The sequence below is a fragment of the Pelophylax lessonae genome (assembly GCF_965119305.1).
Source record: "Pelophylax lessonae genome assembly, chromosome: 2".
Taxonomy (NCBI): domain Eukaryota; kingdom Metazoa; phylum Chordata; class Amphibia; order Anura; family Ranidae; genus Pelophylax; species Pelophylax lessonae.
Window position 1 is genome coordinate 179,909,863 of NC_138769.1, and position 144,179 is coordinate 180,054,041.

Sequence of the window (144,179 nt, forward strand, 5' to 3'; positions counted from 1 at the left end):
TTTTCCTTCAACCAGCAGGTTGAACAAAATTCCCCCCATCCACCAGTGGCATCACTAGGGTTGGTGTCACCTGGTGCGGTAAAACATGGTGTCATCCCCCCCCCCCCCCTATATTCAGGCCGGGCAGCAGCTCAGCGTTGGGAGTTTTTTGTAGCAGGTTGCAATGGTCAGTAAGGCCTAGAGGATAGTAGGTTAGGCACTTCCTAATGGCTCAGTCCCTAGGAGTAGTAATGGATAATGACTTATAGGCCAGCCTGCCAGACCCAGCAAAAATGCAGCAGTGATCCCTCTGGTTAGACGTTCGCTCCCTCTGGGTTGACCAGGCTGACTTTGGTCCGTAGTGTAGCCCATCTGTACCCTGGCAATGACACAGTCGTTCTCTCTCTGGTGGGGCTGGGCAGCAGCATGGCCCTCTCTCTGGTGGTGCTGGGCAGTGTGGCCCTCTCTCTGGTGGTGCTGGGTAGTGTGGCTCTCTCTGACTTCCCCCCAGCACAGTCCTCTCTTTATGGTGTAGCACTCACTCCCTCAGGTTCCCAGTCCTCAATCTCTCCCCCCAGCAGAGTGCCTTCTGGGGGCTGTGGTCTGCTCCCTGTGGACAACAAATAGGGCTGCCAATCTTCCTGGACTAACTGTCCCATGATGCCTCTCTAGTCTCTTCTGATTGGCCCTCCGCAGTTGCCAATGGGAAGGGAAACAGACCCGGCGGTAAGCTGGGTGGCAATCAGATGAGAGCGGCTCTCTCTTCTCCTGCACTGCTGACAGGAGAAAAGAGGGGGGGAAGTGGGAAAGATAAACTGACAGCCTGCAGCTCACTACATGTTCTCCGGTGAAGGGAGGAAAAGAGCCTGCTGTCACCGCTTAATCCCAACTTTTGAACTTAAGAATGAGGGACACTGGAGGAGTGAAAAGACCTGCGGCACGCTAGGTCATGGTAAATTGTGGGAGGGGCTTAAGGGTTATTTTTAAACAAAACCCAGGCTTCCTTGCACCTATAAAATATGCTTTGATTGCTTTGCCTGAGCCTACCTTAAAGAATAAATTCAATAAAATAGTCAGGGACTGCATAGCAACCAGCAACTGTTGAGACAATGAAGACTTTGGTGAGAAGTATATAATGTACAGTATTGTGCGTACAGTGCAAGAGTGTGTAAAGCAGAGCACAGGGGTTGGGGAGTGCTGCAGCCAGTGATGGGTTTAGGATACATAGTGCAGGCTGCAGGGGTCCAGGGTGTGTAATGCAATGGGTTCAAGATTTAGATGAATGTAATGCACAGAGGGCTGTAGCCAGTGCCAGGTTTAGGAGTACATGATACACACAGAGAGCATGGTCCAGGAGTACATAATGCACAGAACGCAGGGCCCAGGAGTGTGTAATGTATAAAAAAAAAAATCAGGAGTACAAAACAAAGAGTGCAGAGACAGGGGTGTGTAACTCAGTGTAGGGGTAAGTAAAGGGCAAAATTCCTCCCACATACAAGAGATGGTCAGAGACTACAGACATGATAAAGGAAATGGTCAGAGACTGTGGAAATAATACAGGAGATGGTCTGAGACTACAGACGTGATACAGGAAATGGTCAGAGACTGCAGACATGATACAAGAGATGGTCAGAGACTGCAGACATGATACACAAGATGGTCAGAGACTGCAGACATGATACAGGAGATGATCAGAGACTGCAGACATGATACAGGAGATGGTCAGAGACTGCAGACAGGATACAGGAGATGGTCAGAGACTGCAGACATGATACAGGAGATGATCAGAGACTGTAGAAATGGTACAAGAGACTGCAGACATGATACAAGAGACTGTCAGAGACTGTGGGCATGATACAAAAGACTGTCAGAGACTGAGGATATGATACAAGAGACTGCAGACATGATACAAGAGATGGTCAGAGGCTGGGGACATGGTACAAGAGACTGTCAGAGACTGCGGACATGATACAAGAGACTGCGGGCATGATACAAGAGACTGTGGGCATGATACAAGAGACTGTCAGAGACTGAGGATATGATACAAGAAACTGCGGACATGATAAAAAAGATGGTCAGAGGCTGCGGACATGATACAAGAGACTGTCAGAGACTGCGGACATGATACAAGAGACTGCGGACATGATACAAGAGACTTTCAGAAACTGCGGACATTATACAAGAGACTGTGGACATTATACAAGAGACTGTGGACATTATACAAGAGACTGCGGACATGATACAAGAGACTGCGGACATGATACAAGAGACTGTCAATGACTGCGGACATGATACAAGAGACTGTCAGAGACTGCGGACATGATACAAGAGACTGCGGACATTATACAAGAGACTGCAGACATGATACAAGCAACTGTCAGAGACTGCGGACATGATAAACGAGACTTTCAGAAACTGCGGACATTATACAAGAGACTGTCAGAGACTGCAGACATTATACAAGAGACTTTCAGAAACTGCGGACATAGTACAGGGGTTTTTTTGGAGACTGCATACATGATACAAGAGACTTTCAGAAACTGCGGACATAGTACAGGGGTTTTTGGAGACTGCGGACATTATACAAGAGACTGCGGACATGATACAAGAGACTGCGGACATGATACAAGAGACTGTGGACATTATACAGGAGACTGCGGACATTATACAAGAGACTGCGGACATTATACAAGAGACTGCGGACATTATACAAGAGACTGTCAGAAACTGTGGACATAGTACAGGTGTTGGAGATATACAAGAGACTGTGAGAGACTTGAGACATAGTACATGGCATATTACAGCAGCACTCAGCAGCAGTTGAAGTTCAATGTTCTTGAAGTTAAAAAGAACATGAAAGATCCCTTCCAGTGATAATGTGCCAGCAGTGGAAGGGTTATTAGCCTGCATCTCCTATACTAAACTCAATAGACTTCCACTCTTATCCTACCAGTGGTATTGTAGAGATAATATATTAGTAACCTGTAGAAGTTTTCAGCCCCATATACGGACTGTATAGGGATATGCAACCTCAGGACTGCACTTTGCCAAGTCTCAGCAGCGTCTGTCAGTGTCTCTGCTTCAAACCAAAGCACCGTTGTTCCACTGTTTCTCTGTCCCTCCCTCCCTCCTTCCTCCTCCCTCCATACATTGAAGCAGAAGAGCAGTATTCCTGGGCGTGCCCATAGTGGCACGGTGTAACGGTTCAGACAGAGCTTGCATGGAAGGAGCGATTTGATTGGCTCAGGCTCGGCAGCTGTGGTGTCACCCCTCTGGCGGGTGTCACCCGGTGCGGACCGCACCCACCGCACACCCATAGTGACGCCACTGCATCCACACATCCTACCTACTGAGCTACTGAATTTTGACAGCGAGGAGGCTTTCTTACCTTCAGAAAACAGTGATCAGCACTGCCAGCTATAGCCCATTGCACTGATAGAATTGATAGAGCGGGGAAAACCTGACAGGATAGTGGTACAGAAGTCGATTGGAAATTCATCCAGTCGCTGCTAAACCAACTGAGTTTCTTTCCATGTATGGCTGTCTTACGTTATCTGCCTATTTAAAAGCATAACGTAGGCATTAGTACGTACAGTAAATCAGTTCCGGGATAGCATTTCCTGGTAAAAAAAATACCACAAAGAAAGGAAAAACACCAAACATGCAGTGCTCAGGACTAGGGATGATCGAACGGTTCGGGTCGACCATCGGTTCGACCCGAACATTGACTGTTCGAGGTTCGGCCGAATTCCGAACTCTTTGCTGAAAAAGTTCGTAATTCGGCAACCAGAACCGACCAAAATGCAATGGGACAGGAACTGGGCTTTAAAAGCCTGTGATTGGACCAGAACCATCAGTAAAAGCCAATTGAGGGGGCAGGAGAATGCTAGGAATGTGATTGGAGTGACTAGGGGGTCCAGAGGCCAATCATTAGTGAATACGCCCCCCAGTATATAAGATAGTCCCGCCAAATCTCTACCATTTTAATACAGGGCTGTGGAAGAGAGTGGAAGCAGTTCTGTTACTTCTGCTCTCAAAGTGTCATTTAGCAATTATTAGTGTGAGGAAAGGGATATCTAGTGTAGTTAGGGTACTATTTTCCACTATAGTTAGATTTAATAATCTAGTTTCTGTAGGGAAAGTGTTAAGTGTAAGGGGACCATAGTGTAGTGTAGTGTAGAGTTAACTGACTCTGACTGCTATGGCAGGGTGACAAAACCCTTCCATGTCAGGGTGACCGCTATAGAGAAAAGATAGTTTCTCTTAGAACATTTATAGAACCGGATAGTGGCTTCGCCCCTGTCACCCTGCTTTTTGTTGCAGGCGTTTATAGGGCTTTTTTGAGGACATGTTTGGAGTCAGGCATGACATCTGAACTTCTGTGTAGGGGTATATATACACACACACATGTATGTACGGTATATATACACATACACATATATAGGTGTGAAAGTAGCAGAACACTATGCTTGCGCTAATTAAATAATTAACACCCATATGGCTTCTCTGCTATAACACCTATATATGTGTATGTGTATGTGTATGTGTATAAATACATATAAGTGTGTGTGTATATATACCCCTATACAGAATTTCAGATGTTTTGCCTGCCTCCAAAGACCCCCAAAAAATGCCCAAAAAAAATGCCTGCTGCAAAAACACACCTGGGCGTTTTTGTACCTGGCGTTTTTTGGGGCATTTTTTGGGCGTCTTTGGAGGCAGGCATAACATCTGTACTTCTGTGTAGAGGTATATACACACACACACATGTATGTATATATACACATACACATATATAGGTGTGAAAGTAGCAGAACACTATGCTTGCACTAATGAAATAATTAACAACCATATGGCTTCTCTGCTATAACACCTATATATGTGTATGTGTATAAATAAATATAAGTGTGTGTGTATATATACCCCTATACAGAATTTCAGATGATTTGCCTGCCTCCAAAGACCCCCAAAAAATGCCCAAAAAAAACGCCTGCTGCAAAAACACACCTGGGCGTTTTTGTAGCTCGCGTTTTTTTGGGCATTTTTTGGCCGTCTTTGGAGGCAGGCATAACATTTGTACTTCTGTGTAGGGGTATACACACACACACACATGTATGTATATATACACATACACATATATAGGTGTGAAAGTAGCAGAAACCTATGCTTGCGCTAATGAAATAATTAACACCCATATGGCTTCTCTGCTATAACACCTATATATGTGTATGTGTATAAATACATATAAGTGTGTGTGTGTATATATACCCCTATACAGAAGTTCAGATGTTATGCCTGCCTCCAAAGACCCCCAAAAAATGCCCAAAAAAACGCCTACAACAACACACCTGGGCGTTTTTTTTTGGCGCAGACGTTTTTTTGGGCATTTTTTGCGGGTCTTTGGAGGCAGGCATAACATTTGTACTTCTGTGTAGGGGTATATATACACATACACATGTATGTATATATACACATACACATATATAGGTGTGAAAGTAGCAGAACACTATGCTTGCGCTAATGAAATAATTAACACCCATATGGCTTCTCTGCTATAACACCTATATATGTGTATGTGTATGTGTATAAATACATATAAGTGTGTGTGCATATATACCCCTATACAGAAGTTCAGATGTTATGCCTGCCTCCAAAGACCCCCAAAAAATGCCAAAAAAAAAAACGCCTGCAACAACACACCTGGGTGTTTTTTTTTTGGCGCAGGCGGGTTTTTTTGGGCATTTTTTTGGGGGTCTTTGGAGGCAGGTATAACATCTGTACTTCTTTATAGGGGTATATACACACACACTTATATGTATTTATACACATACACATATATAGGTGTTATAGCAGAGAAGCCATATGGGTGTTAATTATTTCATTAGCGCAAGCATAGTGTTCTGCTACTTTCACACCTATATATGTGTATGTGTATATATACATACATGTGTGTGTGTATATATACCCCTACACAGAAGTATAGATGTTATGCCTGCCTCCAAAGATGCCCAAAAAATGCCCAAAAAAACACCAGCTACAAAAACACCCAGGTATGTTTTTGCAGCAGGCGTTTTTTTTTGGGCATTTTTTGGGGGTCTTTGGAGGCAGGCAAAACATCTGAAATTCTGTATAGGGGTATATATACACACACACTTATATGTATTTATATACATACACATATATAGGTGTTATAGCAGAGAAGCCATATGGGTGTTAATTACACATATATAGGTGTTATAGCAGAGAAGCCATATGGGTGTTAATTATTTAATTAGCGCTAGCATAGTGTTCTTCTACTTTCACACCTATATATGTGTATGTGTATATATACATACATGTGTGTGTTCTGATGTTATGCCTGCCTCCAAATACCCCCAAAAAAATGCCCAAAAAACGCCACTAAACGCTACTAAACCGGCAAGGTGTGAAAATAGCGGAGCCACTATCCTGTTCTATTGCAATTCTAGTACAAACAAACTTTTTTTTTTCTGGTTCTGGACATGCTACAGAGCTGAAACTTCACAGGTACACTTTTTAGCCCCCCCCCCCCCCACACTAAAGCCAAAGAAATCTCTTTTTTTTTTTTTTTTCAATAATTGGCTCTCTATCAAAAATGACAATTTTTAAGAACTTTTTTTGTGTGATTAATAGTCCCTGGGGCATGACCCAGAACCCTAGGCACTTTTTAGGGGCATTTATTTGGTTTTAGGGCTTCAAAATTGTGTTTTTTGATTACCGAAGTTTGGGTCACATTGATTTCAATGGGGTTCTGAAATTCGGGCCGAACTTTCGGGAAGTTTGGGTGTTCTGGTCGAACCGAACTTTTGAAAAGTTCGATCATCCCTAGTCAGGACTGGCTTTCAGCAGGCAGAAGCAGAATCTGTAGTCCAAGCAACGGCCTGGGCAGGTGGCTATTAGTAGCATATGCATTACCCAGGCAGATGTAAGGGCAGGCAGTGTCCAGTAGAGTAAATCATATCCATACAAGGTCAGGCCAGGCAGCAGAATAATCCATGTCCAGACAAGGGTCAGGCGAGGGGTCAAGCAATGGTCACAATTCAAGACAAGCCAAGACACAGGTACTGGAGCAATGAATCTGAATGCTATTACAACCTCAGAGCCCTGGCTTTTAATGTTTAAATGAGCCCAAGTTCTGCCAGCAAATGGAGAGGAGGCTAGGCACACAGAGCTAACCCACTGTCTAGCAATGTGGACATTATTCCTAGGAAGTCCCTGTACCAGCCAATGACAGTGGGATCATTGTCAGAAGTACAGGGCCAGTTCTCATATGGTGTGGTGACTAGCATTTTCCTGCACTGGATGCCAGTCTCCACTAGGACACAAAGAAAACAATTGTTTTCTAGGTGTCCTATTCACCCAGCAATGCAGTCCGGAGCTGTGCTACAGCGAGTCACAATAAAATGCTGACATGCTGCATTTTATCACAGCATACAGGACACGATCGCATGTCACTGTACAGCAGCACAGTGTACCAGAGACAGTTGTCACACACTAAACTGCTGCAGTTGGGACAGTGTGATTGGACCTGAATCTTTCTTAGGGAAGCAAGCTTATGAGGGATACAGTTTTTTTTTTTTTTGTGTGCCCGTGCTTGTATAGCTACCACAGACTTTATTGTGAACCCCAGCTTCCATTCCCCAGCAGGCATTCACTTTATTTCCCACTGCACAATATTTGTTAACATCCCTGGAGACAAGGGATCCACACTCCACTTCATGCTCAACCACTTTTACTGATATATTCTCAAACGTAGAATATAATATTCTAAAAAAACAGACTGGGCACTTAGTTCAACAGCAATAGATTTACTCAGATCCAGTTGATGCAGTACTTGCTATCTAGCACTTCGAATCCCTGATGATTTTTTGCTTCTTTTCTTCTCCGAATGGGAAATTCTGTCAAGTAATAAAATAGCCTACCTGGTTGTCTCATGACACATAGAGAAAGAACGTTACTCCTTTGTCTACCAGCGCTGGATAACCTACTAATCCCGCCAACCACTACCATTTCTCTTGATTAGAAGAAGGTTTCATCAAATCAAAGAAGAAGAAATGGGGCCAAAAATGTTTGTACCACATACATTTTCGCTGATGAGGTATACAGTATCTTCTGTGACAAGTAGATGGATTGCACTGTAGTAAAAGTAAAGAAAAAATAGCACAGAAATGTAGCGGAGAAATGTGGAGAAAAACTTTACAGTCAGTAAATAAATAAAGACATTTTTGTATACTGCCTTCCTATAGTAGTCAGCATTTTTCTAGTGTATATATTGTCTCAAAGAACCATAAAACCATAGAAATAATAACTCTGTTCACTGGGCTAGCAGGGAGGCACTGACCTATTCCCACCCAACCCCTTAAAAACACTGCATTCAACAGGCTACCAGGGAGCCACAACATTTTTATCCTCCCACCCTCTGAAAAAGCAACTTGGTCTACTAGGACGTCACTCAATCTAGACGGAGCTCCACACTGCATTCCACGGGCTACCAAGGAGGCACAGACCTGTTCCCTCCCACCTCCTGAAAAAGCATCTTGGTCCACGATTGCATCACTCTGTCTATGCTGCAATCCACTCTGCATTCCACGAGCTATCAGGGAGGCATAGACCTGTTCCTTCCCACCTCCTGGAGCATGGTCAGAGGGATACCTGGCATATTTTCACCAAACACATCCAGCTTGGCGTCCCGAACCTCCATGGCGAGTTTGTTTTTTATTGTGGAAATGTGAGTGGCCCATACTTGGGTTATCATTAAATAAATACTGGTCTTACTACACTTAGAGGCACTTTTCCTCTCTTTTTATCTAGAGAAATATGTGGGCTGTCATTTTTAACTTCCTTTTGAAACAATGAATTGCTTGTCTATTCCTGGCTTCTGTATTTCTGGACTTCAATTGCTGGAATCCTTTTGAAAAAGCTAGTTCTCTGGTTATGACATTGACTGAGAACAAGCACACAACAAATACAAATTAGTGAAATGTTAGAATTCTTTATATAGTTGTTAAAGTCCAGTAAACATATTGAAACTAAAACATGACAGCCATGAAAATAGAATTTTCAAATGTTATTGCCATTTTTCATACATCTGTCATTTTACACAAAAGAGTTTTGCAAAGAACGGCATGTACACATTTGCTATACTCCATTTTTCATGTTTTAAAGTATTTTGCCATCCTTTTTACTCTGTATTCATAAAGTGGAATTGGTAACCTGAAAAAAGCAAAAATAAAACTCAACTTAATTACCAAATTTTCTTTAAATAAGCTTGTTTTTTTATCATAATTTCCTACAAAAATATTTACAAAATTATTAATTACAAATCCCTAATTTTAGATATCCGATGTGACTGCTGAAACAGCCCCAATAAATAGAGTACCTGAGTTAAAATATGGCAAAACTTTATATCCTATATATCAGATTCTTTATACATAACCCCATTTAGAATCCAAACATTTTATTTAGAATTTGTAAAAACTGGTGAAAATGCACAAAGGTGACTTGCTTTACAAATGCAACCAGCATCTGCATTTACAATAATTAAAATATTGTGTGTTGGGAATCTCCCAAGATACAAACCTTTTGAAAACCAGTACATTGACTCATTCACAAATTTATAGATATTGCCTTATACATCGATCCAGCTGAAGTCCTAATTATCTTACTCCTTTATCAAGGAATCGGTATCACAAATCCCTTCTTAAACATCTCCTTAGTGCTGCACGAGCGTGCATTCTGTGCCAGTGGAAACAGCAGTCTGCACCAATGCCCAATGGCTCACCAGAGTAAATGATATTGAAAAAATTGGAAGACCTGACTGCTGCTCTCTGGGACAAATCAGAGGAGCATAAGACCAGGTGGTATTTCTGGGACCTCTTCTGCTCCTCTGACAAATATGAATCACCCTGCCAGATTTATTTTGATGTTTTCTACTCACCAGAAGGGTCTCCCCCTCCCATTCACGTAATCTTTTCTCTCCCCACCTTCCCATCCTTCCCACCCCCCCCCCCTTTTTTTCACCATCTTTGCCTTCTTTTCTCTCATATCCACTCACAAAAAAATAATGATATACTCAGACTCTAATTGGATGCCCCGCATTGGACTTCCCCATGTGTCCTGGCAGCTCTCTAAATAAGTTTGAGAGTCCCCCCTCTTACACTAGATTGGCGCTTCCATGCGCCATTTAGAGGGGACCTACACCATGGTACACTACTGTATATAAATGTGGATACCTGTTCACCTCCTTCTATCCTTACTACAAATGAGCTTACCCCTGACAGGATATGCCTGTGTACTATATGTATTCCATTGTATTGTACTATACATATGTTCTGTGGCGTAACTGTTTTATTGTATTTGTCGCATACTGCTAAAGAAAAAATAAATACATGCGTATTGAAGGAAAACCTTTTTTTTTTTTAATGTTATACTGGGCAAGGGAGTTTTGTTCAGTTTGAGGAGATGGGTTTCAAATAAGTGATTTTAGCAGCTTGCTATTTTAAAATATAGCCTTGTGTATAATTAGACTGTATATTTTTTAGGCTTTGTGTCAAACATTTACAAGACTTACATTTTTACAATATGGATGTGCTAATAGGATCATTGAATTAGAGACTAATAACTCAGAAATACAAAATGAGCATGTACAGGTCTTTCAACCATAGTCATTTTCCTGCTATTTCGCATGATTAACCCTGATTTAACATCTAAATTGGTAACCCCCAGATGATGTACAGTGTTCTATGATTTAAAATGCAAAGCCAGCTGTGTGTTATTTTAATAAAGAAAGCATGTATATTTTATGCAACAACATCTTTTCTTATGAATAACTCTGCCAACCTTCTATAAAACAATAGAGAGATAAGTTAACTGCATTATTTATATTGTTCAAAATGCATAATGGACGCTTTTGTTGGACAAACAATTACCCAATGCAAATATGAAATACCAAGTTGGTGCCAAATAATTTAGTGCAGAGTTCATGAAGCCTGTTTATGAATTCTTTATTCTGGGAAATTAAGTATATTTTTCTATTCCACATTGTAAAAGGCATGGCAGCATAAAATATGCTAGGTCACACTTAAGAGATAAAAGGTGGAACAAATACACAGAAAACAGCGCTAAATATATATATATATATATATATATATATATATATATATATATATATATATATATATATTAAAATCATGCAATCATGATGCAATCATTTGTTCCATGTATTCTTTATTTTGCTGCTTTTACACACCAGTGCCTGTTCTCCATTGTCAACTACTGCTATTAGCTCTAACCTAGTATTGTGTTTTTAATGCATCTCATTTCATGTTTTGAGCCTATTCTTAGTCGTATGTGTACATACTAATGTAATCCGTTCTTGGTATATGAAGTTGGGCATCATGACCAAGGATCCCCTAGACTCCCCCAAAGGACTTTGGTGAATCCTGGCCCCTTCTGTCCATGGCACTATTTTACAAGGAAGATGCACTTATACTACAATTGACAGTTCAGTCACACTCGTACAACTGGGTACTTATTTCTTTACTGCATAAAAATATTTAAACAGAACCATGGTTGCTTAATAATTGAATGCCAACTAATGTTAGCAGTACAATGTATGTTTATAAAAAGACAAAGAGAGAGGGATGAGAGGATCCCACAGCTAGCTGGGGTCTCTACAGTCTCTCACATATAAATGGGACTTTTGAGGCTAGGAGTGGATATTGATCCTGATGAAAATGAATACACCAATGATATATAAAAAATATAGCATTTATTTGTATAGGCATAAAAATCTTATATAAATATCAAAAAAGTGTAAATTCATATAGCAAATAATGCATGTACATAAGACAATACAGGTAAACCACTGGATCCCAACCAGCCTCTGAGAACAAAGGCAATTGTTGAAAGATAACTAATAGGTCATGATAAAATCATGATACTAGTACAAAATTATATGGGATACATCAGTGGAAAATCTGGAATCGCGACGCGTTTCGCTCATGTCGCTTCCTCAGACGATTCCTTTTACCCTTGTCCATTGAACAGACATGCTTGAGTAAGCGAAATCTTTATGCCAGAAAAAGATATCTGGTCCAGGTGGAGACGTATCACATGTAACACCTGGCGTGCCTACCACGTGGAGAGGCGGTTGGCTATATTGTTAGTGACCGGGCTCACTTCTCTGGCAACAGAATTTTGGCTTCTAATAAGCACTCCTTCCTTAAGTGGGGGATGCACCGTTTTGATTCCCTATGGATCATTCGAGACATTGAGCATTAATTTGTGCTGTGCAGCCAACAAGGGCCAAACCTGTAGGAGTTACATGTGATACGTCTCCACCTGGACCAGATATCTTTTTCTGACATAAAGATTTTGCTTACTCAAGCATGTCTGTTCAATGGACAAGGGTAAAAAGAATCGTCTGAGGAAGCGACATGAGCAAAACGCGTCGCGATTCCAGATTTTCCACTGATGTATCCCATATAATTTTGTACTAGTATCATGATTTTATCATGACCTATTAGTTATCTTTCAAAATTGCCTTTGTTCTCATAGGCTGGTTGGGATCCAGTGGTTTACCTGTATTGTCTTATGTACATGCATTATTTGCTATATGAATTTACACTTTTTTGATATTTATATAAGATTTTTATGCCTATACAAATAAATGCTATATTTTTTATATATCATTGGTGTATTCATTTTCATCAGGATCAATATCCACTCCTAGCCTCAAAAGTCCCATTTCTATGTGAGAGACTGTAGAGACCCCAGCTAGCTGTGGGATCCTCTCATCCCTCTCTCTTTGTCTTTTTATATACACGTTGTAGGGATGTGGCAGGAGTGGTACCCTCAGTATATGTCACTCATTCTCTATATAGTACAATGTATGTTGATGTTCTGGTTTGAAATCATAAGAAAACGCTTAAAGAGGAAGTATACTTCCATACATGCCTTTTACCTATAGGTAAGCCTATTATAAGGCTTACCTATAGGTAGTTTATATATCTCTTAAACGTGCACTGTTAAGGAGATATTTACATTACATGCAGCCAGTGACATCACTGACACATGTGCTCTGATGGAACGGCCATCCGTACTATTCCTTCAGAGCTCTGTGCCATGAACAGCGGCTCCCATGCACATGTGCATGGGAGTGACGTCATTGCAGCTCCGGATAGTCACGGAGTATGCGAACTCGGAAGCAAAACAGGTGAAGATGGGAGCCCCTGCAGCGCTGACATCACGCCGCTGGAACAGCTTTGTTTTAAGGTAAGTTTCACATAATGTGCTAGTATGCATGTATATAATCTGCGTATACAGTATGAATATAAAATCTAACCCATTTTTTACCCTTTTATTGGTCATCTCCATAACTCTACAAGTCTGTATGAATGAATTCTGATCAGTTACAATGAGCAACAAAATAACTATTCTAAAATGCTGTACCTTTTATCACTAAAAAGCAGTGATTGAGCTCCAGTTAACTACCTAGGCTGAGATGACATCATCAGTAAGCTGCATACTATTAATAATTCCAGAGTAATGGATGATCAAGGCACCACATCTCTGAAGTTAAAATTAAAGAACTATTATTGAATGAATGGAATATAAAGGTGCCACACAGAAAATAAGTATAAATATATGCAAAATGTATATTTTAATTATAAATAAATAGTTAAAAACTTGAAAACAAAAACAATTAAATGATGTACCCACACTGCCCTTGTGGGGTTGACCAAAATACTTCTGACTATCCACCTCCTCACATATAGCCTAATAATTTATAAAGATAACACTAAACGAAAAACTATCATTGGTTTCCTTATTGTGTAGTCCAATATTTAAAGGAATCCAATCAGTATAGCAAAGATGGATGGATCCTCAATTCTGTCTGCTTCCTAAAAGGATAGATTTATACTGAATTTTATAAACAAATATGAGTATAACCCTCAAAAATTCATACAACATCCAATATAAGACATAATTAAAGGTGCTGCTATCTGATGAGAAACATTTTTTTTTAAAAACTATTGGTAAAAAAAAAAATAAGTGTTGCTATCCAATGTCTAAAAGCCCCCTCCTTGGGTTGACAAAACAGGATAAGCCACAGCCAAAAAAAAAGTTATAACCTTAAAATAATAAAATTCCAGATAATTTTGACTATTCCTTGTGTACACCAAACTCTTGGACTGGTATGCTTCTACATAACATTTATTACCTGTCATTTATATTGTTGTTATTTGTCTGGCTCTTGCATTCTTCGAAGTTCATTACACCCCACCATTAATTACTAATATACTATATATTACAGTGTACAGTATAATATATAGGTATATTTTAAAAAAATATATGCAACTGCGCCAATTAATTATATTTATATGAGAGAGGTACTGAAGTTTATGGGCACCAATAGAGTTGGGCGAGCAGTTAGAGTCAAGGAAAATTTTGAACCGAACATTGCCTGTTCATCCGTTTGGTGAACACCCAAATTTTGGAGCACGCAGCAGGATGTTCACCCGCTGAGTGCCCCAAAATGCACAGTGCATTTTAAGCCCTGATTTGGCAAAGCTTTGTTTAATCAGGGAAGGGAAGCCCCCTGCGGCATCCTTAAGAAATGATGAGTCATCAGCTGTCAACAGGCTTCCCTGCTAACAGTTAAATGAAAAACCAAAACACTGCCAGCAATAGAAAAATGTTAAAAAAACAGGGTGGGGGTCCCCCCCTTAATCCATATAAGGCCCCCTAAATCGGGTATGGATTTTAAGGGGAATCCCATGCCAAAATTTAAAAAAATGGTGTGAGCCCCCCCCCAAAAAAAATCCATACCAGCCTTAGTTCTGGTATGTATTTTAAGGGGAACCCCCATGCCAAGATTATAAAAAATGGCGTGGTTCCCCCCCCCCCAAAAAAAATCCATACCTTATCTGAGCATGCAGCCAGTCAGGCCAGAAAAAGGGGGAAGGGGGCGAGCATGCACCCCCCTTCCTGAACCCTACCAGGCCACATGGGGGAATGCTGTTTGGCAGGGAGCCTCTGCCCCCCCAAGCCCAAAGCACCTTGTCCCAATGTTGACAGGGACAAGTGCCTCTTCTGCACAACCCTGGGCTGTGGTTGAGAGTGTCTGTGCGCATGGGGCTTATAATAATCTAGAAACCCCTTTAACAAGAGGGCCCCTAGATCCCAGTGTCAAAAAGAAACACACAGTTTTTGACAATTCCTTTATCTAAAAAAATAATAATTTGTCCCGCAATGCAGATCCATTTTCAATTACGATACCCTCAGCCCCCTTGTTAAAGGGGGCTACCAGATTCCAATAACCCCTCTGCCAGCAGACCCTCACAACCACAGTCCAGGGTTGACAGGAAGAGGCCCTTGTCCCCATCAACATGGGGACAAGGTGCTTTGGACTGGGGGGGGCAGAGCCCCCTGCCCCAAAGCACTCCCCATGTTGAGGTCATATGGCCTGGTGTGGTTCAGGAGAGGGGCTGCTCGCTCAACCCCCCCTTTCCTGATCTGCCAGGCTGCATCCTTGGATATAGCTCTGGTATGAATTTTGAGGGAGACTCCACTGCATTTTTTTTTTATTTTGCCATGGGGTTCCCCTTAAAATCCATGCCAGTCCCAAAAGGCCTGGTATGGGTTGGGGGGGGGGGCGCTCCCACAATGTTTTTTTTTTATATTTTTGTATTGCCGGAAATGGTATTGTATGTCATTTTCTTTTTTTTTATAAATGTCAGTTTTGCTTCAGCAGATTCTATACATGGTGCAGATGTCCCACTTTACAGGCAGACTAACGGGACACCCCAGGCACTATATTTAAAGGGTCTTTTTTTCAATTTTATTGTTTCACTTTAAGCATCATTAAAATCACTGCTCCTGTAAAAACTATCTTTTTTTAAAAACAAATTAGCATTGATACATGTTCCCCAGGGCACTACCCAGACCCCGATGCCCTTTTTATTGCCAATAACTTACATATAAGCCTTCAAAAATGGGTACTTTTTCAAGTTTGGGTCCCATAGACTTTAATAGAGTTTGCGACTCAGGTCCAAACTTTTTACATGTTTGGGAGTTCTGGTGCGAACCGAACAGGGAGGTGTTCTGCCCAATTCTAGGCACCAACAACTAACAACAATAAAGGTGGCAGATAATAAATGTTATGTCCAGGTATACCTAAATAAAATAAGTGCAGCGCTTTAAAGTTGAGTGAAGTCCATAACATTAAGAGATAAAAGGTTCAAACATAGGGATCCAGTGACTGTTGTTCCATACAACAGGCGGTAATGAAAAGCCGCCACCAATAGGGGCGGGCACACAGTGACCCCTACCCCAAATGTTGAACTACTCGATCAAAAGTAGTCAAATAAAGCATTTTAGTAATTAGTTCCAAAAGGGCTCTTTGAGATAACACATTTTCGGCTTTTACTATATATATAAATAGCGACCCACGCACTAGGTAGCCACACCCCTGATGATGTCTATGATGACTAAACGCATCAGGAGGTGCTGAGTCACATGACATCGCCATGCTTAGCACATTGTGTTGGTTGGAAACATTCTTTCCTCTACTCAGTTTTTCGTTTGAATCTACATACGATTTTAACTATTTAGCTTGTGAGTATGTTTTATCGTTCAATGTTTTTATTGAAAACTTTTCACAAATAACAGTTGTAAATAAACACAGTCTCTTGTACAGTAAGAAATTGCATATAAGGAAACACTTGGGTAAATACTTATGTCATAATTGGATGATATCAAAGGTGAACAGTATAAACATTATAGGTTTTGGTTGGTAGATGGTATAAGATAAAGGTAAAGGTTTCGTCAGCCTCCCCAGCCTCTGGGAGAAAACTGTGTCGGGGAGATAGACAACCCTGCCCACCTTAAGTACGTTCAATGTTTTTTGAGACTACTACCCAACAATTTACAAGAAAATAAGGAATCAAGGAATTAGGAAGATAAAGAGTTCAGAAAATAGAAGCCTCGCAATTATGCCTAAGTAAGAGTTTTATCAATTGTATTAGTTATTCTTCCTGAGGAAGTTAAAGATGGATGAGATGTAATAATTACCCACAAAAACATGGGCAAAGATCACATTTGACGAAAATACCTTTTTAGATGGAATTTCAGATTTATTTATTTCTGCACCACTGCTTTCCTTGATCCCTCCTTTTGTTTGCACCACACACGGTACAATATCTATCTCTTCCAATCGGTATTTTTTGTTTTTCCCAATATTTTTTTTTTGTCTTCACTTTGCTTTACACACTGCTCATACCTAGTATTTTGTTTCACTTTTTGGTGCATTTCCTCCCCTGATCCCTGCATCAGCCCTCGTATTTTCATCCTTGTTACTGTACATTCAATACATATTTATATTTATGATGCAGTTGATTCTTACATTGCTATAACCTACATATATTTATTTTAGTCAGTGATCATGGACATCTGGCACCCTACTCTACACACCTACACCATTTCCCTGTCCCTCATCCTCTCCCGGCTGGGTGGTTTTGGGTCCCTTTCCATCAGCTCCCGGTTCAGGCGTTAATGCTGCCACTGGAGTTCAGTTTCTCTTCGCTGTCCAGTCCCGGCCAACTGGTAAGTATGGATCCCTGACTTGGGATCCTTCATGGGATTTGTATCCTGCAAACATCATCAATAACTAATTTTTGGATTGTTGTTACAATACTATTTCTGCATATGTTTTTTCACAGACATGCATGTGTGCATCCATTTCTAAAGAAGCGAGCAGTTTGCTCGGGAAACGCGTCAAAGTTTTTAAGATGCCTGTTTACAACCATGCAACAGTACAGTTACTAACTTCAAGCATGTACTATATTTGTGCCTATACTTTGTTTGGCTTGGTTAACATTTTATGTACCATGTTACATGATGTAAAAAAAAAAAAAAAATTTTTGATACTAATCATTAAATTGAGATTACATTTACTTCATTGAGTGGCCACCTGTGTTCGCCTCATCTAAAGTCCCAGGGCATTCTTCCCTTTCTGTATGTAAATGATTTAGGGATGGAGGCGTTATCACTATGAGTGTGTCCGGACTGTCTATTTTTATTGTATTGTATGAGTAGTGTTCACTTCTGCTCTACTTTTGTGTGGTACCTTTAAAATCTCATTTATAAGAAATAATATATTTTTTTCACTAGTCTACTGCAGGCATGAGGACACTTTTCTCCATTCAGCTCACCCATGGTTCAATTAGACAGTAACATTGTAACTTTGTAGCTGTGGCTGTGCTGTGTCATGGGATTGTGATAGCAGCTAATAACTTTACAGGCACCATCATTTATGGGCCTGTCACCTCTGAGCCAGCAACTCATTCCAGAAGTACAAAGTTGTAGATGATGACCCTGGATAATGCCAAACATGACATCATCTATCTGATAGGAAAACACCTGAAGTCGGGGGAGTATTGTGATCTCTGTGAGATATAATAAAAATAACCTGAAAGTATTGCACATTTTTCATCATGCATGCACTAAAAATACAAATATATCTTGGATGCTAAAGCTACTTAAAAACTATTTTCCTGGAAATATAATTTGAAGTCAGTAGTAGTCAAAAAATACTCATGGGATTTTTCTTACCTAAATGTGTGCTTATTATTTTCTGTGCATTGCCTGGCATTTTAGGCAGTTTGTTTGTATTGGAATGTTGTTTGTGATTTCTTAACAAGTCTTAACTGCCTTGATCTATTCTTAAAGCAAATTGCATGTTGCCTTTAGGGTGCTAGTCTAAAATTATTCAACTGTTTTGAAAACATTCCCTTTATGGGTATGTGTCTAAAGCATTTAGAACAAGCCCTGAACCCTCTGAACTTTTCGGGATTTTCCATTGGCTAAAATTAATTATTTTTCTCATGGTTAACAACACCTAAAAATCACAGAACTCGTGAGCTTTTAGGCCTAGTCTGTTAAGCTTCATTAAAATCATTTATCCAAATTAGAGGAGAACAACACTATAAGAACTATATAATGTAGAGTATATGGGTTTCTGAAATACAGTTAATGTGCATATAAGTGCCATTTAAACTAAACTCTGTTCTCTTAAAGGCAGATGATTATTTGACCTTAAGTATGTCCTGGGGCTAACCTCTAAAGATGTCATGCAGTGCATTATGCATAATAAGTTAAGTGCAGTGAAGCATGTTCTCTAATGTTTATTCAAAGTGAAATAAATAGAATTAAACCAAGCAAAAATGCTTGTGGCTTTGTGCTCCTCCACTTATATGTGAGGCTGCATGGAATTATATGATTAAATCAAGAGGATTTTACATTACTGGTGCTGTTGCTTTCACCAGTGATTTAAATCAAGGCAATACTTTTTTTTTTTTGTTATATAAAGTATGATATTAAATATATAGGGCTGGCTATACAGTAGAAAAAGCAGATGCACGCACATTTTTTTGCTTTAATAATTTTATAAAAAGAGCACAATTTAAACAACAATTCTGACAAGTTTAGTTTTATAAATGATGAAAGTTACTAAACTAATCAACCAATAATCTATATTTCTAAATAGTTGTCTCTGCGTTCAATATGATACCTTTATGCTACGTAAAGGTAAAAATCCATTAGTCTTTGAATTTGCCAACCTTGAATTTTGCCTAACCATATGGATCTGCCTCAAAGTCTGCAGAGATATGGCAAAAAAAAAAAAAAAAACCCAGCCAGAAAGAAACCCAGAAGGATTTTTAAACTCAGGATCAAGCAGCATAAATTACAAAAGGATTTATTAACCAACATTAAGTTATCAAAACAGAAGCAGCCATAAAATCACATATGTTCTCTACTCAAAAATGAAAATGAAAACGTTGTCAAGTAGCGGCAGCAGCTGCTTACATGGCATGCACACTAGCCCACCAACAACAAAAAGTATATATAGAAAATAAAGCTCTGTGGAAGTGACTGGGCAATGGGGGAGAAACACGTCATTAACTAGTATCACTGCCCCAACTGTAAAATTGAAAAATAGTCATTCTGGATAATAACCCCTTACAACATGTCACTACCATAGATCTCCCATTGGATAGGGGGCTGCTGCCCTTGACAATGTTGTCATTTTAATGTTGGCGTGGTGGAGGTGTGGGTTTTTATGCCATATTCTATTTTGATAACTTAATGGTTGGTTAATAAAGTCTCTTGTAATATACACCTAGTTTCTTGTAATATACAGCTTGGTGTAACAATCCTTTTAGTTTTTTTTCATTGTTTGGTTAAGTTGCTTGGATGGCATTATTTAATTCAGTGAGTCTACGGACTAAGGCTGGTGGTAAATTGTCACTATATCTTACCACATTACCATATATACAGCTTTTCAGAGAGGTCCTTTGTTTTTTGCTATTGTCATTCACAGAGATACAGTTTGGCATCAGATCATACGTTTTCTGAACTGGCATGATGATATGATCATTTCAGAACGAGACTGTTTTATTTCATAAAAGTTAGGATCTGCTTTCTTGCAAGAAACATGAAATGTTCATTGGGCCAAAGCATTACTCTATATAATCTACCCTTTTCCTTCAATTTCTCCTCAGTGTCTAAACATTCCTGTGTCTACTAGTGATGAGCTGAACTGCCTTGGGTTCACTTTGAGCAGAGTTTGTCAAACTTTGTAGAAGTTTGAATGCCAAGCCCAAACCAAAAATATTTCTAAAAAAATGAAAAGTCTTGGCTGGGGGTGTCCGTAATTCCACTGTAAAGAATTGAATCCTTTCTAGTTCCATTTATTTTATGTATTTTTATTGGAAATATACTGTACTGGAATTCTTCTGGTGCTTCTCACTTGAATTTACTTGTGATACCTTATAAACAGGTGTGAATTATCCCTAACCTATTGTGCCTCTCACTTCTAACTTGTGGCTGATGGCTGCAACCAAATAATTGTGTTCCCACAACTGCAAACAAAATCAAATCAAAAATGTTGGCTGCGCTTATCCATGTTAAATTGAATTAATGTTTTTAAACCAAAACCTTACTTTCAAACCACAAAACTGCTATCAATATTCAGTGACAAACTTTCTAGTGTACAATAAAATAAAAAAAATGTGACATTCCCAAATTACTATAGTTCAATTAGTAGGGCTTTTCTTCTTTCAAATATTTTTCCCTTTAAATGTGCTTCTCATATCCCACAGTTTTTCCACCTTCACCCTTGTGGATTTCAGTTAATACAGTTGTGCAGTAACTCCCACCACCTTTCACCACTGTACTCACTTCCAGTTTAGACCTGTTTCCAGGTCTAAAATAGGTCCTTGAGGAAGTCACGTGATCAGGACAATACACATGGGAGGAGTCGGGTGACAGAGGACTGTGTTTGTGGAACCTACGAAAGCATACGGGAGCTGCTGCCCCGTCGGATAATTTTTTAAAGCGCACTGTCTCAAGTTTTAATGCAAGTGGATAGTATGCAATAAATGTGAAACCTTTATATACTACACAATGGGAGTGTATCTATTATACTGAGTGGCTTGAAGGAAAGGAAGTCCAGACAAAGCCAGCTCAGTAAGGAAAGAGGGGAGTTGAAGGAGATTGAACAGCTGAGAGCCTAGAATTAACCCCAGCAGGGGAAGGAGATTTTAGACCTGGAAACAGGTCTAAACTGGAGGCGAGCGCAGTGTTGAAAGGTGGTGTGGATTTTTACTGCACAATTGTATTAACTGAAATCCACAAGGGTGAAGGTGGAAAAACTGCGTTATAAAAGAAGCACATTTAAAGGAAAAAAATATTTGAAAGAAGAAAAGCACTACTAATTGCACTATAGTCATTTGGGACTTTCACATGTGTTTTATTTTATTTTATTGTACACAAGAAAGTTTGTCATTGAATATTGATAGCATTTTTGTGGTTTGAAAGTAAGGTTTTGGTTTAAAAACATTAATTGGATTGCACACGGATAGGCGCAGACATTTTTGATTTTATTTACAAGTACTTGTGATACCAACAACTGGTCACTCCACAAGTCTCACCACTTCACTTTATTCTTTACACATACGATCACACAAGGAATTATAAATACTGTATATAGAGATCCAATACTACTCAACACGCTTACTAACTAGGGATAAACCGATATGGTTTTTTCAGGGCCCATACCAATACCGATATTTTGGCCATTGCATATCGGTAATTTTGTACGTTTAAAGTTTTGAAAAATAAAGACAATTTTTGACACAAATCTGGTACCAAACATGTTCATTTTTGTTTAATGCTTAATGGCTGGGTTGCTGGCATCCTGTGATGGGTGGCTGGCTGGCTGGCACCCTGTGGTGGGTGGCTGTCTGTCTGACACCCTGTGGTGGGTGGCTGGCTTGTCGGCACCCTGTGGTGGATGACTGGCTGGCTGGCACCCTGTGTTGGATGGCTGTCTGGCACCCTGTGGTGGGTGGGTGGCTGGCTGTCTGGCACCCTGTGGTGGATGGCTGACTGGCTCCCTGTGGTGGGTGTCTGGCTGGCTGGCACCCTGTGGTTTGGGTGGGTGAGTGGCTGGCAAAGGGGCTGTGGGTGGCTGGCTGGTACAGGGCCTGTGGGTGGCTGGCTGGTACAGTGCCTGTGGCTGGCAGATACAGGGCCTGTGGGTGGCTGGCTGGCTGGCTCACTCACTGAAACAGGGCCTGTGGCTGGCTGGCTGGTACAGGGCCTGTGGATGAGGGTGGCTGGCTGGCTGGCACTGGGCTGCTATGGGTGGGTGTATGGCTTTGATACACTCCCGTGAGACTAGTCCCGACTCCAGACGGAGGCTGTCCAAGGTGAGGGAGGCGGCCTAAGAAAGCAAAATGACATCACAAAAATATTGCCAATATCGGCCAGTTCTGGGGCCGATACCGATATATCGGGGGAAAGTGCATATCGGCCGCCGATAATCGGTCTATGCCTATTACTAACACTTTTAAAGATGATAGAATTTTTAAACTTACAACAGTGTATCATAGATAAAGGGCCTAAAATACATTTCCTGTATTGTTTGGCAAAAACATTATTAAAGAAAATGTAGCTTTTCTCAACTGGACAATTGTAGATGTGTACTTAAACTACAAATCCCACTGTATAAGTTTTCCCTTCATCCCCCTTGCTGAAGTGCTTGTAAAAAATGTAAGGGCAACAAGTTGGACAATGCATTCACCTTTCCACAGAATTCCATCTACAGTGCCTAGACAAGGATAAAGCCATCTACCTTCCAGTGAAATGGGAGGAATATAGAGGTCTCCAAAAGTCAGTGAGAAGATGCTCCCAGCACTGTGCTGCAGTATCTTCTCTACAAGATTTGGAGTGCTTAGCATTCCCCTATGGTTTTTTGGCAGATGATGACTTCACTCCTTGCGCCATGGAATCAGGGGTAAAGGTAAGTATACAATGATATAAAGGGTGGTGCGCTAATCAGTAAAAATACCTTCAAGACATAATTAGCCTGAATAATTAATACCAAAAACAATCATGTACCCATTTTCTACCTTGATGCAAAATATCAGAATTTCATTAGTATGATGACAAGGTGAACCAAAAACAAAATTGATTAAATAAAAATAGGTATGTGAACCAAAACAATATTGTGAATGCTGTGATGCCAAAGTTTACTAAAAATTCCCTGCTAACACACAAAAAATATATAAAAAAAAAAAAGTCTGCAAATCTTCAATTCATATAGTGCTTCCTAATACAATCCTCATATATCAATATATCAAATGTGACTTATTCAATTCCATGCAGTGCTTCTTTATACAATGGTTGTGCTTGAAAGTGCCAAACATTATCCACCTGCTTATCACCTCTGTGTGCAATGCACGCTCACCTGCAGCACAAAGGTTTTATGCAATAAGAAATCGATCTCACATCCACCTGAAAAATTCCTCAGAATCCTTTAATACCAGTTCAATACAGCAACCCATTTATACAAATAGAAGAGGATATCTCATAGTGTAGTAACTTAAAATGTATTTGATCACATAAAAACAATTCAAAACACTCACATTTTGGCTGTGAAAAATCCTAAAGCTGATACACACTATACAATTTTCTGAAGATTTTTTCCTTTAGATTTACCAAAACCATATAATATGAGGTCAGACCTAAACACTTTCAATTTGTATGCAGTCAGACAGGCTCTTGCACTACATAGTTGAAGGTAAATCTATAAGAAATTTACCATCAAAAGTTGTATAGTGTGTATCCAGCTTTAGCAATCCATTGGTGGTAAATGCCGCAACCAAAGCCTGACTCCCTGGCTCTCCGGCATTCTACTTCATCAGTAGTCATATCCTACAGGTGTTTGTTTTTCAGCAAGCAGAGTCTACCTAAAGTCCTTAAAGTGTACCTAAAGTCCATTGAAATAAAAAAATATTTCAGGATACCAGTCCTTAGATATGATTCATGTCACAGAAGTTAAAGCAATAATAATCCCAAAACAAAAAAATGTAATATAAATAATAATAATTATTTATAATAATAATAATAAAATATAAATGGATTGCGCTGCTGAGAATACACAAGAATACAGATAAAGAGTATATATATATATATATAAATAATTCATGCATATACCACTAAAACACACATTGTGAAAATAACAGAAAATAAAAAAACTCTTCATGTCCAGTGACATCCAATACTCTGTGTTAGCAAACTTTCAATCATAAACAAATAACAATGCATGCCACACTAAAAGAATTATAGGTAATCAAGTCTCAAGAAAAACTGTGCATATATGTTTGTGATTCCACAACACTGGACAGATGGTTGTGTGTGCAGTCAGTGTGATACTAGGACCCGAGTGCAGCATTCAACATACAGTCATGATCACCTCAGTATGAAGATGTGCCCTCATCTTCAAATGTGAACCTATACATATGTATAGGTCATATGTGCCTTTGCCGGATGATCAGGGGTGAATAAGGGGGTACAGGATCTCTTCAAACTTCTTTTAGGCAAAAACGTAATACTGTGCAGCTTATTAATCATTAGATGTGGTAGCTGCATTTGTTTTCTTTTTTTTTTTTTAGGCTTTTCCCCTCTGTTTTTACCTGGTGATCTAACTAGTAATATACCTCCTGTATCAGAGTGCCTACACTCTGGATGAAACAGAGATACTGTTGAAGAGCAGCATTTTCAGTTTGGGTGGAGGGGGGTGTTAGATCCAGTAGCAGATTTAAACACAATTAACAAATTGAATCTAAACTCCAGCTTATGCTTTTTAAGCAGTTACAACAATAGTTTTGTTCCTTTTGGGATAACATTTTCACATAAATAAATAAAAGATGATCACTGTAAGCACTCTATCAGTGTTAAATGATTTGTCTCAACCTGCCAACTGCTATGCCTGCAGGGCAGCTTGCTTTGTTGAAGAACAATAAACCTATTGACTAGTGATGTCGCAAACCTAAAATTCGCCGTTCGCGAACGGCGAACGCGAACATCGGCAAATGTTCGCGAACCGGCGAACCGGGCGAACCGCCATAGACTTCAATAGGCAGGCGAATTTTAAAACACACAGGGACTCTTTCTGGCCACAATAGTGATGGAAAAGTTGTTTCAAGGGGACTAACACCTGGACTGTGGCATGCCGGAGAGGGATCACGCAAAAAAAAGTTCTTAAAAATTATAATTTTTTGATAGAGAGCCAATTATTGGAAAAATTAAAAAAAATAAAAAATAAAAAATTTCTTTGGATTTAGCATATGGGGGGTCTAAAAGGTGTACCTGTGAAGTTTCAGCTCTGTAGCATGTCCAGAACCCCTAAAAAACAGCATTTTTCTTATATTTTCAGGAATACGGCTTCTCTGCGGCTGGCTTTTTCTCTTGCAGGCATTTAGCGGGCATTTTTTTAGGCAGGCATGTCATTTTTTGTATTTAGTGTCTGGGGGGTCTAAAAAGTGTACCTGTCAAGTTTCAGCTCTGTAGCATGTCCAGAACCCCTAAAAAACAGCATTTTTCTTATATTTTCAGGAATATGGCTTCTCTGCGGCTGGCTTTTTTTCTTGCAGGCATTTAGCGGGCATTTTTTTAGGCAGGCATGTCATTTTTTGTATTTAGTGTCTGGGGGGTCTAAAAAGTGTACCTGTCAAGTTTCAGCTCTGTAGCATGTCCAGAACCCCTAAAAAACAGCATTTTTCTTATATTTTCAGGAATACGGCTTCTCTGCGGCTGGCTTTTTCTCTTGCAGGCATATATATCAGTGGTGGGTGGGCAGTGGCACAGTACACTCTCTGTGGACCTGACAGCAGTCACTGGCACCCAGGCAACTGCAATTTAAAAAATATATATATATTTTTTTACTTTGCAAGCTGCTGTGCCACTTTATATATCAGTGGTGGGTGGGCAGTGGCACAGTACACTCTCTGTGGACCTGACAGCAGTCACTGGCACCCAGGCAACTGCAATTTAAAAATATATATATATATTTTTACTTTGCAAGCTGCTGTGCCACTTTATATATCAGTGGTGGGTGGGCAGTGGCACAGTACACTCTCTGTGGACCTGACAGCAGTCACTGGCACCCAGGCAACTGCAATTTAAAAAAATATATATATTTTTTTACTTTGCAAGCTGCTGTGCCACCTTATATATCAGTGGTGGGAGGGCAGTGGCACAGTACACTCTCTGTGGACCTGACAGCAGTCACTGGCACCCAGGCAACTGCAATTTTAAAAAATATATATTTTATTTTACTTTGCAAGCTGCTGTGCCACCTTATATATCAGTGGTGGGTGGGCAGTGGCACAGTACACTCTCTGTGGACCTGACAGCAGTCACTGGCACCCAGGCAACTGCAATTTTAAAAAAATATATTTTATTTTACTTTGCAAGCTGCTGTGCCACCTTATATATCAGTGGTGGGTGGGCAGTGGCACAGTACACTCTCTGTGGACCTGACAGCAGTCACTGGCACCCAGGCAACTGCAATTAAAAAAAATATATATTTTTTTTTACTTTGCAAGCTGCTGAGCCACCTTATATATCGGTGGTGGGTGGGCACAAAGTGGCACTGCAGTGGGTACACTCTGTGGACCTGACAGTAACTGGCAGCCCAGGCAACTGCAATAATAAAAAATATTTTTTTTTTTTCAATTTATTGCAACAAGATGCTGTGCCACCGTATATATATCAGTGGTGGGTGGGCACACAGTGGCACTGCAGTGGGTACAGTGCACTCTGTGGACCTGACACAGCACTCACTGCAATTATGACAGAGGAAAAAAAAATATTTTTTAAAATGCAAGGTACTGTGCCTGTGCCACCCGAAATGAGTGTGGTGTGCACACAGTACAGTCTGTGGTAGGTCTGTGGCCTCTCACACACAGCGGGCAGGCAACTGCAGTGTACAATAGATATATATAGATATATATATAAAGAAAAAACTCTATTACCTTACCAGCCCTTAAAAGGGCTTTTGGGGACACTATATATATATATATATATATATATGTATATATATAAATAAAAAAAATCCTCAATTACCAGCCCTTAAAAGGGCTTTTGGGGACACTAGATAGATATAGATATATATATATATATATATAAGAAGAAACAACTCAATTACCAGCCCTTAAAAGGGCTTTTGGGGACGCTAGGTATATATATATATATATATATATATATATATAAAAAAAAAAAAAACACAAATACCAGCCCTTAGAAGGGCTTTTTGGGGTGCTGATATTACAGCAGTAGTGGACCAAGAACACTGCAAGACCAGGAACACTGACTAACTGTCCCTAGCTTAACAGCAGCAGCAGCAGCAGCTCTCCCTACTCTCACTACACACACTGCTTCAGAATGATCTAAGATGGATGCTGCCCTTGCTTATTTATAGGAGGTGGGAGGGTGTGGGAGGGAGGTACGCTGATTGGCTGGAAATGTGTCTGCTGACTGTAAAGTTCAGGGTCAAAGTTTGCCTCAATGATGTCTTATGGGGGGCGGGCCGAACATCGCATATGTTCGCCGGCAGCGGCGAACGCGAACATGCTAAGTTCGCCGGGAACTGTTCGCCGGCGAACAGTTCTATACATCTCTACTATTGACCAGATCACCAAGTGAAAATAAAGGAAAGAAAGCCTAAAGAACACTAATGCAGTCATCATATCTCAGAATTGGTCAATTGAATTATAATAAATGTTTGTCTTTGGGTTTAATACCACTTTAATGCATGGTAAATAATTACTTCTTCATATTGGACTTCATTTAACAGTTCTGCTGCATTGCAAGTAGTAAATATCTACTTTATATTGTATGCCTTATGTGGATTACAATTCACAGCAACATGATAACACCAAAGCATGACATACAGTAGATTGTTTGGGGGCTTTAATCTGGGTGATTGGACTCATATAGAGTATCTGGTATAAGATCTTTATGCAGTACAGCAATGCACGGATGACATTTTATTGATATGTATGACACTACTAAGCAATTGAGCGCATAACTGAAGTTTATGTTCAAAAGCAATGTAAATAGAGTGTTATCCATGCACTTTATGAACAACAGTTGGAATGCATCATACACTGAATTACACACTGCATCAAGTATTGTTTTTTTCAGAGGACTGTCTGAAGTTGTCCTGGATATATACTCTAATGCCTTGTACACACGCAACGATTGTTGGCCGTGAATTTTCGGCCAACGTTCGATCGGCCGATTGTCGGCTTGTTAGTATGATGCTTCCGACAACCGACTGCGACTTTTCGGCCGAACAAAATCTGGTGTGCATGCTATAAAATTTTTGTTGGCCGTCAACAGAACGGCCAATTGTTCGTCAGTCAGTACAGATTTTGGCAGACAAAAATCAGATGAGCAAGACTGGGCATGCTCAGAGAAAAAAAAAAAACACACGGAAAGTAAACCAGCACATGACATCACTTCTGAAGTTGGTTGTTGTTTGCACACAAATTTTTTCGGCCGTCTAGAGCACATTTCAACCAACACAACAACACTGGACAAAAGACGGCCGATCAGTCGGCCGATAATCGTTGCGTGTGTACGAGGCATAATGCCTCAAACACACGATCAGATATCGTTCACATTTTGTTGCATGATACTAATACCGAATTCAACAATGCGTACTAAACGTATGATTTTGTTTTTCATACGATTCTGGAAAAGCTTCCTGTTTGTGTAGCTATGAATCAGAAGTTATGTCATATACGTGTGACCCCTTTATCATAATTGCTTTATTTTAAAAGTACCGACCAAACATTGAGAGACATTGTGATAGCCTGAAAATGATTTTCTGTTATTATGTTTCGCAGTTCGAACATTGTTTACATTCTCCCAACTCCTTCCTGGTCTTTGTCTATCGATTTTTACTGAACGCATACTGTACAGTTCTAACGATTGCTGTTCACTAGGCTATCATACAAGAAAGGTTTTTGTGTTTGTCCCTTCGGATATTATTGGAGGAACTTGTCGTGATTGGCCATCAAAAGCTGTGTACTAACAATTAGATTATCTTGTGATTCATTTGATAATTATTTTTTCTTCAGATTATCCGATCATGTGTACGAGGCATAAGATTGAAATTCACTTTGGTTTATATCAGGGACCACTGCATGTGAACACTCTTTGGATTGCTATCCATATCAAAAAAATGACTGCATTGTATTATATACAGACTGCAAATAAGTAGGTTTTAGCCACGTGCTGCTGTCTCTGTGTGGGGATAATAAAAACAAAGAAAGCAGTAAAGTTTGGATGACCATGTCCAATCCTTAAAGTGGAGTAGCAGAGTTCAGTTTTGTTTTTTTTCTTTAGATAAAACTACTCCTGGTATAGTCACTGCTCATTCGTTTTTTTTTAATAATACTTTTATTGAAGCTTGTCAATAATACAGAGAAACAAGTGACAGTGACATAACATATGTCAAGGAACACTAAAACTATAAAGCGCTCTGAACATGACATCAGCGTAGTAACAAGTTTCAAATTTTTACACTGAGATATTGCTAGGTGCAGATAACCCGTCCCACAAGGGGACGCTCAGAAAGAGGATGGGTGGGGGGTGGGGAAGGGAGAGAATAGGGGAAGGAAGGGAGGGTGGGGGGGGGGAGAAACATGCTTAACAAACAATGGTATACTGAAATAATAAATGGTAAGGCAGCAGGAGTCATTGTAATTGAGGCACGGAATTCAATAAAGTAGTTACATTTATCCAGTCTAGTATTCTGGAACTAGGAATGAAATGTCAAGGGGCGAATCAAGAGCAGTGGCAGGTCAGGGTGCAAGACTTATGTCCCCCAATGCTGAGGGAGGACAGTAAACAGATGCAAAGACATGCCACCTGGACTGGGAGGCAGGGGTGGTCAACTGTGGCTGAAGTGCAAGATCCATACATTCTTTCCTCCATAGTGCAATGAGATCCGAGCGCAGTTCTGTGATTGTTGGGGAGGAGGTGTCCATCCGATGCCTGAGAATGGTTCTACGTGCCAACATGTAGCAGATGGAGAGCCAGGGTTTGTATTTCTGGAGTGATACTCTGTGTTTGGGGGGGATGGAGGTGAATTGCGTGTCCAAATAGCCAAAAAGTAAAGCATAAACATCTTTGGGTAGAGGAGAGCCCAGCAAACAAGAGACAAAACAGAGAAGCTTATCCCAGAAGGCCAAAATTGGGGGGCATTCCCAAAACTTGTGGAGTAGGGACGGATGTAAGAAATGGCAGAGCGGGCAGCGATGATGTTGAGGATCCTTCGAATTGCGAAGATGGGGGAAGTACACTCTGTGTAAAATCTTGAACTGTTGCTCACGCCAAAATTCGTTCACAATGGAGATGCACGTATAGCGGTAGCCCTGAAGAGCATAGTGATGAGCCAGAGGTTAGTTAAGGGCTTCGTTCCACGGTGAAGCTATTTGCAAGGCCACTTTTCGAAGAATGTCTGCATTAAGCGGTTGGTAGAGGTGAGAAACTTTATGCCTGTAAGTATCCACATGTCCAATAAGGAGCTCTTGAATCTCAGTCCTTTAGAAGAGCAGAGACTGGTTGCAAAACTGAGACATTGTTGAACCAGCAAATGGTGTTGGGGGGTAACTCCATATAGGCTAGACAACTCCGTAAGAGGCAGAGGGGCTCCAGTGTCTGGATCAAATAGTTGGGAGAACTTGGAAAGTCCCCGAGAAGACCACAGTAAAAATATACGGTTATGACTTGCTTGAGGGAACAGCGGATGGCCCCGGATAGGGAGATAGTTGGAGATCCGCATAGGGACCCCTAATTGTTTTCGTACCGCCCTCCAGGTTGCAATAGTGTCCTTTAGCAGGATATTAGATCTCAGAGAGGGAGGTAGGTCCTTAAGGCCACAGTGCAAAAGTGAGACTAGGTTGAATGGGGCTATCATACTTGATTCCAAGGTGTAATTAGTATATCTAGACTATTGCCTAATCCAGTCCAGGCACCCACGAAGTAGACAAGAAAGATTATAAAGCCGAATATTAGGTAAACCTATCCCTCCGTCCCTCCGTGGGAGGAAAATTTTGTTGAGAGCTATCTGTGGGCGGCGCCCCTGCCATAGAACAGAGGTGAGAGCCTTCTGTAACTTCTGAACATCCGCATACTTTAAGAGGAGCAGAATGGTTTGCATAGGATATAACAATTTTGGAAAACCAGACATACGGAATAGGTGACTTCGCCCAATGAATGAGATGGGCAATGGAGTCCAATTATCCAGATCAGTTATCAGCCTGTCCATGGCAGGGGATATGTTAAGGCGATATATAGAAGAGGGGTAGGCGCCTATTTTGATACCCAGATAGGTGATGTAAGTGGTAGATACTTTTAGGGGGGAGGAGGAGGCCCAATGAGGGAGTCGGGTGGTGTTTAGTGGAAGGATTTCGCTCTTAGAAAAATGTATGCACAGGCCAGAACATTGGTGAAAGGACTCGAATAGGAACTGTATAAGAGGGAGATCATGAGGAGGATCCGAAGTGAAGACAAGGACATCATCCGCAAATAGCGCGGAGCGAAGTTCTGTGTCCCCCACTCGGATCCCCCTCAGAAGGGGATGGAAAGTTAAGGCCCTGGAAAGTGGTTCTATCGCTAAATTAAATAGGAAGGGGGAGAGGGGACAACCTTGTCTGGTACCTTTACCTTTGAACAAACGAAAGGGCTGGGGGGATATTCCTGCGGCCATAATTTGAGCCGAGGGAGAGGCGTACATCGCCTGGACCAGATGAAGGAACGGGCCGGCGAAACCAAACGATTTCAGGACCATCTCCAGCCATTGGAAACTGACATTATCAAATGCCTTCTCGGCATCAAGGGTGATGATTGCAGAGTCTGAGTCGGAGCCAGTTCTTGAGGCCTCCAGCGCAACTAAGACCTTTCGAATGTTCGAGGTAGCTGAACGGCCCTGTGTAAAACCTGATTGTGCAGGGTGTATAATGGAGGGTAGAAAAGAGGCCAGGCGATTGGCTATAATTTTGGAAAGCAATTTGGAGTCAAGATTTAGAAGGGAGATGGGGCGAAAGGACCCGGGGTCAGGGGGTCTTTGCCTTTCTTAGGTATAAGTTTTATAAGAGCTTGAAAGCCCGTGGGGAGATATGGGTTACCGTCAAGAATGTGGTTAAAAACCTCACAGAGGGTCAGTGTCAGCGTAGGTGTCATAATTTTATAGAAGTCTGAGGTATAGCCATCAGGGCCAGGGGCCTTGCCAGAAGGCAATTGTTTGATTGCTGCTATGATTTCCTCTGCCACGATGGGAGCATTGAGGGAGAATAGCTGTTCACTCGTTACTGTGGGAAGTTGGGCAGTAGATAGAAATGCAGTGGCCGCATTCTCATCTATGGGATCTGGGCCATATAACACGCTATAGAACTGCTTAAGAACTTTCACAATGTCAGGGGGAAAATCAACAACCCTGCCCTGGGCGTCTCTGAGAGCTGTTATGTTGGTGGGAGTAAAGGGAGGTTTGCAAAGGGAGGCCAAGAGCTTCCCAGGCTTGTTCCCAAATTTGTGGACCTGCCAATCTTTGAAGGAGGAGTGCAGAGTCTCCTGTGCCTCGGCCCACTCTTCGAATTGCAGTTTGGCAATTTTCCACCTTTCCCTGTTAAGGGGGGTGTTAGACAAATTTAGAGCGGCCTGAGCCAGTCTGAGTTCCTGGCTGGCAGATTGGTGGGCTGCATGAACCTTTTTTTTGTATGCCGAGGCATAAGTGATGACGCGTCCCCTCAGGACAGCCTTCCCGGTTTCCCAGAGCAGGGTTGGTGAGCAATCTGGAGACTTGTTAGTGGCCAGGAAGTCCGCCCACGTGTCTTAGAGGGCAGTGCAAATACCTTTGTCTTTGGAAAGATACGAGGGGAACTGCCAGGGTTTTTTCCTCGGGAGTAGTGGATAGGCACATGAGGGCAATTGATACCGGGGCATGATCCGAGATTACAATGTCGTGAATAGTGGAGCGTGAAGTGAGCGGGAGCATGGGGTCATTAGAGAAAATGTAGTCTATTCTGGTAAGAGAATTATGGGGGTGGGAGAAGAAGGTGAATTCCTTGTCAATAGGATGTGACAATCTCCACGTGTCCGTAAGGAGAAGACTAGTGGCAAAGGATGCCAGGGGAGAGGGAGGAGAATCAGGGCGGGAGTGGGAATAAATGGAAATACCTGATTTATCCTCTGTGGGGTCCATGCATTGATTAAAGTCACCTACTACCAGTAAGGGGAGATGTAAGAACAGGGCCAGGAGTGGTGTAACGGAAAGGAAAAAGGATTTCGGAGGGGAGTTTGGAGCATAAATCCCTGCCAAAGTCCATGTACGTTGTTGTGTTTGAAGGTGTAGAACAGCTACTCGGCCCTGTTCGTCAAACGAGGAGGAGAGAAGCACGCTGGGGTGACACTTATGAATAAGGATCAAGACACCTGCCTTCCCCTTGACAGCTGGGGAGCAAAAAACTTGACTCATCAGTGTCTAGATGCGATTCTTGGAGGACTGCCACGTCTGCTTTCAGATGCCTTAGATGCCTTAAAACGGCCATCCATTTATGGGGGGATCTAAGGCCCTTGACATTCCAAGTAATTATTGTCAGATGAGTAGCAAAGACTGGATTAGATTAGAGTGCAGACACGGGAACCAAAAGATATAAATGCTGCCGTTCACCTGATACCAAGTAACAAAACAATTACAAAGAAAAACCAAATCAAAAAGGGAGGATATGAGAAGCGAGGGATGACAAGGGAGGAGGGCAAAGGGGACCCTAACAGGGCCTAAGGTCAGGAGTCCCAAAGGACATAAGCGAGGAAGCCTGTGCTTCACTTTTTTCCACATGTAACTAGAGTCATCGTATGGAACAGTGTTACCGGATTCGATGCTCAGTGCCCAGGATGACAGCCGATAACTCGTGATCCCCTGGAGAGTGGACGAGAGTCACCACCGGTCCGGGAAGCAAGATCCGGTGAAACTGTGTCCCTAGAGCGGAGGGATAAATCCTCAGATGAGCTGTAGGCAAGTAACAATACAATATGAGAAACATATCAAAGAATAGCACATAAAAACAGTTTGAGAACATGCATGTCCCATTCCCTTATATGCAAAGAAAGAATACATTCGCAAGTTAACCTGGAAGGGGATAGAAAACTGTGGGATGGAGGGGAGAAGTCTGTGAACCGTCAGATGGATGGAAGCATCAATAAAAACTTTAGAGCAGGGTTAGAGGAGAGGAGAAGGGTGCGACAAAGTCAGATGAGGGGTACCAGCATCCCTGAGCTATGCATACAAACCAGTGGGGGGTGTCAGCGAGTGCGAGAGCGGGACTTATGGCCCGAGAGCCGTTGCTTTTTGGCTGAGCCCCTCCTGGGGATTCTTTGGTCCCGTGGAGTCGGTGAGCATTGGGTGGGGTGTCCAGAAGGGGAATCCAGAGAGATGTGCATGTAAGATTGCAGGTAATAACTTGTCTCCTCGGGATGGGTAAAGGACTTCAACTCCCCCGTGGAGTCTGTGATGCGCAGTGTTGCCGGGTAGGCCAGTGTAAACTTTATGGATCTGCTATATAGAGCTTGGCAAATTGGGTGGAAAGCTTTCCTGCGTTTAGAGACCTCCTGCGAATAGTCAGCAAAGATCAATAGCTTATGGCCATCAAGTTGCAGACCCTTGGAATTCCTGAATGATTTGAGTACATTTTGCCTGTCCGCGTAAATGAGGTAGCGCACTATTATGGGGCGGGGGGTCCGCCGTTCATTCAAGGGGGGCCCAATTCTGTGTGCCCTCTCCACTGAACATGCTGAATTGATGCCTAGTGCTGCTGGCAGGCGAGTCATGCAGATATCAGTTAGAGAGTCAGACTGGTACGTCTCAGGTAGGCCTATTATCTGCAAGTTATTCCGCCTCGAGCGGTTTTCAAGGTCATCAAGTTTGTCCAAAATGTACCTTTGGGTTTGTCTGGCTTGCTGGTCAAGAGAGAACGAGCCTTGCACCTCATCTTCAATATCTGACATTCTGTGCTCTAATTCAGTAAGCCTGTTGGAGTGTTCCCCAAGCTCCTTCCGGAGCTGCGCCATCCCTGCCAAGATCGCTTTGTCCACCACCGCCGTAATGGTCGGGGACAGTAGAGCTGCCACAGCCTGTACCAGCGAGGCCACCTGAGCCTCGGGGAGTGAGGAAGACTGGCAAGTGTGTGAGGCAGCGTCCGCTATTTCTACTGCGCCTGAGGCCTGGTCCGGAGCGGGAGCTTTGGCCGAGGATTGCGGCTGAGAGGGGCCATGGAGGACAAACTTGTCCATGCCTATCGGGTCCTGGGCGATGTGGGACAGTCTCCAGGGGAACAGATGGCTCGGATGGGCTGTGGAAGCAGGCGATGAATGCCAATGAAAGCCAGAGCCGCCGTTCCGCGCTGCCTGTTACATGGGCGCCGGAACCAGAAGTGCTGCTCATTCGTTTACCATCAGCTATCTTCAAAAGTGTGCCCTGGTTTGTTTTCGAGCTGCATTGAAAACGTACTTTTCTTTTCTTTTGTACAGCGCGGCCATCTACACTGTGGGCATGTGAAGCCCTTTGGGTCTCTGTTCCGGGTTTTGGTGCATGCTGGGTAGCCGATCTTGCACATGTGCAGTGCAATGCAATCGTGCCCCATTGCGTGTTGTCTGGATTTCCGTAGCAATAGCAGCATTAGGGGAAGTTCCTGCCCCGTTGCTATCAATCAAGCAACCAGGAAATAAAACAATTGGCCGACGATGCGCATTGATTCCTGGGATTGATGATACTCGTCTCCCAAGAGCCAATGCGCCACCAGAAATGACGTGCCTTGCCGCGGCGAGGTACACAGGAAGAGGACAGATATAACGTTAAAATGAAGGTAAATCGACCGGAAAAAAAAACAAAAAACTGCCAAAACGTTGTTAACCTGCAAACCAGATCTGCATGGAGCCAAGTGTGAAATGTGGGTGGAACTCCGCTTTAACACTACCACTTATGAATGAGGAGCAGACATATTTTATATCACCTGGAAAATGGATTCCTAAAAATGAATTAAGCTACATTATGGGGGAGATTCACTTATGCCTATCAATTTCTACAGTAACTTCAGCTTGTTCAATTAAACTTTGCCAATAAAACCTAGAAGCGGATTGGCTGCTATGTACAGCTGCACCAGATTCTGTGTACACCAGTTTTAGTAAGTCTCGCCCTATATATACATTATTTTCAAAGAGTCCTCCATACAAGCTTCAGCTACATAAATATCAAATTATAATGCCAGAAAAGTACTGTACAAACACTGCCAAATTACCTCCTTTTGGAAAGTTGACACCCCAAGATGATCTAATTTTTTCTCACAACTTTTTGCAAACACATTCTGATATTGATATCTAAATCATGGTGCTTGATAAAGGTGCACTAGATACATGAAAGGTGAGAGGTGAGGTTGTTAATAAAAAGGGCACTGAAGAGACAGGATGGAGCTGAGATATACAGGAGAGGAGGGGTAGTAAAAGGGTTAAAAACAGTTCCACAACCTTGGGATCAGCTGATTCACAGCCATTAATGGGTGTATTGACCACCCAAAGGTACACCCAATTCCAAAAAGGATGGGACACTGTACAAATTGTGAGTAAAAAGGAATGGACTAATTTACAAATCTCATCTATCAAATGTTGAAAGTGAGACATTTTGAAATGTCATGCCAAATACTATTAGCTCATTTTGGATTTCCTGAGAGCTACACATTCCAAAAAACTTGGAATAGGTAGAAATAAGAGGCCAGAAAAGGTAAATGTACATATAAGGAACAGCTGGAGGACAAATTTGCAACTTATTAGGTCAATTGGCAACATGATTGGGTAAAAAAACAGCCTCTCAGAGTGGCAGTGTCTCTCAGAAGTCAAGATGGGCAGAGGGTCACCAATTCCACCAATGATGCAGTGAAAAATATTGGGGCATTATCAGAAAGGAGTTTCTCAGAGAAAAATTGCAAAGAGTTTAAAGTTATCATCATCTACAGTGCATAATATTATCCAAAGATTCAGAGAATCTGGAACAATCTCTGTGCATAAGGGTCAAGGCTGGAAAACCGTACTGGATGCCCATGATCTTCGGGCCCTTAGACGGCACTGCATCACATACAGGAATGCTAATGTAATAGAAATCACAACATGGGCTCAGGAATACTTCCAGAAAACATTGTCGGTGAACACAATCCACCGTGTCATTCCCAGTTGCTGGCTAAAACTCAGTAGGCCAAAAAAGAAGCCATATCTAAACATGATTCAGAAGTGCAGGTGTTTTTTCTGGGCCAATGCTCATTTAAAATGGACTGAGGCAAAGTGGAAAACAGTTCTGTGGTCAGACGAATCAAAATTTGAAGTTCTTTTTGGAAAACTGGGACGCCATGCCATCCGGACTAAAGAGGACAAGGACAACCCAAGTTGTTAGCGCTCAGTTCAGAAGCCTGCATCTCTAATGGTATGGGGTTGCATGGGTGCGTGTGGCATGGGCAGCTTACACATCTGGAAAGGCACCATCAATGCTGAAAGGTATATCCAAGTTCTAGAACAACATATGCTCCCATCCAGATGTCGTCTCTTTCATGGAAGACCTTGCATTTTCCAACATGACAATGCCAGACCACATACTGCATCAATTACAACATCATGGCTGTGTAGAAGAAGGAACCAGGTACTGAAATAGCCAGCCTGCAGTCCAGGTCTTTCACCCATCTAAAACATTTGGTGCATCATAAAGAGGAAGATGCGACAAAGAAGTCCTAAGACAGTTGAGCAACTAGAAGCCTGTATTAGACAAGAATGGGACAACATTCCTATTCCTAAACTTGAGCAACTTGTCTCCTCAGCCCCCAGATGTTTGCAGACTCTTATAAAAAGAAGAGGGGATGCCACACTGTGGTAAACATAGCCTTGTCCTAACTTTTTTGAGATGTGTTGATGCCATGAAATTTAAAATCAACTTATTTTTCCCTTAAAATTATACATTTTCTCAGTTTAAACATTTATGTGTATTCTGAATAAAATATTGAAATTTGAAACTTCCACATCATTGCATTCTGTTTTTATTCACAATCTGTACAGTGTCTCAACTTTTTTGGAATCGGGCATGTATTTTGTGCAGTGTTATTTATAGACAGCACTGCAGAAATAAGTGTCAACCATTTTGCTGTTCGAAAACATAGGGTAATAAGTGATAAGTGATTCATATTTTAGCAGTTTTAACTTTTTCTCTGTGATGTACGTCATAGTTTAACCACTTGACTTCCAGAGGATTTACCCCCCTTCATGACCAGGCAATTTTTGCGATATGGCACTGCAGTACTTTAATTGACAATTATGCACTCACGCAACGCTGTACCCAAAAAAAGTTTCTGTAATTTTTTCACACAATTAGAGCCTTCTTTTGGTGGTATTTTATCTTCACTGCGTTTTTTATTTTTTGCACTATAAACAAATATATATATATATATATATATATATATATATATTTTTTTTTTTTTTTTTTTACTTTCTGCTATAAAACATATTCAATGAAAAAATCTAATTTCTTCATAAATGTAGGGCCAAAATGTATTCTGCTACATATATGTTTGGCAAAAAAATCCCAATAGGCGTATATAAATTTGTCAGATTGTTTATACTGCTCTGATAAACAGTGTCTATTTATGCAAATAAGCAAAGATCTGTAAGTAAGGAGATTCTCAACTTATTTCCATAAATCAACAAAAATACGAGATCGTTTTAAGTGATGCTAAACTGAAGATAAGGAGAATACAATTCTGTGCAAAAATATATATATATTTTAAATACTTCAGTGCAAAATAAAATGTCAAAAATATAATTGGTGAGAAACACAAAGTTTAGAATGAAATGCAATAAAATGTATCACACAGGTAATATGAGAATTATAATCAAAGAATATTATTTCAGAATAGTAATGTAACCATAACCAATGACTTCTAGAATATAATTAATAGTCTACCCGGAGGACATAAAAGATGGCAACCAATCTGACATATTTGACACGTGACTTCTCTCATCCAACAGATATTCATAATTCCAATATTTTAAATAAAGTTACATGGATACAAATTGTTATACCATGCACTGAGACTATTAAAAGTCCAGAGATTTTTGGTAAAGTAAACTTCTATTTAGTTATTCTACTTTAAAGAATATTATCATAACTGAACCATATACTAAAGCCAAAATTAGCTTAAAATTCCAAGATAAGAAAAATTAAACCAATCATACTGCAGTTAGAATGATTTAAATTCAAATCTTGATGCTAACAGTTAACGTGTGATAATGGATAAATTAGGAGTATATGTATAAGGCAAATTCGATTGTATACTTTACCAAAATATAGAGTTTCTGTTGTATGGGATGTTACGCTGTCCTGCCTTCAGGATCAACTGTCACCCATCAGTATCTCAGAGCTCCCTTCAAAGCATCCATTCCTCTCGCGATCACATCAATTCCCCTCGTCCTCTCTAACTGCCTAAAACTTTATGCTACCTGAAGTGTGGGCGGGGATCTCATTACCATATAATCATTATGTCACTAAGGAGTTAAATTCCTAATATTTTAATGACTGGGTCCCAAAATTAGGCAATCACCAGATGGCAGTGTTGTATTATGATTAAATTTGGGACATTGAATTTAATTATATTATTTTCCCAAAGATAACCCTTTGACCTTAGTCTGGTAAAAAGATCTAAATTCCAAAACTCTGTCAAATGGTCCAGACTCTGTGGCTGTAGTTTAATATTTATGGTGACCCTGAAAACTTAAAGAACCTTTCATAAACACATTCTTTGTAAGTGGGTAATGCAACCTAAATACACTCAGTACTTAGCAATTATATAAAATAAAACATAGTATACAAAGCAGTCCTAGAAATATATAGATATGCCACACGTAATAAAATGACATAATAATAATATTGTTACTAAAACATCACTATAAAATATAATAATTCCTTGAACATATCCTAAAACGAACTATAAGGAACTATTGTTCATTGTTCAACAAAGATAAGGTTTCAAATATCACTTTCAGTATTTCAGTAGTATCTGGTATGGCTCCAGGATGACTGAATCTTATCTGGTGAAGCGTCAAGAAACAAATTATTTATGACTCAAAGAAAAACAGAATTTCCTGTAGAAACTTCAAGACTCTCTGTAAAAGACATCTTGCTTAAAAGAAGAATGAACTTTCAATCACCCCCAAAACAAAATGGATGCCAAGCTGCTCAAAATTTCTATGTATATAACTGAATATATATGGCCTTTATATAATTCCATTTTTTTTTGTATCTCCCCAATAATCCTGACAATTTGCTTTCGCAAAAGTTATAGTCTACAAACTATGGTATATATACTGGAATTGTATATCTATTTTTTTATACTAGTAATGGCAGCAATTAGTGACTTATAGTGGGACTGCGATATTTCGGCAAACAATCAGACACTAACTAACTGAAGGGGTTAAACATTTAGGGCAATCAAAGGGTTAACTGTGTGCCTAGCCAGTGTTTTTGTGTACTGTATGTGTTGCTTTTACCAAGGTAAGCAATTCATTTTATTCCCTGCTTTGCATGGACACAAAATCCATTACTTCCCCCCTAGCAGAATGGAGCTCTGGCCTTGTTTACATAAGCAGAGCTCCCTTCTGTGTCTCTGCCTGAGGACTTGCTGGTGGCAGCTGATGTGAGTAATGAAGTTCAGAATCACATATATATCATATGGTGATATTCTGCAAAAGTGCAGAATCACATAGATCTCTGAAGTGTGGCAGAGATCTGGGGTCTACTAGATCCAGGTATCACCTCTGCTCTCAAAAGCATCTGATCAAACTGAGATTGGTTTTATTAGATGCTTTCAAAACCAGTAATGGCTTTTAAACAACAGACAAGAACCGGAAATGACAAAATATAAGAACAAGGGTTACTACAGGTGCCACTACACTAAGCTATATTCCCTGACCACTCGCATAGAGGCGACCATTACAGTACATTGGTTTTGACATTTTTGGTTGATTTGTGTCATAAACAAGATACAATGTCTTGTATATAATCAGTCCAGCCACTGAAAAAGTCTCACACATGTGGTATCCTCATACTCAGGAGGAGTAGCAGAATGTGTTTTGGGGTTTAATTCTAAGTATGCCTATACTATGTGTGAGAAATATCTTATTAAATAATCAACTTTGTGTTAAAAAAAAATCAATTTTATTTCTGCTTTTTAAAAAAGCTTGTGGCAAAAAATGACATTTTCAATTGACTCACTATGCCTTTCAGAAACTACCTTGGATTTTCTGCTTTTCAAAATGGGGTAATTTAGTGAGTATTTCCATTGTCCTGGTGCTCCAGGGCCTCCAAAAATGGGATAAGTAGTCAGGGAATAGTATACAGTATGTAATATTTGCCCCTGGAACACCTGAAGGTGCTCCTTGGATTGCGGGCCCCTCTGTGCATCTAGGTTCTGAAAAAGTCTCACATATGTTGTATTCTGATACACTGGAGACATACCAGAATGTGTTTTGGGGTGTAATTGTAAGTGTGCCCATACTGTGGGTGTGAAATAACTTGTTAAAATAACAACAACTGTGAAAAAAAATGTTACATTTCCTAATTTTCAAAAAAAATTGCAACAAAAAATGAAAACCTCAAAAAGCTCACCATGCCTTTTAATAAATATCTTGTACTGTCCTAAAATGTTAGACCTCAACAAATAAGATAGGCCATCAGTAAATCAGGATTGATCAATTTCCAAACGTATATCCCATGGTTTGTAGACTTTATAGCTTTCACAAAAACTAAATAGATGACACTGATTTGAGTTATGTTTACCAAAAAGGGTAGCAGAATACATTTTGGCCTAAATTCATGAAGAAAGACATTTTCATTATTTCTTTACTTATATAGCAAACAAAAAAAAACAGTGATGAAAAAAAATAAAATAAAAAAATTGTTTTGGGTACAATGCTGCATTCCTGAATAATTAGCAAGCATTCAAAGTGTGACATAGCTGAAAGCTGAAAATTGACCTGAAGTGTCTTTGTTCCTCCAAAGATCTCCTGTCTCTCTCATCCTATGGAATTCCCTACCCCAACCTGTCTGACAATCTCCTACTCTGTCCACTTTAAGCAATCCCTGAAAACCTTTATGTTCTGAGAAGTCTATCCTGCCTCCACCTAATAACTGTACTTTTATTTTCTCCATCAGCTCACCCCCACAGTTTTTACCTTTTGACCCTCCCTTTTAGATTCTAAGCTTTTACAAGCAGGGCCCTCTGAATTGTATTGTAACTGTACTGTCTGCCTTCATGTTGTAAAGCTCCGTGAAAGCTGTTGGCACTATATAAATCCTCTATAATACTAATAATAATTGCTTTAAGCTATAATTTAAAAAAAAATCCCTGTCTAAAGAGTGCCGTTGTACTGAAAATCTCTGAAATACTTCTTTTTGTTGTGACAGTATGTATTACAGACATTTATCAAAAGTCATACTCGTTATTGTAAATGGTGTTGTAAAGTTGTAAAGGGTAATTGCATAGTTAACCAAATCCAGTGGTGATTGCTATTAGTGCGCTGGTACTTAGATTGTGGTTCTGTGAGCTGCAAAAATCTTTGTCCACAGTGAGGCTGAGGGTGTCATTGTTACATAACAGTGGCTGAGTTTGACCAGCCATTTGTCACAAGTTGATAAACGTGGCCAGGATCTGACACTGCATTGTCACAGTTCTCACTGTATTACAGGAAGTAAAAAAACAGATCTACTAGCATGGTCAACAGGTAATTAAATTATGTTACAAGTGTACTCAGAAAATAAACGTGTTAATGCTACAAATAGACTGTATCATATATTGTATGTAAGTTTTGATTTTGCCCATAGTTACTTAAACGTATTCTTTTTTATATTCAACTACGGACAACTTTTATTGTTTTTTCCTTTTAGTTTGTGTTACTAGACTTTTATGGCAAACCTTAAATTATTTCCTGTTGTGGTTCTCCTGACTTTGCTCCTTCTACCTCAACATGTTATTTATTTTTACTGGAGTGTACTTATAATCAATTTTAGATGTCAAACTACATCAGATTGTACACTTAGAGAATTAGGCTTTTGAAATTTCAAGTTCCAAATGTTTTTTTTTTCCCAAGATTTTCAGTACAGAGAGTATTTTAAAGACTTTTATTTAAAGGATCCATGAATCATATTCTTTAAAGATGAAAAACTGTAAAACACTTAACATCAAGTGTTTCAAATGTTCAGGGTTTTTTATGTACACTTCAAAACTGGCACTGTTCTTAATAAATTGTAGAACATCATTGCTGATAATTAGTGGGCATTGTTGTGTAGCCTAAAAATAAAATGAAAGTTACCATTGTATTTAGCAATATGATGTGGTTACATTTCAGTCTTTTATTATGTAGAAATAGGTTGCCCTGACAAGGAATGCATTAAAAAACACATTATTTTTACACTCAAGTAATGGTAAGCTTTGGAATGAGGGCAAAATGGTCTTTACCTTTGGCAAAAAATATTTTTTGCATAACTTCAAATAAGGAAATCCACACATATTTTATGGTAATCAGTATAAACTAATCAAAGGATGTGTCTTATCTAAGGTCCTTCAAAGCAGCAACCAAATTAATTAGAAGGGTGACCTAGGATGTTTCAAACGTCGTCTCAATTTTTTATTCTATAAAGAACACTACCCACAATTTATATTTATAGAAAATGTTGGAGTGTGACTAAACGTGGGGCTCTTTTTTCTACATTGGGCTTCACAATATGTATTGTGCATTTCTTATCTTCTCCATGGCATGCTCAAGGGCTCCCTATTGGACCTGTAACAGTAATATTATTCATGGTGATTACATGTTTTCACTCCCATCAGCACTGAAGAGTCTTTAGCCTTGTTTATCTTTTATTGTTGATTACACTTTAGGCCTTTACACCACACAGGTAGAGATACATTTTAAGTGACATACTGTAGTTTTATTTTAGCAAGTCATTTAAGCCTACCGAAGACACCTTAATTTTAAGAACACTCTAACTGCTGAATAGCAGTACAGAGTCTCCTCACCAAAAGTATACCTAAAAGCAAAACTTTTTTTTTTTCATTTTGAATACAGTGGAGGTATGGACCGGAAAGCCCACGGCAAATGAATGAACTTTATGATGCTATAGTGAAATTTAAGTAAAAAAAAAAAAGAAAATTACAAAGTAGATCACACTGATGGTATTCTCAAAAGCTTTACCTAGGACCCCTATCTTTACCTCCACAAGTTCTTCCATGTCCACTCCATCTTCTCACTTACCTGGGCCTTTTACAGCTCTTGATAACCCCGCTGATACCTCTGATGATCACACTGATGATGAATAAAATGTTAATCTGAATATCTTACTTTATATCTTTATTTTATTTGGTACATAATTTCTATAATTTTGCTGATGGTACAGTGCTGTATTTTCATGTTCTGTAATAAAGTACAGTACTGTATGTAGGAGTTATGCAAATTAAAACAAACTCATCAAGTTGGAGTTTCCTCTAGACCTTTTTTTAATTAGAAAAAAAAAATATTTAAATAAATACATACATAAATAAAAAAGATAACCTGTACGGTATTTACAGTATGCAAGCCAAAGTAATGTAAAGTGCTCTTCACTTATCAGCATATTTGATTAATGATCTATTCAAAGGAACAGGAACATGGTTGTTAAGTGAGGAGACTCTGTATTGTATTTCAAAAACAGCATTTTTTACCACTCTACTGTATATTGCTTTTATATACAGTATATGTACATTTTTCATACGTCTTTTTCCATTTTTTTTACTTTTTTGGTTTTAGAGATTAAATGTTGGTTAATATTTCTATTTGAATTCAGATTTAACAAATATAGGGACAGTTACTGTATATCTAAGAGATAATACATCAGAGAGACATTATTATTAACTGAATTACTTGCAGCAGAACTCAAGATACTTAATTCCGATGTACCTGCTTTTATGGGATAGGACTCTTGCTTGTTCCCTGTTAATATGCACATTGTCTTGATTTTAACATAAGTTTGGTTCAATATGCATATTTAGGACTGAGATGCTGTTATAGTGGGATGTGCTTTTTTACATTGTTAGTCAATGCAGCAAGAAAATTACACCAACTTCAAAATCACATTCACTGTCATGTTGGTGTTAAGGAGAAAGTGTCTGTTTGTTTATTTACATTAAATTCCTTCTGAAAATGAATTAGGGGTATTTATGTACAGTGTAATAATTTACCTAGGAAGAGAGATTCCACAGGGGCTTCCAGTTGCTAATAATCCCTCCCTGTAAACTGGCACATTCCCTTTGGGGGACAGGATTTGGTCCTTGACTCATTAACATAGGAACATGATGCCTTTCAAGAGGGGGGAAGGCTTTGATGCCCTTCCTTATATGATACTCCCCCAATGATGACACAAATGTGACCTGTTTTATTTCAGAAAATAGGGCATATGCTCACTTCCCTCCCTTTTCAGGCCACTCAGCCTGAATGTCTGGATAAGGGTCTGATTTGAATTTTAGAGGGAACACCATATGGTTTTAATTTCTGTTCTTTTGATTTCCAAATGTTACTTTCAAGTGACTACTTTATTATTTTTATTAATTTTGTTATACAGGATTTATATAGCACCGGCAGTTTACTCAGTGCTTTACAACTTAAGGGTAGACAGCACAACTACAATACACTTGAATACTGTAGGAATCTGAGGGCCCTGCTCTATTCGATACTGTTTTGCAACAGCAGCTGCAGTTTTATAGCATCTCCAAAGCATACGTGTGCATTGTTTCAAAAGTGGACCTTTAAGTTTGCCCGAAAAAGCCCTCTCCTTGGTAAGCTACCTTTGCCTAATATTTGTTTGGCTGAATATGTTCCCCACTAAAGCTGCCCATACATGGCTTGAAATTCTAAATTTGATTGTGCAAAGCCATGTTTGCACCTCTCAGGTCAACAAAACTCGATGGCAAAATAAAAGGAGCCATTTGGAAAATTATTTCATGAACAGTGACTTCATCTAATCTGATGCAATTGCTGTTTGGGTTTCCAGGCAACCTTGGGTGCTGCAGCTGCTTGAATACAGTAGCTGGCATAGAAAATTCTTCAATTTATACTGTTTAGTAGGGAAAGATTGAACGGTTTGGGTCAACCATCGGTTCGACCCGAACATTGACTGGTCGAAATTCGGCCGAATTCCGAACTTTTTACAGAAAAAGTTCGGAATTCGGCAACCAGAACCGACCAAAATGCAATGGGACAGGAACTGGGCTTTAAAAGCCGTGATTGGACCAGAACCATCAGTAAAAGCCAATTGAGGGGGCAGGAGGATGCTAGGAATGTGATTGGAGTGACTAGAGGGTCCAGAGGCCAATCAGTAGTGAATACGCCCCCCAGTATATAACATAGCCCCGCCAAATCTCTAGCACTGTAATACAGGGGCTGTGGAAGAGAGTGGAAGCAGTTCTGTTACTCCTGCTTCAAAAGTGTCATTTAGCAATTATTAGTGTGAGGAAAGGGATATCTAATGTAGTTAGGGTACTATTTTCCACTATAGTTAGATTCAATAATCTAGTTTCTGTAGGGAAAGTGTTAAGTGTCAGGGTGACCGTAGTGTAGTGTAGGGTGAACTGACCAAACTCTTCCATGTCAGGGTGACCGCCATAGAAAAAAGATCATTTGTCTTAGAATTGCAGTAGAGCAGGGATAGGGCTCCGCTACTTTCAAACCTGGCCGTTTTTGTTGCAGGCGTTTTTTTTGGGCATTTTTTGGGTGTCTTTGGAGGCAGGCATAACATCTGAACTTCTGTATAGGGGTATATATACACACACACATATATGTATATATACACATACACACATATAGGTGTGATAGGAGCGGAGCCACATCCCTGCAAATAATTTCATTAGCGCAGGCATAGGGTTCTGCTACTTTCACACCTATATGTGTGTATGTGTATATATACATATATGTGTGTGTGTATATATATACCCCTATTCAGAAGTTCAGATGTTATGCCTGCCTCCAAAGACGCCCAAAAAATGCCCAAAAAAACACCTGCAACAAAAACGCCCAGGTGTGTTGTTGCAGGCGTTTTTTTGGGCATTTTTTAGGCGTCTTTGGAGGCAGGCATAACATCTGAACTTCTGCATAGGGGTATATATACACATACACATATATGTATTTATACACATACACACATATAGGTGTGATAGGAGCGGAGCCACATCCCGGCAAATAATTTCATTAGCGCAGGCATAGGGTTCCGCTACTTTCACACCTATATGTGTGTATGTGTATACATACATATATGTGTGTGTGTATATATACCCCTACACAGAAGTTCAGATGTCATGCCTGCCTCCAAAGACGTCCACAAAAAAGCCCAATAAACGCCTGCAACAAAAACGGCCAGGTGTGAAAATAGCGGAGCCATATCCCTGCTCTACTGCAATTCTAAGACAAACAATCTTTTTTTTTCTGGTTCTGGACATTCTACAGAGCTGAAACTTCACAGGTACACTTTTTAGACCCCCCCCCCCCCCCCGACACTAAATCCAAAGAAATCTTTTTTTTTTCAATAATTTTTTCAATAATTGGCTCTCTATCAAAAACGACAATTTTTGAGAACTTTTTTTGTGTGATTAATAGTCCCTGGGGCATGACCCAGAACCCTAGGCACTTTTTTGGGGCATTTATTGGGTTTTAGGGCTTCAAAATGGTGTTTTTTGATTACCGAAGTTCGGGTCCCATTGATTTCAATGGGGTTCAGGAATCTGGACCCGAACTTTTGGGAAGTTCGGGTGTTCTGTTCGAACCGAACTTTTCAAAAGTTCGATCATCCCTACTGTTTAGTGTGGATGGAAGAAATTACCGATTTCTCTTTTTCAGCCCTTAGGGACTGTTACAATGAAATTATGCGTTACTGAACCACCAAAAAAACAAATAATAAGTAAATTACCTGTTGCAACCATCCCTCAAGGGTTCTCTATCACTTCAAAATTTAAAATAATTCAACATAAATGGTGCGCTGTTCCAAAATATGTGAATACCACACCCCTTGGGGTGAAAAAGCAACTGAAAAAAATGCACAAAAAATAAATAATTCCTCTTTGATATAGTCAAACCATGCTAAATAACATACGATTTGTTAACCTCCCTGGTGGTCTGTTTATGTCCAGATTTCTGTGCTAAAAGCGGTACATTCTTTTGCTAGGAAATCTGTTGTTTTATAGTTAAAAATGTACCTTCCCCTGCGATCCCCCGCCGTCCTCCCCCGCCATTCTCCCCTGCCGTCCTCCCGCTGTCCTCCCAGCCGATACCGGCACCTGTCTTCCGCATCCCTTTCCTGCGAGCATTGGGGGGGGGGGGTTTGAAACCGACAGCAATTTCAAAAATGTAAATACACTAAATGACATGATACAAAGTTGTGATCCTAACGGAGCATTTCACCACAGGATTGCACCTGGTGACTTTCCCAGTGCCCTGCCTGTGCTTTTCCAGTTGTTTGTGCCTAGGAAAATTGAGAATGACCATGGCGTCCAAAAAGCGTTCTATTTTCGCAAAATAGCTTTTAGCTGTCGCTGTTTTCCAGTTCATCTAAAAGCACTTTTGCGAAAAAGAAAAAAAGAAAAGAATGCTTTTTGGACGCCATGGTCGTTCAAAATTTTCCAAGCACAAAGCACTGAAAAAGCACAGGAAGGGCACTGGAAAAGTCTCCAGGTGCAAACCTGTGCTGAAATGGCATGATACAGTGTGATCCATTAGGATCACGGCTTTGTATCATGTCATTTGTGTATTTACACTTTTGAATTTGCTGCCAGTTCCACCCCACTGCGTCGCAATGCTCGCAGGGAGGTAACCGGAAGGCAAGTGCTGTGCACATAGCAGGGAGAGAGTGTGAGGACGCCGGGGAGGACGCCGGGGGGGGGGGCGCAGGGTAGGTGAGCAACATTCAGACTTGTATAAAGTACTCGAAATTTCTACTTGAGTAAAAGTACAAGTGCTCGATCAAAAAGTGACTTGAGTAGAAGTGGAAGTGCTCGCAGAAAAAGTTACTTAAGTAGAAGTACTAAAGTATTCAACATTTTTTTACTTAAGTATTGCAAGTAGTTTTTTTCAAAAAATTTGCTACTTAAGTACTAAAAGTAAAAAGTACCAGTAGTTTTGAAAAAAAAATTCTACTCAAGTACTGAAAGTAGAAGTACAAGTACTGTGTTATGTAGTTATTAAAGAAGGAAGTCAAAAGTTTGAACATGTTATTGTTTTTTATTATTTCAAATGATTTATTCAAATGATTAACCTGTGTTTGTTAGTAGTTTCTTGATGCACTTTAAGCGCTGTAGCACCATTTATTTGTTTGTTTCATATTTTATTTTTATTGGAAAGATTTGGTATAGCAGCTTTTATTATACACAGCCTTATTTTCGTATGCGCTGATTTACAAATGACATTAAACACATTTTTTTGAGCTTTATGCAACCTGCCATCTACTGTTCTGGCAGTGGTAATTTTTTTAAAAGTAACGAGTAACTATGCAGCACAAAAAAAAAATATCGGAGTAGAAGTATCGAAATCATCGAAAAAATGTAGTGAAGTAAAAGTAGAAGTAGGAGAAAAAAATTCTACTCTAGGAAAGTACAGATACTGCATTTCGGTACTTAAGTACAGTACTTAAGTAGTTCTACTTCGTTACTATACATCTCTGGCAACATTGCGGGGTAATCCCAAGTGTGGCTCGGGGTTACTGCTTTTGGTACTGAAAGTTAACCCCGAGCCACACTCGGGAATACCGCTGAGGAGGTTAATAGTGAAAGTCTCAAAAAAAGGTTTACTTGTAAACATATATACATATTGCAGTGAGTATTTACAAATTATCCTTAAAGCAAAAAAATTCCACATTTAAGCATATAAAAGCTGGTGCTGCGGTGACCATCCAAAACAGATATCCTTTCTTTCTGTAGCACACCCTACGTAGGAACCACTGGTGAATAGGGATCCCCCACCCTGTACAGCCAGACACACTGAATCTCCACAATATCCCAAAGTCAAAAAACAGTCCAGTGCTTGCTTTTAAGTTTAATTGAGGGGATACAACTTGGATAGGGTACAGGGAAATTATTAGATACCCACTTGACTTTAGAATTCTTCAGTAAAAACTTTCCTATATACATATATATATATATATATATATATATATATATATATATATATATATATATATACACCCCTCTTCCTCCAGCACTCACTTGCTTGCAGAAAAACACATATCCAGATAGAAAAGTGTTTGTAAATCTGACAAAGACACTCCCAGACTGCACACTCACCAGCCCAACTGGCTGACTTCTCATGGAGACTTTCTCTCCTGCTGTTCTCAAACTTGCTCCCATGCATCCAGGACAGGACTCCTCTGTGTGTTGTAGAGGATCCCTCCAGCACCCAAGCCCCAGGTCCAAAGTCACCCCCCCCCCCAGACTAGGGGGCACCCTCAAGGGCCATCGACAGCCTTCTCGGCACTCCTTCTCAATCTTCCACCCGACTGACCCTTTCTAGCATAACCCCAGAGTATTTAAGAGGTGCCTGCCCCCTGCCAGCTCACTTGCTGGGGATTGACAAAGGGCCCTCATCAGTACTCCAGGCAGTTCCTCCTAACCTCCCTCCCATTCTTCTGAAAGCTTCTCCAAGGTTCCAGCAAGTGGGGGAGGTACCAGAAGAAGAGCCATTCAGCCTCCCTGAGTCACTTATCCTGACCCAGATTAAACAACAACTTTTGTGCCAGCCAAACCAAATTTACCCACACTAGCAAAAAAAAAAAAAAAAACTATATTCAGCTAGCTGTGCTACATTAACACCAGCAAACACCTGTGGGTAAAGTGATCTCTCACCTTATGGAAATACCTATTAAAGGCCTTGCAGGCCTGGCATCTATCTGATTGAATACCCTTTGAGGGTATTATCTCATTTGAGGGGCCTGCCTGCATAAGACTCCACTGGATTGCTCAAATGAAGAGAATAGGCTCATAGCGCATATGAATTAAAAAGAAAACGTTAAAGCATAACTCCACTTTTGGTGAGAAAAAAGCATTCCCCTCTGGATAATCTATGTAGATTGCAAGGATTATAACAAACTTTGTTGCAGATTCCTACCTTTTTTTTGTTCTGGAGAAATTCTGAAGAAATTCCTGTTTGTTTCTCTGTTCTCCTGTGCTGAGTGGGTCTAATGGGAGTGATTTTATAATTATCAACCAGCTGTGCAGCTGCAGAGCAGTAATGAGGAAACCTGTTCGGCCTGCATCCCTTTAGATGTGTTCCTATTAGGAGTATCTCACCAAAAGTGACATTTTTGTTGCAGGGGTTGCAAGAAATCTGACTTATATCTTAGGCAGATTTCTGGAAAAATTGGTGAGTCAATCACACAAGCAGGAAATGATGTTTCTGGGGTGTGTTCAGTACACATTCTATGTACAGAACAACTCCAGTTAGCCATATTGCATTGCATTTTCAGAAAATTACAGCGGATGCAGATTGAAAAGGAAATGTAATTTTAAAATAACATTTAATTACAATATGACTTGTGTCCCAATTGTATAAGATTTATTATTTTTTTCTTTAATTGCTATTTTTTTTCCCCATGAAAGTGGAGTTACCCTCTGATGTAAATTCATTAAATCCACTCAAATGGAATAAATCTTGTACAAGAGACATAAGCTGAACATCAGCAAATCACCTCCTCACCTTCTTCTGGGTAATGAAGTCACCAGAAGTGATGTTATTTGCCCCGGTGATGCATTGCGTCACTTGTCATGTGACTTCCTCGCAATTCCCTTCATATATTTGAGCAACAGAATGGAGTCATATCCAGGAAAACCTCTAAAAAGGTTATTCAAACAGATGGATGCCAGGCATGCAAGGGTACCATCATAATGGCACATTCTGACCTTTAATAGGTCTTTCCTTAAGGTAAGCAAGCACTTGGCCAACAGGTGATTGGTGGTGGAAAGAAAAAATATTTGTTCTGGATGGTCACCGCAGATTAGAACCAGCTTTTTTATGTTTCAATGTTGACCTATCTTACTTTAAGGCTACGTTGTGATTACTCACTGCAGTATTTATATATGTTTACAAGTGGACCTTTTTTGTGACTTTCACTGTCAACAAATCATATGTTATTTAGCACAGTTTGACTATATCAAAGAGTATTTATATATTTTTTGTGCATTTTTTGCCACTTTTTCACCCTATACTAACTTATTTAGCCCTATTCATTAGCAAATAAAATGATCAGAGTATAAACAAAATAATGCATGGGATCTCCTATGGGGGTCATAAAAGAATACAAGCATTCAACGTAAACTTGAGTATATTCACAAACAAAAAAAAAAAAGCCAAACTGGCCAGCTTCAATATTGTTCTATCAGTCTCACCAGGGTACATGCAATTATTTTCAGAGATGCTAGGTTGTTATCAGCCTTAAAAGAACATACACAATTTTGCATTAGTACATACAAATGTAATTTCCAGATATAGTATATATAAATATGAAAATTTCAATATAACTCAACCCCTATCCTCCTTTATACTATCCCTTACCTGATAACATTACTGGACTCAGCCCTTATTTCCATTTAGCATTGAGGTAAAATATGTAGGACATAGTCTATGTCTGAACTAACCACACCAAGTGAGCTTGTATACATGTTGTTTTTATCCAGGGAACTTCCATTTTAAACAGTGACTATTCACTGGATTGCTATTAGTGTTTAGTAACCTTTTCTCAAAATAAAAGTGTTTTATGGTTTTACACTATGTGGACCCCCTTTTTCATCCTTATTAGTCACGTCTGAGGAACACCAGGGGTTTGGCCAGCCATCTTACCTTCCTTTCCAGTCAAACCACTGAGGAATTCGCTTTGAGTGTTGGGTCATTATTTACCACTTGCCGCCCACCCACCACAGATATACTGCGGCAGGCTGGCTTGGCTGTACCTGTACCTGTACGGCGATCCGCGTGAGTGATCTTGGTGTGCACGTGCACCGCCGGAGATGCGCGCACGCTCCCATTAGCCAGCAGGGAAGCTGACTCACGGGGCTGGCAGCCGATTGCCACCGGGCACCCACGATCACTGACTGTGGAGAAAGAATGGCGGTCTGCTGTTGCAAACACAGCAGACCGTTGTTCTCTCAGAAATCAGCACAGAGCACCTGTGATCCTCCTATTTAGGATCACAGGTCTCTCTGTCGATTCCACAAGCCCATCCCCCACAGTTAGAAAACACCCCCTAGGCATACACTTAACCCTTTGATCGCCCCTGAGTTAACCCCTTCCTGGCCAGTGTCATTATTACAGTAACAATGCATATTTGTACCACTGAATACTGTAGTATTGTCACTGGTCCCCCAAAAATGTCAAAAATGTCAGTTAGGGGGTCTGATCTGTAAGCCGTAATGTTGCAGTCCTGCTAAAAATCGCTGATCTTCGCCATTACTAGTAAAAAAAATGTAATAAACAAAAATTACATAAATCTAGCTTGTAGACATAATAACTTTTGCGCAAACCAAACAAAATATGCCTATTGGGATTTTTTTTACCAAAAAATATGTACGAGAATACAAATTGGCCTAAAATGATGATAAAAAATATGATTTTTACATTTTTTTTTATTGGGAATGTTATATAGCAGAAGGTGAAAAATATTGTTTTTTTTTTTCAGAATTGTCGCTCTTTTTTTTGTTTCTAGCGCAAAAAATAAATAAATGAATAAAATTGCACAGGTGATCAAATACCACCAAAAGAAAGCTCTGTTTGTAGGAAAAAAAGGATGTAAATTTACATTGATTTTATTTAGGTACAGCATCGCACGACCACGCAATTGTACGTTAAAGTAACGCAGTGCCGAAATCCTTCCAGTCCAGAAGTGGTTAAATGTTTGTCTAGACTCCTATAATGTAGAGTCTAGAGTTCTGGTAAGCTCACATCCTGTTTATTATCATGGTGGAGGTGCACCAGGTGGATATTCATCTAAACAATCACATTTCTTTGGATATTACTTCAATGGACTTTCTTTTAATCTGTCACTATGTACTTTAGTGTTCAAGCACTATATGAACTATTTTTTAATGATTTACTTTAAATTTAATTTATTTAATGCTGCAATTTATATTATTATTGTTTTTGCACAATTGGTTCTGTTGAGATATTGCAAGCGGCTTTATCTCACTTATGTTATTATTGCCTGCGCAGTAATATTTTTTACTTTTGCATTGTATATTTTATAGTCAAATGTATCATCGATTAATAATGAAAACATATTTTATTATATTATATTGCACCCATTCATATGTCATTTGTGCATATTCAGTATACTAAAGTTAGCTGGTGAAATAAAAATAATTTCTTGTGTATACAAATCATGTCCGTCGAGATTGAAAACTTGACATACACATCCGTGTCATTGAATAAACACTGAGCTGAGAGTTTTTTCTTTAAACTGATGCACATCTGTTAAATTACCCTAAAACAGGAGGCTTATGATGATGATGCATATGCCGTATTTTCAAATGAATGCCTCTTTTGATTTGCATCTGTAAGCAGTGATAAATGAGTTCATCTATCATATAGAGACAAAGCCAGTGTATGGTTAGTTACTCTTTTTATATAGTTTTAAATTTTGCATGTGAAATATTGTACTTGCAATGTCTTCTGCATATTAAGATGTTCTTTTGAATTTTTCATTTCTAATTATGTAATGTTGTGCATATGATTCTGTTAAGATTACATAAAAAAAAGTTTTCATAATTCAGACATATTCAAGTTAATGAGTTAGCTGCAAGTAAAATTAATACTTTCCCAAAGTTTATAATTAAATAGCATTCCTAGATGCCCACTTATCCTGAGACACTGCCAGCCATAAATTATAACCTCTGTACTCTATTAGCATTAACAATGGGTATTCAGTCTGTGCCACTTCAAGGTAAAAAAAGAAAGAAAACAGGTTTTTGTAGCCCCTGTCTGGTTTTACTCAGGCAATCTATCTAAAAGCTGTATATAAAGAAATTCAGGGACAAACTCATTGATCATTTTTTCAATACTTACAGTTATGGACTAAATAAAGTTGGTAGGCAAAAATCTGTGTAATTTCTGGTGTTATGATGGAAGAGAATTTTGCTTTTTTTTGGGATTATTTAGAAACTATTCTAATTTTAATAACGTTACAAACATGGTGCACAATAAGGTATGGGAAAGAAAACAAGAATCGAGAAAGGAGGGTTAAAAAAAAGGAGAGAAAAAAAAAACAGGCAAATAGTTTGTGCCATATATTTGGCTCAAGATGTAAAAGAACAATGTGTCAATGATGCAATATCCAGAAAGTAAACCTTTTAGTCTTCAGTGACAAATTTATTCCACACATTAACCTCCCTGGCGGTATGATTCTTTTGGATTTTAGGTGCTGAAAGCGGTACCATTATTTTGCATGTAATTCTTGTGAATGAGCAGCCCAAACCAACTATTTACATTTATTATATATATTATATATATGTATGTATACATATATTATGTATACATATATTATATATATATATATATATATATATATAATGTATACAGTTGGTTTGGGCTGCTCATTCACAAGAATTACGTGTATATGTATATATGTATATTGTGACAGGAAGTCAGGTAAATCTGGGAATGTAGTCACTGAGAGGAGACACATTCCCACCTGCTTTGAAAAGTTCACTAATTATTATAGGGTGTCGGCTGCCAAAGGCAGCAGGAAGGTGTAAGGAGGTTGAAAGGCCTTCAGCTGTTCGGAATGAGGAAATTAAGGCCTCTATAATTTGTCCAAAGAAAGTTTATGCATTGCTGCCTCCTGTCGCTGTGTGAGCTGGGAAGAGGAGGACAGACATACGTGTACCTCCCGACGCTGTGTGGGCATGGGAGAAGGACTGCTGCCGCCTGTCGCCGTGTGGGCTGGGAGAGGGGGACAGTCGGATGTGTGCCTCCCGACAAGCTGGTGAGCATGGGAGAAGACCCCCTAAAGCGATGTGAAGCTAAGGAGGGTAACCAAGTGTGAAGACGTCTCAAAGGTGAGGACATGGACTGTTTTGCTACGTGGAAAGAAAACAAAGGGACATGTTCCATGTGACGAGTGTGAAGAGTAAAGGGATCTGTTAAATGAACTGTGTTCAATGTGAAGAGTATGAAGAGTAAAGGGACCTGTTATAGATAAAACATGGACTGTTGAGTATCCGCTGTAGGATAAGAAAGTTTGCTCCAACAGTAGGTTGGAGACAGACTCTTAGGTAGGTTCCAGCGTGAGAAGGTAGCCGCCCACAGAGGCAAGGATTTATTTTGTCTTTTATTTTATTTTGGCTGTTTTGACGCTTGCAATTGTGTGAAGTAGATTGCATGAATAAATCAGTCTTGTTTTCAACCTCTGCTCGGCTATCTCTCTGTGAAAATGCACCCCCAAAGGGGTCACCCATACGCCTACCACCGAGCTAATCCCTCACAATATATATATGTATATATGTATATATATATATATATACAGTATATATATATGTGTGTGTGTGTGTGTGTGTGTGTATATATATATATATATATATATATATATATATATATATATACAGTATATATATATATGTGTGTGTGTGTGTGTGTGTATATATATATATATATATATATATATATATGTATATGTGTATATATATATATATATATATATATATACGTGTGTATATATATATATATATATATATATATATAGTACAGTAAAACTGCAGGAAAGGGCACTGGGGGGCAATGTAATGTGATTTTATTTTATTTTGAACGGTATCAGTGTGTTTGGTGCATTTTACATTTGAATTTGCCGCCGGTTCCACCCCCCGGCGGACGTCACGTCGCCGGAGACGGAAGCCGGGGCTCGCAGACGATCGGGAGAGAGCTCCGCCGCCGCATACCGCTCGCAGTCTTCTCTGGATCCCGGAGAAAAGGTAAGTAAAACCTCTTCCAGGATCCAGCGATCTTCTTAGCGCTACCCCGAGTGTGACTCGGGGTTACCGCTTTTGGCACTAAAATCTTACCCCGAGTCACACTCGGGAATACCGCTAGGAAGGTTAATAAAGGATTCTATTAATTTTCTAGGTTTGCATTTTCCATAGTGTAAATGAATTTGGATGAGTTTAGAGGCCCCTTAATATAAAGGTTCATTACACTTGATGTTATAAATAAGAAGTTTATTAAGTTGTAAGTTCACAGGTGAGATGTAAAGCCAATGTGTTTCAATGGAAGTGTCTCCCCATTCATCTAGCTCAGGGGTGGCGAACACGCGGCTCTCGAGCCGCATGCGGCTCCCGGCCAAAATGAATGCGGCTCTTTGCCTCTTATCATTATTTGGTATACTGTGGCTCTTTGCCAAGTTTGGTTTTGTTATGCTGCGGGACCTCTGAGGAGAGATCTCCAAGCGCGTAGTCCCGCCCCCAGGCTGCGTCATCACGTCTCCCATCTCCCAACTGCACGGGCCAGAGAGTGTGGGGACCCGTGTGTCTCCCTCCCGCCTCAGCTGCCTGTCACGGACATGTCTGAGTGACTGACGAGAGCTCAGCTCAGCCGAGACAGCTGCCCGCTGACATCTTCCCCGCCGAGGCTCCGCAAAACCTTATCTAACCAGCTACCTAAGTCACCCTGAGGCGGCCTCAGCAGGCACTGGAGTGCACTGGCAGCAGCACCGACCATCCGACGACCATCCGTGACCCTGCGCATATCAACAGCAGCAGGTGAGGAGGGGAGGGGGGGGCTCTCTGATAGGACCTAAATGCAGAGAGGTGGCTCTGATGAAGGATGCAAATGTGGAAGGGGTGCACTAAGGGAGTCTCTGATGGGGGCATTAATGTGTGTGGGGGTCTCTGATGGGGGACATTTATGTATGTGGGGGTCTCTGATGGGGGACATTTATATGTGTGGGGGTCTCTGATGGGGGACATTTATGTGTGTGGGGGTCTCTGATAAGGACATTATTGTGCAGGGGTCTCTGATGGGGACACAAATGTGCAGCAGAGAGCCTGGTGGGGACCAAATGTATGGGCAGAGCCAAAACCAAAATTTTAGCTGGAAAATTAGGGGGTCGTCGTACGCCGGCAAATAAAAAGTCAGTTACTTTCTGACCGACACTCATGTAAAGGAACTGCTCCGAGTGGCTACAACTGAATACAAACCTGATTTGCAGAAGATTACTGGAAACAAAAGATGCCAGAAATCCCACTGAGATTATCATCCCATCATTTCAACAAGGTAACAAAAAACACCTGACTGAGCATGTTATATTATGTGTTTAATATATTATTGTTAAAGTTATATGCTTTTGTGTGAGTGTTTGTCTGTTTTGGCAGGTCACTGCGTGGTGTGGCTCTCTGACTCTCACAGTTTAACATTTTGGCTCCTTTTGTCGAACTTGTTCGCCACCCCTGATCTAGCTAGTATACAAAAAAAACGTTAAATTCATCTGATAAGTATTACAAGAATATGATGTGCAATAGGCTCTATTCACAAAAGCATCTCACATGTAGTATTTAGGTGTAAATATCGCATGAAATCGTGCAACTGTCAATTCACTATGCCATTTTGCAGTCTTTACTGCAAAATGCTCATAACATTCTGTAAATACTGCATGAAAAAGTTAAACTCAACTCACATATGGAAATAATTAAATGCATGTGGTAATTAGGTAGTGGTCCAGGCATGTGGTCATGATGGAAATGATGACTTTGGACATCACACCTGAATGAGCAGGACATGGAAATGTTGGCTAGTTCTGGATTGTCTAACCTCATTTGCCAGCCATACATTGCATTGCTCTCCCCTACATCCCTTATGGAGCTATTTTAAGCCAATTTAGTAGTGTTGCAGGCCATTTGGGTGCCAGGTAAGGGGGGAGAAGAAGAAGGGTGGTTGTAATACATCCACCTTCCTTCAAGCCTCACATCTTGCTGGACAATGTCTCTAAAGCAGAAGTGCTCTCTTAATTTCATCTATCTAAGGACCTCATTATGTTTCTCTTTGGGGAATTGAGACCTTTTCTGCAGTCCACCACGTAGTCATGCCATACCACCCCTGACCAAGTTGCTGTCTGTACGGCATTTTCTGGGTATGGCCTCTTATCAGATGGTAGTGGGAAAGGTGGTTGGGGTATCACAGCCATCTTTCATCTTTCTCCTGTTTGCTTGCTAAGGCCCTGCAAGGTTTCGGCAAATTGCCCCCAAATATATCTATGTGCCAGTCAGGTGTGGGATCAGATTAAGAATTTCTATGCGGTAGCTGGGATTCCCAATATTATGTTCTGTACCCATGTGCCTTTTTTTGCCCCCTCTGATTAAGAATACATCTACTGTAATAGGAAGGGGTACCACTCACTAAACATATAGGTTGTCTTCGATGCAAATATGTTCATCAGAAATGCGGTCACCGGCTTCCCAGGATCTGTCCACGATGCCCACATATTAGGGCAATCACAGCTCTAACACTATTTTGACACCAACAGAATAACCGAAGGCTGGATTCTTGGTAAGGCATTTTTTATTAGAAAATAGAGATGGGCAAATGGTTTGGCCCAAGCATGAGTTTGGGCCGAACATTTGCCTGTGCAGCCGTTCACCATACACCCGAATTTGCAGGGTGTTTATGGCACAGAGAAGAAGTCAGGAGCAAGGACTAAGAGAGTGGACATCAATAGTAATAGTTATATATGAGTAAGTAATAAGGTCATAAATGTAACATTGATTCATCAAAGTCTCATGGGAGGTATGACTTAATCCAAGGAGACCAGATTTTCTCAAAATTATGGATTTTATTGTGAAGAATGGCTGCAAGTTTTTCATTTTCATTCAAAAAAAATTTTGGTTGCAGTAAATAGGAATGTGAGAAGATGGAACTGGTCAATAGTGCAATTGGGAGGTGTAAAATTTAGCAATGCCTCCTTTGTATTTTTTTGTAATCTTATACCCAATAGTGTATGTGTCAATCAGTAAACATTTAATCTAGGCAATTTCATTTTTTAGCAACCCTACAAAATGTGTAGGAGTGTGCTGGTTGTTTGGCAGCCCCAGAATTTTAATTTTTTTTTGAGATTTAAGAGGTAATTTTAGCCAGAAATTGGTTAACCAATCATAAATAATTTATCATTAGATTTAATTGATGTTAGACAAATTGAGCAATGTGCTGTGGTATACCAAATATGGTGCCATTCTTTTTTCCCTACCCTCTCACCTAGATCTTCCTCCCATTTCATCATACAGTATATGAATGTGGGTAGGAGGCCCATTTTCCAAGGATGTATCAATTATGGTGATAAGGCCTTTTACAAAAGGGGTTAGGGTTAGTGTTGAGCGAACACGGACTGTATTATTCGGGTCCGTACCGGATAATTGGATTTTTGTTACCCGGACACGGACTCGAAAACTTTTGCTGTATGTTCGGGTTTAAAATCCGTGTTCGGTAATTTTATTTCTTGCTTTGTATGTAATGGCGCGCATTTAATGGCGGGCTTTCAACAGCCAATCAACAAGCGTTTAACTGGTGTGCGCCATCACAGCCATGCCTACTAATGTATTAGTAGCTGTGATTGGCCAGCTGAAGCATGTGAACCAGGTCTTTATAAGCTTGAGAGACTGCTGATTAGGGACAGACAGGATAAAACAACATTGTGCTGAAAACAATGCAGGGACAGGTCGGAGTGTAGGCAGGGAAAGATATTTGAGCATTTTAGGGACAGGCTGGAGAGATTAGGCAGGGAGAGATTAGGAGACACAGGACAGAACAATCGTCCGTTAGCGATCTACATTGATTTTGCTGTGTGGGGGGTGGTGCAGTGAACAATCTTTTTGCCCTCACTTGAGCCCATTGAGGAGGAGGAGGGAGAAAAAAATATATTTTTATCAGTCTGTTGTGTGCAGCGTTCAGCTATATTTTACTACAGAGTGCTGTTCTAATCTGCTATTTAAAAATTACAAATTTAAAGGGGAATTTTTTTTTAAGAGCACTTGCCATGCTCTTAACTACATTTTGCTGCCATTTGCAGCACTCTAGCCTTTTCCATTTGTTTTTAGAGCCATTTTAGTGCCTGAAAGTTCGGGTCCCCATTGACTTCAATGGGGTTCGGTGTCCGGGTAAAGTTTGAAAAAAGTCCGAACCCACGGAACACGGACATCCAGGTGTCTGCTCAACTCTAGTTAGGGTTCGAAACGAAGAAGAAGAGAAAAATGGAATTTTCAAACTGTAGTGTATGTGAGTTTTGGCTATTCCTGGCTGCTAAAACCACTCTTGCGGTGATCAAAATCTGCAGATTCTTGCTACAATGCAGCAATTACTAAGACAAAAAGTGACATTAAGTGGACATTTGGGGAATCTTAACCACTTTACATCCGTGCTATAGCCAAAAGACGGCTACAGCACGGGCTTCCAATGCCGGGAGGGCATAAATAGATGTTCTCCTGTGATCATGCTGCTCGTGTGCCCCTTGCAGCGAGTGGGCGGCACGCTATGTGATTGTCAAGTCCTTCACACTCAGCTGATCACAGAACAGGGTAAAGGGCCAAACACAATGGCCCTTTAACATCTGATTAGCTGTCAGCCAATGACAGCTGATCACAGAACTTAACAGAAGCCGATTATCAGCTTTTTTTCTCCTCACGATCAGCATTAGGAGAATAGAAGAAAGCCAGTAACCAACATCTGTTACAGGGACATCTATCTCAATCTGTGTCTGCCAGTCCTGCTAATCAATGCTCACCAGTGCCCACCAGTGCCACCTATCAGTCCACCAGTGCTGCCAATCAGTGCCCATCAGTGCTGCCAATCAGTGCCCATAAGTAGAGATGGCCTTGCGGTTCACCCGACGGTCGGTTCGCAGCAAATTTTTCTTGTTCGCTACCCGCAAAATTTGTGAACACATGGCGTCATTCGCGGCAGCCATATTTGTTTGTATTGGGGAGAACTTTGACCCATGACACAGCCGTCAGGTGGAACGGGACAGCCAATTGAAACATTCCAGCACAGTCCCCCTACCCTATAAACAGACCATTTCACATTCCGCTTTCTGCCAGTGTAGGGAGAGGTCTGCTGTGCTCGTCAGGGAGAGTTTGCTAGACACATATAGCATTGTGAAGATCCACAAAAGTCCTTTCCAGGGCTGGTATTTTTCGGTATAGGTCTACTAGTATCTTTTGAGCTTAGGGGCAGGTATCCAGTGGTTGATTTAGGGGCAGTTAGAGATCGGCTGCAGTCACAAATTGCTCTGTCAATGTCCACACAAGTCCTTTCCAGGGCTAGTATTTCAGTATAGGTCTAGTATCTTTTGAGCTTAGGGAGAGATATCCTGTGGTTGCTTTAGGGGCAGTTAAAGATCGGCTGCAGTCACACACAAATTGCTTTGTCAATGTCCACCAAAGTCATTTAAAATGCTCCAATGTCGTTTTAGGGTCTATTACAGTCTCTTTACTATAGGGCCAGGTATCCTGTGGTTGCTTTAGGGGTAGTTAGAGATCGGCTGCAGTCACACAGAAATCGCTTTATCAATGTCCACAAAAGTCATTTAAAATGCTCCAATGTTGTTTTAGGGTCTATTACAGTTTCATTACTATAGGGCCAGGTATCCTGTGGTTGCTTTAGGGGCAGTTAGAGATCGGCTGCAGTCACACAGAAATCGCTTTGTCAATGTCCACAAAAGTCATTTAAAATGCTCCAATGTCATTTTAGGGTCTATTACAGTCTCTTTACTATAGGGCCATGTATCCTGTGGTTGCTTTAGGGGCAGTTAGAGATTGGCTGCAGTCACACAGAAATCGATTTGTCAATGTCCACAAAAGTCATTTAAAATGCCCCAATGTTGTTATAGGGTCTATTACAGTCTCTTTACTATAGGGCCAGGTATCCTGTGGTTGCTTTAGGGGCAGTTAGAGATCGGCTGCAGTCACACACAAATTGCCCTGTTAATGTCCACAAAAGTCATGTAAAGGGCTGCAAATATTTTGGTATTGCTGTGCAGTGCACTAAAAAGGGGGGGGGTGGGGAGGGGGGCGAATCCACAGTATAATATACTTTGTAGAGAGCATATTATGGTGAATTAGTACTATTATTGTGCACTGTGCAGCATTGTGACAGGTGTGGTGGTGAGACTGAGTGTTTCTGCAGCAACACTACACACAGTGACAAAAGCACTTATAATGTATTATAACTGGTATGATAGACCAATTGCCCCCCCCCCCCCCCCCAATGGCACATATTGAAGTGGGGTGTTATCTGAGTAAACTTTTTCAAGTGTATTTGTGTCATGCAACAATATTGCCTAGTTTGCTGAGTGAAGTCTGGTACACACAGCCCCTAACTCACTGGATAAGTTTTTGAACTGGTGTGCTACACCAATGCCACATATTGAAGTGGGGTGTTATTTAACAGTATAATTTTCTAACAGTGTATTTTAGTCCTGCGGAAATTAGGCCTCTCGCTGTGTAAACAGTGCTACACACAGTGACAACAGTTACTGGCCAATTATTTGTAAAACTGGTGTAATAAACCTGTGCCCCCCCCCCATGCCACATGTTGAAGTGGGGTGTTATTTAACAGTATAATTTTCTAAGAATGTATTTTAGTCCTGCAAAAATGTGGCCTCTTGCTGTGTAAACAGTGCTACACACAGTTACATAGTTACATAGTTACATAGTAGGTGAGGTTGAATAAAGACAATAGTCCATCTAGTTCAACCTGTGTAGGTGTGTGTGGCTGTAACCATCTCACAGTGCCAACAGTTACTGGCCAATTATTTGTAGAACTGGTGTAATAAACCTGTGCACCCCCCCCCCCCATGCCACATATTGAAGTGGGGTGTTATTTAACAGTGTATTTAAGTCCTGCAAAAATTTGGCCTCTTGCTGTGTAAACAGTGCTACACACAGTGACAACAGTTACTGGCCAATTATTTGTAGAACTGGTGTAATAAACCTGTGCCCCCCCCCCAATGCCACATATTGAAGTGGGGTGTTATCTGAGTGAACTTTTTGAAGTGTATTAGTGTCATGCAACGATATTGCCTAGTTTTCTGAGTGAACTCTGGTACACACAGCGCCTAACTCACTGGCCAATTTTTTGAACTGGTGTGCTACACCAATGCTCCTCCCCAATGCCACATATTAAAGTGGGGTGTTATCTGAGTAAACTTTTTCAAGTGTATTTGTGTCATGCAACAGTATTGCCTAGTTTGCTGAGTGAAGTATGGTACACACAGCGCCTAACTCAGTGACCAATTTTTTGAACTGGTGTGCTACACCAATGCCCCCCCCCCCAATGCCACATAATGAAGTGGGGTGTTATTTAACAGTATAAATTTCTAAGAGTGTATTTTAGTCCTGCAAAAATTTGGCCTCTCGCTGTGTAAACAATGCTACACACAGTGACAACAGTTACTGGCCAATTATTTGTAGAACTGGTGTAATAAACCTGTGCCCCCCCCCCCCCCCCATGCAACATATTGAATTGAGGTGTTATTTAACAGTTTACTTTTCTAAGATTGTATTTTAGCCCTGCAAACATTTGGCCTCTTTTGCTGTGTTCACTCTGCTACACACAGTGACAACAGTTACTGGCCAATTATTTGTAGAACTGGCGGACTGACGGACCGGCAGATAGGGAGGAGTGGCAGGCAGAACTTGCATTGCAGAAGAGGTAGAAAGCAGACTGCAAATGTTTCAGGAGCAAGCCATCAACCATGTACAGTCACATCTGGCGCTCCCAGGATGCCGGCACATGGCTCCGCAGTGTGGGCTTTTATTATTGTGTCCGTTGCTGACACCAGTGTTGCCATCTGCAGCCTTTGCAGTCAACGCAAAAGTCACGGTAAGCTCAACACTCACCTAGGGACAACCGCCTTAAGAAGGCACCTGAAATCCCATCACCCAGCCCAGTGGGAGCAAAACTGTCAGAACCCACAAAGCCACACTCCGTGCTCTCACCCTCCAACCTCTTCTCCTTCTCCTCCCCCTTCTCCTGTCTCGTCACAGTTGTCTAACATTCCACCTTCCATGATGCCGTCGTCACGTTTTTCTGGAAAAAGGCAGGCTTCTGTGGCTCAAATGTTGGAGCATAAAAAAAGGTGTCAGTTCAACCCATGTGAGCTCATGTTTGCGGCCTAAACAGCCCGCCACCAACTTGTGTATACTGTGAACGCCTACTGTACCTCTAGCCATCATATACTACATTCTTTGCTGTCATTTCAACCCATGTGAGCTCATATTTGCGGCCTAAACAGCCCACCAGCATCTTTTGTATACTGTGAACGCCTACTGTACCTCTAGCCATCATATACTACGTTCTTTACTGTCAGTTCAACCCATGTGAGCTCATGTTTGCGGCCTAAACAGCCCGCCACCAACTTGTGTATACAGTGAATGCCTACTGTACCTCTAGCCATCATATACTACATTCTTTGCTGTCAGTTCAACCCATGTGAGCTCATTTTTGCGGCCTATAGAGGCCGCCACCTACTTGTGTATACTGTGAACGCCTACTGTATCTCTAGCCATCATATAATATGTTCTTTACTGTCAGTTCAACCCATGTGAGCTCATGTTTGCGGCCTAAACAGCCCGCCACCAACTTGTGTATACTGTGAACGCCTACTGTACCTCTAGCCATCATATACTACGTTCTTTACTGTCAGTTCAACCCATGTGAGCTCATGTTTGCGGCCTTAACAGCCCGCCACCAACTTGTGTATACTGTGAACGCCTACTGTACCTCTAGCCATCATATACTACGTTCTTTACTGTCAGTTCAACCCATGTGAGCTCATGTTTGCGGCCTTAACAGCCCGCCACCAACTTGTGTATACAGTGAACGCCTACTGTACCTCTAGCCATCATATACTACGTTCTTTACTGTCAGTTCAACCCATGTGAGCTCATGTTTGCGGCCTAAACAGCCCGCCACCAACTTGTGTATACTGTGAACGCCTCCTGTACCTCTAGCCATCATATACTACGTTCTTTACTGTCAGTTCAACCCATGTGAGCTCATGTTTGCGGCCTAAACAGCCCGCCACCAACTTGTGTATACTGTGAACGTCTACTGTACCTATAGCCATCATATACTACGTTCTTTACTGTCAGTTCAACCCATGTGAGCTCATGTTTGCGGCCTAAACAGCCCGCCACCAACTTGTGTATACTGTGAACGCCTACTGTACCTCTAGCCATCATATACTACGTTCTTTACTGTCAGTTCAACCCATGTGAGCTAATTTTTGGAGCCCATCTGGGTATACTTTTAGAAAGGGAATTTGTGTCCTGCAACAATAGTGAAGTCTGATACACACAGTGCCAAACTCACTGGCCAATTTTTTGAACAACTGGTGTGATAAACCAGTGGCCCCCCAATACCACATATTGAAGTGGGGTGTTATCTGAGTATAGTTTCATAAGTGTATTTGTGTCCTGCAACAATATTACCTCTTTTGCTGAGTGAAGTCTGATACACACAGTGCCAAACTCACTGGCCAATTTTTTGAACAACTGGTGGGATAAACCAGTGGCCCCCCAATACGACATATTGAAGTGGGGTGTTATCTGAGTATACTTTCATAAGTGTATTTGTGTCCTGCAACAATATTGCCTCTTTTGCTGAGTGAAGTCTGATACACACAGTGCCAAACTCACTGGCCAATTTTTTGAACAACTGGTGTGATAAACCAGTGGCCCCCCAATACCACATATTGAAGTGGGGTGTTAGCTGAGTATACTTTCATAAGTGTATTTGTGTCCTGCAACAATATTGCCTCTTTTGCTGAGTGAAGTCTGATACACACAGTGCCAAACTCACTGGCCAATTTTTTGAACAACTGGTGTGATAGACCAGTGGCCCCCCAATAGCACATATTGAAGCGGGTGTAATTTAACAGTATACTTTTCTAAGATTGTATTTTAGTCCTGTAAAAATTTGGCCTCTTTTGCTGTGTTAACTGTGCTACACACATTGACAACAGATACTGGCCAATTTGTAGAACTGGTTTGATAAACCTGTGGCCCCCCCAATACCACAAATTGACGTGGGGTGTTATCTACACAGACACATGGTCTAGCAAACACTGGCAGGGAAGGTATATCACTTTTACTGCCCACTGGGTGAACCTTCTGACGGCCGTTAAGCATGCAACCTGTGTCATCTGTGTAGATTTAGTTGTACCGCCACAGATTGCAAGCAGGCCTGCCTCTTCTTCTCCTCCTCCTCCATCCTCCATCCTCCCTCTCCTCCTCAGCTGACTTCTCCTCTTCCGCTGCTACCGACTCTTCTCCTGCGCCGCCCAAGATCCCCAGAACCTATTCCACATGCCAGGTGAGACGTTGCCATGCTGTGCTGTGTCTGTTGTGCCTGGAAGCCAAGAGCCACACTGGTCCTGCACTCCTTTCAGCTTTGCGTTCACAGGCAGATCAGTGGCTGACACCACTGAATTTGTCAGTTGGTAAAGTGGTGTGCAACAACGGTGCCAATCTGCTGAACGCGCTGAAACAGGGCAAAATAACACACGTGCCATGCATGGCACATGTCCTGAACTTGGTGGTGCAGCAATTAATTGCCAAATACCCTGGGTCCAGGACGTCTTGCGTCAGGCCAGGAAAATCTCGGGCCATTTACGAAGATCTTACACAGCCATGGCTTGCCTTGCTGAGATTCAGCGGCGACACAACCTGCCCCTCAGGCGTCTTATTTGTGACTGACCGACGTGATGGAACTCAACGTTGCATATGCTTGATAGGCTGCTCCAGCAGAAATGTGCAGTTAATGACTACCTGTTCGAACTCGGCGGCAGGACAGGTTCTGGGGAGCTTGGGTTTTTTTCACCTCGCCAGTGGCTGCTCATGCGGGACGCATGCAGACTTCTGCAGCCATTCGATGAGATTGCCAAACTGGTCAGTCATACCTTATGCCTTCTTTCTGGAGCGTGCATTGCGTCGTGTCATTGATCAAGCCGTCGAGGAGCACGAAGATCATTAAGTCGCAATCTTAGATGAATTCCCAGGGGGTGCTACTTCATCTGAGACAAATCAACAGCAGGAGTCTGAAGAGGAGTCAGAGGAGGAGGATGGTGCTGGGGGGGATGAGGAGGAGCAAGAAGAGCATGCTTTAAACCTTTCTGGGATCCCTGGTGTTATCCGTTGATGGGGGGAGGGGGAGGAGAACGAGGACGGCATTATCCTGGATGATGAGCTGGAAGCAGGCCTCTTTAGTGGGAATGGGGGCCTACATGCTGCAGTGTTTTAAGGGGGACCCCCGTATAAAATGCATAAAGGCCAAGGACCAGTACTGGGTGGCAATGTACTTAGACCCCCGGCACAAACACAAAATGGCGTTACCACAATCACAGAGGGCGGTCAGAATGCAGCACTTCCAGGCCTTGCTGAGGGAAATGCTGCATTCTGCTTTTCCGTGCGCTGGCAGAGGAATGTCCAGTCACAGAGAGACAGTTGAGGGTAGCAATCCAACAGTGCCTGCAAGAAGAGGGCGATTGGAAGATGTCTTGGTCACTTCAGATATGAGATCCTTCTTTCAGCCAAACCATTGACAGCTGTACTCCGGATCCAGCATGAGGGAACGCCTAGACCGACAGGTGTCCGACTACATCGGGTTAATGGCGAATGTGGATGCTCTGAGGAGTGATGAACCCCTGGACTACTGGGTGGGCAGGCTTGACCTCTGGCCAGAGCTTGCACAATTTGCAATGGAAATGTTGGCTTGCCCCCCGTCCAGTGTCCTGTCTGAAAGGACGTTCAGTGCAGCAGGGGGGATCGTGACCGATAAGCGCACTCGCCTAGCTCATGACAGTGTAGACTACCTCACATTTATAGAAATGAATGAGGCATGGATCTCTGAGGAATTCAACACATGTGACCAGTAGACCAGGTTTCATCGAAATTCCTCCACCCACAACAATTCCTGGTCCTTGGCTTCGCTACATACAGCGGCATAAAAGGCATTTCATGTCCATTGAATGGCAACTTTTAGGGGACTTTCAGGGCCGACAATAATTTTTTCTGTGAATGCCTAATGTACCTCCAGCCACCAAATACTAAGTTTTTTGCTGCCAGTTCAAACCATGTGAGCTAATTTTTGGAGCCTATACAGGCCGACACTTACGGTTCTGTGTACTGTGAATGCCTACTGTACCTCTAGCCATCAAAAACTAAGTTTTTTGCTGTCAGTTCAAACCATGTGAGCTAATTTTTGGAGCCTATACAGGCCGACACTTACGGTTCTGTGTACTGTGAACGCCTACTGTACCTCTAGCCATAAAAAACTACGTTTTTTGCTGTCTGTTCAAACCATGTGAGCTAATTTTTGGAGCCTATACAGGCCGACACTTACGGTTCTGTGTACTGTGAATGCCTACCATACCTCTAGCCATCAAAAACTACATTTTTTGCTGTCAGTTCAAACCATGTGAGCTAATTTTTGCAGCCTATACAGGCCGACACTTACTTCTGTATACTGTGTGAATGCCTAATGTACCTTCAGCCACAGAATACTACGTACTTAGCTGTCAGGTAAACCCATGTGGGCTAATGTTTGGGGCCTGGAATGGGTGACACTTACTTCTGTATCCTGTGAATGCCTAATTTACCTTCAGCCACAGAATACTACATTCTTAGCTGTCAGGTAAACCCATGTGGGCTATTTTTTGGTGCCTTTTATGGCTGACACTTACTTCTGTTACCTTTGAATGCCTAATGTACCTTCAGCCACAGAATACTACGTTCTTAGCTGTCAGGTAAACGCATGTGGGTTAATTTTTGGGGCATGGAATGGCCGACACTTACTTCTTTATCCTGTGAATGCCTAATTTTTCAGACTGGAAATGAAAAACAATGGGTCTGTAAAGGTTCCGCCAAATTGTGGAATGGATGTGGACCCATTTTACAGATGTGTGAATGGACCCTATATGTATTAGACAATTTATTTACTGGCTGCTGTCAGTTCTGGCTGATTTATGAAAACAAAAATATATTTTTTGCTGTAAAAAAAAATAAAAACATTTAGGGCAACTTTTTCAATTGCAATACTTCTGTTATGACATTGTCCATGTGCTGGGACTATTTGTCCACAGCTAGTACATCTTTTGTGGCTGAAAATATGACCTAAAGGTTTTTAAAGTTCGTCTCCTATTAAAGTCAATGGGGCCCGCCGAGAACTCGCGGTTCGCTGACTTTTGAGAAAATTCACGGCTGGCATTCGCGAACCGCCCTGGCCGATGTTCGTCCATCACTAGACACCAACTCCTAAACAATCTTTTCCCTCATAAATCTAGAAATGTCATGTATAGCCTGCTGCCCTCTCACAGAGCTTATACATTTTGACCCCATGTCTGGCATGCTTGCTGGGGAGAAATTGTTTGAAAGCAAGATGTCCAAAAAAATTAATGAGGGACTCAACTATGAAGAGATTTTCTTGGGGCTTATAAAAGTCCGCAAATTTCTGGTTAAAGTGATTAATGAGGGGCTGAATATTGTGGAGCCGATCATATCCAGGATTTTTCACGGACATTGAATCATTTATTGATGGATTGTATATATATTTAAAAGAATAGATGGACGCACTATAATTTGAATGCACTTTATTGAAGGAGAGGGCTGCACTTTTTTGTGACTATATATATTTATTACATTTTGTACAGGTGGTTGGATGCATAGTGGTGCTAGCTGCTTCCAATAGTATGTAGAGTTGAGTAATAGGTGGTTAATACACAGGGATAGCGTGGAAATTTTTTCACGATCATATCCAGGGCTACCCCGAGGATGTTAGAGTTCATTGTTGCTGAAATGCATGAATCACAATATATTCTCACGTCTACAGTATGCCTGGTCATGGCAGCAGAGAACATGGGCATATAATAAACTGGGTCTGTGGACCAATATGATCACAACTCATTCTTTTTAGTAATGCCTATGTTGAGTGTTAGGCCCAAAAATGTTTAAAGTCGGAAACCATGATATGGTTACATTCAAATGATCTGTCAAGGAACAAATTTGGGTTGACAGTGATAAATTGCTTGGCATATAAATTTCTTTGGTCCATAATCAATCTGTCCAGATCTTCCATGAAAAACAGCTCCAAAAAATCAAGGGGAGTTAAATTAGCTGTTTCCACCTGAATTCAGCATTGACTAGTCAATGGGGGAAGTAGGGGTGCTGCAGAATCTGTAGGCTGCCATTTAGGAATTGCAAGCAAATTCTTGGTGGCTGCAGGATGCTACTTGTGCTATCCACCACACCAGCTTGAACTGCACTTTTGGGACCCGCCATGTCACCAAGTGTTACTGCAGTGTTGGTGTTTCTAAGACCAGGAGTGCTCGCCAGTTCACCAAAAAGGTAGAGCGGCACTAGTACTGGCACTCTGCTGCATAAGGAATCATCATGCGATTGTAGCGTCTCAGCAACTTGGGCAGGAGGGTCCAGTACGCTTTACCTTAGCAGGGACCTCTACTCCATCATCTGAGCTATTTAGGGGTGCTGCTGCTCTCTACAGGTTCGCATACTAAGCAGGATTCTGACAGTGAGGTCTCCCCATCACTCTTATCTGTCATGCTCAGTGTACCTTTCATCTGACATTTGGCCATGGCCACTAAATTTACAGGTACCTAGTGTGACTCACTGGTAAAAAAAAAGCACCTGGCCATCAGGGACTGTTTGAACCGCTACAAATAAAATGTACCTGCTATTGCTAGCAGAAATCAGGCCTGATCTTGCTAACACTGCGGTTTTGTGTGCAATGTATCAGAAGTGACAATGAGCTACTGACACTGCCCTTGTTGGGGGGACGGAGGGGCTAAACGCAAGTGTTGGCAGGTGTCAGGGCTAATCCTGCTAACGCTGCATTTTTGGGGACATTATACTATTGGGGACATTAGTATAGTTCTGATATTGGTCTGTTCAGACACTATACTAGCAATGGAGGTTTAGAGTGTGTGTGAGTGTTAGTGGCAATCAAAGGGTTAAATGTGATAATGAATATGTGGCGGGCAATATGACGCTTTCTGTGATTGATGCTAACTGACGCTAATGCTATCTGCCGTCACCCGTGACACAAATCCAGTGATCAGAAAAAAAACTGCACATTGTACTAATGATACTGTGACAGGGCTTTAAAAAGTTTAACGGGGGGGGGGGGATCAGGGGGTAACTCCTTGTTAAACTGTATTTTTAAACCTTTTTTTTTTGCATTGATATATGTGAACAATGGCAACTCCCTGCTACTCTTGCATTTTTTTTAACAAAAATGTGCACATTAGCCTTGAAATAAAGAGCAGAAAGTAGAAGATTTGCTTCACAAAGATTTCAATGGGGTTTTGCAAATTTGAGGGATTCTGGACTTCCTGAAGGCTTCACTGAACATCCAGGTAACCAAGAGCATTGCCTAGTCCACTCATCCCTTACTTTGGAGATAGACTTCCTCTCATATCCTGATGTGCATATGGGACAAAAAGTGAAGGGAAATCTCCCCGATAGGACAAGAAAAAAACTGACAGGTCTTTCAACCATTTCTAAATCTACCCAAAATTGGAAAAAAAATGCCTTTGGATATACTGTAGATATTTGGATATATTTTAACATGCTTAAATGCATATGAAGACCCCAGCAATAAAACATGAACAAGTGCATTACTCCGAGGACCTAAATGTGGATATACTCTTTCTTCTTAAAAATTGAAAAGCAGCAAACTCTATCCAGATTAGGGACAGACATCATGTTCTGTATAACACATCATGTACTGTAAACCACAAACAACAAAGTATACAGTGTATAATAATACTGTTACTGAGGCTAACAATGACAGAACCATGAGCTTGTAAGACTGCCAGACTTTGAAGGATTATGTTTAAAAATTTCAATATATAGTATAGATCAAAATTCACAAATCAATCTGCAACAAAGCTGTTACTTCCCAGGAAGTCACAGTTACATACAGGAAAATCTATTTTCCTTCAATATCACACATATTTCTCCATTAAGGCTAAGTCTTTTGCTTTCCCGGAGGAGTGCATACTTCTTCTTTTATTGCCTCTTGCAGAATGACCTTCACACACTAACAGGAGCTCCTTCTCCTGACTAGAGAGAACTTTCAACCTATCAAAAAACTGAATTTCTGTCACTGTACTACACTAGGAAAGTAGGGCAGAATTGCTTAAATGTCCTGTAACATTTCATTACAAGCAGACTGTAAACTTAAGAAAAAAAGTAGCCTACGTTATATGTCTACCACTGTCACAGAGAAAAAAGGTTATGTATTTGATATAAAAAAAAAGGAATTCTTATAGAGTGTGGCAATAAACAAAACCCATGTTGTTGCAATACAATATAAAGTGTCAAAATATCCAAATAAAATGCATGTAATAATAATAATATTAATAATAATAATATACTGTCCTCGAATAAATGAAGTCCACCACAAGCCTAATATCAATCCAAGACCATCAGTGCCAGTAAAACTACATATAAACTAATGGGCCCACACAGTTTTCTCAATGTAAGGCACATAATCTTTAAGATCAGTGTTTCCATTCACAAACTCCATCACAGTATGAGCACACACTTGTGTTATCCTGCTCCACGGGACTAGCACTCACCTTATATATGTGAGCTAAATTAACATATATTAGACAGGTCATTAATTAAGTTTAGGGTAGAGTGTTGTAACTCATTTGCTGGCTTGAATCTGCCAGGGATAAAGAGCCTCAGCTGAAATTAGTGTTGAGATCATCTCATTGCTGAGTGCATCTGAGTTTTTTTTCATCAAGGCAGATTTAATTGTCTGCAGCCGGTGCAATAAAGCTCTCCTGGAAGAAAAGGAAGCTTCCTGACCTGTAGTGACACTTGTCATGGTGGAATGTCCCCCGAAAAGTTCATACTGATCATGGGATCAGTATGTCAGTTAAGACATAGTCAGTTTGCTAGAGAAACAACAGATAACTCATATTTCTAAAACTGTTTTATTTGCTATATACCTATTAAATGTTCATGATAATATTTATGTAAATTTATGTTACAAATAGTTCATCTTATTTTCTGACGCTAACAGTTTCCTCATTGGAAGTTTACCCCTCACCTTCTGTTTGCATAACAATTATAAAATATGTAATTTCCTATTACTTTCTGTCCTGGTTACAGAGTTCACTGAAAAAATAGAAAAGGGGAACCTTCCCAATGGGAAAACAGAAAGTACAAAGAGAGAGGTTCTTGCCTTTCTAGTCTGTTTAAAGCTAATGAAGAAATCTGGGCTTTAGAAACACTTCAGCCACGTTAGCTCTTGTACTTTAATAACCCTTATTGATTTCATTAGTTTCTACATTTCCACTATTAGTATGTTTATTAGGCAATAACAGGATATACTAAGTAACGTATATATATATATATATATATATATATATTGACCAAATTTAATTTTAAAATAAGCAGTGTTACTGTACATAAAAAGCATGAAAAAAAGAAAAAAAAAGATTTAAAGCCAGTAGCTAAGGGAAGAAGGGGAGAAAGAAGTTAATTTTGGGATAATTATGGTTAGAAAAGAATTAATAAATGTTCATATAGTAGGGATAATCCAAATGTATCCAGGTTCAGTTTGCTGGAGGTTCACTGAACAGCTAACAAGTTTGAAACATTAATTCAACCCCACTGAAGTCAATTGGAGCAGAAGATTTAAAATCAATTCTGGCCATTTTTTTTTTGTTGTTGTTCAATAATTTTTATTGTGAGTATACAAGCCTTTGAGACATCAAGGTCATTAGAGTCACAATATACACATACTTAGTTCATACATAATTCAGTGTAAATGAGTGACATTAGGGATAATTCAGCAAAGGAATAAATTCACACAGCTGATTAAAGATAGTTATATGAATGGAAAGAACCTGTATACCCCAGTATGTAATAGCGCATAACAGATGGAAACAAAATGAGGAAAAATTTAAGAAGAGGAAAGAGAACAAAGGGAAGGGGAGTGACTCAGAACTTGTGTAAGATTAGGCTTGTTAGTAGGCATAAGCTCATAGGCCTATCAGTTTTTGCCGTCAATTTCTCATTAATGAAGGTCCAGTGTATCCTCTTTTTCACAGCTTTTAGGAGGAGGGAATCTGACAGCTAGGCTTTTGCTATAGTCTGCCTGGTTGCTGTAAGTATACTGTATGTGTCATTAATCTAAATTGGGTTTTTAAAAGACCATCCCATTTTAAGTTAATTAATGCTTCATCACGTGTGGCTTTAATAATAGCAAAAATAACAAAAATATAAAAATGTAATAGCAAACGTGCAGTCAACGTATCGTATGCTTGAGTCCATAATATTGTAAAATTGAAAATTGATTCACTATATATGTTTATAGGTCCCCAGCTCTGGACAACCTCAGAAACAAGACCCCGTATGGCCTGGAGTAAACATAATTTGAATTGGAACCAAGTACTAGCGATGTAGCACCTTATAGATAGTTTACAGTGCTAAAACATTTTGGGAACATGACTTAGTAGTGTACCAAATTTGAGTGCATTGTTCTAGTGCTTTTGTGATATTAGGATATGTTTCCAACTTAAGCATTTTGGAGAGATGAGGAGGTCAAAATGACAGTGGAACTCAAGGAGTGTCAGGGTCATCCCATGAGTAGGAGTGTGTAGCATAGATGTGACAATGTGCTTTACTTGTAGAAAATGGATATCTACCCCTTTGGGAAATGTATAGTCTACCTGTAAGGTTTGAAATGTTTTAATTATATTTGTTATCATCAACATGCACATGCAAGTGAGGCCTAATGCTTGAAGGTGGAAAGATGGGGTTCATAAGAAAGAATGTTAAGGGAAAATGGAGAGATAAAAGTCCTCCAAAATATGGAGTGTTGTGTGACTGGATTCCATATGAAAGATCAATCTTGAAAGAGAAGCTATACTAACTTGTTTATAAGTAAGGATCACATTCCACTGCTTCAAGAGATACCCATATTGGAGATTCAGGGGTAGCATGGTACTTGATTAGCTTGGGAAGCTGATTGGCAGCTAAGTAACATTTCTGCAAATGGGGAACTATCAGTCCACCTTAAGACTGGCTACGGAAAACAGTATGCTTGGCAATTCTTCAGTCTTTGGTGGTGCCAAGACATTTCAGATCCCATAGAACATATGCCAAAATCCCTATGGGTGAAACCCAGGACAGGTATATCAATTTTGATTAAAAGGCCCTTTAAATTGCTGAGATGAAGTCTATCCAAAAGAGAGGGTTCTGCTTCCAAGCTGCAAGCAAACTTTTAAGTTTCTGAAAGAACGTTAGGTAATTGGCATTGTATAATGTGTGGTAGAAGGAGGTGCAGATGAGTCTTGTAGAGGTCGCACCTACCCTTGTGGTATTGAGAAGTTTAAATTTTGAACTTAGCATGATTGATGTAAATACAAGGGATTTTGCTGAAATTATGTACATATGACTGTTAAGTTGGGTAGGGTGATTTTTGGGTTGCTATTGAACAGTATTATGTCCTTACCTTAGTGAATAAAACTCAATTTATCTTGATGAACTGCTACAGTGGGATTACAAGTATACTTGTGCTCTCTCGTAACTGTAAGTTGTGGTAAGGGCTCTACTGCATAGACAAAAATCAGAAGGGCATAAAGGACAGATTTGCCTTGTACCTCTAAAGAGCAGAAAAATGTAAAATGAGAAGCCAGCCTATTTATTATAAGAGGGAAGGGAAGGGGAGGTGGGAGTATAGAGTATCTACTGAGTTGTAAAACCATATTTTTAAATGGGGTTTAAAGAAGGGAGGGGGGAGGTAAAGAATAGGTAAAGAGTAGGGTAAAGAATAGCTACCCAGTTGTAAAAAACATATTTTTAAATGGAGTTTAAAGAAGGGGGGGGGGGGGTAAAGAGTAGCTACCCAGTTGTCAAACCATATTTTTAAATGGGGTTTAAAGAAGGTCAGACAAGGGAGTCTATATATATATATATATATATATATATACATACAGTGCCTTGCGAAAGGATTCGGCCCCCTTGAACTTTGCGACCTTTTGACACATTTCAGGCTTCAAACATAAAGATATAATACTCCTTCCATTTCAATATTATCACTTGCACAGTGCTCCTTGGGATGTTTAAAGCTTGGGAAATCTTTTTGTATCCAAATCCGGCTTTAAACTTCTCCACAACAGTATCTCGGACCTACCTGGTGTGTTCCTTGTTCTTCATGATGCTCTCTGTGCTTTAAACGGACCTCTGAGACTATCACAGTGCAGGTGCATTTATACGGAGACTTGATTACACACAGGTGGATTCTGTTTATCATCATTAGTCATTTAGGTCAACATTGGATCATTCAGAGATCCTCACTGAACGTCTGGAGAGAGTTTGCTGCACTGAAAGTAAAGGGGCTGAATAATTTTGCACGCCAAATTTTTCAGTTTTTTATTTGTTAACAAAGTTTGAAATATCCAATAAATTTTGTTCCACTTCATGATTGTGTCCCACTTGTTGATTCTTCACAAAAAATTACAGTTTTATATCTTTATGTTTGAAGCCTGAAATGTGGCAAAAGGTCGCAAAGTTCAAGGGGGCCAAATACTTTTGCAAGGCACTGTGTATATATATATATATATATATATATATATATATATATAGCTGCAAGAAAAAGTATGTGAACCCTTTGGAATGATATGGATTTCTGCACAAATTGGTCATAACATATGATCTGATCATCATCTAAGTCACAAAAATAGACAATCACAGTCTGCTTAAACTAATAACACACAAAGAAGGAAATGTTGCCATGTTTTTATTGAACACACCATGTAAACATTCACAGTGCAGTTGGAAAAAGTATGTGAACCCCTAGACTAATGACATCTCCAAGAGCTAATTGGAGTGAGATGTCAGCCAACTGGAGTCCAATCAATGAGATGAGATTGGAGGTGTTGGTTACCGCTGCCCTGCCCTATAAAGAATACACACCAGTTCTGGGTTTGCTTTTCACAAGAAGCATTGCCTGATGTGAATGATGCCTTGCACAAAAGAGCTCTCAGAAGACCTACGATTAAGAATTGTTGACTTGCATAAAGCTGGAAAGGGTTATAAAAGTATCTCCAAAAGTCTCACAAATTGTCTATAAATAGAGAAAGTTCTCTCCCTAGGAGTGGCCGTCCTGTAAAGATGACTGCAAGAGCACAGCACAGACTGCTCAGTGAGGTGAAGAAGAATCCTAGAGTGTCAGCTAAAGACTTACAAAAGTCACTGGCAAATGTTAACATCCCTGTTAGCGAATCTACAATACGTTAAACACTAAACAAGAATGGATTTCATGGGAGGATACCACAGAGGAAGCCACTGCTGTCCAAACAAAACATTGCTGCACGTTTACAGTTTGCACAAGAGCACCTGGATGTTCCACAGCAGTACTGGCAAAATATTCTGTGGACAGATGAAACCAAAGTTGAGTTGTTTGGAAGAAACACACAACACAATGTGTGGAGAAAAAGAGGCACAGCACACCAACATCAAAACCTCATGCCAACTGTGAAGTATGGTGGTGGGGACATCATGGTTTAGGGCTGCTTTGCTGCGTCAGGGCCTGGATGGATTGCTATCATTGAAGGAAAAATGAATTACTAAATGTGTCAAGACATTTTGCAGGAGAACTTAAGGCCATCTGTCTACCAGCTGAAGCTCAACAGAAGATGGGTGTTGCAACAGGATAATGACCCAAAGCATAGAAGTAAATCAACAACAGAATGGCTTAAACAGAAGAAAATACGCTTTCTGAAGTGGCCCAGTCAGAGTCCTGACCTCAACCCGATTGAGATGCTGTGGCATGACCTCTAGGAAGCGATTCACACCAGACATCCCAAGAATATTGCTGAACTGAAACAGTTCTGTAAAGCGGAATAGTCAAGAATTACTCTTGACCGTTGTGCACGTCTAATCTACAACTACAGGAAACATTTGGTTAAAGTTATTGCTGCCAAAGGACGTTCAACCAGTTATTAAATCCAAGGGTTCACATTCTTTTTCCACCTGCACTGTGAATGTTTACATGGTGTGTTCAATAAAAACATGGCAACATTTCATTCTTTGTGTGTTATTAGTTTAAGCAGACTGTGATTGTCTATTGTTGTGACTTAGATGATGAGGATCAGATCACATTTTATGACCAATTTGTGCAGAAAAACATATCATTCCAAAGGGTTCACATACTTTTTCTTGCAGCTGTGTGTGTGTGTATATATATATATATATATATATATATATATATATATATATATATATATATATATATATATATCAAATGAAAGCAGCATAGATAGTATGTTATGTTGTAATGATGCTTCAGCCAAGATCCCAATTCTGCACACATTATCTCCTGCTTCGTGAAGGGATCTGAATCCCTCTTGGTGTTATGGACTAAACTCCAATACCAGTGTTAAGCTTAGAGGCTAAGATATTTACTAAAAGTTTATTATCCGCATTAAGCAATAGTATAGGACAAAAGTTTGTCCAAGTAGTATCTATGTGTTAGTAAAACAGGTCACGTGATTGTGAAGGAGTGGAAGGAGTCGGTGACAGAGGATTGTGTTTGTGGAACATGCGAGAGCATAGGGGAGCTGCTGCCCCGTCAGATGATTTTTTAAAGCACACTGGCTCAAGCTTTATTGTAAGTGGATATTTTGAAATAAATGTGAAACCTTTATATACTACACATGGGAGTGTATATTTTATAATGTGGGGATGTGGAGGAAAGGAAGTCCAGACAAAGCCAGTTCAGTGAGGAGAGAGGGGAGTGGAAGGAGATTGAATAGTTGAGGAGCCTGGAATTAACCCCAGCAGGGGAAGGTGATTTCAGACCTGGAAACAGGTCTAAACTGGAGGTGAACGCAGTGATGAAAGGTGGTGGGAGTCACTGCACAATTGTATTAAATTAAATCTACAAGGGTGAAGGGGAAAAAACTGTGGGATATGAGAAGCAAATTTAAGGGGAAAAAAATATTTGAAAGAAGAAAAGCACTACTAATTGAACTATAGTCATTTGGGACTGTCACATTTATTTTATTGTACACAAGAAAGTTTGTCACTGAATATTGATAGCAGTTTTGTGGTTTGAAAGTAAGGTTTTGGATTAAATACATTAACTGGATTGCAAACACAAAAAGGTAATGAAACAGCTGCCACTTAAATTTTTTTATTTTTTATTTTAAAGTATCTATGTGTATCAGTATTTGGTTTTGAAATCATGCAATGGTCTGACCATGGAACAGCAACTAAAGTGTAAGTTATACAGTGGGGATCAAAAGTTTGGGCACCCCAGGTAAAAATTTGTATTAATGTGCATAAAGAAGACAAGGAAAGATGGAAAAATCTCTAAAAGGCATCAAATTACAGATTAGACATTCTTATAATATGTCAACAAAAGTTAGATTTTATTTCCATCATTTACACTTTCAAAATAACATAAAACAAAAAACAAATCTATGGATAGACCTTAAAAGAGCAGTGCGTGACAGACAGCCCAGAAATCTTAAAGAACTGGAAGACTTTTGTAAGGAAGAATGGGCAAAGATACCTCAAACAAGAATTGAAAGACTCTTGGATGGCTACAAAAAGTGTTTACAAGCTGTGATACTTGCCAAAGGGGGCAGTACAAGATATTAACTCTGCAGGGTGCCCAAACTTTTGCAGACACCATTTTTTTGTTTTCTGTAATTTTGAAAGTGTCAATGATGAAAATAAAATCTAACTTTTTTTGACATTATAAGAATGTCTGATCTGTAATTTGATGCCTTTTGGAGATTTTTCCATTTTTCCTTGGCTTCTTTATGCACATTAATACAAATTTTTACCTGGGGTGCCCAAACTTTCGATTCCCCACTGTAGCTGAGGGCAAAGGGGTATGAAATAAAAATTAATGGTTTACAGCATGTGATGAGAAAGTGTTGTGCGGGTGTGAATAGAATGTGTATTTCCTGGTTGTCAGGTTCAATTCTCTTCAGCAGTCATTTAATTCTGGCCATTTTTAAAGCTCATAGTCAGCGGATTTTAGGGGGAGCAGCCTTTTTAATAAGGCTTAAAGTGAAACATTGAAATTGCATAACTCCATGGTATTTTGTACAAAAGAAAGAAGCCAGCTGGGATTTGTAGTTCTCAGAGAAAGTATTTTATTTTCTTTCTAAAACATTAAATTTGCTGTAGTGCATTTTACAGAAAAAAGGACAAAAAGCATGGCTTACCTCTAAAAATAAATGCTGAACTATTATCTTTCATAAGGGTCATTCGTTTTAACTGTGACCCTGAGGATGAACATTATGTTGATATTGAACTGATATGAAAATGTCCTTATGTTTTTTCTAGCCATAATGAAAGGGATATTTTTGGACCGCCAAAAATCCTTGGATACTTTGACCCTCACTGCAATAAAGCCAAATATGGCCTATTCAGCAATGGTGTGGCTCCTCAATTCACATGTTTGTCAGATTTGACCTAGGCTTCTGCTAGGTGTAATTCTGGACTCTAACTTTTACTTTCGGTCCCACATCAAATCACTGTCTAAATCTTGCCACCTTCATTTAAAAAATTCATCCCTTCTTATCAAATGACACTACAAAGCATCTAATTTACTACCTTGATAATTCCCCCTTCTACATAGGATGTCACGCAGTGTTTCAGTAATGCTGCTGGTCCAATAAAGTTCAGAATACTAACCACACTTGTTAGTGCATACTGTCCACAACTCTGCCCCAAGCTACATCACCAGCTCCATCTCAAAATATCCTTCACACTGTTCTCCTCACTCCTCCCATGACCTTCAGCTCTCTAGTCCCCTCATCATCTTCTACTATGTTCATTTTTAGGATTTCTCCAGAGCCTTTATCATGCTCTGGAACCCCCCTACCTAAGTCAATCTGGCTATCTCCTACTCTGTCCACTTTCAGGCAAACTTTAAAAAATAATCTCTTTAGGGAGGCCAATTCTACCACTAATTAACAACTCAAGTTTTACTTTCTCCATCAGCTCATCCCCTCATAGTCATTACCTTTTGTATCCCTTTAGAATGTAAACTCTCACAAGCAGGGCCCTCTGAGCCCTCATGTATTGGTTTGTATTAAAACAGTACTGTCCCCCTTAATACTGGAAAGCACTGCATGAACATTTGGCCCTATAAAAATCCTGTATGACAATAATATTAATAATAGGCTATTTAGAAGTAGCATGCCTAATAGGATGCTGTTGCTTTCTTAACCACTTGCCGACCAGTCACGTTGACTGTACTGCAGCAAAGTGGCTCGTTCCCGTCCAGCGACGTAGACCTATGTCGCTGGACTCCTCCCCTTGTGGGCGGTGCGCGCGAGCCGCCGGAGGCCCGCTCCCGCTGTATTCAGTCACAGCGGGAGTCGGGCCAGGGGAGGAGCGGCAGTGATCACCGCCGTTCTTCCCCAATCGTCGGGGAATCGAGTCTGGAGATCCGCTCGCTTGTGTAAACAAAGCGGGCAGATCTCCTAAGTGACAGACAGGGTCAGATTGCAGGGTTCAGCATAGCTGAACCTGCGATCTGTCCCTGTGTCACTCAGTCACCTCCCCCCACACACGTTAGTAAGCACCAGGCATACATTAACCCCTCCCTCTCCAATAAAATTAACCCCTTCCCTGCCAGTGTCATTTTTACAGTAACAGTGCATATGTATAGCACTGATTACTGTAGTAATATCACTGGTACCCCCAAAAGTGTCAAAAATGTCAGTCAAGGGTCCGATCTGTCCGCCGCAATGTTGCAGTCCCGCAAAAAAAATCGCAGATCGCCGCCATTACTCGTTAAAAAAAAAAAACACCAAAAATTAGAGAAATCTTTCCCTTAGTTAGTAAACACAATAACTTTTGCGCAAACCAATCAAAATACGCTTATTGTGATTTTTTTACCAAACATAGGTAGCAGAAAACAAATTGGCCAAAAATTTCAAAAAAATTTGATTTTTAAATTTTTTGGGGGGGGGGGGGGATTTCATTTAAAAAAATGTGAAAAATATTGTTATTTTTTCAAAATTTACGATTTTTTGTTTATAGAGCAAAAAGTAAAAATTGCACAGGTGATCAAATACCACCAAAAGAAATCTCTGTTTGTGGGAAAAAAAGGATGTAAATTTAATTTGGGTACGGCGTTGCATGACCGCGCAATTATCAGGTAAAATCGCACAGTGCCGAATCACAAAAAGTGGCCTGGACGTAAGACAGCAAAATCTTCCGGTGGTAAAGTGGTTAATTAAGACTTTGGGGTAGTTACCTGGGGACCATATAACTTATTAAAACTAGATGTTCCTTATAGTTTATCTTATCAGTTCCATTGTATTCATTTGTTTTCCATCTGCTGTTCATCAGAAGTTTAATAAAGGCATGTTTCCAAAAGTTTAAAATACTGCAGACTGGCACACTGTTTTTGCCATACCCAACAAAACTTAGATTAAAAAACGTGTAAATTCAATCACTAAACTCTCATGTATGCAGCTTTCAATTAAAAAAATACCTGCTTATCATGAAGGTTTTTGTTTAAGTTTCTTGTTATAGATTGACATTACTTTTTCCCTATCTCAAAATTGCTCTGCTGCTTTTTCATTCTCTCTCGCATGCTTCAACTGATGTTTTTTGCTCAGGTATGTTCTTCCATTTTTTTTACCATTAGTAAGCTGGATCTGAGCAGTGATGTGCAGTCACCACTGGATTGAGTGGAAGTACATAGAAAGTAGCAGTGGGAGATGAACATCAATTAGATTCAATTAGAATAAAATAGATGAAAGAAAAGAAAGTGTATGATGCACACTGTTTTTGCAAACCAAATTTTGCAAATAAAACCAAACCAAACAAAAAAAAAAGCAAATTCAGTCAGGGTTTACATGTATTTTAACCACTTTACGTCTGCTCACTGTGCTGCTACTGCGGCACAGTGGCTCGTTAACGTCTGGCGACGTAGACCTACGTTACCAGACCAGACATTCCCCTCTCTCAGCGGTGCGCACGCTCCGCTGGAGGCTTGCTCCTGCTGTATTCAGTTACAGCGGGAGTCGGGCCAGGGGAGGAGCGGCGGTGATCACCGCTGCTCTTCCCCGATCGTTGGGGATCTAGTGTGGAAATCCGCCCGCTTGTGTAAACAAAGCAGGTGGATCTCCTAAGTGACAGGCAGGGTCAGATTGCAGGGTTCAGCATAGTTGAACCTGAGATCTGTCCCTGTGTCACTCAGTCACCTCCCCCCACACACGTCAGGCATACATTAACCCCTCCCTCTCCAATAAAAAATAACCCCTTCCCTGCCAGTGTGTATGTAAATATGTAGCAGAGCTACTGGAGAAAGGTATTTGAAGTTCTATCCGACATCACTGGGATCCTCCATAAACCTAGCCCGGCAATGGCCCTTCTCTCTTTGGGGATGGATAGCATCCCACAGGACATGAGAACGGTGTATTGCCATGTTCTTACTGCAGCTAGAACATCCATTGCAAGACATTGGAAACAGCCGGTGGCCCCATCTCATCTGGAGGTGGTAAAACTGGTTAACCTCCAATATTGAGAAATTGTGTGTGAACCAGGCAGGGACTTTACAAGCACGATTTTCATAAAATACAGTTTATTGAAAAAATATTTTGATTAAAATCTACAATGAGAATGCATATATTTCAATGCGAAATTGAACAAATACATATCATGATAAACACAAAACAAAAATGTATAAAAAATCCTACTACATATTAGGATATACACTGGTGGGTGTTTGCGATGCTCGACATGTTGAGCTTTATGTATAAAGCTTCATCAGAAGCTAATCATGACTCTGTACAGAAGAAAAACAAGGAATTACATTCAGATACAGCTTCATATTTCCAGATTTTTCAAGAAAAAGGGGGATTTTTCGAAACTAGAAACCGCATTTATTAATAAACATGTGCATCATACAATGACACACCATTGCATAATTAGACATTTGATAGACACTCCCAATTAGCCTGAACCGTAGGGGGCAAGCATAACTCCAGGGATAGGAACACCAGAAATGGAATCATATGTGGGGAGACCCTCCTGTAAGGAGGAGGGTATGTACAAGTAATCAGCATATATTGTACTATTATATCCAATTTAAAAAGCATGCGTACCTGCATAGAAATTGTAGTATCATGGGCCAGATTAGAGGGCCCACCACATTTAGTTTAACGAGGAAGGTGATCAGATTTGCAGTTGGATTCCAAATATCAAAGAATTGTGGAAAAAATAGGCTAGTTAGATAACTCGCTGGTGCATGAACCCAGCTATTTTTTAACTGTCAAAGTAGAAAAATATTGTTATTTTTTCAAAATTGTCGCATTTTTTTATTAATATCGCAAAAAATAAAAATCGCAGAGATGATCAAATACCACCAAAAGAAAGCTCTGTTTGTGGGAAAAAAGGACGTCAATTTCGTTTGGGTACGGTGTTGCATGACCGCGCAATTGTCAGTTAAAGTCGCATAGTGCCGAATCGCAAAAAGTGGCCCAGACGTAAGACAGCAAAATCCTCCAGTGGTAAAGTAGTTAAAATATAGAGTTACTTAGTAGTTCAACCCGTGTACATATTAAAAATAAATCATGTTAACATCTAAGTATTAAAACATGAAACGCACACAGACATTTGATCTATCCGTAATATTCTTTTGGTACTTAGAGTTGAAGTGGTAACTTGTGGGCACAAGGAGCATTGAGCTGTACTTACTACAGTTAATGATGATTAAAGAAACATGTCAGCTCTTTATCCTTATTTGATATCCTGTTAAAAACCACAAATTAATCTTATATTTCATGTCTTTTACTTTAAAGTTTTCGGGAAAACCTAATAATAAAAGATGCACTTGTTCTAATTCCCATAGATTTAACAAGCATGGTTCTTGTAAACAACAAACTGAATTTTATGATCTCATGTATTGTAATTAGCAATAAATGGCTGCATCCCAGAGAAAGTGGACATAGTTTTCTGCGAATTTATACATTTAATACAGTAAATAGCAGTGAATTGCAATGGCATTAAATCACTCTTCTAAATTGCATGTGGAACGTAACATTTTGGAATCCAAGACTTGGTCAGTCTAGGATGTTCTATATTTTGAAATTTTAAAACTAAAAATATTATTCGTTCCTGCAAGGAGCAAAAGATGTCTGATGTTAAAGTATGTCAAAAGCCATCAAGTGGTCTTTGTTAAAGGCTGATGGTCATCACTCATCAGATGGTACTAGACATATTGTAAACTTACTTCGATCAGCAGAGGTGCATCAAATGCCTTCCCTGCATTGGCTTTACCTTACCTTACATTTGGCCTGGTAGGTTTCATAGATACAGCCATATACACCCCCTATATTCTGTTCCTAGAACAAGTGTCTTTTTCTCAGGCCTACTCTTGTCTCCTTTTGATATTGCTAATGTTACCAAACAAGAGTGCCCACTCTAACCTATTTTTTTTTTGCACTCAATATGGAACCACTTGTTTAGGCCATCAGAGTACATCTCAATATACCAGTTTTTAACTTTGGAGGGGTAGAACATAAGATAGGGATATGTGGACAATGTCCTCCTATCTTTGACCAACCCTATCACTTCCTTGCAGTTACAAAGCTATTCAAAGATTTCCAAGAGATTTCTTTGTATAAAGTAAACATTGCCAAACTCACACGTGTTACCTACAGCTTTGTCTAACCACATGAAAAGTTATATCAATGCTACCTCTGGTTTATCCTTGGCTCCACAATCAACAAACAAATACTTGGGAATTCAACTCATTTATAAAGGCCTCTTTGAGAAACTATTACCAGAAACCCACAAACTTTCCAAATTCCAAGTTTCTTGGGTAGGTAGAACCAAAAACATGAAATTACACTGCTACCAACTATATTGTATTAATTTCGAACTCTTCCTATCCCATTAACAGCTTCTCACCTCCAAAAGCTGTAATTGACACTCACTTATTATATCTTAGGCAGGAAAAAAAACAAACATTTTAAAAAAGTAAATTCTACATCCCCAAAGCCACAGAAGGAATTGGAGTCCCCAATCTCAAATCCTATCACCATGCAGTGATTATGGGCCAACTCATATCCTGGCGGTCCTCAACAAGGGACAACTAATGGATGTGTGTTGAACAATCGGTGATTAGTCATTGATGGACGCCATTCTCTTGGGTCTCCCCCACTCACCATCCCCATGAGTCGGGTCCACGCATTATGCCAATGTCACTTCCGGTTAATGGAACGCAGCCGGAGCGCAAACCGGCATGCGATGCTGTATTGCCTTTCCATGTGTAACCTGATGTAAGTGGCTCCATTTTTTCTTCAATTAAACTATGTTTACATACTACACCATGGAGTTTTTTCTCTTTCTATGATCGGGGTGGTTATGATCTGAGGAGAGTTTTTCAAAGGCGATTCATTGATCAGATTTGGTGGAGAGATCCATACATAAGCTGAGGTCGGCATTCCATTTGGATGGGACCCTATATACAGCTCACCACTTACCAATGCTAGACCCCAAGGGGCCATCTGGTAAGTGTGCTATACCTCCGGTGGTGGATTTTCCTCTCTTCTCCTTTCATCACGATCAAAAGACACTCCTGATTGAACATTTTGAGCACTTTCAAGCACTTATCTTTGCACCTGCTTTTTTGCACAAAGATTATTTATAACGTATATACTCAGGATTTATGCATTGTCACTTTATTCATTTCATTGGACTTTTTTTTACATTAAGCACGGTCACTTTATTGGAATATGATATATGAATTGATGTATTTATTTATTTGATATTTATTGGGTTGCACTTTATGCTTTTTTTATACAGTATATATCAGTTTTTACAAATAATTTATTGAGCGCTGTCCCCCCTTCTTTTTCTATTATTATTATCTCAATCCCACTGAAGTTGTAATATCACTCCTATTTGGTCAGGCTGTCTTTCATTGACTTTTAGTGAAATGTACAATCCATGTGTCACAATTTAAATTTTGGAAAGGGGGGGACCAGCCTCACTCCCTTCCAAATCTAGCATGGGGGTAGCCAGAGGAGATTTCAACTATATTTTTACCATTGGAGTCAAGTCTTTTCACAATAAAATTCCTTTACATACTGTGAGTCTCATTTATAGGAGTTTTCAAATCATGCTGGTAACTGTCAGAGTAAAAACAGCCAAGACAAACATAGGGGTTTTCACCCTCTCACCACTCCGTCTGTGAAGGGCTCTCTTTAATCCCTCCGCCGCTGCTTCTGTGTGTCCGATATCCTATCCTCTCCCACAGGACACTCTATCGTTCCTTGCTTGCCGCAATCCTCTCTCCTTCAGTGCCGGGCGCCTGCAATGTCCGACGGCGTCTCTCCCTCTAGCCCGCCGGTCACTCACTGTTTTCCAGTGTCTAGTGGTGTCTCCGCCCCCTCGGGTTCTCCCAGCGGAGCACATCCAGACTGAGTCCCCAGGGGTAAGGGGGAACGGGGGATTTAGTGAGCCATCACCATCAGGAGGCTGCTAGCTTTCAGTGTCGGCTCTCCGGACAGCATTCCCCAGGGTTTCAGCAGGCACTCTGCATTGGCGCCATAGACAGGCTCCTCCCCCCACCTATAGGGAGAGGTGAGTGAGTGACTTAAATTTTAATCATTTACCTATATGTCTTCATTTTAAGAACAACTTTAGCATTTAAAAACAGTCCTCATGAGATTATAAAAAGTTATAGTCATGTTCTATTGCAAACACTTGTTATTTATAAATACTAGGTTACATAGTAGAGACCTTTTGACATGCCCCGCAAATGTTTAAAAGGTGGTTTACCTTTTCTGCAGTTTTGTACATAGGTAAAGCTTTAGATTTATTTTTTAAAGAACTTTTCAAAGCAGCAGTATCCCATTCTAAGCATTTTCTTGATTTACTTCCCCAAAATGGTCTCCCCAAATAGAATGTGTCATATTTTTAATACTGTACTTTTTTAGAACAATGAAATTGTGAGGTTTACATTTAGAAACATATCATGTTTTTAAGTTGCATCAAATCATATTCATGTCTGCAAGTTTTTTTCTATGGATTAATAAATGTTGTTCTGTCTTCTGACAAGGTACACCTGAGAAGTGAAAGTTAAATGTAGGAACTGATTCATGATCGATAAATATGTTTTGAAATATGTTACATGTTTTTATGTACTAGTCTAATAGGACCTTTACTAGTACCTTGGCTAAGATGTGTAGGATATCCTGTCAGATTCCTATGTATATTTATGTATAGGTACACATATAGATATGAATGTTTTGTGTGTGTGTGTATTGTGGCAGGTCACTGTTTAACCACTTGCCGACCGCTCACATTGAGCGTACTGCGGCAAAGTGGCTCCTTATCGTCCAGCGACGTAGGTCTACGTCGCTGGACTCCTCCCCTTGTGGGCGGCGCGCGCGCACCACCGGAGGCTCGCTCCCGCTGTATTCAGACACAGCGGGAGTCGGGCCAGGGGAGGAGAGGCGGTGATCACCACCGCTCTTCCCCGATCGTCGGGATTCGAGTGAGGAGATCCGCCCGCTTGTGTAAACAAAGCGGGTGGATCTCCTAAGTGACAGGCAGGGACAGATTAGCTGAACCTGCGATCTGTGCCTGTGTCACACAGTCCCCTCCCCCCACACACGTCAGAAGGCACCAGGCATACATTAACCCCTTGATCACCAATAAAAGTTAACCCCTTCCCTGCCAGTGTAATTTTAACAGTAACAGTGCTTATTTATAGCACTGATTACTGTAGTAATGTCACTGGTACCACCAAAAGTGTCAAAAATGTCAGTTAGGGGTCCGATCTGTCTGCCGAAATGTCGCAGTCCCGCAAAAAAAATCGCAGATCGCCGACATTACTAGTTAAAAATAAAAATTACATAAATTTCCCGTAGTTAGTAGCTGCGATAACTTTTGCGCAAACCATAAATAAATCACCGGGACCAGATGGCTTGCACCCGAGGGTTCTTAAAGAGCTCAGCCAGGTGATTGCCAGACCATTATTCTTGATCTTTAAGGATAGTTTACAGACGGGTATGGTGCCAGCTGATTGGAAAAAAGCCAGCGTGGTACCAATATTTAAAAAGGGGCCGAGATGTATCCCGGGTAACTATAGGCCGGTCAGCCTAACATCTGTAGTCTGCAAGATTTTGGAGGGAATGTAAGGGACCACATACAAGACTTTAGTAATGAAAACTGTATTATTAGTAGTAATCAGCATGGATTCATGAAAAATCGTTCTTGCCAAACCAATCTATTAACCTTCTACGATGAAGTGAGCTGCCACCTAGATAAAGGAAAGCCTGTGGATGTGGTGTATCTGGACTTTGCAAAGGCCTTTGACACCGTTCCCCACAAACGCTTACTGTACAAACTAAGGAAGGTAGGTATGGACCCTAAGGTGAGTACCTGGATAGAGAACTGGCTCCAGGGGAGAGTCCAGAGGGTGATGATTAATGGGGAGTACTCGGATTGGGTGGGTGTGGAAAGTGGGGTCCCCCAGGGTTCTGTCCTGGGACCAATCCTGTTTAATTTATTCATAAATGATCTAGAGGAGGGGATATCTAGTACAATCTCACTATTTGCAGATGATACTAAACAAGGCATGCCAATATCTTCTATGCAGGATGTGGAAACCTTACAAGCGGACCTGAACAAAATAACGGGGTGGGCAACTACATGGCAGATGAGGATTAATGTTGAAAAATGTAAAGTAATGCACTTGGGGGCCAGAAACCAGAAAGCAAGCTACTCACTAGGGGGGGAACCTCTGGGTGAGTCTAGGATGGAAAAAGACAAGGGGGTACTGGTAGACAACAGGCTTGGCAGTGGCATGCAATGCCAAGCCGCTGCAAGCAAAGCCAACAGAATACTGGGATGTAAAAAAAAAGGGGATTCACTCCAGAAATAAAGAGATTATTCTCCCGCTCTACAAGACTCTGTTCCGGCCACATCTGGAGTATGCTGTCCAGTTCTGGGCACCGGTCCTCAGGAAGGATGTGCTGGAACTGGAAAGAGTCCAGAGAAGGGCAACAAAAATAATTAGGGGAATGGAGGACATCAGCTATGAGGAAAGACTACAAGCACTGAACCTATTCTCTCTGGAGAAGAGACGATTGAGGGGGGATATGATATCAATGTACAAATACTGTACTGGCGACCCTAGCATAAGAAACAAACTATTCAGAGAAAGTAGATACAATAAGACACGTGGCCACTCACTAAAACTAGAGGAAAGGCGGTTTAACCTTATAGTGCGTAAGAGGATCTTCACTGTAAGAGCGGTAAGGATGTGGAATTCTCTCCACAAGCAGTCGTATCAGCAGGGAGCATTGATAGTTTCAAAAAACTATTAGATGGGCACCTTAGAGACCACAACATACAGGGGTATACAATGTACGGTTAAAAGCAAAGGACTGATGTCTTTTTTCAACCTCACTAACTATGTAACTATGTAACCAATCAAAATACGCTTATTGCGATTTTTTTTTACCAAACATATGTAGCGAAAAACAAATTGGCCTAAAATGTTAAAAAATTTAGATTTTTACTTTTTTTTTTGAGGGGGGGGGGGGGGATTTCATATAAAAAAAATTGAAAATATTGTTTTTTTTTCCAAAATTGTCGCTCTTTTTTTGTTTATAGTGCAAAAAGTAAAAATCGCACAGGTGATCAAATACCACCAAAAGAAATCTCTATTTGTGGGGAAAAAATTACATAAATTTAATTTGGGTACAGCGTTGCACGACCACGTAATTGTCCGTTAAAGTAACGCAGTGCCGAATCGCAAAATATGGCCTGGTCAGGAATGGGGTAAAATCTTCCGGTCTTAAATCGGTTAAAAATACGCTCATTGAGAATTTTTTTGTCAAAGACATGTAGCTAAATACATTTTGGCCTAAATATATGACAAAAATTGAATAAATTGGATATTTTTTAACTGTCAAAGTAGAAAAATATTGTTATTTTTTCAAAATTGTCACATTTTTTTATTAATATCGTAAAAAATGAAAAGCACAGAGGTGATCAAATACCACCAAAAGAAAGCTCTGTTTATGGGAAAAAAAAGGACGTAAATTTCTTTTGGGTATGGCGTTGCATGACCGCACAATTGTCAGTTAAAGTCGCACAGTGCCGAATCGCAAAAAGTGGCCTGGACGTAAAGCAGGAAAATCCTCCAGTGGTAAAGTGGTTAAAATGGCTGTCTGGGCTAGGTTTTCAAAAAAAAAAGGAAGCTAATGGCACAGGTGTGTGCTGGCTTTATGTTAGAATCAGAAGTAAAACTCAGGGCCCCACCCTCCTGAGGGGGGTCAGTGTTGGTTGTGAGCAGTGTGATGGGCCATACACACTATAAGATTTTCTGAAGACTTTTTCCTTTAGATTTACCAAAACCAGATAATATGATGTCAAACCTAAACACTTTCAATTTGTATGCAATCTGGCAGGCCCTTGTACTACATAGATAAGGTAAATCTGAAGGAAAAAGTCTTCAGAAAATCTTATAGTGTGTATGGCCCTTTAGGTGCAAGTTGCATCATACTGTCCAGGTCAGGATAGACAAAAGCCTGAGCCTGTGGGAGATGGAGTAGTACAGCTGCAAAAAGAGCCACAAGGCTGAATTTTGTTCATTTGTCGTATTAATGGTAGGGACCCCACCATGGGAAGACTTTCCTTTGTGCACTTTTTCTTTCTTTTAAATAAAAGTGGGCAGAAAAAGCCCTAAAACATACTTCTGGTGTGGAGTGAACTCACTATTTTGCTTTACCAATGAGCTAAAAAAAATATTTTGTAACAATATACATAATCTATGTAGATATAGTGTGCATGTACAGAGAGACAACAATTTGGTAACAACTGGACCATTTATTCATTGGGTGCAAAATCCTCTTGACTGATAGAATAGAATTGGCAGGCTTCTCCACTGTTAGGCCCCTTTTACACGGGTGCACTGCCCGACGGAGTCCATTCTGCTCAGCGGGGAGATCTATCTGCCGATCCCTGCTAAGCAGGCGGATGACAGCTCTGCTCTGTGTGCAGGGACGGAGCTGTCAGATCCCTGCTATCCTCTATGGGGAGATCGGATGAGAGCAGACTGCCTGTCCGTTCTCAACCGATCCTCCAGACGGATGGAAAATAGGGTTTCCATCAGTCCGGATTTCATGGACAGGATCAGATCGGATAGCAGTGGGTGTCAGCGGAGATGTCTCCGCTGACACCCGCTGCCCCATAGGGATGCATAGAGCATCTGATCAGGTCCGCCTGAAAAACTGACAGGCGGATCGGATCGCCCATGTGAAAGGGGTCTTAGTTATATTTAAAAGCAAATGCAAACTGTAGCTTCACAACACGAAGCCTTGCTCTAATAGGACTAATTAAAAGTATAGCACCTGTCGCCCAAAAATCATTGACAAATTCACACCAGAGATGAAATGGCTTACTGTAATTGATATCAGTAAAAGTTATTGATTGGAATTTACCCGTTGACCCACAATGTTAGTGCAGTAGAGCTTTTCGCAAGACTACTGGATAGTTTTGCCACAAGGATATAAGAACAGTGCAACTGTAACATACATTCTATTTGCTTTGACAGAGGTGATTGATTTTCATTTTTAAAATCTGAAAGAGTTATTTCACTCTCCATAGAACAACTTAAGAATGATGTAGGGAAAATGTTGCAGCTTTTATGAGAAGCTTTGAAAATGAACCCAATGAAAATACAATTGGAGAAACAATAGGTTCAGTTTTGGGTGTAACCGTAGGACAGTCAGGGCGAATCAGAAACAAAGCGTTGAAATAATAAGTAGGAGGCTATTGCTAACTGATAAAGGAAGTCTGGGACAAATCCTAAGCTGGCCATTGATCAATCAATGATGGCTGATCAAAAAAAAAAAAAAAATGTACACACTGGGGTTGATTTACTAAAGACAAACCAACTGTGCACTACCTTGCATGTCCCCCTCAGATCTACAGTGACTGTACTTCAAAGTGCACTTCCAAGTAGTGCCCAGTGGATTTTTCTTTAGTAAATAACCCCTACTGATTCCCCCATCCACACAAATAAGGTGGATGGAGGAATCTTCTTCGCTGTGCTATAGAATTATGACAGCCGGGGCACCTCCACTGTCAAAATGCACTGATTAATTGCAGCCAGTAATCAGATCAAAATTTTTAAACATCTCATTCAACAAAAGTCAATTGCTAGATTGACTTCTGTTTAGTGGTGCCCTCCTAGATGGATCGAAATTCAGACAGTCCCTGCTGAACTGACTGAATTTCAAACCATTTGTGGCCAGCTTTAGGCATGGCAAGTTTTTGCAGAGAGTTTGCATCTGGTTATGCAGCAAAAACAGAATGTCTTTATGAACTGTGAGGCTGGGTTCACACTTGTGCGATGCGTGAACCAGTGCAATTCCAGTGCGGGTTTCTGCATCACATGTCACTCTCAAGCAGTTCACACTGCTCTCTGCAAGCCGCTGCGGGTCTCAAAGTAAGTTTAATGACACCCCCAAATCAGTTTGCAGATCACAGTGGGAACTGTGAAATTGGATCGCTGTGAACAGTGCTGACCAAAAAAAAAGGGTCCTGCACCGATTTGGTCTGAATGCGATGCAAATTCAGCCATACAAACTGCACAGAAATGCAGTGCGAATCACATGCGATATCTGTCATCACAATAGTGATAGCAAGGAAAATTAGAACACACACAGACTTTTGAAGCATTAAAGGACATGTTAGAAAGCATTAGCTAATACCCCTGCATTAACCTCACCAGATCCTAACAAATAATTATGACTCTGTCCATATGCAAAAATATTTTGGACATCAGACATCAACAGGCTATGTGTCAAGACAGTTGTCATCTGAAGAGTTGAAGTATCTTTTGTGTACTTGTCTGGTTCTGTGTTATAGTTGGGCAATACATAAGTTGAGATATTTGACAGGTACGCAGAAGGTTGTCATAGCCATCACACTCCTATAGTTGTGTTAGCAGATGAAAAGTGGAAAGAAGCAGCTATGAATAGTGAAAGCATATTTATTATTACCATTGTTATTGAATTAAATGTTTTTGAATATTACAGACACAATGAGAATATGGTTTAAAACTCTTTTCCAAACATATTTAAACTTTCTTTGTCATGCTACACAAGGGTTCAATTTTAACAAGGTCGCAAAGAGGGATCAGGGTATTAATTTAATATTAAGACTGCATCTGAGTATTTCAATTTAAAAAAAAAAAAAAAGCTGATACAATGTGTTTTAACATAAGAGAACAAAATGTAATCGCTGCATTGTTACGGTTTAACCCCTTCTGGATCGGAAGGTTTTACCTTTTAATGACCAGGCTACTTTTTGCGATATGGCACTGTGTTACTTTAACCAACAATTTGATGCTGTACCCAAATAAAGTCGATGTCCTTGTTTTTCCCACAAATAGTGCTTTCTTTTGGTGGTATTATCACGTCTGTGGTTTTTATTTTTTGCGCTAAAAACAAAATAATAGCGAAAAAGTTTGAAAAAAAAAAAAAACAATATTTTTTACTTTCTGCTATAAAACACAGCCAATAAAAAAAAAAATTAAAACATCTATTTTTTTTTATCATTTTAGGCCAATATTTATTCTGCTACATATTTTTTATTAAAAAACATCCCAATACATGTATATTGTTTGGTTTGCACAAAAGTTATTGCGTCTACAAACTAGGGGATATATTTATGGCATTTTTATTGACTTAATTTTTTTTGCTAGTAATGGCGGCGATCAGCGACTTTTAGCGGGGCTGCAACATTTCGGCGGACACCTAATTGACACTTTTGACACTTTTGAGGGAACCAGTGACTACAGTTATCAGTGCTAAAAAAAAATGCACTGTTACTGTACTAATAACACTGGCAGGGAAGGGGTTAACACCCAGGGGAGATCAAAGAGTAAAGTGTGTCCCTAGGGGATACTTTCTAACTGTGTGGGGGATGGACTGACTAGATGAACACAGAGATCCGTGTTCATAAATAGCTGGAACACAAAAGATCTCTGTGTTCATCTCTGACAGAACAGCGGTCTGCCTTGATTACATCGGCAGACCTCCATTCTGTCTCTCTGGGGAACGATCGCGGGTGGCTGGCAGACATTGCGTGAGCCGGACATTGCATCTGCCGGATCTGCCGCAATAGAGCTGACTTGCCGCAGTATATGTACTGCTGGTGGTCGGCAAGTGGTTAAAGGGGGAACAGTGGATTTAAATATTCTAGCTGAATTGATAATTGATACTTAGAACGTTCCCACCATTGCTGCAGATTCGCAGACTATTTAAACACTAAATAAAACACTTCAAAATGAATTAATTAAAAAAAAAATAAACTCAACTTTCTTAATTAGTTTAACCGTTTGCCGACTTATAGGCCAGATGGATGCTTGGTAATTGTTTATGCACATACAAGAGTTGTAAAAAATGTAATTGCTTTAAATAATATGGTAAATAGGTACAGAAAGGACCTAAGTATTTCAAAGGAAAACTAGTGTATACAACAATATGTTTTGGGCCAAGAAGCATTATTTGTTAACAAGATCAAAAGCAGGGCCTTCTAGTTCCTCCTGTTTTGAACTGTATTGTAACTGCATTGTCTTCCCTCACGTTGTAAAGCGCTGCACAAACTGTTGGCGCTATATAAATCATGTATAATAATAATAATAATAATTTGTCTGATCAACCAATCATCTTCTTCTACATTCTTAGCTGATGAAGAGGATGTGTATATTAGCAAAGTTTGAACAGGCAAAAATGGTGTGCAGAAGAACTTAGTATTCTGAGGGACTCATAGGGTTTCTGATTAAAATAATATGTGGATGTACTCTGCTTCCCGGGTTCCCTGGAACTTGCTTAAAGTTGCACTTTTCATATATTCCTTTTCCACTTACAATGTGGTGACTAAATAGCTCAGCATCAAGAGAATTAACATGACAGCAAGGCAACTGTAATTTCAAGGAAGGAGAGCAATAGTGTCCCCTGTGTTTCTGTCATGATGTTTTTCTGCAACAAATAAATATATGTAAAAAAAAAAAAAAAAAGAAAGTAGTGACATCACCTGAACTGTCATTTGACAGTGCTCAGGCCTAATAGTTGGCCATCAGAATGGAGCACGTTAACACTAGGTTGGAGGTCAGATGCTTCCTGTGACCCAGAAGCAAAATGTATTTGGTGCTGGCTGAAGTTGAGGAAAGCATGACCACTTAAAATACAACTTGTAAATAATATCCACACCACTACAAAAATTACAAATAATGAAAACAGCTTTATTGCAATATGTATGTTAAGTTGAGTATTGTAATGCACAAAATAAAGATGAAAATTACCCTTAATAAATATACAGGATAAAAGTAGCAAGATAATGGTAACACTAAATACTTACAGTTTTGCGGGGTCTTTGATGATTAATACACTAAAATTACTGTGCAACTATAAATTTAAATATGGAATAAGATATGTCCAGCATATGTGAGGTGGTATATTCCCTGGGTGAGCTAACCATACGCCAAGATGAATGGGGCACAGGTGCCAGGATAAACTACTAATGAACTAGCCATTTTTTACTGATGAGTCAGTTAAAGGTTAGCCCCTCTTCCAGGATTGTATTGCTTCATTTTTTCCAGCTGGGAGATTTCCCTATTTTTCTGCCCTAGTTACTGTGTCTTAGTGATTAGAAACCTCCCCAAAGGGACATAGACAACAATAATGACCTGGCAGTTTTTTTTAGTAGTTCTAAATGAGGTAGCACATCTGGAGAAAAGATGAATAAAGCACGACATGTTGATCATTTAAGAACACAGTCCATCACCCCATCGTTTATCCTGGATAGTTTGGAGGCATTCATGTAGAAAGTGTGGTCTCAACTGGTTGCAGTTCTGGACATCTTGATAGTAGGGCATTAAGGCTGATTTACTAAAGGGGTAGAGGCTGTGAAAACAGTATTTTTTTTTAACAAGATAATGCTTGACATCATTGTACACCAATTGTTAGACTAATATTGGACACAACTAAGTCAATGACCTATCCCAAATGTCTCCTGAACTTGATTCCTAGTCAAACCAATCCATTGTAGTTCTCAATAATATTATGAGCCCCTCAGTTATTAACCACCTCAATACCGGATACTTTCAACTCCTTCCTGCCCATATCATCTTTACATTTTCAGCGCTGTTACACTTTGAATGATAAAACTGTACCCACATAAAATTTGTATCATTTGTTTTTGACAGATAGAGCTTTCTTTTAGTGGCATTTAATCACCACTGGGTTTTTATTTTTTTTCTATATAAAAAAAATACCAAAAAAGAAAATACATTTTAATTTCTTTCTTTAAATATTCTTTCTTCATTAATTTAGGCAAAGATTTATCTTTTGTAAGATTAACCCCATAACCATAAGTGTAAATGATTAAGTATGTTTTAGAGGTATAGCGTCTACAACCTATGGTATATATATTTGAAAATTGATCAATCCCGAGGTACCGACTTGCCTATTTAATTTATGGAGGCCCTAAAATATCAGGACAACACAAATAACCCCCAAATGGCCCTTTTTGCAAAGTAGACAGTCCAATGTATTTAGTAAGGGTGAGTTTTTTGAAGTTGCAATTCTTTCACAAATTTTTGTAACATGAGGAAATTAAGTAATTTTCTTTTCACAAGTTGGTAGTTATACCATGTCTCACACATAGCATAAGCATGATTAGAATTACATCCCAAAACACATTCTGCTAGGCCTCCTAAGTATGGGGATACCACATGTGTTAGACTTTTTCACAGCCTAGCCAGATAGAGGGACCCAAAATCCAAGGAGCACCTTTGAGCTTTCAAAGAGCATAAATTACACATCAATTATGCATCTAATTAACTGACTATCACCTTTTTGGAGGCCCAGGACAGTGGAAACACCCACCAAATGCCCCCATTTAGGAATTAAGAGACCCCAAGGTATTTTCTAAGAGGCATAATAAGTCTTTTGAAAATTGTATTTTTTTTTTGCCACAGGTTTTTGGAAAATACAAGAAAGAATCAAAATGTATTTTTTTACACAAATTTGCCAATTAAGATATTTTCAACACACATCTTGGGCATACTTAGAATTTCAACTCAAACACACATTCTACTATTCCTCCTGAGTATGGAGATACCACATGTGTGAGACCTTTTCACAGCCTAGCCACACAGAGGGACTCAAAATCCCAGAAGCACCTTCAGGCTTTCGAAGGGCCTTAATTTATGCATCTAATTTCCTGAATACCTTTCACAGTTTTGGAGGCCCTGGAGCACCAGGACAGTTCAAACACCTACAAAATTACCACATTTTGACATTGTGGAAAGTAAACACTCCAAGGTATTTTCAAAGAGGAACGTTGAGTCCTTTGAAGACTTCATTTTTTTGCCACAAGTTTTTTAAAAATGTGAAATAAAAATTACATTTATTTATTTTTTACTACAAATTGTCAATTGAATTAGCCAATACTCACATACAGCATGGACATACTTAGAATTACAACCCAAAACACATTCTGCTATTCCTTCTGAATATGGTGATACCAAGTGAGATTTTTTCAGTGCCTGAACTAATTATGTACCAGATATTGTATCAAATCAGCCATGTAATGTAAAGGCCACCTCCATATTCATGGTCAGGGAATATAACTTATATCTAATATAAGTTATATTATATCACCTATAGTACTACCAGTTCCTACAAGCCAAGCAAGCCTAGCCTACTGGTATACGGCCTCCCCCAGAAATGCCATGTTAACTGCCTACAAAGTATAGGAGGCTAAAGAAATTATATTTTGGCTCCAGGAGTGCAGTTGTCCACAAGGATTGGCTAGGACTAGTGTCTCATAGAAACATAGTCAGTAGGATGTATAGAGGGGTCTGTTTAGGTGCAGGCAGTGACATGATCGGCGTACAGTCAAATAATCTTTCCAGGCAACAGGCAGAAACATGGTCAATAAACAAGCAAATCAGGAACACTGATTCTAGCTACACTGATCTGGTGACACTTTGGCTGTATGCCCACAAATCATGACCAATTCAAGTGAATAAGGTTGCTTGTGGGGGGCTTAAGCATGTGGTGAGGAGGCGATACAATGTCTTCTCACTGCCTGTCAAATGCCCTCTGAAGAGTGATTTTAACACGGATGGCTCTTCAGTGAGCATCGCACATGTGAACAAGTCGTTATGCTGACACAACAGCTGCTGTGGCAGTGTTTAGGAATGCTGTAACTGGTGTGGTGATGACCAGGGACACTTTAACTGGGGTGACAGTGATGAGGGACAGTATGACTGGCGTGGTAGTGATCAGGGACACTGTAACTGGAACACTGTAACTGGCGTAAGGGTGATCAGGAACACTGCAACTGGTAAGGCAATGATTAGATGACTGATCAAAAAGATCACTATAGTAAGCAAGCTGTCATGAATAAAAGCCAATTATGACAGTTGTGTTTACATGTTATCATGCGACCGTTTTGATTTGTCAAATGATACAGTGATCACAGGACACCTTAGCCGATTACAGCAGCCCAGTACTGAGCACTGTGATCCGCTGTGTCCACCAGACACAGCAGTCACAGGATTGCGCAAGCTGGAAGATGTCCCTGGAAACTATTAAAATTATTTGAAATTGTTCTTCCTTAGGATTATATTCTCAAAACTCAGAATATTATGGTATATTTTTCTGTTTTTATAATTCTTTTTTTTCTTAAATGCACATAGGAAACTCAAACAGTTTACAAATAAAGCCAGGTAATTTCAAATGTAAAAAGAAAAAAACAAAAAACCTCTTGGAAATATATTTTTCCTAACACATTGGTTACTGATTCCCTTTTCCTGATTATTTTTAATATATTTTATATTATTAATATATTTTATATTAATAACTTGCAGTACACTGGCAGACATGGCGCCTAAATAGCTTGAAGGGTGTTTAAATTCACACCAATTAATAATAATGTACTGAAATAGACAATAAGCAATGACATTTTTTAAAGACTGCTAATCTGTAATACATCTCCTTGAAATGCAGACTAATATAGCATTTTGAGTACTTAAATATTCAAAACATCATAAAAATGAATCATTTATTTCACCCACTTACACCCACATAAGTTGACAAATGATTTTATAAGTACAGGAGATTGAAAAGATTCATAACAAAATGAAAACTGTCTTTATATTTAGAAGTCATTAATGTTAAACACACAACATATTTACTGTATATGGAAAAACGGCTTGCATTTTTCATGTCTTATTTATAATTTATGTATTTCTGTATTTCTACAAATCTGCATTTTTTTTCTTATTTTTTCCATTTTTTTATAAATAATTATAATATACAAAATAAAAGTTTTTTATTATTATTTTAAAAAAACGCAGAAAGGAATTTCATACACCAACTGACCATCGGGAGTATAGTGCAGATAATCACATGTCAAACAGTGGGGTAGTCAATAAAACAATGGTCTAGGTGGTCAAATGGGTAGAATACCTGTCAGGGTGTTGAACCATCAATTCTGCACTCCAGTCCTTCTTCACTGGCATGAAGGTTGATTGCCAGTGTCTTAGGATCACCATTCTGGTAGCCAGAAGTCAATAAAAGAGTAAAGCAAATTATTAAAGTGTTACTAAACACAGGACCCTGCATTCACTATACCTGGTCTCCCACAGTACACAGAACATGGACATGCAATTGTTTTAGTAAATACAAACTGATAAATACCTTTCCTCATCAGCAGTACATAGCAGCCTTGTGACTTCTATCAGTGTCTGGTTAAAGCTTGTAGGAGAAGTTTTCATTCTGCTCTCACTGTCCTATAAGACTGCAGTACCCCTGACCCTTTGTCTGGACAGTTCTGATTGGCCCTGTGCTGATCATATCCTAAGAAAAAAACTCTTTAGCAATACACACTAAACTGTGCATGTGCAGCTTGTCCCTTGGCCGCTATATTATCTGGAGATGAGTTGGAGACAATAGAATAAGGTGAGGATCAGAGGAGACATGATCAAACAGCCTTTTTATACAATGTGGAGGATTACCCATTAGGTCCAACAGTGAGTATAACAAGCATGCTTCACTGCATTTACACACTGACTTTACTGTTGTGGGTTTAGTAACACTTTAACTGTAGAGACAGGACCAGGAAATTTCCTATAACAGTGTCATGTCAGGCGTGATGAACATGGGACTAAAAGTACTGTATCGGAGAGCATGTCCATGACATGTTTGGCATAGTTCCCTTCTCTTTCCACATCTTCAGCAGGTCTTTGAAGCAGAGGGAAAGATTCTATGTATTGTGAGAGGGCATCTATACCAACTTAATAAAATGTTATAATTATTTTCCTGGGTTGCAGATGTTATGATGGTCTTATGCATTAGAATGAACACTTATGTACTTTGACATGCAAGAGGTTACAGCTTAACCTTTTTTTAGGATGCCGAGTCTTAATACGGGATGCAGTAGTTTGCATGGGTAAGTAGAAAAGTATTGATGGGGTAAGTGGGCTTATCTTTCTTAAGATGCTGGGCTTTAAACAGGGTCATATTTCTTTGTATTAAAAACTGTTTTGAGAACAAGATGATAAATCCACTGTAGATATTTAAGATAGCACCCCAGAAGGCAGGGGGTAGATTTGAGGTAAGAGTGGTGAATGGTTACAACTGATTTTTGTGCAATGCACTCATTACACATTTTAAAATGCCCCAGGTCCAGAAAAGGAAGCATAAGCATGTTGTGCTCATGGCAAACATTTGACTTCACAGAATAGTGGTTATTTGTATGTGTATTATTTGTATGTGTAAGAAAAAGTTTTAGCCGATTTACATACAGCATTTTCAATAGAAGGTAATGCAGTAAGATAAAAGTAGAAAATGTATTCTGTAAGTGGGTGACATTCAGGGGAGTGATGCGAGAAGGATATGGCTTCATCTGGAAAGATCCAAAGTTTATCTTAACTATTAAAGTATAACTAAAGGCAAACACTTTTTTTTTTTTGGATATAATGGAGAGGGATTAGAACACCTGTCAGTTTATATTGCTGTCTGTGCCCCTGTTAAGGAGATTCACCCTCTCTATTTGTCCTGTTATCATTAAAAGTAAAAACAAAATACTCCAAAATTTTGGGTTGTCCCCAGAAAAGTAATGGAGGGAAACTCTTCCCATTCAAAATCTAGTTCTGCCCTTAATTTGCAGGTATTTCCTCTCACTTCCTCTTTGGATATGGGACAGGAAGTGAAGGAAAATCTTTGAAATAGGACACAGATGGCTAAAAAAAAATCTGACAGGGATTATAATGCTCTCTTTCTCTATCCAAAGTAAAAAAAAAAAAAGTTTGCCTACAGTTCTACCTTAAATACTCAATCTAGTATCTGGACTATGGGAGCTAATTTATGATAAAGTTCAGTGTGAGGTGGTAGCCTGGAAGGCCCCAGGCTACCACTTGGGCTTACTTATCACTTCCTTCTGACTAACACATCACAGTGAAGATGGACTGGGGTACAAGACCATATGTATTGCAGAAATGCTGATTTACTTTTAGTGAGAAGACAGTGCTATTGGCATGGCTTTGAACATATATTAGAGATGGGGTAATGTCTTAAGCAATGCATTGCAGACCTAGAATTACTAATACAATGCAAACCTAGAATTACTATTTTAAGGACCAGGTTTTGAGTTCGGAAAGGATGTCAATCAGGAGAAAGGAAATGTCGATTTTCAGGCCCTTTTACTTCCATGTATTGGATGGATTTAGGAAGGTGATAACCAAATCCTGCCATTTGACATCTAAGGTGACTGTTTTGTGTGAGTTAACGTTAACGTTGCTAAGCTCCTAAGGATATGGTAAACTCTTTAATAAGGAAGGGGAACACTAATCAAGAGTTGGTTATGTAAAAAGGCATATCTTCTTCATAGAGCCTGATTTTATAGTGCATTTTTCCCACTCACATGCATGGTCAGATGTTCTATAGCTAAGATATAGCGAAAGGGCAAAGGGGATGAGAAATATTTTGTTTTAACCCTCGGGAACTTGAATTTCTTAGGGTAATTCTGGTAGAAGCCTTCTCCTGCATATACAAAGAAGGTTTTTTCCCACTGGCCACAGATGAAATTATACAGGATCCATATTTATATTGTCTGTGCAGACATACATTAATGGATTAATGTAGAATAGGGCATGAATTGTCAATGACTGCTATGGCTATGCTTTTGTAGGTTTACAGTAGATTAGTCCCCTACTTCATGTTTATAAGGGGAGTAAATAAGTTCCAACACCAAAATTCCATTATGAGGTTAGTACAGTTCATAAGTGGTGAACAATATTCCATTCTTAAAGCGGAGTTCCGGCCTCGGGGGTCAAATTTAGATAAAAATACCCCCGGGACAGTCAGGGCTAGTACATTCCACAATGGATAGCCTCTGAACTGTCCCGGGTCGCACTTACCTGTAAGAAGAAATACTTACCTTGAAAAGTTATTCTCCAGCGCTGCCTTCTCAGGCGTGGGCAGCTGAAGCCAGCGCCAGAAGCTGTTTAGCAGGGAATGACGCGCCTGCACCAGAACTGACTAGCGGGGCCGGTGCAGGTGCATTGACTCCTGGGAGCGATGACGTTCAGCTCCCAGGAGCCATCGCAAACCGGGAGTGATAGCGCGGGCCGTGGCCACAGAGGGCAGAAGTGGAAGAAAGGTGAGTATTTTCTTCAATATCAAGGTAAGTGCCCAAAAAAAAAAAAAAATTGGGAGCATCCATTTCTTTTTCAGGTGGCCCTCAGCAAGTGGATGGCCCAAAATCATTTTTTTTTCGATTTTGAGGCCGGAACTCCACTTTAAGGTCCAAAGTGGGTTATAGTTCAAATAACAAACAAACAAAGATTTCCCAGCACACTTACCAGCTAACCAAATAAACCGTGTCTAACAATTTGTGTTAAAAGCAGGGTTTTATTTGCACACATTTGCAAATAGATGCATAAGCTTCAGTGCCTACATCAAGATCCTCTGTATACTATGGCCCTAACTCTATAATTTTCAGAGTTTCCTGAATTGGAACACACATAGCAGTGGATAGATTAACCACTTGACCTCCAGAAGATTTACCCCCTTCCTGACCAGGCTATTTTGTGATATGGTACTTTGTTACTTTAACTGAAAATTGCATGGTCATGCAACACTGTACCCAAAATAAAATGTATGTTATTATCTTTCCACAAATAGAGCTTTCTTTTGGTCGTATTTGATTACCGCTTTGTTTTTTATTTTTTTGCACTATAAACAAAAAAGACAGACAATTTTGAAAAAAAAAAAAAAAACTTTTTAGTTTCTACTAAAAACATATCCAATAAAAAAAATGTAAAAAATCAAATTCTTCATAAATTTAGGCCAATATGTATTCTGTTACATATTTTTTTTCATAAAAGAAAATCCCAATAAGCGGGGGTGGAGCAACTGCTCGTCCAAGATGGCCATGTGAAACTGAAGCTCTGTACTCACCCCAGGGTTTTTGACATCTACGAGTGCCAGCACCAGCTCATCCACTTCACTGGCTCTTGCACTTCACCGGAACTTTGAGGCTTCCCCGAGTCTGTAGCCATGATTCGGCACCAAAAGGACTCGCCCGCACTACAGAACATGACTCAGCACCACAAGGACTCACCCACACTACAGAAACTGTCGGATTTCTTCCTAACGAGGCTGCGGAATCCACCCAAGATGATGGTGGGAGTACAACTGGGCAGGCTCCAAAGTCGCCTGACAGTGGAGTGTTGCATAGACTTCTATTAAAAATATATAGAAGTAGCATTGCAACAGGATATATACAACAAAAATACCCCAAGGCAGGGGGCCGGGCGGTGTTCTGCTTAGACCAGGAAGTTAAGGAGCAGCACATTTAGATACTCCATTCCCACCCCGTTGTCATCACATACAGTCACCAGAGACCATTATTAAAGGTTGTTTATGCTTGGTGCACTATAGCACCCATTAAATGTGAGTATTTTACTTTTCTTAATAAAAATGATTTAAAAGGAAGATATACGAACTATTGGAGTCTCCCCTTTTTTCTAGGTGATACCGATTGATTACCATGAGGGAAGTTACCAAGAGTGAGATGCTCTCCTGAGGGGCTGGTACACCATCTATAACTCCAGGAAAGGCGAACCCTTAAAGGGGAAAATGCACTGTGAGACCTGTGCTTAATCGCTCGGTCGCAGGAGCAGTGGTGAGGACCCAGTCACACAGGGTGTTGCGGTGAAGACACATTTCACTACGAAGTTTGCTACTGGATACACTATTTTATCACTATAAGTTGGACTTTATACAGAATTTTTGGGAAGTGCAATATTTATAGCACAGAAGATTGTCACTAGCACCCTTTTATCATGTTAAAAGAAGACAATATTATTTGCAAAACATTTTCACGTATAATATTTATTCACCAATTTCATAGTATTTTATTTATTTATTCACCTATATATATGTTGATCACAATGGCATGTTTTGCACTTTAAATCATATGATTATTTTACATATTTATTTACCTTTTTACATATTTATTTAAGTGTATTTATTTCCGATTGTATATTGCACTTTATATTTATATATATATATATATGTCTGGAGCACTTTACATTGCTCTGCACTTTTTAATTTATATACTCTTCACTCTAGTGGTATCAGCACTCCAGAATGACCAAAAAAATTGTGGAGGCGTTAGGGATGGAATGAAGTTCCTGCTAAAATAATAGGTTATTTTAGCATACAACAGAAAATCCCCTTTGGGAACAGTGGGGACCCCCTTGTCCGCAAACAACACAAAGCAGATTCTATGTCCATCCAAAAGGATTCCATAAGAGAATGGAACCAGTGGCGTATTTGATCTAGTAGGGTCGCCTGATAGTAGTCTTTAATATCTACTAGTTCAATCCCACTAGCTAGTTTGTGTTTAATCAGCTGGTCATAGGAGCAGCGGGCACAATTGTGATTCCAAACAAAATTATTAAAGGAAAATGAAAAATGTATTTTGAAATGTTTAGAATTTGGGCTCACCCATAATTATTCCTGGTGTGGATTGAAATACTACCAGCAGATGATAGGGATAGCAATGGAAGCAAAATTTGCTATAAGTGTCACTAATATCTTCATGTCGAGATGGGAGCATGAAGGGATTTTCACGAGAACGCCTCCTGAGCTAAGAAGTTATCGGCGTTTTCTAGATGATATAGTGCTTGTATGAGAAGGAGACCAAATTGAATTTGAAAGGTTTAAGCAGCAACTCAATATTAATGAGAAGAACATTGTACTGGATTGGAAAGTGAGTGATACTGAAATAGAGTTTCTGGATCTGCAAATTAAGAAGGAGGTGGAAGGATTTAATACATGTACATTTTTTAAGGCATGTGACCGTAACAGATACATACCAAGAGATAGCTGTCATCATAAATGATGACTTCTGAATATCCCTAGAGGGAAATGTATGCGATTAAAAATAAACTGTACAGAAGAAAGGATGTTTGAACAGGAAGCAGGCTTCCTAGCAAAGACAGATACAGATAAGGGATATGACAAGCAATTCATAGAGGAAGAAATAGGAAAGGAAAAAGAAATGCAAAGAGGAGATCTTTGAAGAGTAAGGAGAAAAAGGAAGGTATAAGAAAGTATAAATACAGCGATATTACTGGATTACACTGTACAAAATAAGAAAATAGAAGAGATCATCAAGGAGCACTGGCATGTGCTAAAGAAAGATTGTGTATTAGCAACTATCTTCCCAGAACATCCAAAATTCATATATAGAAAATCCCACACAGTGAGGAACAAAGTGGTTAAATCAGTGATTGATCCCCTCGAACCAGTGTCTTTCAGTTTTTTAGAAATAGAAGGATTCTTGGCCTGTAGGAAATGCTACACCTGTAGAGCATCAAAGGTAATCCTAAGAAAAGGAAGAAGTTTACTGTGAGAACAGGGGAAGAAATGTAATTTAAGGATTTTATATGTAACATAAACAAAGGGTTGGGAGCACACCCTAAAAATACATTTCTAAGGTTGGTGCTGCTATAAAGACCAATATACAAACTGAACCATAGAGAATAGCACACACATACAAAAAAAAGGTTGCTTTAAAATCTTGCAAGGCTACTTAAAAACAACAGATCTTAAAAAGTAAATATGGGATTTAGTCACATCATATGGCCATACCGTGCTTAAGCATTCCAATGTGTCAAAGTACCCTATTTTCAGTGGGCCCTACACTATTCATATTATGAAAGATAAATTCCACTTCTCAAAACCATGGGGCATACTCACTCCTTACATGGGAGAAGTGTGCTAGCTGCAGATTCCTCTGCTTAAACTGCACTATAAAAGGACTCCAAAAGCAGTGTCAAAAGGAAAACGAGGGGTGGGGAAAATAACCCAAGGCTAAACATAAGAGACCTTAACCACGTTACAGGAGCCTTAACTGGGTCACAGGAGCCCCATCTGAAAAATAAAAGTTTAAAGAAAAACACGCCTCAAGAGGGAACAGCCCCTCTTAGACAGCAGCCTTCAAAACTTTGCGGCCGAAAAGAAGCATCCGCAGAAGCCAAAGTATCTACCTCATAGAAATTTCTGAAGTATGCACCGACAACCAAGTGGTCACCTTGCAAACTTGCGATATTGCTGCCTGATGACCGAAGGCCCAAGAAGCACTCAGCGCCCGTGTAGAATGCACCGTGACAGGGAAAGGTGGAACCTGACCCTTAATAGAATAGGCCTGAGTCACCGTCTGTCTGATCCATCTGGAGATGGTAGCTGAAGAAGCAGCCAGCCCTTTTCTTGTTCTGTCCGTAATCACAAAAAGTGAGTCTTACCTCCGAAAGGACACCTGAATCGCACAAACAAAATTCAAGGTATGCAAAGCAAATTCCTTGGGATGAGCCGGCTTGGGACACAAGGAAGGCAACACAATGTCCTCATTTAACTGGAAGTCAGAGACAACTTTGGGCAGGAATGAAGGACAGGGACGAAGAAACACTTTATCCGTATGGACTACTAAATAGGGACTGCGACAGGATGATACCCTGTGGGCTAAGGTAATAGCCACCGAGAATGTCACCTTCTGGGATAACGTAGGCAAGAGAATCTCCAGAATATTGTCAAATGGAGGTTTATGGAGAACCAAATCTACTAGTCTGACATCAATAGTAGGCAAATTAATGGAAACCCTATTAAAGGATAGGATTGTGGAACATCTTAAATCCCATGGATTGCAAGATGAAAAACAACATGGGTTTACTTCAGGGAGATCATGTCAAACAAATCTTATAGATTTTTTTGACTGGGTGACTAAAATAATAGACGGTGGAGGTGCAGTAAACATTGCATATCTAGATTTTAGTAAGGCTTTTGACACTGTCCCACATAGAAGACTTATCAATAAGCTGCAGTCATTGAGAATGGACTCCCATATTGTTGAGTGGATTAGGCAGTGGCTGAGTGACAGACAACAAAGGGTTGTAGTCAATGGAGAACATTCAGAACAAGGTCATGTTACCAGTGGGGTACCTCAGGGATCTGTACTGGGACCAATTTTGTTTAATATCTTCATAAGTGATATTGCAAAAGGCCTCGATGGTAAGGTTTGTCTTTTTGCTGATGACACAAAGATATGTAACAGGGTTGATGTTCCTGGAGGGAAACGCCAAATGGAAAAGGATTTAGGAAAACTAGAAGAATGGTTAGAACTCTGGCAACTGAAATTTAATGTGGATAAGTGCAAGATAATGCACCTGGGGCGTAAAAACCCAAGGGCAGAATATAGAATATTTGACACAGTCCTGACCTCAGTATCTGAGGAAAGGGATTTAGGAGTAATTATTTCAGAAGACTTAAAGGTGGGAAGACAATGTAATAGAGCAGCACGAAATGCCAGCAGAATGCTTGGATGTATAGGGAGAGGTATAAGCAGTAGAAAGAGAGAAGTGCTTATGCCCCTGTACAGAACACTGGTGAGACCTCACTTGGAGTATTGTGCGCAGTACTGGAGGCCATATCTCCAGAAGGATATAGATACTCTAGAGAGAGTCCAGGGAAGAGCTACTAAACTAGTACATGGATTGCAGGAAAAAACTTACCAGGAAAGGTTAAAGGACCTTAACATGTATAGCTTGGAAGAAAGAAGAGACAGAGGGGATATGATAGAAACTTTTAAATACATAAAGGGAATCAACTCGGTAAAGGAGGAGAGCATATTTAAAAGAAGAAAAACTACCACAAGAGGACACAGTTTTAAATTAGAGGGGCAAAGGTTTAAAAGTAATATGAGGAAGTATTACTTTACTGAGAGAGTAGTGGATGCATGGAATAACCTTCCTGCAGAAGTGGTAGCTGCAAATACAGTGAAGGAGTTTAAGCATGCATGGGATAGGCATAAGGCTACCCTTCATACAAGATAGGGCCAGGGACTATTCATAGGATTCAGATATATTGGGCAGACTAGATGGGCCAAATGGTTCTTATCTGCCGACACATTCTATGTTTCTATGTTTCTATGTTTCTACTAAATTTCAATCCCATGGTGGCAAAAGAGACAGTACAGGTGGAGCCACATGTCGATTCCCTGAATGAAGGTACGAACTAAAGAGCTAGGGATCGCTGAAAGAAAATTGCCAGGGCAGACACCTGGCCCTTGGTGGTACTCAAGGCCAACTTCTGATCAACGCCCTGTTGAAGAAAGGTTAAGGCCCAAGACCCAAGCCACAGAAAAGGATCGAGGATGAGTGCCAATTGACCCACACCAAGAAATGTTCGCTTTCCACGTACGATGGTATATCTTGCTGGAAGATGACTCCCTCACCTTCACCATAGTAGGGATCACTGATCCAGACAGACCTCTATCCCTCAGTACCTGGCTTTCAATAGCTAAGCCATTAAAACAAGCAACTGTAAGGCAGGGTGGTGGATCAACTTTTGGGACAACTGGTCTTCTCTGGGAGGAAGCCCCCAAGGGATGTTTATGGCCACCAGACTGGTTGGAAGATCATCGCCCTTGATTCCTCACAGGAATTGTGGAAGAAGCCTGAGCCAAGGATGATACTGGTCTTACCGTGGCCCTTGGACGCCTGTGGCGTCTGCCAGAGGAATCTGTAATCTCACCATGAACCTTGGTACCCTCCTATGGAGCCGAACCTGCTAAAGAAGCTGCATGTAGGACTGCGCAAATAGAACTGTCTTGAAGGTGGATACCACCAGACTCAGAACTTGTATGCAAAATGGGAGAGAAGTATCTGTGTAACAGCTGGTGAAACACTGCCTGTGGTTCCTGAAGTTTGTCCAGAAATGACCATCCTGGTCAGAATTAGAGGCAGACCTAGGTAAATCAACTCCCTGGACAGGGATAGGGGGGACTTTAGGTAGTTCGGGCATCACCCTGGAACTTTGCAGGAAATAAAAGCAAAAAAAGGAAAGCAAAAGCTTGGCCCATTCAGTTAGGGTCTGAGACACCGGGGCTGAGGCAAAGACTAGCCTCAATGTCGAACCAGCCATAGTAAACATGCTGCGTGCTACAGTCTCCGTTTTCCTGTCAGCCGGATCCTTAAAAGACAGGGGATTCTTCTACTGGGATCATGGTAGCTTTGTTCAACCTGAAAACAGGAGGGTCCACCACTGGTGGACTAGTCCACATTTAAAAGTGACTTTTCAAAAGGGTAACATACAGCAAAATGTTTGGGGACCACAAAGGGGTAATTTTGGTTGTTCCCATTCCTTACAGGAAAACCTTTAAAAAAAAAAAAAAGGCACATAAGGAAACACCTTTGGAGTGCGAGGTGACTCATGCATACCAAATGACACTGCCACATCCGTGGCTACATCAGCCGCATCCTGCATTTTTAAAGTCTCACGCACTGCAGTGATAAGTGTGTCTACCAGTGCTTTTTAATTCATGGCTGCAAACATAGAGAAATCATCCTCGCTATCGGATGGATCTGGGGGTGTGACATTAAGCCCCTCTGATCCACGGCAGTATCATGCTCAGAATAAAATGAGACAGACTGAGCATGGAAAGGCGGGGGATGCTTCCTCCTGGGCCTTTGCCCACGCACCACTTCCACCCGGGACATTAAGGACTGCAGGACCACTGTCAGTGCAACCATGAGAGGCTGGGGTTCCGAGGTACCTGCCACCTCCATTAGGGGGTCAGTGGGGGAGATGTGACCCTGAGGCTCCATAAGGAGAGGAAGACCTTGCAGTAAAAAAATGATCTTTTGGCACCATTAAAGGATCCCCCCAAGACTCAGGGTACCTATCAGCAGACAGAGAGATAACCGGGACCCCCAAGGACCCATCCTACCGATCTGAGGAGCGCCGAGAATTAGGCCCAACATCACCATGGATGCCATCCCTGTTCATATGTCCCGGGCACAGAAAGAGGAAACTGAGGAATAGATGAGAGTAGACTAGAATAGAAAAGAATAGAATAGCCTAGAATAGAAATTAATAAAACAGAAAAGAATAGAATAGACAATAAGATAATGGAAAATAATAGCATAGAATAGAATAAGCAAAAGAATAGAGTTCAATAGAATAGAATAGGAAAAACTTGAAAGAATAAAATCTTCTGAAATTCTAATTTTGCATTGAATGAATTTGAATAGAATTAGATTAGAATTGAATAGAAAAAAACAATAGAATAGAATAAAATAGAAAGAATATAACCATCTTCTGAAATTATAATTCATTTTAATTTCATTTTAGATTAGAATAGAATAGACAATAAGAAAATGAAATAGAATAGCAAAAAACATTATATAATAGAATAAATTAGACATTTTAATTTTGGATAGAATGAATTTGAATAGAATGAATTTGAATGAAATAGATTAGAGTAGAATATAAAATAACAAAATAGTATAGAAAAAATAGAATAGACTAGAAAAGAATAGAATAGAATAGAAAAAATAATAAAGTAAATTAGAAAGCATTAAACCATATTGTGAAATTTGAGTTTTGAATAGAATGAATTTGAATAGATTAGAATAGAAAGTATATAAATATTTTTCAAAATTCTAATTTCAAATAGAATAAATTTGAATTTGAATAGATTAGATAAGAATTGAAAAGAATAGAATAACAAATACGAGAATAGAATATAATTTATGCTCATAAGGTTTCAATATACACAGACGCTCTGATGTTTTTTGTTTCCTCCCCTCAAACTTCTATTCCAGCTTTGTTACAAGAACTGGAAACTTACAGGGCACTATCTAATTACATGTTAACCACTTGCCTACTGTGCACTTAAACACCCTTCCCATCCAGGCCAATTTTCAGCTTTCAGTGCTGTCACACTTTGACTGACAATTGCGCGGTCATGCTACACTGTACCCATTTGAAATTTTTATCATTTTTTTCACACAAATAGAGCTTTCTTTTGGTGGTATTTAATCATCTCTGGGTTTTTTATTTTTTACAAAAAAAAAGAATAAAGACAGAAAATTTTGAAAAAAAAAAAAGTTTTTCTTATTTTCTGTGAGTAAATTTTGAAAATAAATTTTTCTCCTTCACTGAAGGGCGCTGATGAGGCGGCACTGATGGGCACTGATAGGCTGCACTGATGGGCACTGATGAGGCGGCACTTATGGGCACTGATGAGGTGGCACTTATGGGCACTGATGAGGAGGTACTAATATGCCGCAATGATGAGCACTGATAGGCGGCACTGATAGGTGGCACTGATAGGTGGCACTGATAGGGGGCACTGATAGGGGGCACTGATGAGCACTGATAGGCGGCACTGATGAGCACTGATAGGTGGCACTGCTGGGCACTGAGAGGTGGCACTGCTGGGCACTGAGGTGGCACTGCTGGGCACTGAGAGGCGGCACTGGCGGGCGGCACTGCTGGGCACTGAGAGGCGGCACTGATGGGCACTGGCGGATGGCACTGATGGACAATGACGGGTGGCACTGATGGGCAGCACTGATGAGCACTGATGGGCAGCACCATCAGTGCCCACACTCAGTGCCCATAGTGCTGCCAGTCAGTGCTTATCAGTGCCTAGATGAGCAGGCACTGATGGGCACTGACTGGCAGCACTATGGGTACTGATTGTGGGCATTGATGGGGACACTGATGGCGGGCACTGTGGGCACTGATGGGGGGGCACTGTGTATGTTTTTTACCTTGTAGTAATCAGGGCACTGGTGATCAGTGCCCTGATTACATGTCTCTTTGTCCCTGGCGCTGTGCAGCTCTCCCTCCTTCCTCACACTGCAGGCTCCGTGTGAGGAAGGAGCGCCGGCGATGAGAGATGATCTCATATGTTTACATATGAGATCATCTCTCATTGGATGATCCGATCACGTGGTGAATGGCCGCTGTGATTGGCCATTCACCACGATCTGTGATCGGCCGTGTCCAAGGGACACGGCCGACACAGATTCTCCCCGCTGCGCGCTCGCGGGAGCGCGCGGGGGGCGTGTCACTGGGAGGCCGTTTAAAAACGGCCTCCCGAAAATTCGAGTCCGCGCTGCAGCCGTATATAGGCTGTAGCGCGGATGGCAAGTAGTTAATTAATGTTTTAAAATCAGAAGCTCTTAATATTACGTTATCCCCTCAACAACTATAGAGTTTACAATGACAGATTACCTTTAAAGCGGAGTTCCACCCATTTTTAATAGGTTGGAATACATAGCTGTATGTAATCCCCTTTAAAACGGCTTTTACCAATGGAAACTTTTTTTTTTTTTTTTTGCTAGTAAGTACCTTAATTTCGGCATTATTGCTCCTCTCCTCACTTCCTGATCCGATCGGCGATGACGTCATTCGGCGATCCGCAGTGTCTGCTGGGATGTATTCAATTCCAGAAATCTCGGAGTAGCTGTATCTGTACTGAGCCGTGCCTGCCCCGCCTCCGCCCCGCCTCCGCCCCGCCTCCTCTCATTGAGTTGCATTGTATGAATGTATTAAGGCCGTTCTCTGCCCCGCCTCCGCCCCGCCTCCTCTTACAAATCAATGAGAGGAGGCGGGGCAGAGGCGGGGCAGAGAACAGCCTTAATACATTCATACAATGCAACTCAATGAGAGGAGGCGGGGCGGAGGATTACATAGATCTAAAGTTTTAAAGGGGATTACATAGATCTAAAGTTCCAAAAATGGGTGGAACTCCACTTTAAGTGGTCTTCTTATATTAAACATATGGGCATGCTGATATTGGCTAAAAAGATTAAAGTAGATCTACGAAACTGGAACAAAACAGCCCTTCCATGGTTTGGACGAAATAGTGTCTTGAAAATTTAACATTTTACCAAAACTCCTTTTTTTATTGCAAACTCTACTGGTGTCTTTACCACAGAGTTTTCTGTAAGATCTAAGGACCCAATTTCTGCACTAGCTTTGGGGAGGTAAGAGGGCAAGAATCAGCAGAGAAATTCTACCTCTTTCAAAATCAAGGGGTGGTATTGGGTTTCCAGACCCTTTTAAGTATTATGCCACTGCTCATTTGAGAAAGGTGTTTGACTGGTGCACCCAGAAGACAACTAATCCATGGATAGAAGTAGAACAAGAACATTTATTTGGGTGTATCCTGCCTCCTTTATAGGCAAACATAATATGATCGAACTTTTGTTAGGGCTACCTTTCATGCTGTTAAATTAATTTTCAAGACAACCTTTCTTTCTCCTTATCCTAGTCCGCTCCTGCCATTTCTCAATTCAAATGTATTACCACATAGTTCTACTGACTCACAATTCTGCAATCTCTATGCCAAAGGTATATTTCGACTATGGCATCTTTCATTGCAAAATAAACCCATGTCCATGGAAAGTATACAAGCCACGTTGGGTTCAGACCTGCTTATGAGCCCTTCCACCGGAATATCAAATTGTTGGTCTCTAACATCATTTGAGAAGATTTGCAATAAAGCAGTGCCAATTAGACATGCCCTATCACAATCCATTTCCTTGCTGGATAGCCAGAGACCATCAACAGGACTCAAGCTTCTTGACAGAAGGGGAACAGGATTTGAATGTTACATTTTCCTCCACCCAAAAAGCTTAAATTGTATTTTTTGCTCACAAAGTCACACTGGCAAATACATATCAACAAAATGGTTATAAAATATTGACCAGGTAAAAAAAAAAAACATTGACCAGGTGGTATAAAACACCACGAGTTTTACATAGGATCAAATCTCAAGTATCCCCCTTATGCTGGCGTTCCCAAATGGCGGAAGGCACCCTTTTACATATCTTCTGGGACTGTCCAATGATTAACATTTTTGCTCAGAAGTTAAATCTTCTATTAAAAATGTTACCGAATGGTCCCTTGTAGACTCGCCAGCCACATTTCTCTTACATGATACACAATTAGCTATCAAACGCTATAAAAATGCACTTTTAAACATCTTCTGAATGCTGCAAAAGCGTGTATACAAGCCTTGTGGAAACAAAGTACTCCACCTACATTTGAACATTTTTGTAATATGTTATCTGACATCCAACTTTTGGAACAGTTACCGGGGATCATTAAGACTCAGTTGGGGGGGGGGGTGGTGACTATTGCACAAGATGGCCACAAGGAAGACCTGGTTCTCCAGAGCCATCCCAGCCACTTGAAAGGTTCCAGCTGGTTCCTGTAGTGCTGCTGCAATGATCACCATGCCACGCCACTGCAAAGAAGCCCAACCACACCTGAAACTGTCGGGTTTCTTTCCGATGGTCTGGAAAAGACTTCTCCAAAATGGCAGCAGGAGACAATCCATGATAGCCACTCCTAGTCCTCTAGTAACGCACCACCAAGTATCTCAGAGGCGAATGCGGCTCTCTCTACTGAACCAGAGAGCCAGGGAGGCTCGGGACATCAACACTCACAACCAGTAGCCCTGCATGACTTCCTGTGCCGACAATGAAACTGCAGACCTTTCCATGGAGGTAAGCGCCCTCAGCACCTGTCTGCCTGCTATACCTACTGCAGATGACTTTATAGCTGCATTCCCTAGCCGAGGCCTGCCTGCCTCTAATACCTCTCTAAAATACATGTTGCTGTCTCTCAAAGCCTCCCTGCAAGCAGATCTCTTCTCATGTGTGCATAAAGTAACAGCAGAAGTCCAGGACCTGGGGGAACATGTAGGTTATATAGAAGATAAAATTAGAGAATTTTCTCAATCGTTTAATACCCTGGTAGATGCACATGATGCGCATGAAGAGGATATTTCTTGGATTACCGAGTACAGCTTCACTGCCTGGATCCCCTGAAGTGACGTAACGCGTAGGGCGGTATACCGGAAGTGACGTTAGACGCGGAGAAAGAGTCCGCAGTGAAGCTTTACTCGGTTTTAAGGCTTGTATATTTTCGCTTATATGCGAGTGTAATATATCTTTCTTTCAATAAATAATTTTATGGAAATACTGCACTATATAAGCACTTTTCTTTGAGATACCGTGGATCACCTTGTGAGGATTCACTCCGACTCAGATAAAAGACCATGTTCATCCCCTGTCTGCGGAGTGGTTAAGAGGAGAAGTGGAAAAGGAGTACCATATAATTATAAGGCACATTCTCTTATATATTGAGGTGAGCGGCTAGTACACCCCTAGGGGGTCTAAAGACTAAAGAGCACCCCCTTTATCACTTGGTGAAAGGTGGAGGTTTAACAGTGAAGTATTAAGAAGGAATTTTGCCTATGCGGGCTAATTGAATTGATTTGGACATTTTTTTGGGCACTCTAAGCACCTTTATTCATTTATAAGCACTTTATGTATTTTCCTCGTTTTTATGTGGATTGAAGAAGCACCTGTCACTTTCATTTGATATATTGTATGCCTAGTATATAGTTTTATATAGTTTGGATGATATTAGCACAAGAGCACTTTATCTATATTGTATGAATACTGGAAGTATATACTGTAGCATGTCCAGAACCATAAAAAAAAAGATTGTTTGTATTAGAAAACTTTAAGCACAGGAATATGGCTTCTCTGCTGTAACACCTTGCCGGTTTAATAGCAGGCATTTTTTTGGGTTCTTTGCAGTCAGGAAAAACATCTGAACTTGTGTATAGTGGTACTGTGCACAAGTTCTGATGTTTTGCCTGCCTCCAAAACCCCCCAAAAAATGCCAGCAAAAACACACCTGGGCATTTTTTTTTTTTGACGCTAGCGTTTTTTTGGCATTTTTTGGGGTTCTTTTGAGGCAGGCAAAACATCTGAACATGTGTATAGGGGGTATATATAGGCATATATGTCTGAATATATACCCCTAGACATATATAGGTGTGATAGTAGCAGAAATATATTACTGTAAATGATTTCATTAGCGCAAGCATTTATTTCTGCTACTATCACACCTATATATGTCTAGGGGTATATATTCAGACATATATGTCTATATATACCCCCTATACACATGTTCAGATGTCATGTCTGACATCAAACATGTCCTCAAAAAAACACTGGCAGTGGCAGCCCCTGCAGCATAAAAAATGCTTGCTGGTGAGAAGCCACATACCTGTCCTGAAGCAACTCAGAGAAATGATAATTTCTCTATAGCGGTCACCCTGCTATGGAAGGGTTTTGTCACCCTGCCATAGCAGTCACTGTCAGTTAACCCTACACTACACTACGGTCCCCTGACACTTAACACTTTCCCTACAGAAACTAAATTTTTGAAGCTAACTTAAGTGTAAAGGAGCACTCTAACTACACTAGATATCCCTTTCCTCACACTAAAAATAGCTAAATGACACTTTTAAAGTAAAATTAACAGAACTGCTTCCACTCTCTTCCATGTCCAGTATAACAATGCTGGGAATATGGCGGGGGCGATCTTATATACTGGGGGGCGTATTCACTAATGATTGGTCTAGGGACCCCCTAGTCACTCCAATCACATTCCTAGCATTCTCCTGCCCCCTCAATTGGCTTTTGCTAATGGTTCTGGTCCAATCACGGGCTTTTAAAGCCCATTTCCTGAAGCATTGCATTTTGGGCGGTTCTGGTTGCCGAATTCCGAACTTTTTGGGCAAAAAGTTCTAAATTCGGCCGAACCTCGAACACCCAATGTTCGGGCCGAACCGATGGTGGACCCGAACCGTTCGATCATCCCTACTCACCACTTCTTGGTATGCCAGCTCTTCAGTGGTCCATATGAGTCTGTACACACACATATCACTCCTTTCAATACCACCATGACACTACAGCTTCTGTCAATTAACGCCTGTGGTCATCCCTTTGGTGTGAAGCTTTGTCTCAGTGAGCTGATATTCTAGCAGTCCAAGAGATGTATTTTCAAACTGATACTGTTCCCACTCTTAGGCATAAGAACTTTATTTACTTCTCCTTCTACACAAAGAAATGCAGTATTTTACTAGCAATCAAAAACACTGTGGCCTTTACCCTACATGCAAAAATTATTGATCCAGATAGCCGCTTTATCATCTTGAAATTTAACATCAATAACAAGCCCTACACCTTGGCAAACATTTATGCTCCCAATACTCACCAAAGTTGCTTCCTTCGCAAAATATTCAAGCTGCTTGCTGCAAACAAACAAGGCAACCTCATCCTCTGTGGAGACTTCAATTTGACAGTTGATTCCCATCTTGACATGTCCTCAATGCCTAAAGGTAGAGTGCCTTCACATTGAACGCTCCTACATAGGGAGGACATGTATGATGTTTTGCGCTGCTTATACATAAATAAAGAGGATTTCTCTTACTTCTCCCTGAGACACAGGTCTTATTCTCGAATTGACTTATTTATTGTAGATAAATGGCTCTTACAAGTGTTCTCCTCCACTATTTCTTCTATCAAGTATAAGTGGTGCACCCTAAGGTTCAGTGTTGGGACCCTTACTTTTTAACATATTTATGGATAACATAGAGTTTGGGATTAAAAGTACCATTTCAGTGTTTGTAGATGACACTACGTTATGTAGTGGAATAAAGTCCTTACAGGATGTCTCCAACTATTTGGCAAATTAGGTATAGTATTAACCGCTTGCCAACCGCCCCACGAAAATATACTATGGCAGGGTGACTCAGCTGTGCGAAATCCCGCAGATCTATGTGACTTTGTGCATGCGGTCTCGGCAGCGCACATTGTCAGGTTATCGATATATGAAAATTTTAAATGATGAAATATACTTGCGACACTTACACTGACCTCAGCTGACACATCAACCTCTGTAAGAAAAAAAAAAAAAAAAACTGGCCACACACACACAATAGTATTGACCAAACCTTCAACAGTACAAATTAAGACAGGTTTGTGTAATTAGTCAGAGACAATTGGCCATACAAAAACGTCCCCAATTCTTAAGGTTTTGTACAAAGAAAGGTGATAAAAACCTGAAAATCAAAGTTTAAAGAAGAAACTTATTCAACAGAAGAAACAAAGCAATAGACGGTCCCCATTGTTCTAGGGTGAAAACTAACTCTTCCTAAGACGCAATAGTATTGACTCAGCTGAATACATAAGCCTCTTCAACAAAATGGTGACTAGGATGTGTGCATCTGTGTATGTAGATATGTTTATATATATATATATATATATATATATATATATATATATATATATATATATATATATATGCATATATATGTATATATGCACATATATGTATATGTGTGCGTGTAGGTGTGTAGGTATATGCATGTATATGTGTATGGTACATATGTACATGTGCGTATGTGGATATGTGTGTGTACATGTATGGGTATGTGTGTACACGCACGTGTATTAATATATCTGTGTGTGTATGTGCATGTGTGTGTGTATCCAGTTATCACCATATATTGAACTTTGTTGTTATATGTAGGGGATAGTGTTTCACAAGAATAATTCATCAATAGAGATGGCTCACCCACCAAATCACAAATAATGTTCAATGATGATATAAACTACACTAGCATGAGATATCCCTATAAATCTCTTGTACTTAAAGAATATTACACAAGGATTATGGAATTATTCCTACAGGAAATGAATACAGCTATTAATAATGACACTACCAGCAGAAAACATAATCTTGAATCAAAATATTGAAATGTTATAAAAAGCAGAAATCACCAAATCCCCAAAAATATAATTCATATATGGTTTATAGCAACTCCCACACCACATTATAGGACAATCCCATTTGCAATGATGCAACTAACTGTTAACCAATGGGCAGGTGACAATTGACCAGTCACTGCCCACTTCTGAAAACCACCACTGAAGAAACAGTCAATATTGGTTGGGGAGTGGTCATTTCAATCAATAGTTTCTGATCATATAAATAAGGACCCCTGGAAAAACAAGGGACTCTGAAAAAAAAAAAAAATCCTAAAAAACACGCCTAAGGAAGGACACAGGAAAAGACTGCTGCCATTTTGACCACTGCCCATTGGCTGATCTCCTGCTGAGAGACGAACTACTTTACTTTGAACATTTTCCTTGGAAGGAGTGGTGAGAGATAGACTTAATAATTTAACCCATTTACTCCCAAGATAATAGGAATTGTATGACATTGACTGAAATTATACATATATGGTCATTTACATTGGGGAGAGCAACTCTATATGTTAATTTTTCTTTTTCACTGAATCAATTGATTTTATGAATTTCAAGTGTTTGTCTAGAGTTAAGGCTGGATTTAAGTGTGTTGGGTATAATAGGGTGTGGCTCTTAAGATAAGTTCCTTTCTTTCCTACGGCCGCGGAAAGTGAGAAACTGCCTTAAGAGTGGTCAGGCATTTTGTTTTTAATATTTTAATTCACAGTTAATTTTACTTTTATCGGGTTATATTTAATTCTGTGTCTGGTTTAAAAAAAAAAAAATTAATTCTAATCACATTGCATCTGTGCAACGTATTTTGATATTGTGTGTGGAATATTAATCACCAGTAAATTTAGTTTTGTATGTAAATATATAATTATACTCGTATCTTAATAAATTATATTTATTGATTTAATTGGGAGATATTTATATATTGGTAAGAATTCACCGTAAGCGCAAGGGCTCAGGAAAATTGTTGTGGTATATTATTGGAGGTCTGAACAAAATTGATTGGGTTTTTCTTAGTTATTAAATTATTTGCCGTAATCGGCTGGAGGCACTGCGTCATAATTCTATTGATAGTTCAGACATCGCCTTTTAGTAATAAATTAAAAATAGTCAAATTTTATACCAAAACGCACAACATATTAATTGGAGGCACTGCTGAGATTATTGCCACTCTCCCACACCATCACATGATCATTGGAATAGACCTTCTTAAAAGGCTCAACACTATTGTTGATTGTGTGAACAAGGTATTGTGGTCCCAAGTCAATACACCAATTAAATATGAGAGACTTCAGACTCCCCATTCCCGGCAACACTGCCACCTGGTGGAAGAAAGGCCTGGTTCCCTGGAAGTTCATTTCAGAAATAGTCAATTACCTGATGTAACAGTCATCCAACCTGACCACAAAAGCCTTGAAGTGGGAGGAAATGACCATGTGTTTAAAATCCCCTGTGATAAAATAAAAGAGATCTCCCTCCTAGATAATGTACTGACCATGTCTTTCCATCAGGAGAATAAAATTAGGAAAGGGGGAAACCACGCTCAGTTCCTAACAGGAGTGGAAAGGGTTAGCAGTGATCTATTTATCCCTATCCAGATAAATGGTCTTAGTAGGTCAAAATATGCCAAACTTGATTTAAAGCAAGAGCATAGCTTTGTGAGCCATGGGCTCTTAAAACATATGACTGGGATAGAAATGATCCATTTATCCACTCCTCAACGTCATTGGATTTCAGACGCCATTGATGATTCGGAGGATTATAATTCCATTGCTAGATGCCTGTTAAACATTACCATAGGTAATAAGACAACCACTCACGTGTTCATAGTCTTGGACAATCCCCAAAACCAAATATATATCGGCAACAACTTACTGCATCGGTTTGCCACTCAAGTCGACTTAATCAATGACTGTTTATGGAGTCGACTAAAGGGGGACCCTGAGGGATACCAGGATGTAAATTTAGCCCTGAAATTCCAACAACAGATGCCTTATGCTGTTGAGGTTCAGGTAGCCCGAGAAATTATCGTGCCCAAAGGCAGAAATAATTTTGTACTCCCCGTAAAAATAAAAAGGGGACAAAGATTAAAAGGGTCAGATGCGCTAGTATGCATATCCCAGAGAATGCAGGGGGAAGGACTAAAAATTACCCACACGCCTCTGATCAACACGCATCAATCCCCTATATACATCTACATACACAACCTCTCAAATCAGGACCTTAGCCTACCCAAGGACACCATTATCGGTCTTGCGGTAGAAACGGGGTATTACACATTTGGAGTCACTAACCAAGTGATTGGACTCATACCTGAGGAATATTTATCTGAGGAGCAATTAGTTGAACAATCGTTCAATTCTTTACCCGAAGGTATGTTCACCATTGAGTCCATTTATCCCTTTGATTCTAAAGATGGTACCTGTAGAATTGAAGAGACATCCCTTGTCTTTGATCAACCGATTAAAGAACAAGAGTGCCCCAAAGGACATGAATGGGAGGAAAGTGCCCGATATACACCTAGTGATTTAACCACCAGACTTGAAGAGGCATATGAGCTAGGGCAGCCTGAAAGCTTTCCTGGATTCAAAGAGATAGTTGAAGAGATAATAGCACTAGCAGATGCATGCTCCAATGATCTCGAGCGACAATTGCTCCGCGAACTCCTCTTTGAATTCCAGGAGATCTTTGCCAAGGATTCTTACGATTGTGGGAGTACCGAACTCCACTTCGCCAGAATCCAGACTGACCCAAAGGCCCCACCAGTGTTCGTCAAACAATATAGACTTCCTTTGGCCTCCTATGAGTCTCTAGCCGAGATTATTAGGAAGTTAAATGAACGGGGTATAATTAGGCCCATCCACAGCTCCTATAATCACCCCATCCTGGGTGTTTTGAAACCCAATGGACAGTGGCGCTTGTGCGCTGACCTCCGACAACTAAACAAGCGTGTTTACATGTCAGGATGGCCTGTACCATACATAGACCAGTGTCTTGCCCAACTCCAAGGGTCCCAGGTATTCACAGCCCTTGATTGTGCCCAAGGTTACTGGACCATTAAAGTCAGTGAAGAAGACCAGTATAAACTAGCTTTCAGTTTTGGGAACCAGCAGTTCTGTTGGGTTCGTATGCCTTTTGGGTTTATCAATTCTGGCCATGAATTCGCTGTGTTTATGCATAAGGCTATGCCAGATGCCCTAGAGCGAGGAACACTGGCGTATGTTGATGACATCCTAATCAAGAGTACTGACATGACCAAACACCTTACAGAACTGCGACATGTCCTAGGCCAGTTAAGATCAGCCGGGGCGAAATTGTCTCTACAAAAAGCCCAGTGGTGTCGCACACGTGTAAATTTCTTAGGCCATGAAGTTACTTCGGAAGGTCTAAATCCCCAAAAGAAAAAGGTTGAGGCTGTGCTAAACTGTAAGGTCCCTACTAATCTGAAAGAGTTGAGATCGTTTCTAGGGATGGTAAACTATTCCCGTAAGTTCATTGACAACTACGCCGAAATAAGCAAACCGCTTCTTCATCTGCTAAAGAAAGACATTGGATGGTCGTGGGGTAAGGAACAGGAAGACGCTGTAAAGGAAATGAAGGTTCGACTGACCCAGGCTCCTTGCCTTGCATATCCAGAAGGAGGTAAACCCTTTTATCTTGAGACAGGGTACACGCAGGTAAGTATGAGTTCTGTTCTTTACCAGAAACAAGAGAATGTCAGTAAGGTTATTGCTTACGCTAGCAAAACATTGTCCCCAGTAGAGATGAAGTTTACAGACTGCGAAAAGGCTTTATTATCCAGGGTGTGGGCATTACAGAATTTCCGCAGTTATATTCAAGGTGAAAGAATTATTGTTGAGACCGCACACCAACCTTTACAGTATTTACAAAGTGAACGTATCAGGGATGGAAATGTGTCTAATAGCCGCATCACTGCTTGGACTTTGTCCTTGCAAGGATGGCCTCTGGAAGTTCGTTATAAACAGAACAAGAAAAGTCCAGTAGCCCAGGGCCTTGCTGAGCTCCATGACTGTTCAGCCACCAATCCCAGTAAGGGAGACCCGGACGCTGACTTTTTGGAAGAACAACTGTTGTCTCCCTATAAAGTTTATGATGAAGAGTACTGTAAATGGTTGCCGTGTGTATATGTAGATGGTTGCGCCTATCATCATAAGGATGGAGAACAGCTCCAACTAGTGGCAGGTATCGGCATTGTATGGACCCAAGGTGTAGCCCCAACCTCTGTGGGATACAAGCTTGGATCCAAAAGCAGCCAAGTTGCTGAACTCGCTGCCATTCTAAAAGCTGTCGAGATGGCCATAGAATATAACCTAAAAGAATTTTCCATCATCACCGATTCCAATTATGTTAGGAACAGTTTTGTTGAATATCTTCCTAGGTGGAAAAGGAACCACATGCTAAAAAGCAACCAGAAACCCGTTAAACATGGTAGGTTATTTTGCCAAATAGACCAGCTGGTAAGGGAAAATGACATCACCTTGTATTTTAAGAAGACCAAGGGCCACTCTAAAGTCCTAGGTGCCGAGAAGGAAGGTAATGATCTGGCTGATTCCCTGGCCAAAGAAGGGGCCATAACAGGTGAATCACTAGATATTGATAAATTTTTGGGGGCAGTACAGTTAGAAGCTGTAACTAGACAACAAGCCAGGGTGAGCAAAGATGCAAATGTGTTACAATGGAGTCATGATGCCCCCAGTGAAGATTTAATTACAGCTCAAAAAGAAGACCCAATAATTGGCTTATTTTATAGACACCTAGAAAATTCTGACCAAAATCCCATTAGCCAAGGGGATGGTACCGGTAAAGAGGATTTACGCATTTAATGAAGTCCAAATCCCAGTTTGCATTGCATCAGGGATTGTTGATACGCACATCAAAAGGGGGTATCCAACAATGGGTAGTTCCACTTAAATTTAGAGGGTTAATGTTGCAACACGCCCATGACGCTCCCACTTCCGGGCATCGTGGGGAGAAGATCACCTATGAGATCCTTCGGGATTATGCCTACTGGCCTCATATGCTGCGTGATGTGAAGGCATACTGCCAAGGCTGTTTAATATGTCCCCAATTTCAACCGGCTTCACCAACCCATCGGGCCCCCCTTCAGAAAAGGGGGATCTGTATGCCTTGGTCAGACCTTCAAATGGACTTCATTGGACCTGTCACTAAATCTTCACGAGGGAATCGGTATATGTTAACCGTTACATGTTTATTTACCAAGTATGTTGAATGTATTCCAGCGCCAAACAATAGCTCTGATACATGCGCTGCCTTATTAATTAATCACATTTTTTCACGGTTTGGTCTACCCCAGAGGATAGAATCTGATAGGGGTTCACATTTCACTAGTGAAGTGATGACCAAACTGTGGAAAATATTGGGCGTGAAAAGGAAATTGCATATCGCATATCGGCCCTCCTCTAGTGGTGGAGTAGAACGGTACAATCAGACAATTGTCAACATACTAAAGAAATTTGTTAAGGAGACAGGCAAAGACTGGGATGTCAAACTTCCCCTAGTCTTGATGGCCTTAAGGGCAACTCCGAGTACGGTCACAAAAATGTCCCCTTTCGAACTCATGACCGGAAGGCAGATGGTATTGCCCCAGCACTTATTGTACCGCACTACAGATCACAATTTGGTCAATGCCACCACAACACACCAATACATAGAGGATCTGCGAAAACATTTACAGTATGCTTTTGCCTTTGCCCAGCGAAACATTGAAAGAGCCGCAGTTGGCGCTAAGACCTACTATGACCTTAAAACCACCAAGAAGGAGTACGAGATTGGGGACAAAGTCTACCTATACAATTTTGCGAGAGACCAGGTCAAGGAACGGAAATTCCTTCCATCTTGGAAAGGTCCGTTTAACATAGCTGATAAGATTTCCCCCGTGGCATATAAATTACACATCCCTCGGAATGGTGAAATCAGTGAGAGATGGGTGCATATAAATCAATTGCGTGCTTGCCATCCCAAATCACAATTACAGCTGTTGGGAGACTGAACCACGCACTCCTCTTGGATTATGGAAAGATCATAAGGGCAGAATAAAATTAGGGTGAATCAACATTTTGCTTTACAGGGCTATTTTTATATATATATATATGTATATGATACTAAAACTGTTTATTTACCTACTATATTGTGTATATAATGATGCCCCAGATGACAGCCAAACTGGTGATCGGAAGCGCTTGCGACCAGACCCTAGCAGGAAGCCCTGATGATGATCTGATGTGTCCAACCAGAAACCTGTCTGCCAGCAATCATTCAAGGAAGGAGGACCAGACATCCCGAAGGAGAGACCTACCCACGAGAATATCCTGAAGTCCTGCTATGTGGAGCATCCCGGGTATCCTGCTGGGGATATGTCTACCAGGCCAGGCCGGCCTCATCGCCCGACCAGGACCTTCATCGGGAATACTTGTCCAAGAAGCACCCGGATTCATCTTGACTGACAAACGAATCATCACCCAAAAAGTTTGCATCAGCATGGATCCAAGGACCTACACCGAAAAATGTTTTAAACCTCAGCATATCCCCTGAAATGAAGGAATAGTACACCCTACACTCGAAAGCAATACAGACTCGTCAGTGGAGTGTACCATAATGACCCATAACCTGCCTACCAGTTGATTTCCCTGTATGATGCTGACATACATGCAAATCAAAAAGGGGGATATGTCAGGTTATCGATATATGAAAATTTTAAATGATGAAATATACTTGCGACACTTACACTGACCTCAGCCTGACACATCAACCTCTGTAAGAAAAAAAAAAAAAAAAAAAAAAACTGGCCACACACACACAATAGTATTGACCAAACCTTCAACAGTGCAAATTAAGACAGGTTTGTGTAATTAGTCAGAGACAATTGGCCATACAAAAACGTCCCCAATTCTCAAGGTTTTGTACAAAGAAAGGTGATAAAAACCTGAAAATCAAAGTTTAAAGAAGAAACTTATTCAACAGAAGAAACAAAGCAATAGACGGTCCCCATTGTTCTAGGGTGAAAACTAACTCTTCCTAAGACGCAATAGTATTGACTCAGCTGAATACATAAGCCTCTTCAACAAAATGGTGACTAGGATGTGTGCATCTGTGTATGTAGATATGTTTATATATATATATATATATATATATATATATATATGCATATATATGTATATATGCACATATATGTATATGTGTGCGTGTAGGTGTGTAGGTATATGCATGTATATGTGTATGGTACATATGTACATGTGCGTATGTGGATATGTGTGTGTACATGTATGGGTATGTGTGTACACGCACGTGTATTAATATATCTGTGTGTGTATGTGCATGTGTGTGTGTATCCAGTTATCACCATATATTGAACTTTGTTGTTATATGTAGGGGATAGTGTTTCACAAGAATAATTCATCAATAGAGATGGCTCACCCACCAAATCACAAATAATGTTCAATGATGATATAAACTACACTAGCATGAGATATCCCTATAAATCTCTTGTACTTAAAGAATATTACACAAGGATTATGGAATTATTCCTACAGGAAATGAATACAGCTATTAATAATGACACTACCAGCAGAAAACATAATCTTGAATCAAAATATTGAAATGTTATAAAAAGCAGAAATCACCAAATCCCCAAAAATATAATTCATATATGGTTTATAGCAACTCCCACACCACATTATAGGACAATCCCATTTGCAATGATGCAACTAACTGTTAACCAATGGGCAGGTGACAATTGACCAGTCACTGCCCACTTCTGAAAACCACCACTGAAGAAACAGTCAATATTGGTTGGGGAGTGGTCATTTCAATCAATAGTTTCTGATCATATAAATAAGGACCCCTGGAAAAACAAGGGACTCTGAAAAAAAAAAAAATCCTAAAAAACACGCCTAAGGAAGGACACAGGAAAAGACTGTTGCCATTTTGACCACTGCCCATTGGCTGATCTCCTGCTGAGAGACGAACTACTTTACTTTGAACATTTTCCTTGGAAGGAGTGGTGAGAGATAGACTTAATAATTTAACCCATTTACTCCCAAGATAATAGGAATTGTATGACATTGTCTGAAATTATACATATATGGTCATTTACATTGGGGAGAGCAACTCTATATGTTAATTTTTCTTTTTCACTGAATCAATTGATTTTATGAATTTCAAGTGTTTGTCTAGAGTTAAGGCTGGATTTAAGTGTGTTGGGTATAATAGGGTGTGGCTCTTAAGATAAGTTCCTTTCTTTCCTACGGCCGCGGAAAGTGAGAAACTGCCTTAAGAGTGGTCAGGCATTTTGTTTTTAATATTTTAATTCACAGTTAATTTTACTTTTATCGGGTTATATTTAATTCTGTGTCTGGTTTAAAAAAAAAATAATAATTCTAATCACATTGCATCTGTGCAACGTATTTTGATATTGTGTGTGGAATATTAATCACCAGTAAATTTAGTTTTGTATGTAAATATATAATTATACTCGTATCTTAATAAATTATATTTATTGATTTAATTGGGCGATATTTATATATTGGTAAGAATTCACCGTAAGCGCCAAGGGCTCAGGAAAATTGTTGTGGTATATTATTGGAGGTCTGAACAAAATTGATTGGGTTTTTCTTAGTTATTAAATTATTTGCCGTAATCGGCTGGAGGCACTGCGTCATAATTCTATTGATAGTTCAGACATCGCCTTTTAGTAATAAATTAAAAATAGTCAAATTTTATACCAAAACGCACAACAACATGCCGACGGAGCAGCGATCCCACTGTGTTTTGACACAGCGGGAGGTGGGCCGCGGGAGGAGTGGCTGCGATTGCGGACTTCTGTCACACAGACAGGGAGAGATCAGGAGTTTCAGCTAAGCTGAAACCCCCGATCTCTCTGTGCCTGTCACAGAACCCCCCCACAGTGAATAAGCACCAACAGGCATACATTAACCCCTTTTACCACCCCCAGTGTTAACCCCTTACCTGCCAGTGTCATTTATACAGTAACAGTGCATATTATTTAGCACTGATTACTGTATTAATGTCACTGTTCCCCCAAAAGTGTAAAAATTGTCAGTTAGGGGTCCGATCTGTCTGCCGCAATGTCGCAGTCCTGCCAAAAATCGCTGATCGCCGCCATTACTAATAAAAACAAAAAAAAAGTACAAAAAATCTATCCTGTACTTTGTAAACGCTATAACTTTTTGCACAAACCAATTAAAATAGGATTTTGGCATTTTTTTTACCAAAAATATGTAGCAGAATATAAATTGGCCTAAACTGATAAAGAAATTCGATTTTTTAAATTTTTTTTACTGGGAATGTTTTATAGCAGAAAGTAAAAAATATTGTGTTTTTTTTTTAAATTGTCACTCTTTTTTTGTTTATAGCGCAAAATCTAAAAACTGCAGAGGTGATCAAATACCACCAAAAGAAAGCTCTATTTGTGGGAAAAAAGGACATCAACTGTATTTGGGTACAGCATCGCATGACCACGCAATTTTTCGTTAAAGTAACGCAATGCCGAATCGCAAAAAATGGCCTGGTCATTGAGGGGGAAAAACCTTCCGGAGCTGAAGTGGTTAATAAATGTAAAGTTATACATTTGGGGGCTAATAACATGTATGCATCATGTATTCTAGCAGGAGAACACCCGGAAGTCTATGGTGGAGAAGGATCTGGGTGTTCTGGTAGATCATAGATCTAATAGTAGCGTGCAATGCCAAGCTGCATTCTAAAGCAAGCAAAAAACTTTCTTGTATTCAAAGGGACTACAGACTCCAGAGAGAAAGACATAATCTCCCCTGGTATAAAATATTAGTAAGACCCTATCTGGAATATGCAGTTCAGTTTTGGGCATCAGTTCTCCAAAAGGATATTGCAAAACTGGAGAAAGTAAAGAGAAGGGAAAATACACTAATAAGTAGAATGGAGGACCTCACCTATGAGGAAGGATTAAATGAACTGAATTTATTCTCCCTGGAGAAGATACATATTGGGGATATATGACCACCTTGTGCTTCAACTACTCAGGGCATCAGACAGTCCAGCCTGGCCCTTTTTTTTTGCATTAAAAAGGAGTGTTTTAGGTTCTTGTGCTTTTAGCTATACTTCTGAAGTCCAGATTTACTTTCACTTTAAATAATTTGTTTGGGTCAAGCTGGCTCAAGTTAACTATTACCTTCACTAACCTGTGTCCCTGCTGGGCACACTGTATAAACTGTCTGTAGCTTCACCTACACAGCATGATGTCCCAGGTGTGAGAAGAGACCTACCTGTCTCACACTCAAAACAAAATGACTGGCACCCAGTTATTCATAGGCAGCTTTGTATTCTATCAATTAATACAAAGCTTTCTTTAGGAGATTGTGACGTCATTAGCCCACCCCTCCAACTTAGCCAATCAGTGGAAGATTTTTACTATTGGCTGAGTCTACATGAAGTTTATACAGTGTGTCCAGTGGGTGCACATGTTAGTTGGCCCAAATAAACTATTTAAAGAGTCAGGAAACCTGCACATTAGTTTTAACCACCCCAGCTGTGGAAGGTTTTACCCCCCTCATTCTCAGGCCATTTTTTTTTTAGCACTGCGCTACTTTAACTGGTAATTGCATGGTCATGCAATGCTGTACCCTAAAGAAAAAATGATATATTTTTTTTCACACAAATAAAGCTTTCTTTTGGTGGTATTTGATCACCATTGGATATTTTATTTTTTATATTTTATATAAGACTGAAAATTTGAAAATTAAAAAAAAAAGTTCTTTGGGAAAAAAAAAAAAGAAAATCCAAAAAAGTGTAGATTGCTTGGTCCGCATGTTATAGTTATAGTTATAGTGTCTACAAACTATAGTAAATATATTGGAATTTTAACTTTTTTTTTTATTCTACTAACAGCGATGATCAGCGACTTACAGAGGGACTGTGGCGGACAATCTAACTGATGCTGGGTGGGAACTGACTAACTGACACTGGCATCACAGGTGACAATAATACAGTGATCAGTGATACTATATACTGTCACTGTACTAATGATACTGGCTGTGAAGGGGTTAACATCTAGAGAGATCAAAGGGTTAACTGTGTGCCTAATGTGTAATCTATGTAACATGTGCTGCTTTTTACTAATGTAGCACCCGCCTACGTGGGTGCTAGAGTGAGTGTACTATAGTGTTGGATTCTCTGCTTAACAGAGAAACAGTGTATAAATGTGTGTGCTGTCTGCTTAACAGAGAACTGTGATTATTTAATAGAGTCTGCTCAGTGTGCTCTGATGCTGATTATGCTGTCTTAAAGCTTCACACTGGTCTAGCAGTTATGGAAGGTGCTGGAAAGTGGGCGGAAACCTTGCAGCTGAAAGCATAAATATTTATACAGCCCTGGCCAATTACAAGGGGATGTGTCCCTAAGCATGCTGGGTGCCTGTATTTATATTTGATGAGCACATGGGCTCTTGGTCTTCCTCTACAGAGAAAGGTCAGGTGGGGTGGGGGCCTGCTGCCCCCTCCTCAGCACAGGCTGTCAAACGGCCTCAGGTTGGCGACCTGAGGGCCTGAAACATTGAAGCTGAAACCAGAGTTCACTTGAGAGCTGATTGAGGGAGGATGTCTATGGATCCTATCTGGTATTACAGGGGAAGGTGACCCAGGGTCAGGGCCTTGTGAGTATAGACCTCCTAAAGGGATCCTAGAGACTTTTGTTCCTAAATTCCCCTCAAAGTGCTATAAGTCAGCATACTGGGTGTAGGCTAAAGGTGACAATGGCTAGAGTCTTGAAGACGAAAAGTTCACTAAATTATTCTTACTACAAAGGGACTTTGCTCTATCCTGTAAAGTCTACTACACAGTTCTACCTACAGCTTGCTACTCAGTTCTACTAAGAAAGTTGTCCTTGCATGTGAATAGTTAATTCGGAGCATCCTGTTGAATCCCTTCCCCCTATCCAAGTTCTCTAAATAGAAAAAAAAAAAACACATTTCCTAGACTGGTCATTGGAGACAACAAGTGAAAGAGTGTGTGCACCTGGCTGTGTGAGAAAATAACCTGTGGCTGGCTGTGGATTAAACAGTGGGAGACCTGGACAACCAGAAATAATTCAAGCGGCTCTTGCGGGGGTAGCACTACATTAATAATCTATTTGTTTCCTATCCCTGCAAACAAACAGATTGTTCTCTTTGTACAGAACTCTGTTTTGATTGTCCACACAGGGCTCTGGGCTGTGATTGTACACAACCAATCAGCAGGTCCTGGCCATGAATCATGAGTCCCTGGTGAGTGCCCTAAACCAGGAAACTGGCAGCAATGTACCAGTACGTCACTTTTCCTGTATAAGCCGCCCGTTTGCAGTACATTGCGGGCAGGTGGTCTGCAAGTAGGTAATTTTAAACAATAAAATAGTATAGGTAGGAGTGGCCGATCCAGTAATAAAGGCCGTACAGCTCACAATTGACATTGATAATGATAATCATAATTACATGTTCTATTCAGATTTAAGAATAGTCAGTGTATGCCTCAGTGGTAATTTTTGGTATCTGTTCTTATTCTGTATGTATGGATGCTACACAGTACCACTTCTCTTGTCCCATATACTGGGTGTAGTTCTCAGTATCTGTTCTTTTTCATTATTCGTTATCCCTTGCCCAGGTGCTGTAAGGACTGCTGATGCCACTCCTTTCCTTTTAACAACTGAGGTCATTTAAATGGATGGTTTGAAATGGATTATACATACACCCTGTCAGGTGGCTACTATCTTTACTTTCTTTAAATCCTTTACAATGCAGGCTCTACAAGTTTGATGGTTTGTACCCCCCCTATTGGTAGCCTCTGGGCTTCCTTGCTGGTCCCTATGGGGGCTTGTTGCCTCATTCTGTTGCAGTGTTTTTACCCTGATGCCAGCTCTCTATGGGTCTTCACTCACACATAGAAATAATCATTCTGGATGAATAATATAACTCTGTACCCCTTGAAGCCCTGAGGAAGCTTAACCAGTGAAATGCGTTGGGGTCTTACACCTCCTGTCATCATTCTGATTACCATAAATCTGCTTATTGTTTGATTCTACACCCACTATACTCATGATTGAATATGTATTTGAACATAAGAAGGTGTATGGGGTAGTTGATGCTATAAACATCTCATATTTATCTATTGTTTTTATGGACTTTTTGTCCTTTTTTAAAAATATCTTTCTAATAAAAAGACGTGTTTTTCTGAGGTTTAGCACAATTAAAGTCCCATCTTTTTAAAAGGCTGCTGCAAGAATCCTCTGATCCTGGCCACTGGTGGCTGCATCTAACAGCCATGTGAAGGAGACCATCATTTGAATGTGTTGTAAAAACCCGTGGATGCACTGCCAACCAGAATACAGTGATATTTGCAGTGCTGAGATAAGGTTGCACAGTAAGGAGGGCTTGGCTATTATCATATTCTAGGCCCTGTTCACACATACTACATTGGCCTGTGTTTTACTGTACTGGATGAAGGCAGGTCACTGATGGGACACACAGGAACAATTTTTCCAACAAAGCCTGCTGCTGGACCCCCCTCCCCAAAAAAAAAAAAAAAAAAAAAAATATATATGGCCCTGCCACTAATGCATGCTGTTTTAGAATCTTATACAAATAGAAACTTGTTTTTTTACAACTCTACATTGACAGATTTTAGTATGCAAAACTGTCCCTAATTAATCTCTAGTAAGTAAAATTTGTTTTTTCTTTTCCCTATAATTTTTTTTTTTACATTTTTAAGGATATCTGTACATTTTTAGAATATAAATGTGATATAGATTATAAACAATTAGTTAAATATTTTCTTCTTTGCTTTTGGTACATTCTTTTTTGTTTACTGTCAATTGTCATTCCTGCTTTAACTACATCATCACAGAAATACGAGTAGGTCATTGCCATAACAACGTCCTACAATACGAGTCTGGTGTCAGAATAATATACGCATTACAAATTTCAAAATGTTTCTTAAAGAATAAATCACTAAAGGATGGTTATGAGCAAAGAATATAACAAAATAAAAATGGTATTGTTAATACTGTTTATCCTATTTATAAGCAGTTTATAGGATTTTAGGCAGTCACTTGTTTCTTTTTCAACACCTGATCAATTTAACCACTTGCCTACTGGGCACTTTTACCCCCTTCCTGCCCAGGCCAATTTTCAGCTTTCAGCGCTCCTACGCTTTGAATGACAATTGCGCGGTCATGCTACACTGTACCCATATGACATTTTTATCATTTTTTTCACACAAATATAGCTTTCTTTTGGTGGTATTTAATCACCTCTGGGTTTTTTATTTCTTACAAAAAAAAGAAAAAAGACAGAAAATTTTGTTTTATTTTCTGTGAGTAAATTTTGAAAATAAATACATTTCTCTGTCACTCATTGACAGACGCAGTCCTCTTTGATTAATACCAGTAGGGTTATACTGCCCCCTACAGGAGTAGGACACTAGGCAGGAAAAACGTTCTGGCCACAGCTTAGGGCAGTCCCAGAGGGTATATCCTCTCTCTCCCTGCTACAGGATGTCATTTTCAGGGGTTCTATTTGAACCTATTCACAATACCCAGAAAAGAGGGCAAGGTGCGTCCAATTCTGGACTTGAGAGCACTCAATCATTTTGTCCAGGTGCAAAAATTCAAGATGAGAAGTCCATTCGCACAGTAGTGGCCTCCCTGCATCAGGGGGATTTTCTGGCGTCCATAGACATCAAGGATGCCTATCTTCACATTCCCATTTACGCAGGACATCAGCGTTTTCTTCGCTTTTCCGTGGGAGAGAACCATTATCAGTTTGCAGCGTTACCCTTTGGTCTCGCCTCTGCTCCCCGGGTCTTCACAAAGGTCTTGGCCCCAGTTTTGGCACTTTTGCGACAGCGGGGCATTTCAGTTCTAGGCTACCTAGACGACCTTCTACTCCGTGCGGAGTCTCCATAGGCTCTGTTGCTAAACTTAGAGATCACTATGATCTCTTTGGAAGAGTTCGGGTGGCTGGTGAACCGGCAGAAATCATCCCTGGTCCCCACCAGGAGACTGAACTATCTGGGCCTAACTCTGGATACATCCTTGGCAAAAGTGTTTCTCCCGCCTGAGAAGCTCCGGAAGATTCAGTCGACGACTCAGTTATTATTGACCGTCAACTGGCCTTCCCTGCAAACTTGCATGAGGGTTCTGGGACTGATGGTGGCCTCCTTCGAGGCAGTACCGTTTGCCCAGTCTCATACCCGGATTCTTCAAAAAGAGATTCTTCTCAAATGGAACCGGAATCCCGATTCCCTGAACAATCGGATCCGGTTGAGCGAACGGACCAGGGAATCTCTGGTTTGGTGGCTTCGGTCACCAATGCTCAGTCAGGGGAAGTAATTTCTTCCAATCTCTTGGACGATTGTCACCACGGATGCCAGTCTATCCGGGTGGGGTGGGGTTCTCGGCAGACGATCTGCTCGGGGGCTCTGGTCCCTGGAAGAATCCAGGTTACCGATAAATGTATTGGAACTGAGAGCGATCAGACTTTGTCTGATTCACTGAACCGAGCAGCTCCGGGGCAGCCCGGTGCGGATCCAGTCGGACAATGCCACGGCCGTGGCTTACGTCAATCACCAGGGGGGCACCAAGAGTGTCCTGGCGGCCATGGAAGTGGCCAGCATCCTTCGTTGGGCGGAACGATTTGTTCCAGCCCTCTCCGCGGTATTCATTCCGGGGGTGGAGAATTGGCAGGCAGATTTTCTCAGCCGTCAGATTCTGGATCAAGGGGAATGGTCTTTTCATCCAGAGGTATTTCACCAACTGTGCCTTTGTTGGGGCACCCCGGATGTGGATCTGTTGGCATCTCGACTCAACAGGAAGGTGCGGAGGTTTGTAGCCCGCTCCCGCGATCCTCTAGCGGACGCCGCAGACGCGCTGGTCGCCCCGTGGGGGCAGTATCAGCTACTGTATGCTTTTCCTCCTCTCAAATTGCTGCCGAAACTTCTTCGCAGGATAGAGGTGGAGGGAATTCCAGTGATCCTGGTGGCTCCGGACTGGCCTCGTCAGGCTTGGTACGCCGACCTGGTCAGGCTGGTCGCAGACGCTCCTTGGTGACTTCCTCTCAGGGAGGATCTGCTGTCTCAGGGACCGATCTTCCATCCTGCTTTACGATCGCTGGCTTTAACGGCCTGGCTGTTGAGACCCAGGTGCTGAAGGACAAGGGGTTGTCAGCTTCAGTTATTCCTACTCTAATTAAAGCGAGGAAAGCGACTTCCAGAAAAGTCTATCATCGCACATGGAAGGCTTATATCGCGTGGTGTGAATCCCTTGGGTTTCCTCCACGTTCTTACTCGGTGACCCGAATATTGGCTTTTCTGCAACAGGGGGTTGAGCAGAAACTGGCCTTGAGCACTATCAAGGGTCAGGTTTCAGCATTAGCAATCTTCTTTCAGAAGCCTCTGGCTACTCATTCCTTGGTGCGGAATTTCATCCAGTGGGTGCGACACCTGGCTCCGCCGGTGCAAGCGCCCTTGCCGCCCTTGGATCTTAATTTGGTGTTGTCGGTTCTTCAGAAACCTCCCTTTGAAAATATTAGGGAGATTCCCTTGCTTACTTTATCCCAGAAGGTGGCCTTTCTGGTGGCTATCACTTCTGCACGCAGGGTGTCAGAACTGGCCGCATTGTCCTGTCGTTCCCCATATCTGGTGGTTCATAGGGATAAGGTGGTTCTTCGTCCGAATCCATCCTTCCTCCCTAAGGTGGTTTCAGATTTTCATCTAAATGAGGATATTGTGCTACCTTCCCTGTGTCCTAAGCCCAGTCATCCTCGGGAGTTTGCGTTACACTCCTTGGATGTGGTTCGGGCGATTAGGGTGTACTTGACTAATACGGAATCTTTCCGTGAGACAGATTCACTGTTTGTGATCACGGATGGCCCTAGAAAGGGGTTGCCTGCGTCTGCCGCAACTATCTCCAGATGGATCAGACAGACGGTGGTACAGGCTTATTCTATTAAGGGTCGAGTTCCTCCGTTCCCTGTTAAGGCGCACTCCACTCGGGCGCTTAGTGCTTCCTGGGCCTTCCGCCATCAGGCGTCAGTGGTTCAGGTTTGCATGGCGGCTACCTGGTCGTCGGTTCATACCTTTACAAAATTTTACAAAGTTGATGTGCTGGCATCGGCGGATGCCTCTTTTGGCCACAAGGTTCTGCAGGCCGCTGTTTGAGGAGACCGGTGGTCTACCATGAGGGTTTTTTTCTGTTGGGTTTTCAGTTGAGTCTCAACCTTTTGTCTGATGAGCCTTTAAGACTTCTGGTTAGCACCGGTTGGGCCTTCTGGATTGGATTTTGATTTCCGTTATCCCACCCCTCATTTGTGGCACTGCTTTGGGACGTCCCTACTGATATTAATCAAAGAGGACTGCGTCTGTCAATGAGCGACAGAGAAAATTGGATTTTTGACTTACCGTAAAATCCTTTTCTCTTAAGCTCATTGACAGACGCAGTACCCGCCCCTCTATTTTGAGTTGGGTTTGGTTAAATTCTCTGACACTGCTTTGTGACATAACTGACATCCTGTAGCAGGGAGAGAGAGGATATACCCTCTGGGACTGTCCCTAAGGTGTGGCCAGAACGTTTTTCCTGCAGGGGGCAGTATAACCCTACTGATATTAATCAAAGAGGACTGCGTCTGTCAATGAGCTTAAGAGAAAAGGATTTTACGGTAAGTCAAAAATCCAATTTTTTCTCCTTCACTGATGTGCGCTGATGAGGCAGCACTGATGGGCACTGATAGGCTGCACTGATGGGCACTGATGAGGTGGCACTTTTGGGCACTGATGAGGTGGCACTTATGGGCACTGATGAGGTGGCACTGATGAGGAGGTACTAAAATGCCGCACTGATGAGCACTGATAGGTGGCACTGATAGGCGGCACTGATGAACACTGATAGGCGGCACTGATGAGCACTGATAGGTGGCACCGCTGGGCACTGAGAGGTGGCACTGATGGGCGGCACTGATGGACACTGATGGGTGGCACTGATGGACACTGACGGGTGGCACTGATGGGCGGCACTGATGAGCACTGATGGGCAGCACCATCAGTGCCCACACTCAGTGCCCATCAGTGCCTAGATGAGCAGGCACTGATGGGCACTGACTGGCAGCACTATGGGCACTGATTGTGGGCACTGATGGGGGGCACTGATGGCTGGCACGCTCGGCACTTATGGCATTTTTTCCCCTCTTGTGTAATCAGGGCACTGGTGATCAGTGCCCTGATTACATTCCTCTGTGTCCCCTTACCACTGAACGCCTCTCCTCTTCCTCACATTGCAGTCTCTGTGTGAGGAAGGAGAGCTGGCAATGAGAGATGATCTCATATGTTTACATATAAGATCATCTCTCATTGCACGGTCCGATCACGTGGTAAATGGCTGCTGTGATTGGCCATTCACCACGATCTGTGATTGGCTGTGTCCAAGGGACACGGCCGACACAGATTTTCCCCGATGCGCGCTCGCGGGAGCGCGCAGGGAGCCTGTCACTGGGAGGCCGTTTAAAGACGGCCTCCCGAAAATTAGAGCCCGCGCTGTAGCCGTCTTTCGGCTATAGCGCGGGCCGGAAGAAGTTAAATAAGAGTTCCAGTTTATTCCATGTTGATTTCAAGCAATACAAACTTACCGTGTTAACTAAAATAAGATAAAATAGATAAGAGATTCTATTAATATATGTCTGGCCTGTAAAAGGAATTAAATCAGCCAAAGGCACTTTATGTACAGCTTTCATTTTAAAAGATGTTAAAAGCCAATATAAAACAGGATAGAAATATTTATGAATAGCCTACTAATGTTATTTATGACTACTCAGTCACTAACTAAATATACTAAATATTAAACTGATTTAGCTGAACCCCAGATCTCTTCAGCCATTGTGTGAATAAAAAATGTATTATCATCAGTGGTGTATTTTGGTCTTCTGCTGCCCTAGGCAAGACTAAAATCATCTAAATTTGTCCCACCCCTTCCTGTTTAAGATCCACCCTTCCTCTTTAGGCTCCACCTCTTCCTTTTAGAGTTCCACCTCTTCCGTTCTGTACATTAAAAGTGGGATAACAAGTGCATATGCTTTGCTGTGTCCCAGACTGCGGATATGGCACAAGAGATTGTCTGAGACTGCAGACATGACGTAAGAGATGGTCAGAGACTGTGGTGCAAGACATTGTCAGAGACTATGGACATGCTTCAAGAGATGGTCAGAGACTGTGAACATGGCGCAAGAGATGGTCAGAGACTGCGGACATGACATAAGAGATGGTCAGAGACTGTGGTGCAAGACATTGTCAGAGACTATGGACATGCTTCAAGAGATGGTCAGAGACTTTGAACATGGCTTAGGAGATGGTCAGAGACTGCGAACATGGCGCAGAAGATGGTCAGAGACTGCAAACATGGTTAAAGAGATGGTCAGAGACTGCGAACATGGTGCAAGAGATGGCCAGAGACTGCATGAATGGCGCAATAGATGGTCAGAGACTGCAAACATGGTGCAAGGGATGTTCAAAGACTGTGAACTTGGTGTAAGAGATGGTCAGAGACTGTGGACATGGCACAAGAGTTGGTCAGAGACTGCAGGCAAAATACAGTAGATGGTCAGAGACTGGTTTAGCAGACTTGCCCTGTTTAATCACTGTGTCTGTTTCTTCTCAGTGTGGTGTATGTCAACTGTGGCAATGCTGAGTCAGTGTCGTGCTTTTCTCCTTTAGTGTCATCCTGTCGGGCTGGTGAGAGGAGACTGCACCAGGACAGAGATCAGCTGCAAACAGACTGTCAGAGGATGGAGCAGCAGATACAGGCCAGGCGGTGTTATGGTTCGAATAGAGGACTGCCAGTGGGACGGGAGCTCCGGTGACGTAGATCCTCTCATCTATGCTCGGCTATGTCCTCTCCAGTCCTCCTTAGCTATTTGTAAAAGGCAGCATGACATCACTGACTGTACTCTCGGCCCAACCCCCGTCCAGGATGGATAGTTCTCAGCCCTGTGCCTGGGCTCCCTAAATGTTGGTCTGTTTCCCCCAATGGTGGCCCTGCTTTCAGCCTAATTTAACGGGGGGGGCACACGGAGGGAAATTGAAAGATGCCGCCCAAGGCAAACGCTAAGCACTGTAGTGTTAAAGTGTCAAGGCATCTTTTGCTTCTGTAAGGTGCTGACTTGAATCCTCCCATTGTTTGGCTCTGTTTGTGATACCTTTTTTTTATACCTATATATGATATCCATGACATTAGAGCACAGAAATCCTTAAGTGGACCTAATAATCCAAACAGGATATTTTCATCACAGTGAAGTGTAGAAGTAGTTATTTGAATCCCATGGCAAAATATAGGGTAATGCATCTGAAAATTAAATGGTTAACACGTTTTGCCAGCCCAGTTGATACCAGAAATCTCCCACCCTAGAACTTTTTCTTTTTTCCTAATTTTTTCTTTGCAGATTGGTTATAATTATGTATTAAAGTGGTTGAAAGGGATTCTATGCATTAAGGTAAAAAACCTTCAGTGTTCTCCTCCCCCCTCAGCCCCTCCCCAATACTTACTTAAGCCTGATCTCGATCCAGGTTTATGTAGAAGACCCAAGGCTTTCCTGGGTCTCAGCCTCCTGATTGGCTGAGATTCAGCAGTGGGAACCATTGTCAATCACAGCCAGTGAGGGGGTAGCAGGGGGCAGGGCTGAGCCATGCTCTCTGTGTTTCATGGACGCAAAGAGTTGGCTCGAGAGCGAGCGTTCACAAGTTCCCACACAGCAAGTGGCTTGCTATGGGGTACTCAGCAAAGGGGAGGGGGCAGAGTGCCAACAGAAGAACTGAGAAGAGGAGGGACTTATCTGTGCAAAACAAAGTATGAAATGTTTGATATTTTTTAAAATAAAAACATTTCCTTTATAATCACTTTAAGTCACGGCGTACTGTGTGATGATGGCACTTTTTACTGGCTATCTAGCACAGAGTAGTGTTGCCCACTGCCTGTAAATTTATGGACAATTTCTAAAAGTAGGCACTTTCCCCTTTCCATAAATGTTCATAGACTGGAGAAAAAGGCCCATAAATAAACCTGCTTGTCCTGCTCTCTAAACTGCACTTGTGCAGTTCCAGATCCAGCCGAAGGGTTAACTGCTAAGCTTGACCTTGGATCTGGCAGCAGGGTGGGCAGGTCTGGGTGCACCCCTGTGCTGTGACATCATGGTGTGCATCGAGCATAGCCTTTATTCAAATGCTTTGTTACCCGATCCAAGGCCGAGCTCAGCAGCCCACCCTTCGGCTCACTGCAGAACTGTTTTTTAACTCTTTTACAGCTAGCTGTCCACCACAGCTGAGCCAAGGTGAAGGCCATGCGAAAGGGGGCACTCTGGCTAATAAAAGAGAGGGCTCTCTGGCTGACAAAAGGGGTATTCTGGGACCACTGGCTGATGTAAGGGGCACTCTGGCTGATAAAATTGGACACTTTGGCTCATGTAAATGGGCACTCTGGCTGCTGTAAGGGGTACTGTGAGTGCACTGACTGATGTAAGGATGCACTCATGGGGCACACTGACTGATGTATGGGGGCACCATGGCTGATGTAAGGGACATTCTAGCTAATTTATTTGGACACTCTGGCTGATAAGAGGGTGCACTCTGGCTGATGTAAGGGGGCACTCTGGGGGTACTGACTGATATAAGGGGACACTCTGGCTGGTGTATGGGGGCACTGTATCTGATGTAATGGGGCACTCTGGGGCATTGTCTGATGTAGGGAGGTACTCTTGGGGCACACTGACTGATATAAGGGAGCACTCTGGGGGCACTGACTGATGTAAGGGGGCACACTGACTGATACTGTATAAGGGGACACGCTGGGAGAACTAATGTAAGGTGACACTCTGGGGTCATACTGACTGATGTAAGGGGGCAGTCTAGGGTCACACTGACTGATGTTGGGAGGCACTCTGGGGGCACACTGACTGATGTAAGAGGGAACTTTAGGGGTGCTGAGTAATGTAAGGGACACCCTGAGGGCACACTGACTAATGTAAAGGGGCCCCCTGGGGACACTGATGTGACACTCTGGGGGCTCTGGTGTAGTGAGGTATTCAGGGGGCACACTGAATGATGTATGTGGGCACTCTGGGGGAACTTACTTATGTATAGGAGCATACTGATGTGAGGGGGAATTTTGGGGGTTTCCAATGTAAGGTCAGACTCTAGGAGCACTGATGTAAAGGGGACTTTTCAGACTCTGATGTATAGGGGGATTGATGGGGACTTTGATGTATGTGAGAACTCTAGTGTGAATGTAGCACTCATTCTAACTGCTGCATTGCATATGTTGTTTTGTTTGTTACTTACTCCTGACCCCTGCACTCTATACATTATGGTATTCGTAGACCTGGCTGAGGTGTTCACTGTCTCAACAGTTGCTGGTTCTAATGACGTTCTTCTTTAAGGTAGGCTCAGTAGAATAAACCTATGCTTTTTTTGTGTATAAAAAGACTTCTGTAATGGAAACATCAGTTGTGATGCAGTAATTAAGTATTTTGTGGGTATAAGGACTGTGGTATATGTGTGCAGTGT